Source organism: Bufo gargarizans, chromosome 5 (assembly GCF_014858855.1).
Source record: "Bufo gargarizans isolate SCDJY-AF-19 chromosome 5, ASM1485885v1, whole genome shotgun sequence".
Lineage (NCBI taxonomy): Eukaryota > Metazoa > Chordata > Amphibia > Anura > Bufonidae > Bufo > Bufo gargarizans.
In genome coordinates, this window is record NC_058084.1 from 53,626,801 (window position 1) to 53,770,979 (window position 144,179).

A 144,179-nucleotide genomic window follows, 5' to 3' on the forward strand; every position below is an offset into this window, starting at 1 on the left:
GCCCGCACTGAATCCTGACCCATTCATTTCAATGGGTCTGTGTACATGAGCGTTATTTGTCACGCATCAGTTCTATATTCTGCGTTTTTCACGCAGCCCTGGCCGTATAGAAGTGAATGGGGCTTCAGTGAAAAAACGCATTGCATCCGGAAGCAAGTGCCGATACAATGCGTTTTTCACTGATGGTTGCTAGCAGATGTTGTTTGTAAACCTTCAGTTTTTTATCACGCGCGTGAAAAATGCATCAAAACGCATTGCACCCGCGTGGAAAAAACTGAACACAATCGCAGACAAAACTGACTGAACTTGCTTGCAAAATGGTGCGAGTTTCACTGAACGCATCGGGAACCAATCCGTACTGTTCGTATGAAAGAGGCCTAACCCTAAGTTCACACCTGAGCGTTTTACAGCGCGTTCAAACGCGCTGTAAAACGCTCAACACATGAAAACCAATGCTTCCCTATGGGAATGGTTCTCACCTGGGCGTTTTACAGCGCGTACGATCGCGCTGTAAAACGCCCGACGCATAATCAAGTTCTTGAGCTTCTTTGGGGCGTTTTGACGCGCGTTTGTGGCCATAGGACACTGCAGTCAATCACACAAACGCGCGTCAAACGCACGTTTACTATTACTAAAAACGTGCGACAAAAACGCGCGTTTGAGAAACGCTCAGGTGTGAAAGCAGGGTAAAGGATTCCCCGTCGCTCGCTTTTGTATGCTTTTAGGCCCCTTTCACACGAGCGAGTTTTACGCACGGGTGCAATGCGTGACGTGAACACATTGCATCCGCACTGAATCCTGACCCATTCATTTCCATGGGTCTGTGTACATTTTTTCGCGTATCAGTTCTGCGTTGCATTAAGAAAGGCAGCATGTTCTATATTCTGCATTTTTCACGCAGCTCTGGCCCCATAGAAGTGAATGGGGCTTCAGTGAAAAATGCATTGCATCCACGTGAAAAAAAAAAACGGATTGTAATCGCAGACAAAACTGACTGAACTTGCTTGCAAAATGGTGCGAGTTTACCTGAACGCATCCGGACCTAATCCGTCACGCTCGTGTGGAAGAGGGCTTAGACCTCTTTCAGATGGACGTTGCGGGAAAAGGTGCGGGTGTGTCGCGGAAAAACATGCGCGATTTTTCCGCGCGAGTGCAAAACATTGTAATGCGTTTTGCACGCGCGTGAGAAAAATCTTCACAGAAGTTCGGGCTTGGGTTAGGTGTTCTGTAGATTGTATTATTTGCCCTTATAACATGGTTATAAGGGCAAATAATAGCATTCTGAATACAGAATGCATAGTACAATAGCGCTGGAGGGGTTAAAAAAAATAATTAAACTCACCTTAGTCCACTTGATCGCGCAGTCGGCATCTCTTCTGTCTTCTTTTTTGCTGTGTGCAGGAAAAGGACCTGTGGTGATCATGTCACTCCGGTCATCACATGATCCATCACCATGGTAAAAGATCATATGACGGACCATGTGATGACCTGAGTGACGTCACCACAGGTCCTTTTCCTGCACACAGCAAAAAAGAAGACAGAAGAGATGCCGACTGCGCGATCAAGTGGACTAAGGTGAGTTTAATTTTTTTATTTATTATTTTAACCCCTCCACCGCTAGTTTACTATGCCTTCTGTATTCAGAATGCTATTATTTGCCCTTATAAAATAAAAATAATAATGATCAGGTCTCCATCCCGATCGTCTCCTAGAAACCGTGCGTGAAAATCGCACCGCATCCGCACTTGCTTGCGGATGCTTGCGATTTTCACGCAACCCCATTCACTTCTATAGAATATAGAACATGCTGCGATTTTCACACAACGCACAAGTGATGCGTGAAAATCACCGCTCTTGTGCACAGCCCCATAGAAATGGGTCGCATCCGCGAAGTATACCCGCCCGTGTGAAAGGGGCCTTAATCTTGCTTTCATTTCTTGGAATTTTTAACATGAAATAAAAGAAAGACTCAAAAGCGTAAAAAAGTGAGCACTGGGGATTTCTTTATTAACATTTTTGAGATTTACCTACTCACGTGCGCCGCACGCTATGGGGATCAACTGCTGTCCAGAACTCTGTTCTCTAGAAACAAACCACTGAGCACAAGGGCAAAGAAAACTATTCACTTGGCACCAGGGTTGAGGCCCATAAGGCCCCACGCACACTACCATATCTGTTTTGCTGTTCACAAGTCGCGGATCTACAAAATACATATGCGGTCTGTGTGTTGTCCACATTTTGCGGACATATCCCATCTTTTTGCGAAACAGATGATCCGTGTGTTTTCCGCATCTATAGGTCCATTCCGCAAACAGATAAAACATGTCCGATACTTGTCCCCAAAATGCGGACCACGGACTCATTGTAGTCAATGGATCCACAAAAAGTGAGGATGCAACACAGATACCGTCGTGCACATGAGGCCTAAGACTGGACTTTAGGAACCATGGGGCCCAAGCACCAGGCACTAAAGAACTTCTCACTAGGGATTGGGCTACCAATTGCTGGGAAACTAAACAAGTGCCATGGCTTATCCTCCCGTTACATGTCTCTACCACATCTCCTGAATGCATGGAAAGGAGATTCGGTCACCCACTGTGCTTGTCTTAAGATAGGAAACATTAATACTCTCATGTAGGCCTCATGCACTGAACTGTTTGGGCATTTTTTGTGGATTGCACACAGACCCGTTCATATAAGGCCACGTTCACATCTCCATTAGAAGATCCAGCAGGCTGTTCCAGTACAGAGAAGCCTGCCGGATCCCCATTGACTGCAGTGAGGTCCGGGGGGGATCCAGATGATGTCCAGCCGACAGCCAGATCTCCAAAATGGAGATGTGAACATGGCCTTAAAGGGGTATTCTCCTCTGAGACAAAGGGGGCATATCGCTAGGGTATGCCCCCATTGTCTGATAGGTGCGGGTCCTACGCCAAAAACAGAGCGGGGAAGGTGGCAGCCGGAGGACCCCGGGTTTTCCTGGGCCCGGCCACCATCAAGCGCTCTCCCCATAGTAGTGAATGGGAGCTCACTGAGCTTGCGCGGCCACCGCTACCGTTTGTTTCTATGGGGCCGATGTAAATAGCTTAGCCAGCACTCGGCTACTTTCGTCGGCCCCATAGAAATGAATGGAGGGCGGCTGCGCATGCGTTCTCGGTGCAGGTCTCAGAGGTAGGACCCGCACCTATCAGACAATGGGGGAATATCCTAGCAATATGTCCCCATTGTCTGAGATATGAAAACCCCTTTAGGCTATTGGCAGCCTCTCTTCCCATTGAAAACACATACAAGCAGGCTGACAGCTATCGAAGATGTATTGGCACCTTAACCCTAAGTTCACACCTGAGCGTTTTACAGCGCGTTCCTACGCGCTGTAAAACGCTCAGCAAGGAGAAACCAATGCTTCCCTATGGGAATGGTTCTCACCTGGGCGTTTTACAGCGCGTACGATCACGCTGTAAAACGCCCGACGCTCAAACAAGTTCTTGGGCTTTTTTTGGGGCGTTTGTCGCGCGTTCCCGTACATAGACTTCAGCGGGAACGCGCGACAATGTGTGTTCGCTTGTCTCTGTATGCGCGATTGTAAACGCCGGTACAATCGCGCATACAGAGCGCTCGTTTTAGAACGCTCAGGTCTGAACCCAGGGTTAGGGCTCATTCAGACGGCCGTATGTCAGAGTCCGCATCCGTTCCGCAGAAAAGATAGAACATGTCTTATTCTTGTCCGCGGACAATAATCAGCATTTTCTATTATGGTTGCGGCCATGTGCGGTCCCCAAATTGTGTAACGCACAAGGCTGGTATCCGTGTTTTGTGGATCCGCAAAGAACTATGGCCGTCTGAATAGGCCCTTAGGCTGGGTTCAAACGTGGCGAAAAATCTAGCGGAAAAATCTGCTGAGGTTTTTGGCGCTTTTCCTGCAGCAAAAACGCATAAAAAAGTGCAACAAAACCACCTGTATCACATGCTGTTTTTGCCACGGAAAAGCCAGCAGATTTCGCATGCCCCATTGCAAAGGGTGAAATCGGATGTATAAATTGACATGCTATGGATTTTAAATCCACAATGGCGCACCTTTTCCGCTGCGTTTTTTTTTGTTTTTTTTTACGCAGTGTGTGGCTGAGAATTCAGAAATAGCGTTGAGCGAACTTGTGTTTAAGTTCGGCGTCTAAAGTTCGGGTTCTGGTTATAGAAGAATCCCGTTATGGATTCTAAATTCCGTTATGGTCCGTGGTAGCGGAATCCATAACGCGATTCTTCAATAACCCGAACTTTAGACGCCGAACTTAAAACACACGTTCACTCAACATTATTCAGAAATTCTCATCCACTTTGCTGGCAGCTAACCAGCCACGCGTGTGCCCGGCCGCAGTTTGCTCCTATAGTCCTGTATCCAACCTGAGGACGGCAGAGGGCACGCGCCCCTCCAGTTCCTCTTGCCTAGGTGCCCATAGAACATTACCTTGCACGGTAACCCAACTCCTGACTTCCTCCTGTCCCTTGGTGGCATGCCCAATCTTATACACATATTCGCTGCCCTCTTCGCCCTCCAGAACGCTCGCCAGCCTCCCGGCAGATGTATTTTTAGGATTTTTTTTTTCTTTCTTTCTTACATTAAGCAGATGTTTCGAGCTGACCGGGGAAAATCCTCTCCCGTCCCCCTTGACTCTACAAAGTACATTGCCAGTCTGTGCTGGAGCACTTTGAGAGTAAACTGCTATTGACTAAGTGTGAGAGAAGTGTGTGTTTGGAGAGCAGGGGGGGGATGTGGTGCTACAAGCAGCCTCCTACACTCAGGCCTGTGATTTGTGAGCGAAACATGATGAAACCAGACCCTGGACAAATGAAATGAGGCCGTCATCTCAACCAGGTGGGATTACTTGTGACTAATAGACTCAACTCGCACAGTGACCCTTGCAGACAGACCCATTGAACCTAAAGGGAAGCATTTAGCTAGTGGCTCGCACTATGGCTCCCAGCAGTGCTGTACAGTTATATCAGGTAGGGAAGACTTTGCTGCATCCCTCTCTATAAATGCAGCAAAGGCTGGATTTGTCGTTTAACCCTTGCCTTGCTATAAACCTCGGCTCTGCTACATTTGCGCTGGATTGAACGTGTTGATCCTCCACAGAGCCTGATTGCCCTCTGACAGATATTTACGCGCTGTTTTTTCTTCTTTCGACACCCGCAGGTCCTATCCTTCGTCACCTTTATCTTTGGAGTGCAAATTTGTTTTGGATTTACGGCAAATCGCTTAAAACGATCGGAGTCTGAATGGGACGAAGGTGTCGCCTCAGGTAATTACTGTCATTTTATACGATAGCGATTCTACGATGATGCAAGTGAGATGTGGGAATCGTGCATTTTATATGTCGAGTTTGCAATTTTATGTTGCCCCCCCCCCCCCTAAATCTGGAGCCGTGCGCTTGGCTTGGCTTGCATGCACTTCTACGTTGCGATATCGCAGGGTCTACTCTATGCCAGTCAGCTGGACCTTTCTCATTAGTCCACATATTATTGATGTATTAGCTTCAAATACGCAACTGATGATGTCTTATGATGTGAAGTCATGGGGGAACCTACCAATTTTAAGCATGAGTGTAAATCTGAATGACGAAAGAATACCGAAAATGACCCTGCAGTGTGATGAGGGTGCATTGAGTCCATTGAGATGCATTTTTCTGATATCTTCTAATGCACCCTGCGGTACATCGTCCTATACATTGACTTAAAGTGCAATTTCGCTCAAAGTCTAAAGGCTTCATGTCTGACAGCAGTGAACGCTTATATCCTGCATCCCTCTTATCTCACACTCAGGGCTCATGCACACAACCGTATGTATTTTGCGGTCCCCAAAAAAACGGATCCGGGAAAAAATACGGATGACATCCATGTGCATTCCATATTTCTGTTCCGCAAAAAAAATAGAACATGTCCTATTATTGCGAAAAATACAGACATATGGAAACGGAATGCACACGGAGTAACTTCTGGTTGTTTTTTTGCGGACCCATTGAAGTGAATAGTCTAGTCTGCAAAAAAAAAAAATGGATCGGACACAGAAAGAAAATACGTTTGTGTGCATGAGCCCTCACAGGGAGCTAGAAGCTGAGATATGGGGAGTTGTTTGGAGGGGTCCTTATACCGTAAAGCTTCTGTAGATGTCCCTGTGCTGTCTGTAACATGGAGGAAAAAAGTAGTCACCAGTGATGTGTTGTGTTTTTTATTTTTGATTTTTTTGCAAGCTAAGAAGAAAAAATCTATTAGGGCCACATCTGTATTTTTGGACAATGGTCTTGTTCTGTAGGTAATGAGATAGCAGCAACTTTTCAGGACCCCACAGAGCAGCAAATCACAGAACATCCTTTCATTTTTCAAGCGCAGAATACAAAATGATGGCGTGCTGTGGTTGCTATGGAGCGTTTTTATTCTTCGGCTCTCCAGCTGTTGTGAGACTACAGCTCCCAGCATGCTCCATTCTCTTCTATGGGCTTTCTGAGAACAGCTGGGAGTTGTCGTCTCCCAACAACTGGAGTGCCGAAGGTTGCAGACGTTTCGTAAATCTCCCTTTTTTATGCTTTTCGAGTGAGCGAGGCTAGACTTTATGCTGGCCATAGACGGGCAGATAACTGGCGAGAAAGGTACGGATGGTCGCCTGCGTATAGTTCTGTATGTACCATAAGGGAAGCGTGGGACAAATGTACTGCACCAAGACCTCGTCGGAAAACTTGGCAGATAGTGTTGAATCTAGTTTCAGACCTGAATAATCCGCTGCACTTAGATCGCCTGCTTTTGGTTTTTTAGCTCGACAAGGGATATTGCTTAGACCTTCTGCACACAACGTTTTTTTTTCCCCGTTTACGTTCCGTTTTTTGCGTTCCGTATACGGTCCATATACAGAACCATTTATTTCAATGGATCTGCAGAAAAAACAGAAGGGTACTCCGTATGCCTTCCGTTTCCGTATTTCCGTTTTTCCGTTCCGTTCAAAGATAGAACTTGTCCTATTATTGTCCGCATAACGGACAAGGATAGTGCTGTTAAATCAGGGGCCAGCTGTTCCGTTCCGCAAAGAACGGAATGCACATGGACGTCATCCTTATTTTTTCGGATCCGTTTCTTGCGGACTGCAAAATACTGAAAAAGCCACACAGATTGCACCAAAATGTTAGCGAAAAGCAAGCCAGCCAGTAGGTGGTGTAAATTTAAAGGGGTATTCCGGATGTTACAAGTTATCCTCTATCTACAGGATAGGAGATAACTATAGATGGGTGAGGGTCCTAGCATTGGGACCCCTTCTGATCATGGAGAGCAGGGACACGGTACCCCTCAGAGACACCTGAAATGAGCAGAACGGCAGGTCGGACATGCTAACTGCTGTGGGATCTCGGGAAATAGCTGAGTGCTGTACTCCGATACTCCCATAGAGATGAGCGGAGCCTCAGTTCACATGCTTGACCTGCCACTACATTCATTTGGGGGGATCCGAGTGGTACGAGGTCCCCAATCTTGAGATCAGGTGGGCGTCCCAATGATAGGACCCTCACCGATCTAATTCTAATCCCCTTTCCTGTGGATAGGGGGGTAACTTGTAAAGCCCATTTAAGTGTCTAGCTGTGCAGTAAATTCATCATACAGCGTGAGGGGCTATGATAAATTTGGGGCCTTTCTAGACTTTTTGGTCTGTTTGTCATCTTCATTTTAGACATGATTAGTAAATCCGCCCCAATATTCCAGCTTTTTAGCAGTAGTGATAAGCGGAGGATGTATCATGACCCAGGAGCCAATCAGATGATCCATTTTGGACCAACAGGCTGAGCGAGATACTGATAATGACCAATCTTTGAGACATCTCATTGGTTAGAATACACCCTTCAAATGGTCATATCAAACCCAGTGTGAACTGAGCCTTACACATGCCTGGCGGTAGCATTCATCATAGTAGTCATGACACTGGAAGTCAGAAACCTTGTCTTACATTAACTCGTGACTTGAGGCATAGCATGCCGGGAATGTGCATCAGACCTATATTTACAATTGCCTTAGGCACCGCGTTTGACTAAACCCTAAATTAGTAAAAGTACCTTTTATTGTGCATGTTACCTAAACCAAGATTCCCTCCGCCAGAGATGGGAAAACTAGGCAAAAAAAAGGAAAACCTAAATATAATAAAATTATATTATATTCATATGATAAAGAACAGATCGTTCTACACTGTGATGAGTAAAACCAACTCAACACTGCTACATCTGTCCTGAAGTGTATATCTTGTTCTCTTTTTACTCAGACCTTTAGGCCTCTTTCACATGGGTGAGATTTCCGCGCAGGTGCAATACGTGAGGTGAGCGCATCGCACCCGCACTGAATCCGAACCTATTCACTTCAATGGGGCTGTGCAGATGAGCGGTGATTTTCACGCATCACTTGTGCGTTGCATTAAAAAAGGCAGCATGTTCTATATTCCGCGTTTTTCATGCAACGCAGGTCCCATAGAAATGAATGGGTCTGCGTGAAAATCGCATCGCATCCGCAAGAAAGTGCGGATGCGGTGCGATTTTTCACGCATGGTTGCTAGGAGATGATGTATGTGAGTAAGTAAATTTATAAAAGTCAATTTACTGTATTATTTTCCCTTATAACATGGATATAAGGGAAAATAATAGCATTCTGACTACAGAATGCTTACTAAAATGTGGCTTGAGGGGTTAAAAAATTAACTCGCCTCATTCTCTTGTTCCCGCAGCCGGCATCTTCTTCTTTCTTCTTCTTTCAGGACCTGCAAAAGGACCTTTTGATGACTTAATCGCACTCACCATGTGGTGAGCACGGTGATGTCAGCGCAGGTCCTGCTGAATGAAGATAGAAATCATGGTGAGTGCGATTATGTCATCAAAGGTCCTTTGGCAGGTCCTGAAAGAAGAAGATGCCGGCTGCGCGAACAAGAGGATGAGGTGAGTTAATTTTTCTTTATTTTTTTTAACCCCTCAAGACACATTTTAGTAAGCATTCTGTATTCAGAATGCTATTATTTTCCCTTATAACCATGTTATAATGGAAAATTAATAATATCTACAGAACACCGAACCCAAACCGAACTTCTGTGAAGAAGTTCGGGTCTGGGTACCACAGTCAGTTTTTTATCACGCGCGTGCAAAACGCATTGCACCCGCACGATAAAAACTGAACAACGGAACGCAATCGCAGTCAAAACTGTCTGCAATTGCGTTCCTACTCGCACGATTTTCCCTGATCGCAGACGCAATGCATCCGGACCTTATCCGGACACACTCGTCTGCAAGGGGCCTTAGGCCCCTTTCACACTATCGAGTTTTCCGCGCGGGTGCAATGCGTGACATGAACGCCTACAGCACCCGCACTGAATCCTGACCCATTCATTTCAATGGGTCTGTTTACATGAGCGCTGTTTTTCATGCATCAGTTCTGCGTTGCGTGAAAATCGCAGCATGTTCTATATTCTGCATTTTTCACGCAGCCCTGGCCCCATAAAAGAGAATGGGGCTGCGTGAAAAACGCATTGCATCCGCAAGCAAGTGCGGGCGCATAGCGTTTTTCACTGATGGTTGCTAAGAGATGTTGTTTGTAAATCTTCAGTTTTTTATCACGCGCGTGAAAAATGCATCAAAACACATTGCACCCGCGCGGAAAACACTGAACAACTGAACGCAATCGCAGACAAAACGGACTGAACTTCCCTGCATAATGGTGCGAGTTTCACTGAATGCATCCGAACCTAATCCGTCATGCTCGTGTGAAAGGGGCCTTAGGGTTCTGCTGCATATCGAGATCCAATATGATTGTCCATGGTGTCGCAGTGTGACACACGACATGCTGACAGGTTGACCCTAAGTTCACACTTGCTGCGTTTTACAGCGCGTTCGAACACGCTGTAAAACGCATAACCGATGCAAACCAATGCTTCCCTATGGGACTGGTTCACATTTTCGCGTTTTACAGCGCGTTCGAACGCGCTGAAAAACGCCCGACGCATAAACAAGTTCTTTAGCTTCTTTGGGGCGTTTTGTCGCTCGTTCCCGTACATAGACTTTCGGGAACGCGCGACAATGGGCTGTTCGCTTGTTCTGTATGCGCGATTGCAAACGCCCGTACAATCGCACATACAGAGCGCTCCTTTCAGAACACTCAGGTCTGAACCCAGGGTTAATGAATATATAGCGTGCTCCATCCCTAGCCTGTTAGGCCTCTTTCGCACGAGCGTGACGGATTGGCTCCGGATGCGTTCAGGAATACGTCAGTGAAACTCGCACCATTTTGCAAGAAAGTTGTCAGTTTTGTCTGTGATTGCGTTCATTTTTTTTCCGCGCGAGTGCAATGCGTTTTAATGCGTATTTTCACATGCGTGATAAAAAACTGAAGGTTTTCAAACAACATCTCCTAGCAACCATCAGTGAAAAACGCATCGCATCCGCACTTCACTTCTATGGGGCCAGGGCTGCGTGAAAAACACAGAATATAGAACATGCTTTGTTTTTCATGCAAAGCGGAACTGATGCGTGGAAAAAAAAAACGCTCCTCTACACAGATCCATTGAAATGAATGGGTCAGGATTCATTGCGGGTGCTATGCGTTCACGGCACGCATTGCACCCGCGCTGGAAAACTCGCTGGTGTGAAAGGCGCCTAAGGCTGTGTTCAGGTCTTGTCCCAACCCCCCTGTGTGAACACAGCCTATTAATACAACGTATTCGGGGGTAACAGGTTGAATGCATATATAGCGTGCACCGTCCCCAGCCTGTCACAGACCCCATACCTATGGGTGTATTAGGGCTTATTCACACGTCCGTGAACCCCAGACATGTGCTGTTCATGTTCTCCACAGAAAGCACACAGGTCCATTGATTTTAATGTGTATTCACGTATCCTTGTGGAAGGAAGTATACACTTCTTTGATCCGTGTTGCGGAGCAAACATGCTCAACTAAGTCCATGGGTCCTTTAAAACCGCTGACAGAACATGCATGGCATCCATGTCCAGTCTGTTTGTCACGGACCGTTGCCAGAAGATTCCCTGGAAGGCATAGCAACGGACACACAAGAGGGGTGACACGCGGACCACACAGCTGATTTTCTATGTGGCTTTTGGCTCATATTCTTTGCTGTAACCCGCGTTCAATCTTCTTAAAATCCGCCTTTCATTGATGTCAGTGGGAAATCCACGTCATGGTTTATGCGGCACAGATTTTTTGTGCGGCTTCCATGCAGAAACGGCGGCAGGTGCCAACACTTTCACTAGCCACATGGAAGCTGCGTAATCTGTGTGCGGATCTGCATCACGTACAGCTACATCAGCCGTGTGCACATACCCTCATGATATTATTGGGCCTAAAAGTTGGAATTGCTGGCCCAGGTTATGTTCACACTGTGCCGAAAAAAAGACGGGGATTCCCATTCAAAATTCCATGCCATTTTTTTTATACCTTTTTTTTAATCCTGCCCATTTCAGTGCGAAGTTTTGGATGTTGATTTGGCAAAGAATCTGCACTGAGAATCAACATGTCGCTTCTTTTTTTTTTCCGTGCTGCGGATTTTAAAAACCTAATTCAAAAAAAAAAAACATGCCTTGTAAATTGCCATGTGGTTTTCCCATTGAAATCAATAGAAGGTACACTGCATTCATTTTCGGTGCGGTTTTTAGGCACCAAAGCGTACATGTGATGTCCCGATACCATTTTTTTTAGACCGAGTACGAGTACCGATACTTTTATTTAAGTACTCACCGATACCAGTTACCGATACCAATTATAACAATTAAATAAGTAACACATTTATTTTGTGAACACTGACCAACCAAAAGTCCAAAAAACAGCACCCCAGCCTCTCATCAGCACCCCAGCCTCTCCCTCTTATCAGCCCCCTCTTAATCATTGGTGGCAGTGGCCACAGGGTCCCCCTCGGCCCCCCCCCCATCATTGGTGGCAGTGAGCAGTGCGCCCCCCCCTCCCTCCCCAGTATTAATCATTGGTGGCAGTGGCCACAGGGTCCCCCTCCTCCTCCCCATCATTGGTGGCAGTGGGCAGTTCCGATCGGTTACCATGTCAGCCAGGACGCTGCCATTGTATGTTAGTGAGCAGCATTATACTCACGTGCGCCGTGGCCGCCGGGCGCTCCTTCTTCTGTCTGTGCGGTGCATTGCTAATGCTTATAGCTCACGTGCGCCGTGGCCGCCGGGCGCTCCTTCTTCTGTCTGTGCGGCGCATTGCTAATGCTTATAGCTCACGTGCGCCGTGGCCGCCGGGCGCTCCTTCTTCTGTCTGTGCGGCGCATTGCTAATGCTTATAGCATTAGCAATGTGCCGCACAGACAGAAGAAGGAGCGCCCGGCGGCCACGGCGCACGTGAGTATAATGCTGCTCACTAACATACAATGATTAATACTGGGGAGGGGGGCGCACTGCCCACTGCCACCAATGCAGAGACTGAAGAACATTACCGGCACCCGACCTCTGAGAGGACGCTGTGATCCGCGCAATTAACCCCTCAGGTGCCACACCTGAGGGGTTAATTGCGCGGATCACAGCGTCCTCTCAGAGGTCGGGTGCCGGTAATGCGAGTCACAGAATTCCTTCCCCCACGCCGAACTGCTGAGAGCGCCGCTGCAAGCGGCCAGCAGGTATCGGCAGTGGTATCGGGGACATTTGCATGAGAAAAAGTACTCTGCAAATGTCCAGTATCGGTACCGATACTGGTATCGGGACATCCCTAGAACATACCCTTAGTGACAGAAAAAGAGAATTCTGGTTCTACTTTATGCCAGCTTAAAGGGTCTCCCCGCTTAATATAAAATGCAGGTTATTTACGTGATGTACATGCTTTACACTACATGTGTTTTCTGTGCCTCACTTTCCCTGGTTCTCCATGGTTTGGAGGGAAATGAGGTGTGTCTTAATAGGCACCAATGTGCGGCAAAATTTGTAGTGCATATTTAGATTATCAGTTTCAGGCCTTGTGCACACGACCGTATTTTCCATCTTTGTGCTATTCACGTCTTTGTGGACCGCACGCAGACCCATTTATTTCTATGGCAAAAATACAGACCGCACATAGATGTCATCCATGTGCTGTCCACATCCATATGTCCGTTCCACAAATTATACAACTTGTCCTATTCTGATCTGCATTGTGGATGACACTTGGCTTTTCTATTGATGGGAGAGAGAGAAAAATGTGTGTTGCACGCGGAAAGTGTCCGCAGTGCGCGTACTGAAGTATGTATACCCTCGTGTGCTCAAGGCCTTTTACTGTCCAACTACTAGACCAGATTGATTTGGCCCAAATTTTGGTAAATTTCTGAGGTTAAGGGTACTTTCACACTAGCGTTTTTCTTTTCTGGCGTTGAGTTCCGTCCTAGGGGCTCAATACCGGAAAAGAACTGATCAGTTTTATCCCCATGCATTCTGAATGGAGGGCAGTCCGTTCAGGATGTCTTTAGTTCAGTCATTTTGACTGATCAGGACAGAGATAAAACCGCAGCATGCTACGGTTTTATCTCCGGCCAAAAAAACTGAACACGTGCCTGAATGCTGGATCCGGCATTAATTTACATTGAAGTGTATTAGTGCCAGATCCGTCATTAAGTGTTCCAGCAAAACAGATCCAGCATTCGCAAACCGAAAAAAAAATAAGAAAAAAAAATTTATACCGGATCCGTTTTTCCAGATGACACCGGAGAGACAGCATGCTACGGTTTTATCTCTGGCCCAAAAAAATGAACACTTGCCTGAAACAGTGATTTTTTTTCCATAGGAATGTATTAGTGACGGATCTGGCATTCAAAATACCGGAATGCCAGTATGCGCAGTCCGAAAAAATTGAAAAAAAAATAAATGCCGGATGACACCAGAAAGACGGATCTGGCTTTTTAATGCATTTGTAAGACGGGTCAGGATGTTATATTTTAGCCATCGCTTCCGTTCTAGGTGACCACCTTTTCCCTACATGTAGCTACATGAAGAGCAGCGATCACAGGAGGTTCTACCTACATTACCGCTCCATGCTATACAGGCTTGCATTCATGTCCTTTCCATGCCGGAGGCTTGAACGGATTGTACGTCAAGGAGTTTGGGGCTAGCTACAAAAACTAGATTGTGTGTGTGTGTGTGTGTTTTTTTTTTTTTTTTTTTTTTTGTCAATTTTCAGTACTGTCCTCTCAATTTTAACCAAATTCAGTAACCGTTCCATGTCTGAGAACAGCCTGTCAGAGGTGAATAAGGATCCGACAAGTTGGCGTTCTCGGGCTGTGTTCACATCTGTGGGTCGTGACTTCCATTTCTACAAAAAGAAACCTCAGCTGCCTGCCATATCCGTCATCATACGATAGATCAGGGATCAGCACGCCAGCTGCTGTGAAACTACAACTCCCAGCATGGACCCTTAACTTGACTGTTCTTGTAACTCCCACAGAAGTTAAAGTAGGATTCTGGGAGTTGTAGTTTCAGAACAGCTGGAGCGCCGGAGGTTGCGATAAATGCTACTGGTGGCCTACGTCCCTCCATGACTTATGGTACCGCTACACGGCGATCTCGGACACGTGCCAATTGTCGTGCACGAAGATCGCAGTGTAGTAGCGCTGCCATAGAAATAAATTGGGTTGCAGCGTGACTCACAATTTGGCCATGACCCCACAATTGCAAAAACTCTGAACAGGTTGAATTTTTTTTGTGATCCTGCAGTCACGGCAAAAGCTCCGACCCCCATGCTGTTCTACATTTTCCATCATATTCAGTGGACGTTCCAAACATGGCCTCCGTAAGCAATCAGATGTCCCGTGACCAGTGTTATGGAAAAAACTTGAAGGCCAGTGGGGCAGGGGTGCAGGAACAAGAAGAATTTAAGGTGCTGTGTAACACAAAACTGTAAGCTTCACACACGGCTGCTCCTCTGATACAGGCCAGTTTCACAGAAGTGTATGGAGTCCAGGTAATGCCCTCCATGCGACAGCAGTATTTCCCGGACTGAACAGCATTAGGCCTCATGCACACGGCCGTTGTTTGGGTCCGCATCCGAGCCGCCGTTTTGGCGGCTCGGATGCGGACCCATTCATTTCAGATGAGCCGCAAAAGATGCGAACAAGAATAGGCATTTATATTGGCGGCGCCCGTTCTATTACGCAAATTGCGGAAGGCAAAAAATGGCACGGTCGTGTGCATGAGGCCTTATAATGAGTTATGCTGGTTGTTCCTGACCGACCTTGGATCTACTGGGCTGTACTTGCATAATGCCGCCAGTACAAATCCTTATAATGCTGTGAGTTCATGTCAGCAGTGTTCAGCCCGGGAAATGCAGCTCTCACACGGGGTGTGTTTCCCGGACTGAAACAGGCTATACCCATGAATTACTGGCGTTCATGCACTTGTCTGTGACTAGGACAGAACTTTTTCTTGTTTTCCACTCTACCATTAGAAAGGTATAATGTTCTCCAAGTGGAGTGGTATTTTGGAGATATGAAACAATGGATTCAGGATGTCTTCCACAACCAGGGCACCAAATAAACTTGGTGGGAAAAATTATGATATCTCTAAAGCTACGATCAGTCATCCGGTTGTCTGAATGCTGATCATACACCTTCAGCAATTGTCAGACAAGTGCTTGCCAGCCGGCAGCTGTTCCTCTCGACTTCTCCATACACATCATCTAATGGTTCTTTTCCCTGTCTGGGGAGAGTCTGCACACCCTTAGGGCTCATGCACACGACCGTGTGCTGGCCGTTCCGTGCATTGGGGACCGCAGTTTGCGCAACAATTTCCCCAATGCACGTCAACATCCGTGCGGCTGCCGCAGACAGATCCAGACCCATTCAACTTGAATGGGTCCGTGATCTGTCCGCAACACAAAAAAAGTAGTGCATGCACTACTTTTTTGCGGTGCGGAGGCACAGACAGAAAACCCACGGAAGCACTCCGTAGTGCCTCTGTTCCGCATCTCCCAGATTGCGGACCCATAGAAGTGAATGGGTCCGTGATGCTGGATGCACAAGGCCGGTGCCAGTGTATTGCGGACCCGCTGTGTGCATGAGCCCTAATACACATAAAATAGCCATCTGGTCCCGCTAACTTTGCTCCTATGTGTATGAACATATTTACTTATATGTGGTCTGTCGTGTTTCTAGAAGTGTTCAACTCTGGTTCCTCGGGTCCATTCAAAAAGTTAACCTGTAAAAATCCAAAAATCTGACAACAGCCTAAATGTCCCTTTAAGTGTACCTGTGCACGTGTCACTGTGCTCCTACCTGGATACGCTGAACCCCAGGCGCTGCCCTCCGAAAGCAGAAAAACAGGGTGGTGAACAATTGGGGCAATTGAAGAAATGTCTTGAAGTCCAGACCTTGTATATAGTTGAACAGCAGCTTTACTTGAATAAACGTTCATCAGAAACAGTCTTCAAACTTTCTCCTGGTTCCAGCAGGCTTTGGCATTAACTGTGGCAGGCAAACTCCTCACTGCTACATCTGTTGCTCTTTGCCTCTGCTGTGCTAACAGGATAGCTGTATAACGTAGCTTAAGCTGAAGGCTGCAACTTCTTTCTGTAGTCTGACTCTGAATTAGGCTATACCAGGGAATCTCTCTATCCTGGCTCCTGAGGCTTCAATCTTCTGCCTCCAAATACAGCTGAGCTGAAGGTGCTCCAGCTGGCCTGGGCAAGGCCACCTCCAACAGGAACGTGCACCTGCAGCACACCTAACCTCAAGCAGGGGGTAAGCTGAACCTTCCCCTAGCAGGGGGTAAGCTAGACTGACTATCACTAACTAGTCTCCTCCCTTCCTGCAGAAAGTGGGAGAAAACGCCCACCACCCCACAGAGGGGGGTGTTAGAATGGAAGGAAAGCTCCATTCTATGTCCCTGTAACTCTGCCATTTATGCTGCCATCTGCTGGTGATTCAGGCCTATTACATGTAAACGGTTACAGATTAGAGAATGCACATAGTGAAGAACCTGCAATAAATACGTATGATGATATGTGGTTAACCAATAAAGATAGTAGCGGAGTGCAGAAGTGGTAATGCTTCTCTGGGGCGTTACACTTCAATTGCTCTGCCAGATTTATTTCAAGCTGGCAGCTCAGGGGGCGTTTCCTTTCTGCTGCAGCTTGTGGCATTTGAAGGATGGAACTGAGCATGTGCTTCCATCTCGGTGAGCAGGACAGAGAAAGTAGAAAGAGAACAAACAGCAGGTGGCGCTGTACAGATGCATTTTATTGAATAGCTCAGTGGGTATACAAAATTGTTAATTACATGGAATTACAAAAGTATTCAGATACAAATGCTGGTTTAAAAAAATGTAGAATAATTTTTTATTTTTTTTAAAGTGTCAGGTTTTTGTAGAACCCATGAGTATTGGGGGGCGGGGGGCTGAGTATGGGCTTAGGACAATTGTGGCACTAGTGCAGTAAGGAAGCCGATGAGGTCATGGGTTCAAAACCAACCAGTACAGTATCTCCAAAAATGGCAGATAACAGGGTACAAGAACTACATTGCGTGAGGTATGGGACAGACTTTGGTTTGGTTCTCCTTCAATTCCCAGACTTCACTCTGCAATATTCAAGTGTCTATCGTACCCTAATGCTGTAAGGATAAATAAAAAAAAGGGGAACGCAGTGATCCTTGTGAAAGCCTATACGGTTGACATCAGCAAGAGCCCAAATTTTCATGCCAGGCTTTTGTTTAACTTTCCTTACTCTATGCACCTGGAGTTCTGCACCGCTCCAAAGTTCCTCTCTGCTGTTCAGGTGAAGCTCTAATTGGCCTGTATTAAGCATAGGTAACACATATTATACTGGGAGGAGGGGCTCCGCATGGCACTATTTTGGTACTATATTTCGGGATTCTTTAGCAGCTCCACTAGGGATGAGCGAATCGACTTCGGATCAAACATCCTAAGTCAATTCGCATAAAACTTTGTTTCAATACTGTATGGAGCAGGAGCTCTGTACAGTATTAGAATGTATTGGCTCCGATGAGCCGAAGTTATTACTTCGCGAAGTCTCGCAAGACTGCATAATAATTTCAGAAATTGATTTATACTGTAAAAAAAACATTTCCCGAACTCTGGTTCGGTTCCAAGGTACCACTTGAAACCGAACCCATTTATTTTATTTTTTTTACAGTATAAATCAATTTCTGAAATTATTATGCAGTCTTGCGAGACTTCGCGAAGTAATAACTTCGGCTCATCGGAGCCAATACATTCTAATACTGTACAGAGCTCCTGCTCCATACAGTATTGAAACAAAGTTTTATGCGAATTGACTTCGGATGTTTCATCCGAAGTCGATTCGCTCATCCCTAATCTTTACCTTAGTACCACCTGCACATGTTGCAGCATACGTGTGTTTGTTTTTTTTTGTTTTTTTTTTCCGGGTGGATTCCTGTGCAGAAAAATCACAGCTCCCCAGTTCCCTTGTTTTGTTACAGGAACTTGCCAAAAAATATCATTCTTAAAGTTTATCTCCTTTTTGCTTTAATTCTTATGGAACACATAAAAGTTTAAATGGGTGATTTCTATTATGTAAGCTCCTCAAAGTGACTTCATAACTGACTTAGTACAGTTTTATATTTGTAAAATTGCTTCTAAAATTCTACATCCTAAAAAATATAAAATAACATTTACAAAATGATGTGAACAGAGAGTAGACATATGATAGATATTAATAACTACTTTGTGAGGTATCGCAATCTGTCTAAAAAGCGGAGAAATTCAAGTTTAGACGTAATGGACAGTGGATATGGACCCACTGTGCCAACCGACAAGTTTGGCTTTTGGCTAGACCTAAGGGTGTTGTCCTGGCAGTCCCCTGATTTTCACTCTTTAACTGCTATAAAGGGATCTGGTCTTCACTGCAGGATAGCCACCAAGACGCTACCTCTTGGAATAGTCCTGGTGTGGTTGGCTGCTGACACACTGGGGTCAGAGAGACAGGCAGAGATCGGAGCAGGCAGGTCCGGTTGAATCCATGAAGAAAGTCCAAGTTCAGGGCTGGCAGCAAAGGTTCGGCATGGTATTCAGGCAGAGGTCAGGTCAGACAGCAGAGGTTCAGAATCGGTAAACTAGCAGAGGTTGGTACACAGGCAGAAGAATGGAACAGCAGACCTTATGCGGGGGACTAGCAAGCTAGTTATACCTATTGCTCAGGCACCTCTCCTTTGGGTAAGGCACCTTAAAATTCCATAGGTGCAGAGGATTGTGTTTGTTTGAACGTCCTTGAAGAGCCGGGGAGCGTGTGCGTCCTATGGGAAAGAGGAGGAAGCCTGGCAGCTGGGCTGCGACCTTTAACGCCAGATACAGGATTATAGGACTTTCTGAATTATTTGACACCATATTAAAAAAAATTCCCAATGAATAGTGTCTGTGGCATATTTTTTCATGTACATGTTTCATTTCTAAAAATGTATCTTGCACATGTCCTATAAAATCTTCCTCTGCTGCCTGAAACTTGAAAGTAAAAGTGCGTTTCCACCATCTAAGTGTGTGCGGAAAATATGCAGAATTTTACAATAGTAGAAAACTGATGCAGAAAAGTTTGATCAGAAATTGACCTGCAGTGAGGATTTTAAAGTCATGTCTGTTTTAGTAACTACTTGCATTCCCCATGAAATGACATTTCTGGAGCGTCTCTTCTTATGACTCTAGGACTCCTACAAGAAGTTTACGAATGAATTGCTAGCAGTTTGCAATTGAAGTCCAACTGGGTGTTACCAGCTGGGGGTGGGTGCAGCACTGATTGCAGTGTGTCGGACTGCGCAGTGATACACCCCCCCCATCAGGCAACAGCGTAGCTGGACCACTATCGCAAACTGTTACTCCTACCAGACATTTATGAATGAATTGGCAGCAAAGTAATGGCACAACATGAAGATGTTTGAGAATATGCATGTAAAATGCAAGTAATTACTAAACCGGACAAGTTGGGGGAGATGACAGCTCCTCTTTATAGGGTCACTACCTTTTAAAAAAAATGTTATGTCCAAGAGATATAAAAAAAAATAAAAAATTAGATTGGTGGGGGTCTGGGCGCTGAGACCCCCATGATCCCTAGAATGATGGGAGACGAGCGCACCATTAGGGCTCTTTCTCTTCTCGCTACACAGACTCCATAAAAGTCTATGGACCTCGGCATCAAGGAGGGAGAGAAGGTGGTGTGTGTGCCCTTCTCTCCCCTTGTTTTAGGGATCGTGGGGGTCTAAGCACTACTAATCTAAATTTTTGATGTGCCTCTATGACATATGAAATGTTTTTTAAATTTATGCTGTGGCTTTCCATCATGGATCTCACCCTCATGAGAAATCTGCATGTAAGTCATGTGAATGTCCCCTGCAGTTTTCGTCATGTGAGGTTGTACCCTAACAAGGGTATGTGAGGGGAGCGCTATTTAATAATTTCTCTAATAATATTTATAGGTGGCCCCACGAAAGGTTCTGGAGAAGGAAAGGAACCATTTGCCCGGTATTGTGTTCTGTCTGTGTGTTCTGTTTCCAACCCCAAGGTTGTTATTATGTCATTACTCTGGTTTCTGCCATGTTATCACAGCCGCTGCTCCCAGGGGCTTCAAAACGAGCAGGCCTGAAAGGCGGAGGGGGGCGTAAAGCGGTCTGAAACTTGTTTTTGTGGAGAGCGACGTTAATGGTGGCGCTGGTTGTTTGCTCAGAATGTTTCATGTCCTTTATAAATTAGATAATTGTCAGGAGCAGACATGGGGCTTGTTCAGTAGCTGGAGGTTAAGCAAATGTTCCGTACCGCGCAGGTTTTGAGGTTTCCTATTCCAGTCATAAACATTACTGACAATGACGGCCCCGGTAGGACGGAGGGTCTGTGCCAGAAAACCGGCGATAAGCTGAGGAGAGCTGCTGCTTTTTTCAGAGGAACTTATTTTTTTTTTGCAAAAATATTGCACTTTAGAAATGTGTTCTCTGTGCTATGGTGTGATTTGTGGCCCACCATCAATCTAATGTAAAAGCATGATGTGAACATAGCCTTACATCTGCACTTACCAGAGTGCACTGTAAATGGGCCGCAGGGGCGCACATGAGTGTGGGTGTCCGGATGGGTGCAGTAGTCGTACTCACAGTTTCCTGAAGGGCATACCGGCTCTTCCCTCTGGTTCTGGGGTTCTCCTGCCTGATGGCGGTCGAGGCGCCCTTGATGTTGCTGGTTTACGGTGTGGGCAGGGTCCTGGTTGCTTTGCAGACAGTTAAAGGGGAATTCCCATCACAGACAATGGTGGCATATCGCTAGGATATACCCCCATTGTCTGATGGGTGTAGGTCCCACATCTGGGACCCGCACCTATGCCGAGAATGGAGCGGGGAGAGAGCCCCCATCGTCTGTGATGGGAATACCCCTTTCAAAGCCGCCCTCCTGTCAGGAACTAAACAATGAAATGCAAGTCAGTACCTAAAGGGGATGATTACCTGCTATTTATTTTCAGCAGATCTTGCTGCTTGGCTGCTTTTAGCTCCCCTCCAACTTTACACTGACAGATTATTGCCTTCATACCAATGCTCATTAGTGATAATCTACCTGAACAGCAGGCAATCTAAAGGGGCCTTAAAGTGGTTGTCTCACTTCAGCAAATGGCATTCATCGTGTTGACAAAGTTTATACCAGACACTTACTAATGTACTGTGATTGTTCATATTTGCTCCTTTGCTGGCTTGATTCATTCTTCCATTACATTATACACTGCTCCTTTCCAGGGGTTACGGCCACCGCTACAGCGTAGATATGAGTGGGTCGGGACGGGAACTGCTGCACGTGCGTGCCAGTGTGTGCTCCCACAGTCCTGGCCATCAGAGAGGCACTTTTTCGTAAAGTACTGCCACTGCTGCTGGACTGCAGGGTGGTCGTAACCCCTGGATGAGGAGCAAGCACCCCAAAACATATGGCCTGGGCTATATTTCCTTGTCAAATCCCAAGACTTGTTGGAAAGTGAGATCTTTGACTTATAGGGAGCCACTTCCAATTGACAATGTCCCTCCTGCAAACCCATTATTTGTATCTATATAGAGAAGCACGGCCACTGCCCATCACTTCAGTCATTATCGCCAATATGGCTATCCTCCATCACTCCAGTCATTATCGCCAATATGGCTATCCTCCATCACTCCAGTCATTATCGCCAATATGGCTATCCTCCATCACTCCAGTCATTATCGCCAATATGGCTATCCTCCATCACTCCAGTCATTATCGCCAATATGGCCCTGGGAACCAGAACCTGGACAGTATATTATACTATAACCATTTATCCTAGAGTGCCACACTAGTGAGGACCCTCCTACCACATCAGCTTAATTTCAGTGACCCATACCACCAAGTCTTCTATGATTAGGACTGTGTTACAGCAGTGGGTGTGGAACCACTTTGCAAACCAACTGCTTTGACTTTGGAATAGACATAAGGGCGTTATCCTGGTCAGGAAACGGGCAGAGGTCAGTACACGGCAGACAATAGAACAAGACACCTTAGCAGGAACTTGGTGAACTAAAGAACCTAATTGCTCAGGCATCTTTCACTAGAGGAAAGTGCCTTAAAAGGGTTGTCCGCTTTTCTATATTAATGACCTATCCTCATCAATATCAGAACGGCAGGGGGTCCGAGTCCCGGCTCCGCCGCCGATCAGCTTTTTGAAGAGAAAGCAGAACTCATACGAATGCTGCCTTCTCTTCTCTCTTTACTTACTTGCCGCAGCAATTGTAGTGTAATTATAAATGACATCCCATTCACGCCATAGTTGTAATTATACCTGCCAATTGCTGTGGCGAGCAGGTAAACGGAGAAGTGAAGACAGCGCTCATACACGGAAGGTGGGTCTAGCCCAGTGAGTAAGTCCGGAAGTGCACCAGTGGCTCGCAGCCCCCAGTGCTGTAACAGACTAATCTCCCAAATACTAAATACATAGAAGAAGATGGTATGGATGCTCCTTGATATGTTGATGTTAAAACCCATCATGGCATATGGACATCACAGAGGGCAGTGTCATGTTCATGACATTACTTTATTAGCCAGAACGAAGATCCACTGCAAGCAATGGTTCCAAAATGTAAGACTTGAAGCTCCTGGGCCTGAATTGAATATCTTTAGTAGGCAAAACTCACCGTAGGGGTCATGGGCATAGCTATCCAGATGTGAGTGCAACATCTACACGCCCTACAGTTACCTGGTGGCTCAGGCTCTGGAGGACTCAGTGCAACCATGCATGATATGGTTGCCTATTCATTTGAATAGTCACCATGTACCAAGGGCTGGACGGGCAACACCATATTGTTTTCTCAGGGGAAGCTGGTTGCCATCTTGTAATGTGACACCCATATAGAAAAGCGCAGAAGCACCCTGTGATTGTGAAAACCTGTTGCATCATCATTCTATTCCATTACTGCCACTGTAAATTCTGCAGACTTCAGAGCTTAAATCTTTATTGACTCAGTGTCTCCCTCTGGTGTGTCAATCAGGGAAGTGCCCCTCACCTCACACACAGTACTATACTATACAGTACCATATACTACACATATACAGTACAGACCAAAAGTTTGGACACACCTTCTCATTCAAAGAGTTTTCTTTATTTTCATGACTATGAAAATTGTAGATTCACACTGAAGGCATCAAAACTATGAATTAACACATGTGGAATTCAATACATAACAAAAAAGTGTGAAACAACTGAAAATATGTCATATTCTAGGTTCTTCAAAGTAGCCACCTTTTTGCTTTGATTACTGCTTTGCACACTCTTGGCATTCTCTTGATGAGCTTCAAGAGGTAGTCACCTGAAATGGTCTTCCAACAGTCTTGAAGGAGTTCCCAGAGATGCTTAGCACTTGTTGGCCCTTTTGCCTTCACTCTGCGGTCCAGCTCACCCCAAACCATCTCGATTAGGTTCAGGTCCGGTGACTGTGGAGGCCAGGTCATCTGGCGCAGCACCCCATCACTCTCCTTCATGGTCAAATAGCCCTTACACAGCCTGGAGGTGTGTTTGGGGTCATTGTCCTGTTGAAAAATAAATGATGGTCCAACTAAACGCAAACCGGATGGAATAGCATGCCGCTGCAAGATGCTGTGGTAGCCATGCTGGTTCAGTATGCCTTCAATTTTGAATAAATTCACAACAGTGTCACCAGCAAAGCACCCCCACACCATCACACCTCCTCCTCCATGCTTCACGGTGGGAACCAGGCATGTAGAGTCCATCCGTTCACCTTTTCTGCATCGCACAAAGACACGGTGGTTGGAACCAAAGATCTCAAATTTAGACTCATCAGACCAAAGCACAGATTTCCACTAGTCTAATGTCCATTCCTTGTGTTCTTTAGCCCAAACAAGTCTCTTCTGCTTGTTGCCTGTCCTTAGCAGTGGTTTCCTAGCAGATATTCTACCATGAAGGCCCTGATTCACACAGTCTCCTCTTAACAGTTGTTCTAGAGATGTGTCTGCTGCTAGAACTCTGTGTGGCATTGACCTGGTCTCTAATCTGAGCTGCTGTTAACCTGCGATTCCTGAGGCTGGTGACTCGGATGAACTTATCCTCCGCAGCAGAGGTGACTCTTGGTCTTCCTTTCCTGGGGCGGTCCGCATGTGAGCCAGTTTCTTTGTAGCGCTTGATGGTTTTTGTGACTGCACTTGGGGACACTTTCAAAGTTTTCCCAATTTTTCGGACTGACTGACCTTCATTTCTTAAAGTAATGATGGCCACTCGTTTTTTCTTTACTTAGCTGCTTTTTTCTTGCCATAATACAAATTCTAACAGTCTATTCAGTAGGACTATCAGCTGTGTATCCACCTGACTTCTCACAACGCAACTGATGGTCCCAACCCCATTTATAAGGCAAGAAATCCCACTTATTAAACCTGACAGGGCACACCTGTGAAGTGAAAACCATTTCAGGTGACTACCTCTTGAAGCTCATCAAGAGAATGCCAAGAGTGTGCAAAGCAGTAATCAAAGCAAAAGGTGGCTACTTTGAAGAACCTAGAATATGACATATTTTAAGTTGTTTCACACTTTTTTGTTATGTATATAATTCCAAATGTGTTAATTCATAGTTTTAATGCCTTCAGTGTGAATCTACAATTTTCATAGTCATGAAAATAAAGAAAACTCTTTGAATGAGAAGGTGTGTCCAAACTTTTGGTCTGTACTGAATACTATATGTGATGTGGGAAAAGCTATCCCTCAGCATTATAGGAGCTCAGCTATTTCAGTACTTACCCCATGAGTCTCATGTTTCTGGTCTTCCCCAGCCACAAGACCATGGCCAGGAGCAGTTGACTGGAGAAGCAGTGTTTTATGGCACTGGCGAAGATAGCCGAGTAGCAGAATATCCATCTAAGGATATGTCTGATGGAAGGATTGTTGAAGAATTGTAAATGCAGCTCTAGAGCATAGCCCACTCGGGATCAGTACCAGATATGTAATGTAGTTACAAACCTGCTCAACTGCTAATGCAGATTATAATTACATATAAATGGTGGAGGTGTCCTCTCGGGAAAGAATCACATTTCTGCATTTAGTGATCACCTGGAAATTTGGTTTCTTTTGATATCTAGAAAACTGTAAAAAGAAAAAAACGTAGCGTTTGTGTATGACCTCTGTGGTATCTCACTGCATCTCCCACGCATTTTAGTCTTTTGAAATCCAGCAACGTAAATGACGGTTTGAGAACTGTGTGTATAGGGGCCATGAAAGGTCATTTATGCAAGCTGGAGAGCATGCAACCCTGAAGTGTTTACTGGGCTGGGCAATGCAACTTCTGTTCAACCAAGCAAAATCATATCAGCAATCCTCCCACATTCCAGTTATGTATACTGAATCTGCCCGAGATGTTTCTTTGTCAATTTAACTAGTCTTCAGTTTATCTAAATGAGAGGTGGGAAGGGGAGCTTGAATGTCGGGGTGCACCAACAAGCTGTTCTTGTCTTAGGGGGATGTGAAGTCCAGGGCAGAAAACTTGACCCATGTAAAGGACTAGAGTATGTACCTTACACCTCAAGACATAGATGCTACTGTTATCTTGGGGTATCAGATGCCAGAAATGCTAATCCTTTTAAGTAAGTGGCGTCTACCATCCTTCCAAATGGAGGATCATTGAGTTCTTTGAAAATGTAGAAAGATGTGAACATTTAAAGGGATTCTTTGGGACTTAAATTGCTGGCCTATCCTCAGGGCAGGTTGTCAATATCTGATTGGTGGGGGTCCGACTTGGAGCACCACCACCGATCACCTTTTGAAGTGCTGTGGTCTCTTTATTTTATACCTAGAACCCGCCATTGTATAGTGACTGCATTTGGTATTGCAGCTCAGTCCCATTCACTTGAAGGCCAAGCGGCTGATGTACCACGATATCACAGACCACAATGCTCAACCAAGTGTCATGGCCTATTCGAACAGCTAATCAACAGGGGTGCTGGGAGTCAGACCCCCACCAATCAAATATTGATTACCTATCCTCATCTCATAGTAGGGAGATGTGCTGGTGACATGATCATTCTTAAGTCTACATAAAAGATGGGCTCAATGACGAGCAAGCGTTTTCCTATTAGGCGGGCACGTTTACATGGGGTGATGATTGAGAACGAATGTTCACGTGACCAGCGTCTAAAGGTGTTTACCATGAGTTGAATGTTCTCTTAAATTCTATTGAGTCCAAGTTATCAAAGAAAGAGTCAGACACAACAGCATTTATAAAATAATATGCTCACGCATTTCATCCCCTGCCGCTTCCAGCTCTGCTACTCTCTTCTTTCCAGCTGGGCTTTTTCTGCTTGGTTGCAGCGATGATGGGTTTATACAGTCATTGGCTGCAGCGGTATCCAGGATATACGGGCACAAAGTCATATTCTTGGCTGCAGCAGTGGGGAGAATCAGAGCGACAGTGCTGGAATTGCCGGGGATAAAACCTATGAGTGTGTGTGACTTTTTTTTTTTTTCTTTATAATAACTTTGGCAACCCCTGAAGTGAAACGCTGATGTTAGTAATTCTCACCCCACCCCCTGTTACTCTGATGGCCGGCCAATTTTGGTAATTTTAATTAGAAAAATAGAAGTTATTGAGGTAGTTTCCAACCCACAAAGAATATGCTGACGATTAGGATGATGGTGGTTTAATTTAGGCGGAGAGGCTTTTCTTTACTGCACACATATGTAGAGAACTGATCTTTTAGTTTTTAGTTTTTTTTTGCTGGATCCACATCACAGGCCGCTCTGGTAGAAAATTAACACAAATTAACAGGTCTAGTGTTGATTGAAGGCACGCTACCTGTGGTGCCATATCCATATAAAAGCTGTTGGGATAGATCTAGATGTTTCATCTCTGAGCCCTACACTACATGACCTCTGAAAACTTCTCACCTGTATGTCTCAGACTATCCTGCATGTCACTATGGAACCCTCTAAAGGACCCATGATCATTATGTGGTGGATCTGCCACTACCTTGTCACTTCTGTTACAAACAAGTCACAACACTTCTCTGACATCCATGTTTATAGACCTCTATGCTCTAGGTTTGCCTCTCTGCTTGTTTACTACTTGATGTATAATTTATTGAAACCTTAAACATAGTATTTTTAAAAAAAATATTGTTTTTTTTAACCTATATATTTTTATTTTTAATCTATGAGATGCAGTTTGTTGTATCCTGTAATCATAGTAAAGTCAGCCAGTCCTATTGCTAATTGGAAACATACTGATCAGTCTGAGATAACCTGGCTACCAAAACAAGACTTCTATTGCCCCAGACTTCCTTCTAAATCCAGGCCCAACTTTTCCACTCTTGGCTGAGGTCATTCCCTTTGGTAGGGGATTCCTTGGGAGATGGAGGATAAGGCATGAATCAAGTGATTAAATTCCTTCAGGAGCTTAGACATGAGCAAGTAAAGGCAGCAATTTCAGAAATGTTCTAGAAAGTACAAATTGACTGTCCCTCAGCATCCATAGTCAAGTAGAAGAGCCGGTTACAGGATTACAGTGTGGAGGTTAAACATGCCACAGATTGCTGCTTTATATTTTTGTCCCACAATCAAACCCCATAGAAATAATTGTTTTGTCACTGTAACTTTCCATTGATGTATGAAGAAGACTCGTTAGATATACCATATCATGGAGGAAATCTATTCAGAATCTCAGCCTACAGAATAATTGCAGGTTTTTGAGGATTTTTTTCCACCCTAAACTACTGGATAATTTAATTTCTTCTTAAAGCTTACCCTCTGTGCAGCGAACTGGAGGGGAGGTCAGGATGGGCAGAATGGTAGTAGTACTCCTAGTTCACAGTGGTAGTCCTCCTCACCTTGGCTCTCTGGGGCCATGCAGTGAATGGAGGGTGCACCATTTCTTCCCTCAGGGCACTCTCTAGCCTTGGGGTCCCTGTCTGGTGTTAGGTGGGGAGCCCTTGATGTTGGGTAGATGGTTGCAAGACATCACTTACTGGTGGGTGCAGGTAATGCAGTGCAGGCAGTAATGAAGCTGTTGGGTGCAAGGCAATAAACAGGCCGGTATAAGGTAAGAAGTCCAACAAGCTTTACTGATGTATTCTTGGCAAATGACAATTAAGGAAAAGGTCTCTCCAGAGTACACATGCAATATTTCCTAGGCCTTATATGGAAAGGCAGGCTGTATAGTCTCTGTCTATTAAATCTAAACAACTTCCCAAATTGATTAAAGGCATGCAAATCCACAACTTGGGATACAGTTCCCACAGCGAGGTGTAGATTCTTCAATGGGTAGTGTTGTAGAAATATTAATAGTTGTAATCAGCTCGCATCAAAATCCATTTTAAAAGCGTGTGGTGTGCCGGAGGAAATTCACCCTTTCTACAGGCAGCAAAGTCCATAGCCATAAGCGAGTGTTACTTTTGCTTCCACACCCAGTCCTTAGTCCTAAACAGTCTATTGATTATTTGCTTCCTTATCCCAGAGGTCTGGCTCTTGTCCTCAGCATGTAGAGATGGAGAACCTCTTGTAGTAGGCCTCAAACTGCATAGGCACTTGCAGCTCCTCACACTTCAGCTGCTCTGACCAGACTCACTGGATGATGCAATCAGACTACACAGCTCCGTCCTCTGAGAGGAAGGTCCAGCCTCCCTCCTGACGAGTAGGTGGTTTCCCAGTTCAACTCTTACAATCACATAACACAATAGTGAAACCTCTCGCTCCCGGCTCCAACGCTTCTCCCGAGCTGCATCGGTTCTCTGGAATGCTCTACCCCAAGAAATCAGGTTAAATCACAACACAAACAGTTGTAAGCGCTCCCTAAAAACACATCTTTGGCCTATTTATCATAATTTCCTGAACCTGGTCCTCCACCAAACTCTCCAATGCACCCAGAAGCACTACAGATATCTGCTGGTGACTGGCTCATGCAGCTTCCCTATTTTCCCAAGATGGCTGGACCATTGTACAAAACAAGCACTTTTACCCTTTATGTCACTCCTATCTCCTCATAGATTGTAAGCTCTTGCCACTCATTCCTCGTGTTCTAATTATTGACTTGTCTGTTAGTATATTATTTATGACTGTTTGTACATGAACCCCCTAAATTGTAAAGCGCTGCGGAATATGTTGCCGCTATATAAATAAAGATTATTATTATTATTATTGTATGGAGTTACAGGGGTTCCTTGGGCTAAGTTCCTTCTCGGCATAAGTCATCAATATCACATTAGCAGTGGTCTGACATCCGGCACCCACACCGATCAGCTGTTTTGAGCAGCCGCAACCCCGGAAACTACACTCTGTATACTGTGAGGTGCCTGTGCCAGGGTACTGCAGCTCAGCTACTGTTCAAGTGCCTGGGAACTGAGCTGCGCTGGAAACTACACAGTGTACGGAGACTTCTGCTTCCGCCCTGTACACTGTATAGTGTCTGACACCACAGCTGCCCGAAACGGCTGACGTGTAGGGCTGTGCCTGATGTCGGATCCCCGCCAATCTGATGTCCATGGCCTATCGTGAGGATAGGTCATTAATATCTGTAGTCCGTATGGCCCCTATAATGAGTTCTCCCCGTGTTTGTGTGAGTTTTTTTTCCAGGTATTTTGGTTTATTCCCACACTCCTAAAAATGTTATTGGGTTAATTTGGAATTTAGATTGTAAACCCTAATGGAGGGCTGACGACCATTGCACAGTGCTACAGAAAATGCTGGGGCTTCAGAAATGAATAAAATGAAATATGTCTCTATTTCAGGCACTAGATTTTAAGGAATTTTCGAATGCACCTGTAAAGTGTTAGACCCTGTTCACACCACTTTTGGACTATGCCTTTCAGAAATATGCATGTATATACTAAACTATTATGTTTTTACAAATTGTAATGAATGTATGTTACTTTTTTCAAAGGCTTATTTCCATTTTGTCATAAAATGATTTTCCTGTGACAAAAAAAGTCCAGTGGAAAGGGTTGTCCAGTCTAGAAGACCCATTTTCATACTCTCTATTAGGGAATTGCTGGTTTATAGAGGGAAGTCTCCAGAGTGAAGACTGATACAAAGAGTGTCCCTTGCTCAGAAGGACCTGTCCTGTCCTGCATTAGGCCTCTTTCACACGAGCGTGACGGATTGGCTCCGGATGCGTTCAGTGAAACTCGCACCATTTTGCAAGCAAGTTCAGTCAGTTTTGTCTGCGATTGCGTTCAGTTTTTTCCGCGCGGGTGCAATGTGTTTTGATGCGTTTGTCACGCTCGTGATAAAAACTGGTTTACAAACAACATCTCTTAGCAACCATCAGTGAAAAACGCATCGCATCTGCACTTGCTTCCGGATGCAATGCGTTTTTCTCTGAAGCCCCATTCACTTCTATGGGGCCAGGGCTGCGTGAAAAACAGAATATAGAACATGCTGCGTTTTTTACGCAACTCAGAACTGATGCGTGAAAAAAACAGACCCATTGAAATTAATGGGTCCGGATTCAGTGCAGGTGATATGCGTTCACGTCACACATTGCACCCGCGTGGCTTTTCCAGTGTTTTGCAGTCTGCTTTTCACGGATCCGTTGTTCGTTTTTTTGTTTCCCTTGTGTTTCTGTTCTGTTTTTCTGTTCCGTTTTTCCGTATGGCATATACAATATACAGTAATTACATAGAAAAAATTGGGCTGGGCATAACATTTTCAATAGATGTTTCCGCAAAAACGGAACAGATACAGAAGACATACAGATGCATTTCCGTATGTGTTCTGTATTTTTTGCTGACCCATTGACTTGAATGGAGCCACGGAACGTGATTTGCGGGCAATAATAGGACATGTTCTATCTTTCAATGGAGTGGAAATACGGAAACGGAATGCATACTAAGTACATTCAGTTTTTTTTGCGGAACTATTGAATTGAATGGTTCCGTATACGGAACGCAAAAAATGGCCCGTAAACCGGGGGGAAAAAAACGGTCGTGTGAAAGAGGCCTTAACCAGACAACCCATTAATTAGAATGAGCACTGTGTGATGCCTACTTTCCCCTGTGGTGGTCCGGCAGGGAAATTAAACTGTTACTACCACATTTCCCCACCGGGGTTCCATTAGGAGGACAGCTTGTAGTTATCTTACTGTCAATGGACCCTTCTAACAAGTAGGGATTGTCCTAAACGAAGAATCCTTTTACCAACTGGGTTATTTGTTATGGTTACACAAAACCTGCAAAAATGTATGCGGTGCGGTAGTGAATACTTCTTCTAGGCACTGTATGTACCTGTTTTACTGTATTCTGCTGTTTTATATTCTCTTGCTTTCCTTTTACACAGTTCTCAATGACCCCCCCTGGGATAGCACTTTGGGTTCCTGTAAGGACAGATGTTTTGAGCTTCAAGAAGCTGAGCCCCCTTCCTGCCGCTGCGACAACCTCTGTAAGAGTTACAACAGTTGCTGCCAGGACTTTGACCAGCTATGCCTAAAAACAGGTACAGTGTTTGAGACCATGAAGGTTGGATGGGTTCCTTGTTGCTACTTCTGGCCTTCATCATGAAAATATGAACATAAATGGGCTGAAATAGCTCTGTGAACCTGCTGCAGATGTGATCAGTGGTTTTGGGGTTAGGTTCACACAGAGTTTTTTGGAGGAGGTTTTGAGACGAGATTTTCCTGCTGGTTTTGTTTTTTTATTTTTCCGATTCCTATTGAATCCACTTATGGCTTTGGCTGAAAAACCTATAGGAAAATCTGCCTCAAAATCTCTTTCAAGAAACTATGTGAGCCTACCCTTGCATTAAACATTCCCTGGGAGCAAAAAATTAGCAGGACATAATCCACCATGACCATTGCAAATATCTTGAATATCGATTATGCTCATGGGTGTAATGGCCATAAAGGCGCCAACTTGGTGATAAACAGAAATGTAACTTTTCCTTTCAAAAACCTCAGCTGGTGAATTCTACTGTCTAGCTCCCCTATGTGAGTTGTCCTTGGTGCTATACACTGACGTAAAGAATTATTAGGAACACTTGTTCTATTTCTCATTAATGCGATTATCTAGTCAACCAATCACATGGCAGTTGCTTCGATGCATGTAGGGTTGTGGTCCTGGTCAAGACAATCTCCTGAACTCCAAACTGAATGTCAGAATGGGAAATAAAGGTGATTTAACCACTTAGCGCTACGCTAACGCCGAAAGGCGTCATCGCGGCGGCTCTCCCAGGCTACGCTAACGCCAATAGGCGTCATCTCGCGTGAGCCTAGATTTCCTGTGAACGCGCGCACGCAGACGCGCGCGTTCACAGGAACGGGAGGTAAGCGAGTGGATCTCCAGCCTGCCAGCGGCGATCGCTCGCTGGCAGGCTGGAGATGTGATTTTTTTTAACCCCTAACAGGCATATTAGACGCTGTTTTGATAACAGCGTCTAATATACCTGCTACCTGGTCCTCTGGTGGTCCCTTTTGTTAGGATCGACCACCAGAGGACTCAGGCAGCTCACTAAAGTAGCACCAAACACCACTACACTACACTACACCCCCCCCCTGTCACTTATTAACCCTTTATAAACCACTGATCAGCCCATATAGACTCCCTGATCACCCCCCTGTCATTGATCACCCCCCTGTCATTGATCACCCCCCTGTCATTGATCACCCCCCTGTAAGGCTCCATTCAGAGGTCCGTATGATTTTTACGGATCCACGGATACATGGATCGGATCCGCAAAACGCATACGGATGTCTGAATAGAGCCTTACAGGGGGGTGATCAATGACAAGGGGGTGATCACGCATATAGACTTCCTGATCACTTCCCTGTCATTGATCACCCCCCTGTAAGGCTCCATTCAGACGTCCGTATGATTTTTACGGATCCACTGATACATGGATCGGATCCGCAAAACACATGCGGACGTCTGAATGGAGCCTTACAGGGGGGGTGATCAATTACAGAGGAGTGATCACCCATATAGACTCCCTGATCACCTCCGTCATTGATCACCCCCCTGTAAGGCTCCATTCAGACGTCCGTATGATTTTTACGGATCCACGGATACATGGATCGGATCCGCAAAACACATACGGACGTCTGAATGGAGCCTTACAGGGGGGTGATCAATGACAGAGGGGTGATCACCCATATAGACTTCCTGATCACCCCCTGTCATTGATCACCCCCCTGTCATTGATCACCCCCCTGTAAGGCTCCATTCAGACGTCCGTATGATTTTTACGGATCCACGGATACATGGATCGGATCCGCAAAACACATACGGACGTCTGAATGGAGCCTTACAGGGGGGTGATCAGTGACAGGGGGGTGATCACCCCATATACACTCCCTGATCACCCCCTGTCATTGATCACCCCCCTGTAAGGCTCCATTCAGACGTCCGTATGATTTTTTACGGATACATGGATCGGATCCGCAAAACACATGCGGACGTCTGAATGGAGCCTTACAGGGGGGTGATCAATGACGAAGGTGATCAGGAAGTCTATATGGGTGATCACCCCTCTGTCATTGATCACCCCCCTGTAAGGCTCCATTCAGACGTCCGCATGTGTTTTGCGGATCCGATCCATGTATCCGTGGATCCGTAAAAAATCATACGGACGTCTGAATGGAGCCTTACAGGGGGGTGATCAATGACGAAGGTGATCAGGGAGTCTATATGGGTGATCACCCCTCTGTCATTGATCACCCCCCTGTAAGGCTCCATTCAGACGTCCGCATGTGTTTTGCGGATCCGATCCATGTATCCGTGGATCCGTAAAAAATCATACGGACGTCTGAATGGAGCCTTACAGGGGGGTGATCAATGACGAAGGTGATCAGGGAGTCTATATGGGTGATCACCCCTCTGTCATTGATCACCCCCCTGTAAGGCTCCATTCAGACGTCCGCATGTGTTTTGCGGATCCGATCCATGTATCCGTGGATCCGTAAAAAATCATACGGATGTCTGAATGGAGCCTTACAGGGGGGTGATCACCCCATATAGATTCCCTGATCACCCCCCTGTCATTGATCACCCCCTGTAAGGCTCCATGTAGACATTTTTTTGGGCACAAGTTAGCGGAAATTTTTTGTTTGTTTTTGTTTTTTCTTACAAAGTCTCATATTCCACTAACTTGTGTCAAAAAATAAAATCTCACATGAACTCACCATACCCCTCACGGAATCCAAATGCGTAAATTTTTTTAGACATTTATATTCCAGACTTCTTCTGACGCTGTAGGGCCCCTAAAATGCCAGGGCAGTATAAGTACCCCACATGTGACCCCATTTTGGAAAGAAGACACCCCAAGGTATTCCGTGAGGGGCATATTGAGTCCATGAAAGATTGAAATTTTTGTCCCAAGTTAGCAGAAAGGGAGACTTTGTGAGAAAATACAAAAAAAAACAATTTCCGCTAACTTGTGCCAAAAAAAAAAAATTCTAGGAACTCGCCATGCCCCTCACGGAATACCTTAGGGTGTCTTCTTTCCAAAATGGGGTCACATGTGGGGTATTTATACTGCCCTGGCATGTTAGGGGCCCGAAAGCGTGAGAAGAAGTCTGGGATCCAAATGTCTAAAAATGCCCTCCTAAAAGAAATTTGGGCCGCTTTGCGCATCTAGGCTGCAAAAAAGTGTCACACATGTGGTATCGCCGTACTCAGGAGAACATGCTGGGTGAGATAAATATCTTGGTCAAATGCCAACTTTGTATAAAAAAAATGGGAAAAGTTGTCTTTTGCCGAGATATTTCTCTCACCCAGCATGGGTATATGTAAAATGACACCCCAAAACACATTCCCCAACTTCTCCTGAGTACGGCGATACCAGATGTGTGTCACTTTTTTGCCGCCTAGGTGGGCAAAGGGGCCCACATTCCAAAGAGCACCTTTCAGATTTCACAGGTCCTTTTTTACACATTTTGATTTCAAACTACTTACCACACATTAGGGCCCCTAGAATGCCAGGGCAGTATAACTACCCCACAAGTGACCCCATTTTGGAAAGAAGACACCCCAAGGTATTCCGTGAGGGGCATGGCGAGTTCCTAGAATTTTTTATTTTTTGTCACAAGTTAGCGGAAAATGATGATTTTTTTTTTTTTTTTTTTTTTTTTTTTCCCTTACAAAGTCTCATATTCCACTAACTTGTGACAAAAAAAAAAAAAATTCCAGGAACTCGCCATGCCCCTCACGGAATACCTTGGGGTGTCTTCTTTCCAAAATGGGGTCACTTGTGGGGTAGTTATACTGCCCTGGCAATTTAGGGGCCCTAATGTGTGCGAAGTAGTTTGAAATCAAAATCTGTAAAAAATGGCCTGCGAAATCCGAAAGGTGCTCTTTGGAATGTGGGCCCCTTTGCCCACCTAGGCTGCAAAAAAGTGTGACACATCTGGTATCGCCGTACTCAGGAGAAGTTGGGCAATGTGTTTTGGGGTGTCATTTTACATATACCCATGCTGGGTGATATAAATATCTTGGTCAAATGCCAACTGTGTATAAAAAAATGGGAAAAGTTGTCTTTTGCCAAGATATTTCTCTCACCCAGCATGGGTATATGTAAAATGACACCCCAAAACACATTCCCCAACTTCTCCTGAGTACGGCGATACCAGATGTGTGACACTTTTTTGCAGCCTAGGTGGGCAAAGGGGCACACATTCCAAAGAGCACCTTTCGGATTTCACCGGTCATTTTTTACACATTTCGATTGCAAAGTTCTTCTCACACATTTGGGCCCCTAAATTGCCAGGGCAGTATAACTACCCCACAAGTGACCCCATTTTGGAAAGAAGACACCCCAAGGTATTTCGTGATGGGCATAGTGAGTTCATGGAAGTTTTTATTTTTTGTCACAAGTTAGTGGAATATGAGACTTTGTAAGAAAAAAAAAATAATAATAATAAATCATCATTTTCCGCTAACTTGTGACAAAAAACAAAAAGTTCTATGAACTCACTATGCCCATCAGCGAATACCTCAGGGTGTCTAATTTCCGAAATGGGGTCATTTGTGGGTTTTTTCTACTGTTTGGGCATTGTAGAACCTCAGGAAACATGACAGGTGCTCAGAAAGTCAGAGCTGCTTCAAAAAGCGGAAATTCACATTTTTGCACCATAGTTTGTAAACGCTATAACTTTTACCCAAACATTTTTTTTTAATCAAAGACATGTAGAACAATAAATTTAGCGAAAAATTTATATATGGATGTCGTTTTTTTTGCAAAATTTTACAACTGAAAGTGAAAAATGACATTTTTTTGCAAAAAAATAGTTAAATTTTGATTAATAACAAAAAAAGTAAAAATGTCAGCAGCAATGAAATACCACCAAATGAAAGCTCTATTAGTGAGAAGAAAAGGAGGTAAAATTCATTTGGGTGGTAAGTTGCATGACCGAGCAATAAACCGCTAAAGTTGTGGAGTGCCGATTTGTAAAAAAGGGCCTCGTCACTAGGGGGGTATAAACCTGTGGTCCTTAAGTGGTTAAGCAATTTTGAGCGTGGCATGGTTATTGGTGCCAGACGGGCCGGTCTGAGTATTTCACAATCTGCTCAGTTACTGGGATTTTCACGCACAACCATTTCTAGGGTTTACAAAGAATTGTGTGAAAAGGGAAGAACATCCAGTATGCGGCAGTCCTGTGGGCGAAAATGCCTTCTTGATGCTAGAGGTCAGAGGAGAATGGGCCGACTGATTCAAGCTGATAGAAGAGCAACGTTGACTGAAATAACAACTCGTTACAACTGAGGTATGCAGCAAAGCATTTGTGAAGCCACAACACGCACAACCTTGAGGCGGATGGGCTACAACAGCAGAAGACCCCACCGGGTACCACTCATCTCCACTACAAATAGGAAAAAGAGGCTACAATTTGCACGAGCTCACCAAAATTGGACTGTTGAAGACTGGAAAAATGGTTTCTTGAACATGACAATGAGTTCACTGTACTAAAATGGCCCCCACAGTCACCAGATCTCAACCCAATAGAGCATCTTTGGGATGTGGTGGAACGGGAGCTTCGTGCCTTGGATGTGCATCCCTCAAATCTCCATCAACTGCAAGATGCTATCCTATCAATATGGGCCAACATTTCTAAAGAATGCTATCAGCACCTTGTTGAATCAATGCCACGTAGAATTAAGGCAGTTCTGAAGGCAAAAGGGGGTCCAACACCGTATTAGTATGGTGTTCCTAATAATTCTTTAGGCGAGTGTAGATCTGGTATATAACTTCATTCATCGCATTACTGAAGTTGAGTTTATGGTCAATAGAGGGTGGCAGACAAAGCTTGAGTTAGAAACCCCTAGCCATTTTACTGTCATAACAAGTAGAGTATTTGCCCCTTCCATGCCAAGTAGGTGTGTGCAGTGTTGTAAGCCAGGCAATGCGCCTGGTACGCCGAGTACGTGTGCGCAGTATTGTAGACCAGTCGATGCCCCTCTGGATTCTGGAAAAATATATTCTAATTGGCTTTCCTAAACCTATCTGACTTGATAATTTGCATATATTTTACTCATAAATACAGAGGATCATTGTCTAGCCTCCAATAGTCATCACGTATATCAACTGGTCTCCATAATAGAAATAGTACCCACCCAGAGGTTCCCCCCTTAAGGCCTTGTAACTAGAAATGTTGTCATCTGCTTTTCTTCGATTAAGGGCTTTTGTCCTGAATGAACTAGTTGCAGATGTGAGGTTGGCTTAGCTATTATTCTAGCTTTGCTCGTCAGGGGACCTCGCCTCCCACCATCCAATCCATGGTTACAACATTTTGCTCTTTTTTTTTTTTTTCCCCTCAAAATAACTTGGGAGAGAAAAGGTTAATGTAAGCCTGGCATAAGTGTGGTTTTGAGATTCTGAATGTGGGAGGTGGTTGTTTTTAATCTGGTCTGGTTCGCCACTCTCTCTAATTAAAGAAACCACTTAATAAATATATGTTAGTCTCAATGAATGTCACCTTTTTATGACGTTTTAACGCGGAATCGGGGCACGGTGCTAACATGTTCCTAAATCAAACAGTATTCATTCTGTTCGGGCATGTGTTAAGAGCTAATAGGACATAAGGAGACCTGTTAGGACAGACCTTGCTCGACTTACTTGTGGATTAGCCACTTATGCTTGCTGTAGTCCTGCCTGCTGCAGCACAATCCTGTATTGATACACGGACACTTCCCACCGTCCATTGCATACTCTCTGCTATAGCTGACATAGTCTGAGCTTGTTTTTTAGCTAAAGCTGGGAGTGGGAGTGTGAAATGGAGAACACAAACAATTTCACCTATTTCTCCCTTTTTCCTCCATTTATTTCTGATGAAATGCTTTAACCAAAGAAGCAATTGAGTAGAGCAGTATGGGGAAATACAAGGAAATTTTAAAAATCTACCACACATGCTATTTAAAAAATTTGTAAAGTCAATGACTGTTGATAACCTAAAAACTGGTTCTTGAATAGAGACCCCTCCTCCATAATACAGATTTCACTTTTATAGTAGTTATAGTCTTGTACATAGGAACAGTATTATAGTAGTTATATTCTTGTACATAGGAGCAGTATTATAGTAGTTATATTCTTGTACATAGGAGCAGTATTATAGTAGTTATATTCTTGTACATAGGAGCAGTATTATAGTAGTTATATTCTTGTACATAGGAGCAGTATTATAGTAGTTACTGTATATTCTTGTACATAGGAGCAGTATTATAGTAGTTATATTCTTGTACATAGGAGCAGTATTATAGTAGTTATTTTCTTGTACATAGGAACAGTATTATAGTAGTTATATTCTTGTACATAGGAGCAGTACTATAGTAGTTATATTCTTGTACATAGGAGCAGTATTATAGTAGTTATATTCTTGTACATAGGAGCAGTATTATAGTAGTTACTGTATATTCTTGTACATAGGAGCAGTATTATAGTAGTTATATTCCTGTACATAGGAGCAGTATTATAGTAGTTATTTTCTTGTACATAGGAACAGTATTATAGTAGTTATATTCTTGTACATAGGAGCAGTATTATAGTAGTTATATTCTTAATCAAATTTCTTTTTATTGAAGAAAACGCAAATAGTCATGTGACAATTCAATCACTTAAATACCAGGCGCAGCTGGACAAATGCTTATTCACTAAGCGCATGAATTCAAGTGCAGTGGCGACATGACTCAATAATGTGCATAAAAGTAATTAATACGGAAAAGTAAAGACAAGACATGGGAAGAGGGGAGGGGGAAAGGAGGTAAGGGGGGGGGTAATAGATGTCTATCATATGCTTCGTGTGAATCTAGAAGTTACGATAAAGCTTCCAAGGGGACCATGTTTTGATAAACTTTGCTCTAGAGTGAGTCTCCCAGTGTGCAAGCTCCTCAAACCGGTAAAGCTGATCCACCTTCTCGGTCCACATCAAGAGGGATGGAGGAGAATCATTTCTCCATAACAATGGAATCAATAGGCGAGCTGCTGTTATAAGCATAGTCGGTAGATTTAACCTTGAGGGGGTCAGCGTGTCATTAGGACACCATAACATTAGGAGCTTTGCGTCTAATCTAACCTGGTTTTTACAGATCTTATTTATAATAGTTTCGATCTCTATCCAGAAAGGCCGGATCTTTTCACAATTCCACCATATATGAGAAAGAGAACCAACATCTCCTCCGCACCTCCAGCAACGGTCGGGGATATCAGAATTGATCTTATGTAGATATTCTGGTGTTTTATACCATCTTGTGAGCAATTTGTATGAGTTAGCTTGTATCTTAATGCAACGGTTGAATCCGTGTGAGTGTGTGAGGATAAAAGCTTTCTCAGGTTCTGACAAAGTTATGGATAACTCCTTCTCCCAAGCTGAGAGAAACCACAGATCTGGAGGGGCGGAGGAGAGCAGCTCCTTGTATAATGTGGAGAGAGGCTTCCGCGGGCGTTGGCCTACTGAAATCTTCCCCTCCATCCATGAGGGATCATTTGTGGGCCGTGGGACCTTTTCAATAAGCTTTAGGTCCTTTTTAAAGGCCATAACTGCCAAAAAGGAAGCCTTTTGGACCTTTGGAAGAGCGAAAACATCACTCCAATTTAAAGCACCAGACTCAGATATAATGTCTTGTAACCTTAAGCTAGATAGTAGGGCCCAAATTCCTGATGGTGCAGTGGTGGCGGGATGAATATGGGCCTGAAGCAGGTGCAGGGGGATATTCATACTAGGGAACTTAAGAACTGACGCCTGATATAGTTTGGACCACTCCAACAGTAAGCCCTTCCACAAAGGCGAGGCATAAATGTTATTAGCAGTACTTTTCCGCAAACCCCATAAGACCAGTTTATCTTTATAGGTGAGCATATCACACTCCAATTGGGAGACAAGATTGAGAGGGCGCCAGGAGAGGAGGCTTAGAGCTCTGCTTATCATTGCCGCTTTATAGTAAAGGTATATGTCTGGCAGGCCAAAACCTCCCAATCTTTTCTCCCGAGTGAGGGTGGTGTATGCTATTCTGGGGGGCTTACCCGACCATACAAATGCTGAGAAGATTCTGCGGACCTCCACAAAGAAGGAATGGGGTAGCCAAATTGGTAGTGTTTGAATGAAGTAAAGTAGTCTAGGGACAATGAAGGCTTTAATATAATTCTTCCTTCCAATCCATGAAATGAACGGGAGTTTTAGGGATTGCAGGTGTGCTCTAATAGATCTAAGTAAAGGGGCCTGGTTAAGCTCGTAAAGGTCCTCTGGATTCGCTGATATATGGGTGCCCAAAAATGGGATTGACTTGGGGGCCCACGTAAATGCCGTGGAGCGTTTGATCATTTCTATGGAAGTGGCTGAGCAGGAAATATTTAGGGCCTGTGACTTACCATAATTGATCTTGAAATTAGAGACCAAACCATATTCCTCAAAAAGAGCTTGGAGCCTGGGAAATGAGGTCGTGGGATTGGACGTGATGACTAAGAGATCATCTGCAAAGGCAGCTGTCATATGGGTATGAGATCCCAAGGTAATCCCTTGTATGCCCGGATCTTGCCTAATTTTAGCCAGCAGTGTCTCCATAACAATAACAAAAAGGGCCGGTGATAGTGGGCAGCCTTGCCTCGTCCCATTGGTAATGGGGAAAGTTGGAGAGAGTGTGCCATTGATCCGAATCCTGGCAGAGGGGAGCGAATAGAGTGAGAAGATGGACTGGATGAACTGGTCCGGAAGGCCAAATTTTGACAGTGCCCGAAACATAAAATGCCAGTTGATCCTGTCAAAGGCCTTCTCTGCATCTGTACTGAGAAGGGCTAGCGGTATAGAATTCCGCCGAGCATGCGTAATTAAGTGTATGATGCGAACCGTGTTTTCACTCCCCTGTCTGCCAGAGACGAATCCTACCTGCTCCTTATTGATAATGTCAGGGAGAACCGACTGGATCCTATGGGCCAAAATCTTAGCCCACCATTTCACATCAGTGTTCAAAAGCGAAATAGGGCGGTAGCTCCCGCAGTTTAGGGGGTCCTTATTTTCTTTGTGAATTACTGTGATATGGGCCGATAGCGATTGTGGGGGGAGGGAACCTCCTTGGAGTAAGTAATTACAAAGGATGTTAAAGTGTGGGATCAGGATGTGCTTAAAGGTTTTGTAGTAGGAGATGGTAAAGCCATCAGGGCCTGGGCTTTTCCCGGAAGGTATGGAGGAGAGGACCTTGCTGATTTCAGAATCCGTGATGGGGGACAAGAGTTGGGCCGACTGTGATGGAGTGATAGTGGGCAGCTGGAGGGAGGAGAGGAATTTCTCAGTTGCTTCCCCTATTTGGGCTGGCGAGAGTTGGTTTGGTGGCTCTAAGTTATATAGGTCCCTATAGAAGGCACAAAAGGAATCTGCTATGTCTGGGGTGCTTTTATGTAGCGTACCTTTGGCATCCTTGACAGCTGCGATAAAGGAATCAGCTTTCTGTTTTTTAACTAAGGCTGACATTAGCCTATTCCCTTTATCTCCATGGGCATATGACCGAAATTTGGCACGTAAAAGTAGTTTGGCTGACGTGACATTCAGCAAATTCTTAAGCTTTGTGCGAGCCTCTGACAGGTCCGAGGCACATCTAAGGGCCTGCGAGTTTTTGTGCGTTATTTCTAGCGCTTGTATCTGGGAGAGGAGGGTCGCTACTGCTTGGTTCCGCTGTTTTTTAATATGAGCCCCTAGAGCTATCAGCTCACCTCTCAGAACTGCCTTGTGGGTCTCCCAAGTGATGGAGGGGGAGGGCGCGTCCGGGCCTAGGGTGTTAAGTGTGAAAAATTCAGTTATGATAGAGGACAATTTAGCGACATGGGAGGGGTCAGAGATAATGGTCTCATTAATACGCCAATTCCATTCCCTCTTTGGGAGGTCCTGCAGAGAAACACTCAGAAATACAGGGGCATGGTCAGACAGGGTGATGTTCCCTATGTGGGATCGGATAGCCCTATTTGCATGGGTTTTAGACAGGAATAGATAGTCAAGTCTATGGTAGGAGGATTTAGCGGCTGAATAGAAGGTGTAATCCTTACTAGAGGGGTTCGTGGTGCGCCAAATATCTATTACACCTAACCTATGTAAGGCGAGTTTGAGGCGCCGTAAGCGTACATGTGTAATGGCGGACTTCCCATTTGAGGAGTCTATGGAAGGCTCCAGGGTGACATTGAAGTCGCCGCCTAGAATCACCATTCCCTCCTTAAAGGTGGATAACAAGCCAAGGGTCTGAACGAGCCAAGCAACCTGCCCTCTATTGGGAGCATATACAGTTGCCAGGGTAACAGGTGTGTCAGCGATAGTGCCCTTAACAAACAGGTAACGACCCTCAGGGTCCGAGGAGACAGCAGAATGCTTGAAGGGGAGCTGTTTGTGGATCGCTATGCTGACACCCCTGCTAGCCGAACTATACGTGCTATGGAACCATTGGGAAAACCTTTTGGGGGGCAATTTGGGGGTCTTACCCTCTCTGAAGTGGGTTTCCTGGAAGAATGCTATAGACACTTTATCCCTTTGTAAAAGGGCCAGGATTTGGGACCGCTTGCAAGGCTCGTTCATTCCCCTAGCGTTCAGGGAGGATATCACAACGGACGACATTCTAAAATAGAGAAAAAATAATCAGCATCTACATAGACTCTATATGACATCTGACTCCAATGGGGAGGGGGAGACACAAGAGGGAAGGAGGGGAGACAAACGGTTAATGAACACAACAATAGTGCAAGCCATTCTTGCAACAGAAGCTCTACTGAGCACCTGACTATAGGGCGACCCTTTCTCATCACGGCTACCAGCCGGGGTCTGTCAGGTGGGGGGTCCCGCAGAGCTAAAGAGGGCCAATAACTGACCATCACAAGGGGGAAGGGTGACCCGTAGGTAAAGCCGGGTTAACCCCTGCAAACTAAGGTGAGAGCAGGGAGTGGGAGATGACCAGGCCATGGTAATACCCATAAAAGCCTGGAAGAAGAGGGATCCATTATTAAACAATAAACAGACAATAAGACACAGAGTCCCATATACTTAGAGTGGAACTGGAACAGAAAACGCAGAGAACCTATTCACGGTCCTATATTCAGGTCGGAGCTTGAGCAGAATTTTCAGCCCTGGTTTTGGGCCCTTTTCTTGTGCGGACGGAGCGCCATTCACCCGCATGGGGTGGCGGTAAGGGTGGGTCTTCTAGATCCGCCGGCATCCACGAGGGTATATCGATAGGGGTTAACCCCAGCTGGGACCAGCTAGCCTGTAGATCCGATGGTGAGCGGATAGTGATTTGGCGTCCGTTTTTAAGGACCGCAATGCCAAAAGGGTACAGCCATCTGAATGGGGTGGCAGCAGCTTTAAGGGCATCCAGGAGTGGGCGAAGAATACGCCTTTTAGCCAGTGTGGATGGGGCCAGATCTTGGAAAAACAGGATTGGCGTACCTTCATGCTGTAGCTGCTCCGCTTCTCTGCTGGCTCTCATCAGTGCGGCTGTATCGACATAGCTGAGGAGGCCGCAAATTACATCGCGAGGAGGATCTGAAGCTTTCGGTTTGGGCCTAAGCGCACGATGTATGCGCTCGATTATTATCCGATCCGATTTTCCGGCACCCAGGATATTCGCGAAAATTTCGCGAGCAACTTTATCGAGCGCCTCACTGGCAATCGATTCCGGAAGGCCGCGAATCCTCAGGTTCTTCCTGCGGCTGCGGTTCTCCTGGTCTTCAATTCTTAGAAGAGCTTCATTTAGCAGGTCGGTGTGGGATCGGATTACATTGTATGATTTCTCCTCTCTCTGCAGAGCAGCTTCCTGTGTGCTCTCAAGGTCAGACACCCGGCCCCCGATATCTCTGAGGTCTTCCTTTATCTCAGATAAGTCTTTCTTTATAGGGGCTAATGCTGTGTTAAGCACTTCAAGAAGTGCAGCTTTAGTGAAAGATCTCCCCTGTCTGCGCGATTTGCAGGTTGAAGCATCAGAGACACTCCCGGCATCTGAATCCTCCTCCTTGTCAGATAGCTGAGCCGGCGCCATCTTAGGTGTTTCAGCCGACCTGAGCTTCGGTTGTTTTCTTAGATATTGGTCCATATCTGGTTGTCTGGACCGAACTGGTGTGGGATCTGCTTGATCCTTGGATCTATCTTTACCCACTTTGCCCATCAGAGCGGTGCTGTAAGCTGATTATAGGGGTTAAAACACCGGCAAGGTTGAGGAGCTCAGCAACACACAGCCATTCAGCTAGGCAGCCAGGCTCCGCCCCCATAGTAGTTATATTCTTGTACATAGGAGCAGTATTATAGTAGTTATATTCTTGTACATAGGAACAGTATTATAGTAGTTATATTCTTGCACATAGGAGGCAGTATTATAGTAGTTATATTCTTGTACATAGGAGCAGTATTATAGTAGTTATATTCTTGTACATAGGAGCAGTATTATAGTAGTTATATTCTTGTACATAGGGGCAGTATTATAGTAGTTATATTCTTGTATATAGGAGGCAGTATTATAGTAGTTATATTCTTGTACATAGGAGCAGTATTATAGTAGTTATATTCTTGTATATAGGAGCAGTATTATAGTAGTTATATTCTTGTACATAGGAGCAGTATTATAGTAGTTATATTCTTAACCATATTTCTTTTTATTGAGATAAAAATTAAGGCCACACGCCCACACATGACAACAGTACAATAACATTGAGAGTCCACATAGTCATCCAGTGCACATATCATGTGTGAGCAATACAATCGATTGTCATCATCATCATCAGAGATACACATCAGAAGAAAAAGAAAGGGTAAAAAAGGGGGGGGAGGACAATCAGGGAGACAGGGGTAGGAAACCAGGAAAGGGAGGGTTCCTGCTCTATCATGCAAAATTCCTGTGTAACTTCCACGGGGACCATAGCTTTAGGAAGCAGTGGCGTGAGTTTGTCTCCCAGTGCGCCAGTTCCTCAAAGCGGTAGAGTTGATCAACCTTATCCGTCCACATATTGAGAGATGGAGGGGAATCAGCTTTCCATAAAAAGGGGACCAGTAATTTAGCTGCAGTAATCAACATTGTTGGGAGGTTATTCTTGGCGGGGGTTAGTGAGCTATTAGGGCACCACAATAGGATAAGTTTTGCATCCAAGACGATCTTGGTTTTGCATATACTATTGATCATGGATTCTAACAACTTCCAAAACGGCTGGATCTTATGGCAGAGCCACCAGATATGTGACAATGAACCAGTTTCTACGCCACACCTCCAGCATGCTACAGGGACCTCAGGGTTAAGTTTGTGTAAGAATTCAGGAGTTTTATACCATCTACTTAATAGCTTAAAAGAGTTCTCCTGAACTCTCACACAACGACTGAAGCCGTGTGAGTGGGCCAGGACAAAGGCCCTCTCCGGTTCTGACAGGGTCAGAGAAAGCTCTCGTTCCCATGAAGTCACATAACCAAGCTCCGGTGGTAAGAAGGAAAGCATTTCCCTATACATCTGGGATAATGGTCTAAGGGGGGGCTTAGGGGCCAGGACCTTCTTCTCAAGCCAAGAGGGGGCGCTACTACCAGCGAAGGGTCCAGCACACAACTTAATATCCCTTTTGAAATCCGCCAAATGGAAAAAGGGGGCCGCCTTAACCTCGGGGCGATCCACTATCAAGTCCCACTGCAAACTACCATCTGGGAGAAGGACATCCCGCAGGGACAGGTCAGCGAGCCTAGACCAAATCCCAGAGGGGTTTGACACAGATGGGTGAATATAGCTTTGCAATAATTTGAGAGGCATACAGGGATTGGGAAAGCTAAACAGCTGAGATTGAACCATTTTAGACCATTCTACTAGCATCCCTTTCCAGACCGGGGAAGAGGCGTAATGATTGGCTGAGAATGGCCTAACACCCCATAAAGTAAGCTGGTCTTTGTAAGTGAGCAGTACAGACTCAAGACGTGAGCAAAGGGAGCTAGACTGGCGGGACAGGGTAGCCACACATCTACATAACTGAACCGCAGTGTAATATGACTTTACATCTGGCATCCCAAAGCCTCCGAACTTCCTGTCTCTTGTGAGGACAGAGTAGGCAATGCGTGGCGATTTGCCATTCCAAAGGAAGCGCGTGAACACTCGGCGAACCTCTGTGAAGTATGAATTTGGTAGCCAAATAGGAAGGGCTTGCAGCAGATATAGAAATTTTATAGTAGTTATATTCCTGTACATAGGAGCAGTATTATAGTAGTTATATTCTTGTACATAGGAGCAGTATTATAGTAGTTATATTCTTGTACATAGGAGCAGTATTATAGTAGTTATATTCTTGTACATAGGAGCAGTATTATAGTAGTTATATTCTTGTATATAGGAGGCAGTATTATAGTAGTTATATTCTTGTACATAGGAGCAGTATTATAGTAGTTATATTCTTGTATATAGGAGGCAGTATTATAGTAGTTATATTCTTGTACATAGGAGCAGTATTATAGTAGTTATATTCTTGTACATAGGAGGCAGTATTATTGTAGTTATGTTCTTGTACATAGCATGTAGTATTATAGTAGTTATATTCTTGTACATAGGAGCAGTATTATAGTAGTTATATTCTTGTACATAGAAGCAGTATTATAGTAGTTATATTCTTGTACATAGGAGGCAGTATTATAGTAGTTATATTCTTGTACATAGGAGCAGTATTATAGTAGTTATATTCTTGTACATAGGAGCAGTATTATAGTAGTTATATTCTTGTACATAGGAGCAGTATTATAGTAGTTATATTCTTGTACATAGGAGGCAGTATTATAGTAGTTATATTCTTGTACATAGGAGCAGTATTATAGTAGTTATATTCTTATACATAGGAGCAGTATTATAGTAGTTATATTCTTATACATAGGAGCAGTATTATAGTAGTTATATTCTTGTACATAGGAGCAGTATTATAGTAGTTATATTCTTGTATATAGGAGGCAGTATTATAGTAGTTATATTCTTGTACATAGGAGCAGTATTATAGTAGTTATATTCTTGTACATAGGAGGCAGTATTATTGTAGTTATGTTCTTGTACATAGCATGTAGTATTATAGTAGTTATATTCTTGTACATAGGAGCAGTATTATAGTAGTTATATTCTTGTACATAGCATGTAGTATTATAGTAGTTATATTCTTGTACATAGGAGCAGTATTATAATAGTTCAATTCTCTCAATTCTGTTATTCTTAGCACGTGGTTGGAGCTGTAAGGAAAGGTGTGGTGAGATCCGAAATGATGACAGTGCGTGTTATTGCTCTGATGATTGCCTGGCTAGAGGTGACTGCTGCACTGACTATCAGACGACGTGTAAAGGTAATTACTTTTTATTGTTTCCAGACAATTGGTGTACATTTTTAGGAGCTGATTTGTAATCTCTGGTTGACCAATAATTATCTTCTACTTGACACATTGGGGAAATTTATCATGAAGGAAATATTTGAAGTTTTGCTTGAGTCTACGTTGATTTACTTTTATGCCACATGCATCAAATATCGCATGTAGTTTGATAAATGTGTCTGATCATTAAATTTCCCCCATCTACTCTGGAATTCTGGCTTAAAAAAAAGTCGCATAATAAGGGTTTTACAACTTTTTTGAGTTCACTAGCGAAAAATTTGGCAACTTTTGGGCATTTTTACACCACTCACTCCAGTTTTGAAAAATGGCTATAAGATGGGCATGGTTATCTCTGTTATTGAGTTTCTTTGCTCATTTATCGCTGGTACTTGTCACTTAAGTCATAAACTCACTCCAGTACAGGCATGTAGTAGGAAAACTGGAGTAGCGTTTCTAGACAGAATTGTTAGGTTTTGCACATGTGACATTTGATAAATTTGATGGAAAGTACTTCAACACAGACTCAAGGAAAACTGACTTCAAATATTACCCTCATGATAAATATAAATTCTTCCCAATGTCTAGAAAAGCTACTCCAGTTTTCTTCTTCTACTGGAGTGAGATTGCAACAATTTTTTTTTTTTTGTACAACCTTTAAAAAAAAAAAAGACTTAAATCTGGAGTGAATCTGATTGACATAGGTAACCACAGACATATTTCAAAACTGGAGTGAGTGGGGCAAACATGCAAAAAGTTGCAAAAGCCCTATTTTGCGACCTTGGGGCTAAAATTCTGTAGTGAAGCCATGATAAATCGGGGCCATTGTCATTTCTCGTATCAGCTGTGGTATATAATTGGATGGTTGATACAATAGTTGGTTTTGGATGTTAGTTGTTTGATTTAAGTTTAAGGCCTCATGCACACAAACTTATTTTCTTTCCGTGTCCGCTCTGGTGTTTTTGCTCCATGTGCATCCGTTTCCGTATGTCAGAATTTATGTTCCGCAAAAAAATAGAATATGTCCAGAATATGTTCCGTTCCGCAAAATACCGAATGCACACGGACGTCATCCATATTTTTTGCAGATTCGTTTTTTGCGGACTGCAAAATACATACAGTCGTGTTCATGAGGCCTAAAGGGGTATTCCAGTTGGTACAAGTTACCCCCTATCCACAAGATAAACGATAACTTTAAGATCGGTGGCGGTCCTAACACTGTAACCCCAGCCGATCACGAGAACCGGGGCCTTGTACCACCTGCAGATCTCCTGCTGCTCCCCTGAAACGACCTGTGCGGCTGGTCCCACCTGTGATCGTCCATTTCATTCACTTCTATTGGAGTTCCGGAGATAGCTGAATACAGCGCTCCACTGTCTCTGGACCTCCCATAGAAATTAATGGAACGGCCGCACACGTGTGACCGACTTCTCCAGTCATTTTAGGGGAGTTTCAAGGGGCTTTCAGGGGGTACGGGGCCCCTTTTCTCGTGATCAGTGGGGGTCCCAGCTGTAGGACCCCCACCTATCCTAAAGTTATCCCCTATCTTGTGGATAGGGAATAACTTGTACCAACCAGAATACCCCTTTGAAGGTTTCAAATAAAAAATAATAGGTGGCCACAGACCTTAATCTCGGCTGAAACCACCAACTTCCGTAGGACTGGCAGACTGGCTGACCATCTCTAATGTTTTTGGTGGTGACGCTCTCCCTTGATGTCGGGAATAAAGGTTAGGCATGTTGAATTTCAATATGCCTGATCATAGGCGTGCACAGCCTAATTTTTTATCAAATAAAAAAACACTTACCTCTCTGCTCCTGGACGCCGCCGCTCCTCCCCACCCGTGATTTTCTTTCTCCTGATGTCTGCTCTCAGCTGGGCGCTCTGAACTGGGTTGCACAGCGTGACAGCTGAGGACCAGGAAGCGGTAAGTACAGAGCGTTCACCGCTTCCTGGTCCTCCTGTACTAATGAGCACTTCCAAAATGGGAATCGCTTCATTAGTATTCGCCGGCCAGCAGGGCTCAAGCGACAGCTGCTGGAGGTGACAGAACCTCAATTTTGTGGCTTGATTAGGGTGTGCCCAGGCACACCCCATGCGCACGCCTATGTGCCTGATCCTTTTGTTCTTAAAAGTGGTTGACCAGGATTTTGCTATCGATGACCTATGCTCAGGAATGGCAATAAATATCAGATTGGCTTGTATCCAACGCCCTGAACTTTTGCCCATCAGCTGCCCAAACTACACAGCCCAGTCCATTGGGTACTGGATGGGTCTGGTAACTGCAGCCCTGCTCCCATTCACATCAGCAGTGTAGTTCCAGCTTTTGATAGGTTTGGGTGTGGGTTGTTGGACCCTACCGATCTGATATTGTTAGCCTGTGCTGAGGATAGGCTGTCAATATAAAAATCCTGTACAACCCCTTTAAGAGACATAAGCCACTTCCAGAGGTGTCTGGCAGTGGCTTACTTCCCTTTCCATATTGAGCACACATGCATGCTCAGCTCAATGTCAGTAACACCTGGATACGAGCAGTGTATAATGTGATGGAAAAATCATGAATCCAGCCAGCAAAGAAGGCAATATGGACAATCACAATACATTAGTAAGGCCTCGTTCACACTTCAGTGTTTGGTCAGTGATTTCCATCAGTGATTTGTGAGCCAAAACCAGGTGCAGCTCTAAACATAGAACAGGAGCAGATCTTTCCCTTCTACCTAATGTCTATGGAGGCTCCACTTCTAGTTTTGGCTCACAAATCACTGATGGAAATCACTGACCAAACACTGAAGTGTGAACTAGGCCTAAGTGCCTTGTATTAACTTCCTCTACATGATAAATGCCATTTGAAGTGAGACAACCCCTTTAGGACTAGGACCACACCAGTAGCCAAGGGGGAAATATGGACAATCACAATACATGTTAGTTGCCATATTAGAGCTGTAATAACCTCTGGGAGGGAAGGATACCTCTGTAATACAGTATTGTATAACCATACGGCAGTGTATAGACACACTTCTGCTCCATAGGGACTGTGTTCCCCATACATGCTTAATTTTCCTATTTCGACATATATTTTTTAGGTGGAACTCGTTGGGTGGATGATGATTGTGAAGAAATTAAGCATCCTGAATGTCCAGCAGGGTAAATATAGCCTTTTTTTATTAGTCTGAAAGAGGTACCGGTATTCTACTTATTTAAATATAGTTCTGCAGATTTTCCATTGACTAATGCGCTGGGTTTTATTTTCTTTCCTTCCCCTGATCTCCTAACCATCTGCAGGAACATAAATGCTGCTTACAGTACTGCTTGTGCTGGTGTTACCATGGTAACATCCTGTCATGTGAGCTCCAGTAGAACACATTCGTAACAGTGGAGGTCACATGACAGCATGTCGATGCACAGTTAGTCTTTGCTACCATGACAATCCCAGAGCAAGCATTCATGTTAACAGTATGTGTATCTGCAAGTTAGGAAATCTGAAGGAGAGAAAATCTCATTCTAATATTCCAAAAGAGAGCTTAAAAATGTATATCTGAGCCATGTTTTTGGAATCTCAGACAATACTTTCCTTCTCTGTAGGTTTCTCCGTCCTCCTTTGATCATCTTCTCAGTTGATGGATTTCGCGCTTCATATATGAAGGAAGGAAACAAAGTTTTGCCCAATATATACAAGCTAAGTAAGTGCCATAGTTTTAATATTTTCAATTTATTTGTCTTTGTATCACAGTTTTTCTATGTGACCCCGCTAAGCCTTAGTGGCTGATTAGAGAGAGGAGCGACAGATTCCATTTTATTCTTGATATTCATACACACTGATGTCTGTATTATTTCCTAAGTCATATATGCACCTTGTACCCCAAGTAATGGTCTTTATTTTTAATGCATATATGCTTTTGTAAAACCCACTTTGCTCCATTTTCTAGTATCTTCAGAATCAATTTTTATACAATTTTTTAAATGTATTTTTACATGCATATATGAATTTGCAGAAAAGACATATTAAATCATTTAACTGTGAAATGTAATAGATAGTCATTTTGAGAATTACTTTGTTCTTTACTTAGGAACATGTGGAACACATACTCCTTATATGAGACCCGTTTACCCCACAAAAACATTTCCGAATTTGTATACGCTGGCAACGGTAAATGATCATGGTTATTTTTTTATATTGTTTTTGTCTAATTTTTCATCAGTAATGGACTCAAGTACATTGACGTTTCTGGGCCCTATTGTAAAATCTGTAATCTCTGGGTCCTCCAACTATTTCACCTGCCATTTATGGTACTGGTCTCCTAATATGGTAAAGAGGGACATTTAGGTAAAATCGTTTTCAAAAATTTACTGCTACTTAAAAAAAAAAATTATAATCTGGCTTTAAAGGTAACTTATCATTAGAAAAAGATTTTTTTTATTTTTGTTTAAATCATGAAAAATTTACATTTTTGGTGATAGATGATTGTCAGAGTTGATCTTTTCTGTCCTTATCCAATGACCTCTGCACAGGTCACAGAGCATGCCTAGAAAACTCTCCCATAGAAGTCACTGAGGTCCTCTCCAGACCATTGTGTCTATAGCCTATGGGTCTGCCATAAAGCAATTTTCTTAATGCTTTTTAAATGCTGGTAAGAACAGCTCAGGCAAGATGGCCGCCCCTATAATCATGTTCAGAAAATAGAATAAATAAATCTGCAATCAGAAAATAAATCGGATTAGAAAAAAGGAGATGTGCTACCATCTGATTTTAACTGGCAGAGGTCTTTGTTAACAATATGGCATCCTATTTTCTGTACATAGCTGAGATACTCTACTAACTGCCTGTGGATTTTTTTTGTCTTGTCAGTCATTTGCGGAGCTGATAGGACTCCTTATCTCTGCTCTCTGACATTATAAACACTCATTATATTCAGTTCTTATCTTACTGATAAGAATGTGGCTTAAATAAGTGTTATGACATCTGAGTAGTTTAGAGATGGGCACAAAGGGAAAGTGCCAGTACCGGTCACACAGTTAGAGAAACAGTTAACCCTTTGTGACAGAATTGCTCAATATTTTTAATAAAGGCCAAATGCAAATATGATTTTTAGCCAAAAAGAAGTTAAATGCAATCATAAACAAAAATTGCCTCCAAAGGTGTACGTAGTATTTAAGTAATTGTAGTATATTTAGTAGAAATCTAAATCTGAGCAGAATTGCTTAGAAAAATCTCCCTCTCAACCCAAAGTGACGGAAAGTCAATTAGAAGACTCCTCTGATGTACAGAAAAATGAAAATTTATAGTATTATAGAGCTATTTTAAAGGGGTTGTCCAGTTTCAAGAGGAAACCGGACAACTCAGGGGATCGACCTGTAATAAAGAATAGATGACTACTCACCTGGCGGATCCTCTACTAACGCTCCCTTTCTCTTGACTTGGCTCTCTTTTCCTGGCAGTGACAGCACCTCAACAGCATGCGAATGCTGCAGCCAATCACTGACCTTTTCAGTGCACCTCTGAGACTAGTGATTGGCTGCAGCAGTCACATGTTGTCGAAGTGATGTCTTTGCTGCCATCAAGAAAAAGGAGCCCTTCCGGGAGAGCTGGAGTGGTGGCATGGAATCTGGCAAGTAAGTAGTCCTCTATTTTTTTTAATTTTATTACAGACTGATCCCCTGAGTTGTCCAACTTTCTCTTGCCACTGAATAACTCCTTTAAATATTACGATGTTTTTAATGCATAATCTATGGTAATTTCTATTTGCCCATTTATTCCATCCAATATTCTGTAATCTTTCACAATCTTTTTCCAGTTGTGTCCTATAGATAGATAGTTTTTGTTGATGACCTTAATGGGATGCATAAAAATAACAAAAGTCAGAAATTAGACCAATTTTAAATGATATGATTTATTTCCTTTTTATTTAAGGGGCTATATCCTGAATCTCATGGGATTGTTGGTAATTCCATGTACGATCCAGTATTTGATGCCAACTTCAGCCTTCGCTCACGAGAGAAATTCAATCACAGATGGTGGGGCGGGCAACCGGTAAGTGACAGTGTACAGTCCTGGCGATGAGCCTTCTTACAAGGAATAAATAATGTAGGATATAAAAATGTGCCTTCATTCGGGTTGTACCTTAGAGGGCTGCAACCTGACTTATATTTGTGTAAAACACAACTGTAGTGGCGAATTCGATGTGTTTTGAGATCATACAGATTATAAATGAGTCACATGTTCTTTATCTTTGCTTTTCAGATTTGGATTACGGCTGATAAGCAAGGAGTTAAGGCAGCCACATTCTTCTGGCCCATGTAAGTCCTCTGTACATCTTCCATAATTATTCGGCTATATTTAGGAAATTTTAAAACATTTTATAATATGGCTGCATTTTAGCTCCCTGGACCCGCTCACACATTTACTGAACCAAACTCGGAGCACTGTAGACCCTGTAGGAGTCCAGGTGTCGCCTTTCTCAATACGGAGGCTAAAACTAGGCCATGTTATAGTCGTTGGTGATTCCTTGAGTAATATACCATTTTAAAACATTGGTGGGGCGAGAGATTTTATGGAAACTTTTGCAAGAGAAAAATAGTGCAGTTACTGATTTCAACCAATCAGCTTCTAGATCTTTTTTTTTTTTTTTGCTATTGACAACTGCAGCGTTTTTCCTTTGCACTACTTTTATACAATCACCACCAATTCTATTGTATTTTTGCTCGTTTTAAGTGTTTCTTTTCTCTTCTAGAGTCATCACTCAGCAACGTAGAGTCATGACGGTACTACAGTGGTTGCATTTACCTGACAGTGAAAGGTATGTCACAGCATAGCTGTTCCTATCCACATTTAGGTACTTTGAAGGTATAATTCAGTTGGAATTTTTTAGACACATTTTGCTCACATGTAATTTTTTAAATATTTTTTTTGCCCATTTATATGGTTTATGAGGAAGCAATTGTGCAACCTCAAGCAAGGTACCACCTCAGTAGAACACTTATTCTCCAATAATGACCTTTTAAAATTAATATAATAGTATAAATTAGTTCATTATTTTAAAGTGACCTTCCAGCCAGGAGCTAAAACACTTATATGAAAATCAGGACTTGCTGGAGAGGATTACCTGCTGCTTAGTTACTTCAGATCTTGCTGCTTTGCTGTTTTTTAGCTCTGTTTTATTTTAGGGCAGAGTTGTGATCTGTGATTACAGTTTAGCTACAGTGATGAGTCTGAGACACACCCCTAAATTTTCATTGGTTCAGGTTGCAGCCTGAACCAATCATGATACAGGATGTGTGTCTCAGACCGGCTACAGTGCCTTCAGGGAGTCTGAGATAAACAGTACGCAAGGATCACAGCTCTACCCTAGTGGAGGTGAGCTAAAGCAGCCAAGCGGCAAGATTCGAAGAAAATAAATAGCAGGTAATCATCCCCTTTAGGTACTGACTCGTATTTCATTGTTTAGCTCCTGACTGGAGCGCTGCTTTAAAAGGGTTTTCCCATCTTAGACAATGGGGGCATATCGCTAGGATATGCCCCCATTATCTGATAGGCATATCGAGAACGGAGCGGGGAGCGCTGTGGCTGGAGGACCCCAGATTTCCCGGGGTCCGTCCACCACCAAGTGCTAATCCCCGCCTCTCCCATAGAAGTGCATAGCGATATGCCCCCATTGTCTGAGTTGAGAAAACCCCTTTAACTGTCTGCCAAGGCAGAGGATTTGAGACGCTTGATCAGAAAAATGATGCCGGTGACAGCAGCGCTCTCCATAGAGAAGGAATGGATGGTTTTCACCCTTCCTGACTTCCTCATCGATTTATACACCGTGCTCAATGTGTTAAAGGTAAAATCAGCAATAAAAAAATGTAATGTTAAATGTCCCTCAAAGGTCTTGTATGACCTTATCAGAGGCACAAATTGTAATATTAAAAATATATATATAAAAAATAAATGACAGTATAAAAAAAAATCATAAAAATATATTTCCCAGCCACAGTAACCCATACATCCCATAACAAAACAACTGTAATGGAAAGGGGACATAATAAAAACAAATATTTTAGTTTCCGGTCTGACCATCGGGCTGCCACAGCAACTCCCATTGAGGCTCTCATAGACTTGCATAGAGAACCTTACTTCCGGCTGGCACTGTAGCAATCTGGTGGTCAAATTGCTGGTAACAAATGGGGACCCCAATAACAGATTTTTAAAAACGGAGTGCTTCGTTAAGTTATAAATGTGTGACTGTGAGTGGTATTGTCAGTAACTATATTGCACAAGAGCTATTAATCATCCCTGGGTGAAAGCCTTGGGGGTCGACAAATCAAAATGGGGTGGCTCATTATTTTTCTATTTGGTATATTTTAGGCCGTATGTGTATGCTATATATTTGGAGCAGCCTGATCAAGCAGGGCACAGATATGGACCATTTAGCAGTGAGGTTTGTATGAAGTCTATTAAATTTGCCTAAATCTGTTCACACATGGCTGTTAGGGCTCATGCACACGAACGTCTTTTCTTTCCGTGTCCGTTCTGTTTTTTTGTTGGTTTTTTTTGCGGACCTTATGTGGAATTATTCACTTCAATGGGTCCGCAAAAAAAAGTTACTCTGTGTGCATTCCGTTTCCGTATGTCCGTATTTCCGTTCCACAAAAAAATAGAACATGTCCTATTATTGTCTGCATTACAGACAAGGATAGTACTGTTCTATTAGGGGCCAGCGGATCTGTTTTTTTGCAGACCACAAAATACATACTGTCGTGTGCATGAGTCCTTAGTCGCACAGTATTCATTACCAAAGTACATAATCAAAGTTTTCAGGTGGGAGTAGATATGAAGTATGGTAATTTCTGACTTGTTTTCCTTTAAGGGGTTTTCCAAGTGTTTTATACTGATGACCTACCCTCAGGACAGGTCATCAGTAAATGATTGAAGGGTGTCCGACTCCTGGCGCCTCCACCAATAAGAGGTTGTGGCGCTCCAATTAGCACGTCGGCCTCCTCGCAACTTACACAGCCCCACGGCCTCTTCAAGCAGCTGATTGGGGGTTTGCTGGGAGTCGGACCCCCACTGATCAGATACTGATTCCTATTCTGGAGATTTGAGATGGAGCCTGGCCCCATTTAAGTAAATGTAATGCCAGACACTAGCTATAGGCAATGGGTGCAGATATTTTTTTGTAGTTTCATACAATCATAGGCATAACTATAGCCATAGCACTTGCTTGGGTCCACTGTCACGGAAGGTGTACAGGAAACAAGACAATGCAACATGAATATATGACTCACTGGATCCAAAGCTAAGGAACCAAAAGGGAGACCCCTGCATAAGACCTGGCACTTTCCCTGGCTGCTCAGCCTATGCAAAAATCCCAAAGGTGGATGGTTGCATATCCACGTACCTCGACTATATAACACCTGAACACCCTACAATAGTGAGGGGACACGACCACTGGCTCCCTACAGCAGACATGGAGGGAGTCAGGGTCACCTGGGATCCAGCAAACAGAAAATAACAAATAAATGTACAGCACTTAACTTTGTAGCAGACTGGGAAATAGGATCAGCATGCACACACACTCCAGGAAGTAGTATAAGCCGCCCAGTAATGCATTATGGGGAGGAATTTAAAGGGATGCAATCAGTCCAACTACATGACAGCTGAGAGAGGCTAACGAGATGAGGAACTGAACACCACAACAAAGAAAACTCAAGGAGGAGGTTCTGAAAGGCTTCTGTCAGAGCTTCTCAGCTGTCTGGTTGTGACATCCACTCAACCACAAGGCCCCAAATCAGGTGCAAGAACATTGTACCTTTTTCAGGCGAATAATATGGTGGCTTTTTTTTCCAACACAGGTTTTTTTCCTTCGCCCACGACAGCACCACAGAGAGAGGATCTGCCTCCAGGCACAGGAAATCTGCAGTGTGGTTTCCTGTCCCTGGAGTGGGAGACCTGCAGTTTTTCTTTAGGTTCCGCCCATGGCATGGAAGTCCCAGAGAGGCTCTGGAGGGCTATGAGGCACATACCTGCTAGGGTCTATCGCCCATATGTTGGGCTGGCAGGACCCTAGGAGCCGGTAGTAGTCCAGGGCTGCTAAAGGGCTCTTGCGGCAGGTGCATGTGTGCTCCTCAATGGGAGTGAGGCCATGCAGGAGTACATTTAAATGGAAACAGCCCCATGGGGGTGTTGTATTCCGCCGCATGTTGCCAGGACCCAGCGTGGAGCGGGTCTTCCAGACGCCAGAGGAGAAGGAGACATCGTGAGAAGTGTCGTCACTTCTGGTAAGACATGCACTTCCGGGTAAGAAGGCTGGATGTGCGTTTCCACAGGCATGGGGGGGGGGGGGCCTAAGCAGGTAAAAAGAGGTCAGAACACCGGGAGATGCCGTGGTGTATGGCTGCTCCCCAAAGAAGCTGAATAAGCCCATTTTCCCTAGTTTTTTCTGACATGTAAGTATATATATTATACCCTCCAGGTGAGGAGTTCTATTCCTCCACATTGGGGCTATATTTGAAATACATATAGCCCCAATGATCCGGCAGAAGGAGAAAACCCGGCGCCGGTACTTGACTGACTTGGAGTGGGTAAGTGCCCAACATTTGATGTGAGACTGAAATATGGTTGTTCTTTCTCTAGACAAGGCCTAAGAAAGTTTTGGCTAAGATTTAAAAAAAGGAATGTGCATTGTGTAGATGTCCCCTGTCATCCTCATATCCTAAGAAGTTGTGCCTACAATGTATAGATAAGATGGTAGCAGAGGAATCGCCCAGCTTTATGAAAAATATCAAATAGCTGATCCGATCAGAGGTGAAAGTCTCCCTAAGGTCGTGTAAGCGCCAGAAGAAGTCTGTAGAGGATTGGGGGTCTGAAGTGGATTCCTCAGCCGATAGTGAGGAAGCTTTTCAGCCGGAGGTCTCAGAAAGTTCCGCTTCCTCAGAAGATGACATGGAGGGTAGACCTTGATTTCCAGTTGAAGACACTGACAAGTTATTAAAGGCTATTCGTTCCACTCTGGACTTAGAAGATGTTAAAGAAGATAAATCGGTAGTTAATTCGGTGTTTGAAGGCCTTCAGGGTAAAAAGACATAAATGTTTTCCATTACATAAGAGTGTGTTAGCCCTCATTGACAGGGAGTGGAAGAAGCCGGATAATAAGGCTTTCATTACCAAGGGGTTTAAAAGAAAGTATCCCTTTGAAGAAGAGTCATCTTGCTCCTGGGATAGGGCTCCAAAAAAAAATATCTCAAAAAGGTCTTCTTTACCCTTTGAGGATATGGGTTTCCTGAAGGCCCCTTTAGATAAGATTGATTCTTGTCTGAAAAGCACTTGGGAGGCTGCGGCCTCTGCATTTAGACCTAATATTGCTGCCACAGTTACTGCCAGATCCATAGGTATTTGGTTAGAGAGATTAGAATGTCAAATTAGAGAGAAAGGTCCAAGAGAGCAGATTCTAGCATCTTTGCCTACTTTACAGAAGGTGGTTGATTTTATAGCTGATGCTTCTGTAGAGTCGGTAAAGCTGACAGCTCGGGCTTCCTCCCTGTCCAATTCTGCCCGCCGAGCGCTTTGGTTGAAGAATTGGGTAGGTTGTGTAGTATCCCTTGTCAGGGTCAGGTTTTGTTTGGCCTAGAGCCGGATTCCCTCCTAGAGAAAGCAGCAGATAAGAAAAAGAGGTAAAGGGCTTCCTGTTTGGGAGATGGCAGTTTTGAAATTGTTCGAAAAACAAGTACTAATTCCAGTCCCAGTGGCAGAACAGGGGAAGGGGTTCTACTCTACCCTGTTTCTAGTAAAAAAAAAAAAAAAGACAACTCCTTTCGCACAATCATAAACCTAAAACAGCTAAACAAATTCCTTATCTTCAGAAAGTTCAAAATGGAAACAGTGAAATCAGTGGTTCATCTCCTGTATCCTAGATGTTTTAAGGCAGTCCTGGATCTGAAAGACACCTATTATCACATCCCAAATCATCTGTTACATTAAGAGTTCCTCAGAGTGGCAGTGACCATAAAGGGAAATGTCAGTCACTTTCAAGCTCTCCTGTTTGGCCTTTCCATGGCCCCAAGGATTTTAACGAAAGTAGTGGCAGAAATGTTCTCCTTTCTTATAAATGAGGCTCTTATTACTACCCGATCTGGACGATTTTCTAATCATAGCGGGATCTCGGCAGGATTGTGTAGGGGCGATACATAAGGTGAAACACATCTTAGAAGATTTGGGATGGATTATAAATCTAAAAAAATCCAGAATGGTTCCAGAAACAAGTAAAGTGTTTCTGGGTCTGCTTCTAGACTCGGAGGCACAGAGAGCCTTTCTGACATTGGAAAAGATATTACACATCGAAGCAAGGGTGCGAATGGTTCGATCAACCCCAAAGTTGACAATCAGAAAAGCGATGTTTGTTCTGGGGTCACTAACTTCCTGTAGTCCAGCAGTGGAATGGGCCCAATTCCATATTCGGCAGCTTCAGAAAGAAATCCTCCTATCGCAAAAGAGGATTAGGGTATCTTCGGACTCAGAGATAGTAATTTCAAAAAAGACACTTGCAGATCTATCCTGGTGGGAAGACTATGTGAATCTGAATTAGGGGATCCCTTTGAGTTACCCCGTCCCAGTATTGATAGCAACAGATGCAAGCCCTTGGGGATGGGGAGCCCACTTCTTAGATCAGGTCATTCAGGATCAGTGGACCCCGATACAAAGGACTTTCTCGTCGAACAGAAAGGAGCTGCTAGCTGTAAGATTGGCCCTGAAGTCAGCGTTACCTTTTCTTCAGCTAAGACATTTCTGGATAATGTCAGACAATCTGTCCACAGTAGCTTATATAAATCATCAAGGGGGAACAAGATCAGTCTCACTCATGAGGGAAGCAGAGCTGTTATTCAAAGATATGGAGGAGAGGATCAGTCATCTCTCGGCCCTCCACATTAAAGGTCAGGAGAGCTTCCAGGCAGATTTCTTGAGCCATCACCAGTTGAAGCAAGGAGAATGGTCCCTGAACCCTTCAGTCTTCGCAAAGATAGCAAATCTCTGGGGCAATCAATCCCTCAATCGATCTGTTTGCCACCATAAGGAACAAAAAAGTAGAAACATTTTGTTATCTTAACCCAAGAGAATTCCCAGATGGGGTGGATGCCCTTCTTCAGAAATGGGACTATCCTTTAGGTTACGCCTTTTCCCCACTACAGCTGATTCCTCTAGTCCTCAAAAAGATCAGGGACGAGGGTGCGAGAATAATCATGATTGCTTCCTTCTGGCCAAGGAGGGCATGGTTTTCTCTCTTGAGGTCAATGTCAGTCTCGGATCCTTGGATCCTCCCAGAAATCCCGGACCTTCTGGTGCAGGGCCCAGTATGTCATCCAAATGTCGGGGGTCTGCACCTTACGGCCTGGAATTTGAGAGGTCATTACTGATAAGTCAGGGTTTTTCGGATGCCCTTGTATCTACTTTGCTAAAAAGTAGGAAAGCGGTGACAAATTCTATCTACGCTAGAATTTGGAGAACATTCCTAACCTTTGCAGGGATAGAGGCAGGTCCTTTGCCCCCTGAATTTTCTATTGTTCAGATCCTAGTTTCTCCAAAGGGGGTTATCTATGGGGTTAGCTAAGGGCACCCTTAAAGTACAAGTTTCGGCCCTTTCTGCCCTCGCGGGGAAAAACTTTGCTATTGACCCTTGGATAGTAAGATTTTTCAAGGTTGTAGACAGAATTGTTCCAGTGAAAGGGCCTAGGTTTCCCCCCTGGGATTTAAACCTAGTGTTAAATGCCTTAACTAGGGATCCCTTTGAGCCCCTGGCATCCTGTTCAGTAAAGTTTCTTACATTTAAGCTTGTCCTGTTGGTAGCACTAACATCTGCTAGAAGGGTTAGCGAGAGTCAAGCTATCTCTATCAACCCTCCTTTTATGTCAATTCTAGAACATAGGGTTATTCTTAGACCAGACCCAAATTTTTTACTTAAGTTCCGTCCAGGTGTAACAGGCTCCAAGAAATAGTCCTTCCGCCCTCTTTTGCTGAGCCCAAGAACAAAGAAGAAAGGGTCTTTTACTAGCTAGATGTGAGGAGAAGTCTTATAAGTTTTCTAGAGGTGACCAAAGAATGGAGGAAGTCCTCTGCTTTATTTGTTCTTTTTTCTGGTATTAATAAGGGTAAGATGGCCTCAAAAAGTTCCAAAACCAGATGGTTTAGGACAGTTATTTTACTGGCCTACTCCTTTTCGGGATGTCCTCCTCCTCCTTCTCTAACCACTCGTGCGGTTTCTACATCTTGGGTGGAGAGGGCTAATGTTTCTATTGAGAAAATATGTAAGACTGCCACATGGTCTTCACCTTCTACTTTCTACTATCACTATCGGGAAGAAGGTTCTCAAAGTTGTTTCCCACCCTTAAGGAAGGTGTTCTCTGTAATCTCTCTGTGGTGCTGTCGTGGGGGAAGGGAAAAATGATGATTACACTCACCAGTAATCAGATTTTCCAGACCCCACGACAGCACCCTTCCTTATTCCCTCCCTGGTGTTCACGTTTCCTGGTGGAGTTGCACAGGGTGTAGCAAAAAAATTATAAAATAAAATTGACATATTTAATAAACTAACTTAGATTGGAGTTTCTCCCATGCTCTGTAATCCACACTGAGGTGGGAGAGAGGGTCCACTTTTTTATTCTGCAGGTTTCCTGTCCCTGGAGGCGCATCCTCTCTCTGTGGTGCTGTCGTGGGGTCTGGAAAATCTGATTACCAGTGAGTGTAATCATCATTTTCTGATATATGGTTTTATTATACATACCTTTTAATTATTGCTACTTATGCGTCTGTTTTAATTTTATGCAAGGTGGTGGGGGCCCCATCTTATTTTGCTATGGGACACAATGAATTATGGATAAAGGGGTTGTCGGGGTTCAGAGCTAAACCCGGACATATCACCTTCTTCCCCTACTCAGTCCCTCATGTAAAACGGCAAAGGCAGCGACCATTAGTGCCGGTGACGTCAACAGGAACACTGCTAGGAAGAAGCTTTCACCTAGCTTACCCATGGAGAGCCTGGCACATCACCGGATCTCCAAAAATTCATCGCAGGGCAAAGGAGAGCATCGGATCGTGCTCATATCAGAGGGCCTGGCTGGGTGAAAACCGGGATATGTCTGGGTTCAGCTTTGAACCCGAACAACCCTTTAAGCCCCCTGCATACAATCCCCTTAATGGGTCACATTACTACATCCAGAAGATTAAGTGATGATAAGCACAAAAAAATGTCCGGTCATGTCATACACAGATAGGATGGATCCAGACAGAGAACGGCTGTTTAAAGGTTCTTCATCTGAAGCAAACCCCCCTGGAGTCAAGCTGTTCTCCATAACATGGAGATTATATAGTTAAAGTATCTGGCTCCCTCCTTTTCAGTCCTTCTACATCCGATCTACTGACTTCTGGTTCCATTTGCATTCATCTACAATGGCATCCAGCTACCTTGGACAACTTCGGTAGTCTGAGACACTCTGCTCTTAGATTGTCCATTGCTGATGGCACAATCAGTGGGACCAGGAAGCAGTGCGTTCAAGGTAGTATGACTGAAATGGAGGACACCAGGTACATTAACTATTCATTCCTCATATTATGTTAAAATCTTATGAGGAACTGGAGCTTTAACTAAATATTGAAAAATAAAAGCTAAAAAATTAGCTTCATCTCTTAGTTGATGGATGTTCACTCTTGTTCCTTTCCTGTAGCTAGTAAATCAACTGAAGGACATCGATGGAGTAGTCGGCATGTTAATGGACGGCTTAAAACAAATGAAGCTGCATCGATGCGTCAACATCATGTTTGTCGGAGATCATGGTAACTTGATTGACCTGTTTTAAATTTTCTTTTTGCCATTTGGGCAGGGCAACATAATATTCTCTGTAAATTGTTAAAGGGAGTCTGTCACCACATTTTAGCATGTTAGACCGTTAAAATAGTGATCCACCCAGAACATAAAAACGGTACCTTTGTTGTAAAAAACTGACTTTTCTTTTTGCCGAAAATGAACTTATAAGATTATGTTCTGAGGCCTCTCAAGTGCCCAGGGCGGTCTCTCAATTCTCGGAGACCCAGGCAGGCACCTCCTAAACGGCTCATAACCCCGCCCTCCGTGCGCCTCTGCCCGCCCGTTTACTCCCATCCCCTGTCCTTTTCCACTGTGGCTGTGCGGTCCAAATCGTAGCGGGCACATGCGCAATGCGATGCCCGCTCCTGTCAGGGCATCGCAATACCTACTGCGCATGTGCCCGCTACGATTTGGACCGCACAGCAGCAGTGGAAAAGGACAGGGGAGGGGAGTAAACGGGCGGGCAGAGGCGCACGGAGGGCGGGGTTATGAGCCGTTTAGGAGGTGCTGCCTGGGGCTCCGAGGATTGAGAGACCGCCCTGGGCACTTGAGAGGGCTCAGAACATAATCTTATAAGTTCATTTTCGGCAAAAAGAAAAGTCCGTTTTCTACAACAAAGGTACCGTTTTTATGTTCTGGGTGGATCACATAACCCTATTTTAACGGTCTAACATGCTAAAATGTGGTGACAGACTCCCTTTAAATTGACTATTTCCATACGATACCAATGGATAGTATGACAGTGGAAAGCCCCTTTATGAGATTTATGTAAAGAGCAACTAAGCTTTTTTTTTTAATGTTGCAAATGTCCTAAAAAATAATCTTTTTCTAATATACATTATTAATGGATTTTGTTTTTTTACTAAAGAAATAGGCATCTGAACTTCGGCTCTCCTAAGCGCTTTAGATTCAGTACATTTGTACTACGTGTGTACGGATTCCACTGGACTGGTGGAATAGGGCCGCAGCAAGCGCTGTAGGGATTGCCGATTATACCTGTGCCTCCTGATCTCGTCTAAATCCTGGCACAGCACTTACCGATGCGCTATGCCAGGATTCAGCTGAGCGGAGCGGGCTCCTGTCTGAGTTGAAAGCTGTGAATAGCACATCGTTACAGGAATTCTTTTAGCTGAGCAGAATAGATGCCACTTATAAGTAGATTTTCATTAACTAAGTCCACCAGGGTTGAGATGTCAGCACCAGTCCAGGGACCTCTACTTCCACCTAGATTTGATACAGGAGAGAGCTTCTGATTCCCTTCTGTGTTGAGGAATAAAGAAGACCGACACTCGCTATATTAGATGCAACTTTATCCTTTTAATACGCACATGGAGGAACAAATTGACGTGTTTCGACTCAAACACGAGTCTTTGTCAAGCAGGTGAGTACAAGGAAACAAATACATTTAAATAGCCCGCCAGCTTTGTCGTCACAGGATGTGACGTGCCGTCGTCATAGTAACTTACAAACAAAACAAAAGAACAATGCGGGCAAGCTCTGTATACGTGAGGGAGTACAAGAAACAGGTGGGAACAAGGACACACACATATAACAATTATATACACACTTGGGATAATCTAACGCATGTTAGTATAATGTTTCACTGTAGATTAATAACGATGTATACAAGAAGTTAGTTGGTAAGTAACATTACACTAGTAGTGAAAATAAAGACCTGGAGGAGTAATCTCCTCAATCCTCATGTTTTCTAGAAAGAAACAAAAAATAATGAATGGATTAAAAAAATGATATTAGTTATTCATATTCCAAAACAACGCAACTTTATAGAAATGAAATGAGTTCATATTCACGATTCATGCCCCCTGGCTCCAGGGTCTGAAACCTATGGATCCAAAAGGCCTTGCGCTTTTTTTTTTAAACCTGAATCCTGTCGCCGCCCCTGCTGTAGTGGTAATACTTGCTCTACAATCTGGAATCGCAATTGAGACCCGTTGTGGCGGCATCAATCAAAGTGAAAGGGTAAAGGTAATAATAGTTTTTTTTTTTCCGTATTGTCGATTTGTGTTTACAAAACCTGTCTTTTATCCTGGTCGATGAAAGACAGGATAAAAGACAGGTTTTGTAAACACAAATCGACAATACGGAAAAAAAAACTATTATTACCTTTACCCTTTCACTTTGATCGATGCCGCCACAACGTGTCTCAGTTGCGATTCCAGATTGTAGAGCAAGTATTACCACTACACAGGGGTGGCGACAGGATTCAGGTTAAAAAAAAAAACGCGAGGCCTTTTGGATCCATAGGTTGCAGACCCTGGAGACAAGGGGCATGAATCGTGAATATGAACTCATTTCATTTCTATAAAGTTGCGTTGTTTTGGAATATGAATAACTAATATCATTTTTTTAATCCATTCATTATTTTTTGTTTCTTTCTAGAAAACATGAGGATTGAGGAGATTACTCCTCCAGGTCTTTATTATCACTACTTGTCTAATGTCACTTAACAACTCACTCCTTGTATACATCGTTATTAATCTACAGTGCAACATTATGCTAACATGCGTTAGATTATCCCAAGTGTGTATATATATATATATGTTATATGTGTGTGTCCTTGTTCCACCTGTGTTTCTTGTACTCCCTCACGTATACAGAGCTTGCCCGCATGGTTCTTTTGTTTTGTTTGTAAGTAACTATGACGACGGCACGTCACATCCTGTGACGAAAAAGCTAGCGGGCTATTTAAAGGGAGCCTGTCACCGGGATTTGAGCTGAGGGCATGGGTTGCTAGATGGCCGCTAGCACATCCGCAATACCCAGTCCCCATTAGCTCTGTGTGCTTTTATTGTGTAAAAAACCTGATTTGATCCATATGGAAATTACCCTGAGATATGTCTTGTAAGTGAGATGAGTCCAGTGTGAAGGAGCCCAGCACCGCATCCTCAGAATCTCCTCCTTGCTCCCCGACGTCAGACAGCCAGAGCGCCGTAATCTCGCGATGCGCGAGCTAGCGCATGCAGCAGTGTCCTCATAGTGTTCCTTCCCTGTGCTGGCATCAGCCTCAGAGAAGGAACAGCAGCATGCGCTAGTCTGACGTCGGGGAGCAAGGAGGAGATTCTGAGGATGCGGGGTGGTGCTGCGCCCCTTCACACTGGACTCATCTCACGTACAGGACACATCTCAGGGTAATTTGCATATGGATCAAATCCGGGTTTTTTCCACAGTAAAAGCACACAGAGCTATGGGCAACCCATGTCCTCAGCTCTATACATCAAATCCCGGTGACAGGTTCCCTTTAAATGTATTTGTTTCCTTGTACTCACCTGCTTGACAAAGACTCGTGTTTGAGACGAAAACACTACGTGCATATTAAAAGGATAAAGTTGCATCTAATATAGCGAGTGACGGTCTTCTTTGTTCCTGGATTTATGGGAAGCCGACCCTGGACGCACGTACCACTCATCATATACAGTTGCAAGAAAAAGTATGTGAACCCTTTGGAATGATATGGATTTCTGCACAAATTGGTCATAAAATGTGATCTGATCTTCATCTAAGTCACAACAATAGACAATCACAGTCTGCTTAAACTAATAACACACAAAGAATTAAATGTTTCCATGTTTTTATTGAACACGCCATGTAAACATTCACAGTGCAGGTGGAAAAAGTATGTGAACCCTTGGATTTAATAACTGGTTGAACCTCCTTTGGCAGCAATAACTTCAACCAAACGTTTCCTGTAAGTTGCAGATCAGACGTGCACAACGGTCAGGAGTAATTCTTGACCGATCCTCTTTACAGAACTGTTTCAGTTCAGCAATATTCTTGGGATGTCTGGTGTGAATCGCTTTCTTGAGGTCATACCACAGCATCTCAATCGGGTTGAGGTCAGGACTCTGACTGGGCCACTCCAGAAGGCGTATTTTCTTCTGTTTAAGCCATTCTGTTGTTTATTTACTTCTATGCTTTGGGTCGTTGTCCTGTTGCAACACCCATCTTCTGTTGAGCTTCAGCTGGTGGACAGATGGCCTTAAGTTCTCCTGCAAAATGTCTTGATAAACTTGGGAATTTATTTTTCCTTCGATGATAGCAATCTGTCCAGGCCCTGACGCAGCAAAGCAGCCCCAAACCATGATAACCCCACCACCATACTTCACAGTTGGGATGAGGTTTTGATGTTGGTGTGCTGTGCCTCTTTTCTCCACACATAGTGTTGTGTGTTTCTCCCAAACAACTCAACTTTGGTTTCATCTGTCCACAGAATATTTTGCCAGTACTGCTGTGGAACATCCAGGTGCTCTTGTGCAAACTGTAAACGTGCAGCAATGTTTTTTATGGACAGCAGTGGCTTCCTCTGTGGTATCCTCCCATGAAATCCTTTCTTGTTTAGTGTTTTACGTATCGTAGATTCGCTAACAGGGATGTTAGCATATGCCAGAGACTTTTGTAAGTCTTTAGCTGACACTCTAGGATTCTTCTTCACCTCATTGAGCAGTCTGCGCTGTGCTCTTGCAGTCATCTTTACAGGACGGCCACTCCTAGGGAGAGTAGCAGCAGTGCTGAACTTTCTCCATTTATAGACAATTTGTCTTACCGTGGACTGATGAACAGCAAGGCTTTTGGAGATACTTTTATAACCCTCTCCAGCTTTATGCAAGTCAACATGTCTTAATCGTAGGTCTTCTGAGAGCTCTTTTGTGCGAGGCATCATTCACATCAGGCAATGTTTCTTGTGAAAAGCAAACCCAGAACTGGTGTGTGTTTTTTTATAGGGCAGGCAGCTGTAACCAACACCTCCAATCTCATCTCATTGATTGGACTCCAGTTGGCTGACACCTCACTCCAATTAGCTCTTGGAGATGTCATTAGTCTAGGGGTTCACATACTTTTTCCACCTGCACTGTGAATGTTTACATGGTGTGTTCAATAAAAACATGGTAACATTTAATTCTTTGTGTGTTATTAGTTTAAGCAGACTGTGATTGTCTATTGTTGTGACTTAGATGAAGATCAGATCACATTTTATGACCAATTTGTGCAGAAATCCATATCATTCCAAAGGGTTCCCATACTTTTTCTTGCAACTGTACATGGAGTGCCGGCTGATTTTTCTTCTGTGTTGTCCCCTCTGTGTTGGTGACATTTCTAGCAGAGGGCAGGCTGACTGGCTCAGTAGCCAATAGCTAAGCCAGTTCCCTTCTGTACCTCTGCATTGGCCTTGATGGAGAAGGGTGAGGACTTGAGCTATTGAAATGAGCCAGTCAGCCACTGTTAGGACGTCACTGACACAGAGAGTAAAGAGTATATGCGGAAGTATAGGTGCCAGAACCAGCATTGACACCTTGACATCGGGGCACTTAATGAAAGTAAGTTGCATCTCTTTCCATAAGAGGCAGATTTTAACAACCCTTTTCCTAACTGGATAACCCTTTTAAATGTTTGACAAGGCCTGCATTTGCAATATTTATCCCATCTTTTAACAGGAAGGGCAGCTCTGGATCTCAAACTGCTGCTTTAATAGGTAAAAGTAAAGTGCATAGCGGAAGATTATCATCACCCAGGAGATTTCCCACACTCTAATATATTTTCTTGTACTTAGCCCTTCAATAACTGTTGGGATACGCACGTGTTCTTGTTGTAGGTTTACTTGTAGCATGACACGTTGTTCTTATGACCATTTGTTCTACTTAGTGGAGCAGGAAGCATTAGTCTGAGATATGCTATAAATCACTGCACATGTCTGTACTTCACTAAAATTCATGCTTGAAATTGTCCAAGTTTTCTTGGCTCAGGTGTTGGTAACTCGGTAGTTTTATGTTCTTGGGGTAAGATCTCTGGCATCCAGCAGTGTCTTGATTGTTCCAGCTGGGACAGTAAATGGCTCTGAAATTCCACGTCCATCATGGCTCCGCTCTGAGTACATTTTGATGTTTTAATTAAAAAGATTTCAATGCGGACTAGCTCAGCAAGTTTATTCAACTGTGAACCTGGTTGTTGGAAGTTGATAATTTTATTTTGAGTTCGTCATAAACTAGAACAAAGTGTGCTGTCTGATCACAGCTGGTGTGTTGAAATCTAGGATCAGCAGGACCTTTTAATCAGACTAGAAATTGTTTTTTCTTTCTAATGTTATAATCAAATTCGTGATCCTTTATAATGCAATACTTTTTGGCAGTAGGTGTAGGCCATGAATGTCCCTATACCAGGGTCACACACTCTGTAAGAAACTGAATGGTCCAATTTTTTATTTTTTTAGAGTCTGTAAGCCAGTCAGAACACGACATCCATTACATGGTCATCTGAATTTCTAAGAGAATCTAATATGCCTTTTGGCACCCAGTGTATGACACCAATATGGACCACCACCGATCATAAAAATGGGGGTCTACGAGTCCCATGTGTGATTATCTATTTAAAAGCTCCATTAATTCCATAGTGCTGTACATCTAAGAGTAGTGCGCACACATTACCAGCGCTTCGTTCACTAACTGCCGATTAGGCCTCTTGGGTCTTCAGCAGTCCCACAGAAGTCGGTCACAAAGGTGCCCTACTGATTTATTTACACTGGGGCCTTGGGAACCACCATGTTCATGATCACTGAGCCAACCCTTTTAAAAGTTGTCTCATATGGTACTAAGCAAAAGTGGAGATCTGCTAATGACCCAACCCATCCACATGTATCATGATTGACCATTCATTTGAAATGTATGGTCAGTGTCAACTTTCTTGGTGACAGCAGTTGATCATTGGGGCAATTTGAAGCCTCATCGACTTATTTGTGGGTGTCTTAACGAGTGTACCCCTTTGATGGACAGATCTCATGCAAACCGAGTGAGAGCCACATTATGCATATTGACCTGCATGGAGTACAACCCATAGTTTCTTTGATTCAAGGCCACAGTGCTAGTCTTTCATACTCTTAAAGCTTACTGCTCATTATAACCTTTGCTTACGTCAGTAGTGCCTGTAATGATCTAGAACATTTACTATATCTTAGTGGTGGTAAGTAACTTTTTCCTCACCTTCCATCAGCCTGTAGATCCTCTTTCTCCGCTCGTAGGCTCTCGATAAATGTTTATAACCTCCTCAGTCCTCAAAGACCCATCTAGTGTAAAATAGCAAATACTAGAGAGGAACTAGGTGGATATAGTTACGGTGTGTGCCGAAACCTGAGGTGGAGTATCCTTTTTATAGTACAGAACTACATTCTGCGTTCTAGATTGCTGCTCAGTGACTTGGAGGTTTTCTGTGTCCACATTTATCTGTTGGTCAAAAAAAATGTCTTTGCTTTTTGTCCTGCAGGCATGGAGGAAGCAAACTGTGAAAAGACTGAATTTCTCACTTCATATCTCAGCAATGTGGACGACTTTGCCTTCTTGCCCGGCTCTTTGGGCCGCATGCGCACCAAGAGCAATTTACCTAAACGTAAGTGGAGAGTTTCCTGCTTGAAGATTAGGAAAATTTATAAAGTTAAAACACATTAGACGTTATTCATGGTTCTGATTTTCACCAAAAAAAATAATTGTTCTTTTTGACACAATGGTGAACACCCTCCCAATTCGAGGTCCCTTCACTACTTTGTTTGGGAAGGAACAGCAACTCTGTGTTGTCGATTCTTAGCACTTACTTGGATGGGACTTCTGCTCAATAATTTTTTGTACCAAAGTCGTAATAAGAAAACTAAGTGTGTAGATTAACCCTTTGATAACTGCTGTTTTTTGTTTTATAATCTAAAGTTTTTATTGATATATTCAACATGTAAATCATGACTTGTGTTGATTGGTTTGTAGTTTTCTCAACTCCATGTCCTTACCACATTGGGTTTCTTGCACTCGGCGCTCTTGGCAGTACACAGTTTCCTTTGTTAGTATTTGTGACCCTGGAGAGGTAGACCTTGTATATAAGCAGGCACTTCGTCTTCCAGGTCAGTGTTGTCCTAAAGCTGTAGGAAACTCAAAGAAGAGAAAAATATCGGGCACATTCAATGCTCGTTCCTATGGCAGTAAAGGTGACCTGAGAGAAGTGTACTGTCATGTCTGTACTAGAAAATTAGAGACTAGTGGTAAGTCACTCCTCCATTTTCAATGCATTCCTAAGACTTCATTCAATGCATTGAAAATTGAACACTCTTCGAGCTATAACTTTTTGCATATGCCACTGTTGTATTAGTGGTTATATGAAAATATCCTTCTTATTTCTGCTATGAGCAGGTCATGACTCAGTATTCAACAGGGCTCAGTCCTGGTAAGAAAGGCTTGGCTAGGGGATGTTGAGTCAATTTCATAGTTATGTTCAAGCTATCTGTGAAAATTGGTCGACAGCCAAAATGGCCACCATTACAGTTCCCTCAGGGAGGTGATCGAGATTTGCCATACTCTAGAGTTGCAACTAGCTATCTCTGTGGTTTATATAACTGTGCATATTTCTTGGGTGAGAGCTGAGTATTGGACAACCCCTGAGGTGGAAGTAATGGCGGGCCTATTGGCTGCCCCAGGTACAGATACTACTAAAAAATGGCTGAAAACTTGACAGTAGGAACTAACTTTTAATAAATATTGGACCATGCTTGCAGTGGGCTTTGTGGCTAGGGCTTAATTCCAACCCTTGAGTTGTGACTCCTGCCTGACCCAAATTTTTCTCTATGGAGATCCCTCATAAGGAAAATTTGAGGCAGTCCTTAATTTTACATGACCTCATTTTGCTGCAGTCTTACCCTCAGTTGGTGGAATTTGTGCTAATTGTCACCATAACTTTATTCCAAAAAGTTGTGTTCCATACCATAATATATACAATGTGCTCATTGTCTCTTATCTTTTTTTTTTTTTTTCTTTTTCTAGATGATCCCAAAACTGTTGTTGCAAATCTAACGGTAAGAATCAGTTGTTACATATGGAGAGTCTTCACCAATACCTTCATGAAATATATTTTTCAATTAATGTCACTGGAGAATTATCTAAATAAATGGGCTATTGCCCATGGCCACCAATTCCAGCTGTCATTTTAAAACCAGTCTGGTTGCCATGACATTTTGGACACATCAAGGCATGGACTTCTTTCTGATAAATCAAACAGTTGAACTGCTGTGAGACACAAATCTGAGGTGTGATGTGCAGCCTTAAAGGATTAGAAAAGCATGGCTTTTTCCCATAAACAGCACCAATCCTGTCCACAGGTTGTCTGTGGAAAGAAGCCATGTTTATTTTGTTTATTTGGAAGTTTATTAAACTTAAACCATTGGAATGTGTAAAGCTAAATTAGTATTTTTTTGGTTTGCTATATTCGTCACAATATTCATTGCTTGCTACTTTTACTTCCAGTGTAAGAGCAAAGACCAGCACTTCAAGCCTTACCTGAAGCAACATCTTCCAAAGAGGCTGCACTATGCCAATAACAGAAGGATAGAGGACATTCATTTACTGGTGGACCGGACATGGCATGTTGCAAAGTTAGTGATTGCTGATGTATCATCACAATTGACAATTGTTTAAATCAAGTGCTGATTTTTTTAAAATTTTTATGTCTTATCAATATAGAAAAAAAAATCTTAAAATCTGGTAGTTTTCATTGTGAGCCTCATGATAGGCCTGTTCTGGAGAGATCACTTCTCAGCAGTCACCTCGTTAGCACATCCTTAAACACAGGAAGCCACCTTTCTCCATAGATGATGATTAGGGATGAAACATCCAAAGTGGATTCTCATAAAACTTCGCTAGAATACTGTATGGAGCGGCATGAGCTGAGTTCGGTAAACGTTTTTTTACAGTAGAAATAAATTTTTGAAGTTATTGCCCAAAGTCTCGCGAGACTTTGTGAAGTAATAACTTCGGCCCATCGGAGCCAATACATTCTGTACAGTATTCTAACAATGTTTTATGCAAATCGACTTCGGATGATTCATCCGAAGTGGATTCGCTCATCCCTAATGATGATCACAGCTCACCTCCTCCCCCTCCCTGCACAATGACTTCTGCACAGGTTAGCGCATGCCCATAACACTCTCCCATAGATATCACGCAACATCTTCAGACTACAGGTTTCTATGATCATCTTTCTGAATGTTGCTAGTGGCAGCTTCGTCAATATAGTTGCCTTTTAATCATGTAAGAAAATAGAATAAAAAAAATCTGCAATCAGAAAATAAAAAGAGGCTGCAAAAATATTTTTATTTTCTAGTTTTAATTAGTAAAAAATATAGCTGATTCTGTATTGAGAAATTTTATTTTTTTATATTTTCAGAATGGAAATTCGAACAAGGGTAAATAATATAAACTATATATTATATTAGAGGTTTTCCGGGATTTTAATATTGATCTATCCTCAGGGGTTTGACGCCTGGCAACCCCGCCGATCAGCTGAAGAGAAGGCCGTCGACATCGCAGTGGTGAGCAGGTGTAATTACAAGCCGTCCCAATCACCTGTATGGGACTGCTCATTTCCATACACTTCAATGGGACTGCTTTAATTCCTCCTGCTCACTGCTGCGATCTTGATGGCGATCAGGTAAACAAAGAAGGGACTGCGGCCTTGTCTTCAACCAGCTTATCCGGCGGGGGTGTTGGACCCAACAGCCCACCCCTACCTGATCGGATATTGATTACCTATCCTGAGGATAGATCACCAATATGAAAATCCTGGAAAAAACCCTTTATAGAAGTACTAAGTAAAAGTTGAGTGAAGGCTCGAACCCACTGCCACAACTCTTTCTACTTAAAATGCAGGTTGTAAATGTACATAAAGAAATGAACACAGAATTTTAGGGTGGACATTCACTTTAAATGGATTTAACCCCTTAGGGACACAGCCTTTTTACACCTTAGGACCAGGCCATTTTTTGCAAATCTGACCAGTGTCACTTTAAGTGATGATAACTTTAAAACGCTTTGACTTATCCAGGCCATTCTGAGATTGTTTTTTCGTCACATATTGTACTTCATGACACTGGTAAAATAAAGTTAAAAAAAATTTTTTTTTTTGCATAAAAAAATGTCAAATTTACCAAAAATTTGGAAAAATTAGCAAATTTCAAAGTTTCAGTTTCTCTACTTCTGTAATACATAGTAATACCCCCTAAAAATTGTGATGACTTTACATTCCCCATATGTCTACTTCATGTTTGAATTATTTTGGGAATGATATTTTATTTTTTGGGGATGTTACAAGGCTTAGAAGTTTAGAAGCAAATCTTGAAATTTTTCAGAAATTTACAAAAACCAAATTTTTAGGGACCACTACAGCTCTGAAGTCACTTTGCGAGGCTTACATAATAGAAACCACCCAAAAATGACCCCATTCTATAAACTACACCCCTCAAGGTATTCAAAACTGATTTTACAAACTTTGTTAACCCTTTAGGTGTTGCACAAGAGTTATTGGCAAATGGGGATGAAATTTGAGAATTTCATTTTATTGCCTAATTTTCCATTTTAACCAATTTTTTCCACTAACAAAGCAAGGGTTAACAGCCAAACAAGACTGTATCTTTATTGCCCTGACTCTGCCGTTTACAGAAACACCCCATATGTGGCCGTAAACTACTGTACGGCCACACAGCGGGGCGTAGAGTGAAAGGTGCGCCGTTTGGTTTTTGGAAGGCAGGTTTTGCTGGACTGGTTTTTTGACACCATGTCCCATTTGAAGCCCCCTGATGCACCCCTAGAGTAGAAACTCCATAAAAGTGACCCCATCTAAGAAACTACACCCCTCAAGGTATTCAAAACTGATTTTACAAACTTTAACCCTTTAGGTGTTGCACAAGAGTTATTGGCAAATTGGGATGAAATTTGAGAATTTCATTTTTTTGCCTAATTTTCCATTTTAACCCATTTTTTCCACTAACAAAGCAAGGGTTAACAGCCAAACAAGACTGTATCTTTATTGCCCTGACTCTGCCGTTTACAGAAACACCCCAAATGTGGCCGTAAACTACTGTACGGCCACACAGCGGGGCGTAGAGTGAAAGGTGCGCCGTTTGGTTTTTGGAAGGCATGTTTTGCTGGACTGGTTTTTTGACACCATGTCCCATTTGAAGCCCCCCTGATGCACCCCTAGAGTAGAAACTCCATAAAAGTGACCCCATCTAAGAAACTACACCCCTCAAGGTATACAAAATTGATTTTACAAACTTTGTTAACCCTTTAGGTGTTGCACAAGATTTAATGGAAAATAGAGATACAATTTCAAAATTTCGCTTTTTTGGCAGATTTTCCATTTTAATATTTTTTTTCCAGTTACAAAGCAAGGGTTAACAGCCAAACAAAACTCATTATTTATGGCCCTGATTCTGTAGTTTACAGAAACACCTCATATGTGGTACGTAAACCGCTGTACGGTCACACGGCAGGGCGCAGAAGGAAAGGAATGCCTTACGGTTTTTGGAAGGCAGATTTTGCTGGACTGGTTTTTTTGACACCATGTCCCATTTGAAGCCCCCTGATGCACCCCTAGAGTAGAAACTCCCAAAAAGTGACCCCGTTTTAGAAACTACGGGATAGGGTGGCAGTTTTGTTGGTACAAGTTTAGGGTACATATGATTTTTGGTTGCTCTATATTACACTTTTTGTGCGGCAAGGTAACAAGAAATTGCTTTTTTGGCATTGTTTTTTTTTTGTTATTTACACCATTCATCTGACAGGTTAGATCATGTGGTAATTTTATAGAGCAGGTTGTCACGGACGCGGCGATACCTAATATGTATACAATTTTTTTTATTTATGTACGTTTTACACAATAATTTCATTTTTAAAACAAAAAAAATGTTTTAGTGTCTCCATAGTCTAAGAGCCATAGTTTTTTCAATTTTTGGGCGATTATCTTAAGTAGGGTCTCATTTTTTGTGGGATGAGATGACGGTTTGATTGGCACTATTTTGGGGTGCACATGACTTCTTGATTGCTTGCTATTACACTTTTTGTGACGGAAGATGACAAAAAATTGCTTTTTTACACCGTTTTTATTTTTATTTTTTTACGGTGGTCATCTGAGGGGTTAGGTCATGTGATATTTTTATAGAGTCGGTCAATACGGACGCGGCGATACCTAATATGTATACTTTTTTTTTATTTATGTAAGTTTTACACAATGATTTCATTTTTGAAACAAAAGAAATCATGTTTTAGTGTTTCCATAGTCTAAGAGCCATAACTTTTTCAGTTTTTGGGCGATTATCTTGGGTAGGGTATGATTTTTGCGGGATGAGATAACGGTTTGATTGTTACAATTTTGGCGTAGATGCGACTTTTTTGATCACTTTTATTACCTTTTTTGGGAAGTAAGGTGGGCAAAATTCCAATTTCATCATAGTTTTTATTTTTTTATTTTTATGGCGTTCACCGTTCGGGTAAAGTAACATTACCGTTTTATAGATCAGGTCGTTACGGACGCGGCGATACCAAACATGTGTAGGGAATTTTATTTTTTTCATTTTTAATCAGTGATAAATGTGTTTTTTGATTTTTACTTTATTTTCACTTTTTTCACTTTTTTTTTTGACCCAGACCCACTTGGTTCTTGAAGATCCAGTGGGTCTGATGTCTGCATAATACAGTACAGTACAATATATATAGTGCTGTACTGTATTTTACTTACACTTTGTCTGAACAGATCTCTGCTTTCAGCACAGATCTGTTCAGAACCATGGACAGCAGGACGCCTGAGAAGGCGTCCTGTTGCCATGGGAACCTTCCCCGTCTGCTCAGTAGTGGCCAGGACGGGGCTTGGGGGGCTGCCTGGAAGCTCTCTCCCTCTCCATTCGGGGGACTGCAAAGGCACAGCAGCCCCCCGATGGGAGAGGGAGGAAGCTCCCTGAGCTGTTAACCTTTTCCATACAGCGGTCCGTACGGACCGCTGTATGGAAAGGGTTAAACGGCTGACATCGCATCACCGATGTCAGCCGTTTATACCAGGGTGCCAGCAATGTGCTGGCACCCTGGTATACCCACTAGATGCCAACGATTACGCAATGGGAGGCGGGCGGGGGATCGCGATCCCGCCTACCGCACCGCCCGCCTCCCGCACCGCCCGCAACCCTCCCCCTGCACCTCCCACCGTGCTCAAATAACTCAGGGGTGCAGGGGGGAGGGATACTGGAAACAATTTTTAATCCTAAAGTTTCTGATCCCCGCGGTCAGGGACCGCGGGGATCAGAAACTGCAGAAATCGCAGCAAACCGCAGGTCTGAATTGACCTGCGGTTTGCCGCGATCGCCGACATGGGGGGGTCACGGGACCCCCCCGCGCATTTAGCCTAGGTGCCTGCTCAATGATTTGAGCAGGCACCGGGTTCCGATCACTGCCAGCCGCACGGCAGTGATCGAAAATGCACAGGGCGTACATGTACGCCCTGTGTCCTTAAGTACCAGGGCACAAGGGCGTACCTGTACGCCCTGTGTCCTTTAAGGGGTTAAAGAAGTTGGCTTAAGAACACAAATTGGTATACAAAAAATCCTTAAAGGGATTCTGTCACCAGGTTTCACCCCCTCCAGATAAAAATATGGTTATGTTCAGGGAGCTTTAACCATTCCTAATGTGATCTTATAAATGTAATCTGTAGGCTCATTTTGCTACAAATACGCTATTACTAACCTGTCATTCATAAAAATAAGGTGCCCAAGGGGATGTAAATGGATCCAAGCTGCCGCCCGCACCCGCCGCTGTTCGTGCCCAGCTCCGCCTTTCCCGACCTCAGCGCCGCCTCATAATCTCCCGCTCTCTCTTCCCCCCCCCCCCCTCCTCCTGCTGTAACATCGCAATGTTACAGCAGGAGGAGGGGGGAGGCGTCACAGCGATGTTACAGCAGGAGGAGGGGGGAGGCGTCACAGCGATGTTACAGCAGGAGGAGGGGGGAGGCGTCACAGCGATGTTACAGCAGGAGGAGGGGGGGAGGCGTCACAGCGATGTTACAGCAGGAGGAGGGGGGGAGGCGTCACAGCGATGTTACAGCAGGAGGAGGGGGGAGGCGTCACAGCGATGTTACAGCAGGAGGAGGGGGGGAGGCGTCACAGCGATGTTACAGCAGGAGGAGGGGGGGAGGCGTCACAGCGATGTTACAGCAGGAGGAGGGGGGAGGCGTCACAGCGATGTTACAGCAGGAGGAGGGGGGGAGGCGTCACAGCGATGTTACAGCAGGAGGAGGGGGGGAGGCGTCACAGCGATGTTACAGCAGGAGGAGGGGGGAGGGAGGCGTCACAGCGATGTTACAGCAGGAGGAGGCGTCACAGCGATGTTACAGCAGGAGGAGGGGAGAGGCGTCACAGCGATGTTACAGCAGGAGGAGGGGGGAGGGAGGGAAAGCGGGAGGCATCACAGAAGATTATGAGGCGGCGCTGAGGTCGGGAAAGGCGGAGCTGGGCACGAACGGCGGCGGGTGCGGGCGGCAGCTTGGATCCTATTACATCCCCTTGGGCACCTTATTTTTATGAATGACAGGTTAGTAATAGCGTATTTTTAGCAAAATGAGCCTACAGATTACATTTATAAGACCACATTAGGAATGGTTAAAGCTCCCTGAACATAACCATATTTTCCACCTCATCACCACGACTGCTACAAGGAGAGATTGACCCCTGACCTCTGTAGGGGCAGGAACAGAGAGAGGGTTTAAATCCCCCCCCTCCTACCACCAGCACCAGTGTTTCCTGTCCCTACAGAGGACAGGGGCAGAGAGAGTCTCCCTGTGGGGAGATGAAGATGAAGACGGTAACTTCCTGACACCTTACCTGGTGTTCCCCCTGCCCTCCTGCGGTCCTTGTACTAACGCTGGGCAGGGGTGAAGGAGGGAGGCCTCGCTCCATTACAATATGTGAGCCTGCTCCCGGGTTGTGATCTCCCGCCGGGCCTGCTTGGCTATCGCCGGGTGCGCGCCTAAGCGCTTCAGAAAAGCGTCAGACGTCACTTCCGGTGGACGGGGGAAGTGACGTCATCCAGGAAGCGTCTCCTGTTCAAATTTCGTCGCCAGCAAGTGCCGTATGTCTCAGTGTACCGGCGTACATCGGAGTCAGCGTGCGGTCATGTCGACTGAACCCCGCTCCCCTGGAGACCCTTCTGTGCCGCCTACCGTAAGTTCCCCTGTGGGGAAGCGCTTCTTTGCCCTGTTACTTGTTCCTAGACACTGTACCAGGTTGCTTGTTCCTCCTCCTCCACATCTCTGGCTTGGGGCTTCTGATTGTATTAGCTCCATGTATACTTAACATGGCTAATGGGGGTTATTCTTCCCAGGTCACTAAGGAGGCTCAGAAAAAAATCAGGAAACAGTCTAAGTGTGTGTCCTGCCTCAAACGGCTTCCGGACGACTACCGCAAAAAACTTTGCAAGGACTGCATCTCTAGCGTTATCGCTGAAGAACAGCCTTCCTTCTTTAATGAATTGAGGTCCATAATTCATGAGGAAGTGAAAACCTCCTTATCCCAAATGCCCTTACCCAGGGATCCACCTGAAAAGCGAAGGGGACCTTCTCCTTCTTTATCAGACCCGGGGATGATAGAGGAAGATGCCTCATCATCTAGAGCCCGGGAGGACGAGGCGGCTTCCTCTGATATTGATACTTCAGAATCAGATAGGAAATTTAGCTTTTCATTGGATGAGATGCCAGACCTTTTAAGGGCTGTCCGGGCCACTATGGGGGTAGAAGAAACCCCAAGAGCCCACTCAGTCCAGGACGAGATGTTCGGGAGACTCAGGGTTAAAAAGACCCGGGTGTTTCCAATTAATGAGAACATACGAGATATGGTGCTCGACGAGTGGTCCAACCCAGAGAAGAGGTTGGGGGTGTCCAGGTCCTTTAAGAACCGGCTGTTGTTTGACACTAGTGAAGTGAAAATTTTCAGTGAAACACCAAAAGTTGACATTCAAGTCGCAAAAGTCAATAAAAAGACTGCCTTGCCCTTCGAAGACACTTCTCAGCTGCGTGACCCCATGGATAGGAAGGCAGATAGCCTTTTAAAAAAATCGTGGGAAGTGGCGGTTTAATTTAAAAGCAAACATCGCAGCTACCTCGGTAGCAAGGTCCATGAGGCTGTGGCTAGAGGAGCTGGAATCTCACATCAGAGATAATACTCCCAGGGATGAGATCTTAAGGTCCCTCCCCCCATTGAAGTCCGCCACAGCATTTATGGCAGACGCCTCGGCTGAATCTGTCAGATTTGCTGCGAAGGACGCTGGGCTCTCCAATGCGGCCCGCCGAGCCTTGTGAATGAAGAGCTGGTCAGGCGACAACACATCAAAGATGAAACTATGCTCCATCCCGTTCTCGGGGGAATACGTCTTTGGCCCTGTCCTAGATCGTATCCTGGAAAAAGCTGCGGACAAGAAAAAGGGGTTCCCAGAGGAGAGACCCTATAAAAGGAAATATCCCTTTCGGGCCCCCACTAGCCAGAATAGATCCTTTAGGGATAAAGGAAAGTCAGGACGCTGGAGCTATCCGAAAGGGGGCAGGGGTAGAAATAACCCCTCCTCCTCCCAAAATAAGTCCTCGGATAAACAATGACGCCAGAGTTGGGGGGAGATTGAAGAATTTTCTGACTCCTTGGGAGTCCATTACCCCGAACCCTTGGGTCCGGGACATCATAAAATTCGGATACCGAATCGAACTTTCTTCATCTACCCCAAACCGCTTCGTTGTTACTAACCCAAACTCCCCCAAGGTACGCAAAAGGATTCTGCAAGGGATTCAAAGCCTTCTGGCGATGGATGTGATAGTACAAGTCCCATCAACACAGCAAGGACAAGGGTTATATTCGAACCTGTTTTTGGTAGAGAAATAAGAAGTCTCATTCCGTACAATTATAAACTTGAACGCCCTGAACAAGTTTGTAATCTATCGGAAGTTCAGGATGGAATCCCTAAAGTCCCTGATTCCGTTAATAGGGAGGAATGCCCTGATGTGTTCAGTAGATCTTCAGGACGCCTACTATCACGTCCCAATTCATCCAGAGTCACAAAGGTTCTTGAGGTTTGCCATTCAGGACCTCAAGGGGGTAACCCGTCACTTCCAGTTTACGGCCCTTCCCTTTGGGATATCATCTGCACCCAGAGTCTTCACGAAACTGGTAGTCGAGATGGTGGCCTTCCTGAGACACAAAGGACTGGTGATTATACCATACCTGGACGATTTCCTCCTAATTGGGAATTCGGAGAACAAACTCAGAACAGACCTACAAACCTTCCTGTCTCTCACCCAAGATCTAGGGTGGTTGGTGAACCTGAAAAAATCAAACCTGATACCCTCCATCACTATCCAGTTTTTGGGCGTCATCCTGGATTCTCGAGCTCAACATACCTTTCTTCCACTAGACAAGGTCAAAAACCTCCAACTGAAGGTTCGACGATTCCAGAACAGGAGGTCTTGTCCCATAAGGGAAGCTATGAGTCTCCTGGGTCTTCTCTCATCCTGCATTTCGTCTGTCCCATGGAGCCAGTCCCACTTCCGATCCCTCCAGTCATGGATCCTCAGAACTTGGAACAAACAACAGTCCTCCTTGGATCACAAAGTTCTGATCCCTCTAGTGGTGAAGACCTCCATAGACTGGTGGAAAAGCACAGGCAATCTGTCCTTGGGAGTTGCCTGGGAGAAGACTCCCTACATTCAAGTGCTTACAGATGCAAGCGAAAAAGGATGAGGAGCGAAAGTGGGAGATCACTTGTTTCAGGATTCCTGGATTCCAACAACCCGCTCTCAATCCTCCAACTTCAGAGAGCTGGAAGCAGTCTGGAAAGCTCTGAAAGCTGCAGAAATCCTTCTCGTGGGTCAACACGTAAAGATTCTTTCAGACAACACGACGACGGTGGCTTACCTCTCTCACCAGGGAGGCACGAGATCGGAGAAACTGATGTCCATTGCAAGGAAGATCTTCAATTGGGCAGAGTCCCACGTGAGATCCATCTCCGCAATTCACTTAAAAGGATACTAAATGTGGAAGCAGACTATCTCAGTCGCCAGTTAATAGACCATACCGAATGGTCTCTAAATCGGGAAGTGTTTCAGGTTCTGGCAGAAAGATGGGGCACCCCACAAGTGGATCTGTTCGCCTCCAAGAAGAACGCAAAGGTACCAACGTTCTGTTCATTAAACCCACGGGACAATCCCCGGGCGCTGGATGCGCTCACGATTCATTGGGACTGGGATCTCAGTTATGCATTTCCACCCTTGCCTCTACTTACCAGGATAATCCAGAAACCCTACCTAGAAGATACAACGCTAATTCTAATAGCTCCCTATTGGCCGAAAAGGAGCTGGTTCCCTGCTTTTAAAAATCTATCAATAGAGGACCCATGGCCTCTTCCTTCCAGGAGGGACCTGCTTCATCAAGGGCCAATTCTACACCCAAACCCGAGCTTCCTCAAGTTGTCAGCTTGGATCCTGAGGTCCAGAGGTTGAAGTCACAAGGGCTCTCTGACCAAGTGATATCTACCATAAAAGCGAGTAGGAAGAAGATTACCTTCTCGATTTATCTAAAGATTTGGAAGAGATTCTGTACCTGGATTGGTAACCCTGCCCCAAACTTAGAGCCGCCCAGTTTTCTGAAAATCTTGGACTTCCTCCAGCAGGGACTTGAATTAGGTCTTAGACCCTCTACCCTGAAGGTACAGGTCTCGGCCCTAGCTTGCTTCTTTGATCGAGATCTAGCCAGTCATCGCTGGATCAGAAGAATTATGAAAGCTGCTTCTCGACTACGCCCCTCTCTAAAATCCAGGATCCCCAACTGGGACCTCAATACGGTACTCACAGGCTTAACACTTGCCCCGTTTGAGCCCCTATCTAGTTGTTCCACCAAACATCTATCGTTTAAGACCGCATTCTTGGTGGCCATCACGTCCGCAAGAAGGCTAGGTGAGATTCAAGCACTAGCGATACAAGAACCCTATCTCCGTATCACCGATGATAGAATCATTCTTAAATTAGATCCAGGTTTTTTGCCTAAAGTAGTATCGGATTTCCACCGTAACCAGGAGATAGTCTTGCCTTCCTTTTGCAGTAATCCCTCTAATGTTAGGGAATCTAACTTCCACTCACTAGATGTAAGACGCTCTGTCTTAAGGTATCTCGAAGTGTCAAAAGGTTTACGTAGATCCTACAACCTATTTGTCTTATTCTCAGGTAAGAATAAGGGTCTAAAAGCCTCCAGGTCCTCCTTGGCGCGGTGGATTAAGGATTCCATTTCCATTTCCTATGAGTCCCAAGGCCTGTCTTGCCCCTCAAATTTGAGAGCTCACTCTTGAGAGCTCATTAAATCCCCTGCTGCTTCAATGCCACCACTCCAGTGGTCCCCACCAGTCCTGCAATGACATTGTGTACATCATTCATGTGACTGCAGCAGGGGATCACTGGCCTCAGTGCTCACATGCCATTAATGCAAGTTCCCTAGAGGGTCCAAGGTATATAAAGGTGGTAGGATATCATGGCTGCTTTCTTACAAAAACGAGCACCACCACTTTGACAGATTGCCTGAGGTAGCAGCATTGCTCTATTGAGGTTGTTTTAAGTAGCTGAAGACTGTTTCTAAACCTATAGAACCCCTTTAATGGGTCAGTCCCTCGAATCAGAACTCTTCTTGCATTTGCCTAACTTTGTACCTTTTTTTTTACCTACTAGAAAACAAGTGGATGTGTACAAGAAGGCTGGCAAATGCAGCTTCCAAGGAGACCACGGCTATGACAACAAGATAAACAGCATGCAGGTACAAAAGGGAAGAACCCTGGGACATTCTATAATTAAACTATAATTAAACTATGACATTCTATAAGTCAGGTGCCGACATTAATGTAGCAGTAGTTTATTTTGCACTGCACACGACTTCTCTTTGAGTACTATTTACGTTTTTTTTTCTTCACCAGACGGTTTTTGTTGGGCACGGTCCTTCATTTAAATACAAGAGCAAAGTGCCTCCATTTGAAAACATTGAACTGTACAATGTCATGTGTGGTAAGTGACAGCCTGCATGGTCTGTAGTCCTTCTCTGTACTCTCCTGAACACTCGTAAAGCTGTTGTCTCTTTTGATTTAAGGTTTTATTTTAATTTGGTTTGGTAAGGATCTCTACTTAGATTTGCATTTGAGAGAATGCCCACATGGTGCTCCTTCACAGTAGTTATGCCCACATTGTGCCCGCTCACAGTGGTAATATCCATATTGTGCCTCCTTTACAGTAGAAATGCCCACATTGTGCCTCCTTACTGCAGTTTTGCCCACATTATTTCCCCTCACAGTAGTTATGCCTATCTTCTGGCTCCTACACAGTAGTTTATGCCCAACTTTGTGCCCCTTCACAGTTGTTATGCCCACTTTTGTGCCCCTTCACAGCAGTTGTGCCCCTTCACAGTAGTTATGCCCACTTTCCTTCACAGTAGTTATGCCCACCTTGTGGCCCCTTCACAGTAGTTATGTCCAACTTTGTGCCCCTTCACAGTAGTTATGCCCAACATTGTGCCCCTTCACAATGGTTATGCCCACTTTTGTTTTGCGCCTCCGTCACAGCAGTTATGCCCACTTTTGTGCTCCTTCACAGTGGTTATGCCCAACTTTGTGCCCCTTCACAGTAGTTATGTCCAACTTTGTGCCCGTTCACAGTAGTCATGCCCAACATTGTGCCCCTTCACAATGGTTATGCTCACTTTTTTGTTTTGTGCCGCCGTCACAGTAGTTATGCCCACCTTGTGACCCCTTCACAGTAGTTATGCCCACCTTGTGACCCCTTCACAGTAGTTATGCCCACCTTGTGACCCCTTCACAGTAGTTATGCCGAATTTTGTGCCCCTTCACAGTAGTTATGCCCACCTTTGTGCCCCTTTACACTAGTTATGCCCACCTTTGTGCCCCTTTACACTAGTTATGCCCACCTTTGTGCCCCTTTACACTAGTTATGCCCACCTTTGTGCCCCTTCACAGTAGTTATGTCCTCCTTCCGCCCCCCTTTGGCCCCTAGTGCTGTCTCCAGCTCCATAAAAAAACACACAAATACTTTACCTGTTTCCCTGATGATTGGCACATCCTGCTTTCCCATCCGCAGCAACATACATGGTCACAAACACACATCGCTCTGCTGGCTGTGCAGGAGGCTGCTTCCCGCTCCACCCATACAGCCAGCAGCGTGATGTGCAGCTGTTGTGGAGCGCAGGAGACCAACAGAACAGTAAAGCATGGAACATACGGCACCCTGCTTCTCCATGTAAACTAACTGCCTATCCACCCCCCCCCCCTCCCTCCCCGCTATGTTCCTGATCAAATTGACTTTTTTTTATGAAGAATAACCCCAGTCCCTTTTGATATTATCTGTAGAATTAATAAATACAATTCACACTTTAGGTGGTTTGTTCAGCCCTGTAGTATGCAAGGTCTATCCTTAGGATAGATCCTAAAATTCTGATTGATGGCGGCTGGACTCCCAGTACCCCCAGCAATCAGCTAAATGTAGGGACTTCAGCATTCCAGCTCCCCTCTATTGTATACACAGGCACAGCGCTGTACATTTGGTTGTAAATGAGAAGTAAAATAGGTGACTTCTGGGCACTGGCAGGTAGAAGCAAGATGAAGACCATCCATGAACATCAATAAAAGGATACTCAACTTGATTGGCTATGAAATGTTTTAGCATCGGTCTGATGGGTTCATCAGGTTTACAGATGTGAAGAACCAGTCTGATTTTATTTAAAGGAGTATTTTGGTTTCAGCAAGTTATTCCTTATCCACGTGGATGGTGGAGAAGTATTAGATCAGTGGTGGTCCTATCACTTGGACCCTCACTGACCATGAGAACGCAGATCCTATACCCTGCAGGGCCCCCCTGAAATGAATGGATATGGCTATCTCCACAACTCCTATAGAGATGAATGAGGTGACGGGGTGCATGCTCAACCTGCTGCTCCGTTCATTACTGGGGGGCTCCTAGGGATATTTGTGTCCTTAGAACCCCCACTGATCTAATAGTTATCCCCTAATTTGTGGATAGGGGATAACTTGCTACAACCCTAGCAGAACAGATTGATATATAGTTTTATGGGAAAAGATTCAGTAAAGCTTGTAGTTTATTAATTTAAACCTCTGGTCTATCAATGCCTAGGACTGCCCACATGACTCCTATCGGTGACTGACAGCCAGCTTTTACTTTGGTCTGTTAATGACCGAGTAGGACCTCCCACATGACTCCTAAGCATACAAAGAGCAGAGGTTTAAATTAATAAGTTACAAGTACAGTAATACTGAATCTTCTCTCTTAAAGGGTTTTTTCTGTAAATTAGATTTTTTATTTTTTTTAACAAGTTCCTGCAGCATGACCCCGGAAACAGAAGATTCATACATACCTGCTCTATGTCACTCTGGTGGTCCATGCTGCCTCCAGTCTCTTTATCCTTCGGTTGGCTATGGCATGGTCAGATGCACCACTCCAGCCAATGACTGGCTTCAGCGGTGATGTGCTGTTTGTGGCCATGCCCATAGCCAGCCAGGACCGGAAAATGGAGAGAGCTGTGGCAGCGTGGACTATCGGAGCGGTATGAAGCAGGTAAGTATTAATCTTCCCAGGGGTCAAGCTGCAGGAACTTGTTAAAACATCATTTTTAACAGAAAACCCTTTAAAGCTATATATCAATCTGCTCAGCTCCTCCTGCTCTATAACATGCTGCCTGCAGATTCCACTGCATTTTCATGTCGACGGGATCATTTTAAAACCACTGATAGGTAATGTGAATAACATTGTTTTTATCTTGTGGCAATGGTGCCTGTCAAGAGGTTGGATATTTTAGGCAGCAAGTGAACTTTCCGATCCTGAAGTTGTTGTGTTGCAAGCAGAAAAAAATGGGCAAACATAAGGATCAGAGCCACTTTAATAAGCTCCAGATTGTGATGGCTGGTTCACAGCATCATGCACTACGTAGGTTTAATGTTATTACTGATCAGTGTAGTTCTAAATTGCTTTCTGTACCCTCAGATCTCTTGGGTTTGAAACCTGCCCCCAACAATGGGACTCACGGAAGCTTAAACCATCTCTTAAGAGCAGCATCTCACAAGCCAGCAATGCCAGAAGAAGCCTCCAAGCCAGTCCCAATAGTTCTGTCTCAATCCACTGTAAATGAAGAGCTTGGATGTTCTTGTGATGATAAGGTAGATGTCACAAAATGCGTGCCTTACGGTGATATGTGGCACACTTTAAAGAGGACCTGTCCCCATAAAATTCCGTGCAATATCCAGGCAGCATGTTATAGAGCAGGAGAAGCGGAGCAGATTGATATATAGTTTTGTGGGAAAAGATTCAACAAAGCTTTTAACATAGTTTGTCATTTATACATTTCCATCTCTGGTTTTTCTGATTTCAGCTGTACACAGGGAAGGTGTTATCAGTGATTGATGGCATTCTCTATGCAAGTGTGTATACAGAGATAGCGGTCAGTCACTGATAGTTATACAGGAGGTAGATGTTATCAGTGACTGATAGCATTCTCTGTGTAAGTGTGTACAAAGAAATAGCTGTCAGCCACTAATAGCTGTACACGGGGAGGTGTTATCAGTGATTGATAGCATTCTCTGTGTAAGTGTGTATACGGAGATAACACGTCCCCCCATGTACAGATATCAGTGACTGACAGCTATCTCTGTATACACACTTACACAGAGAATGCTATCAATCACTGATAACACCTGCCCGTGTACAGCTATTAGTGGCTGACAGCTATTTCTTTATACACACTATCAGTCACTGATAACATCTACCTCGTGTATAACTATTGAGAATGCCATCAGTCACTGATAACACCTCCCCCATGTACAGCTATCAGTGACCGACAGCTATCACTGTAACACTTACACAGAGAATGCTATCAATCACTGATAACACGTCCCCCCCCATGTACAGATATCAGTGACTGACAGCTATCAGTGATTGATAGCATTCTCTATGTAAGTGTGTATACAGAGATAGCTGACACTCACTGATATCTGTACATGGGGCGACGTGTTATCAGTAATAGATAGCATTCTCTGTGTAAGTGTTACAGTGATAGCTGTCGGTCACTGATAGCTGTACACTGGGGAGGTGTTATCAGGGACTGATGGCATTCTCTGTGTATATGTGTATACAGTTATATCAGTCACTGATAGCTGTGTGCAGCTGTGGTTTTAAGTTAAAAAAACGCGGAGATTGAAATGTATATATTACATGTTTTACTGACTCTTTCCCTACAAAACTATATATCAATCTGCTCAGCTCCTCCTGCTCTATAACCTGCTGGTTGCAGATTGCACTGCATTTTGTGGTGACAGGTTCTATTTAAATGTTCATACAGATGTTGCCAGAGATGGACTGGATAGGAGATAACTAGTATATGGCTGGGGGTTCTATGTCCTCTGTTTCAATGGAGCAGTGGTTGTGCATGTCTCAGCCCTGTTTTTAAACATTATGGGAGTCTACAGCGCTATAGTAGGCTACCTCCATCAGTTTGCCAGACTTTAAATGGAGTGACAGCACATACTGTAAAAGCAGGACTCCCGCACTATCAATCTATGAAGGTCACTGCAGTCAGACTCGCACTCGATAAAGGCTAAATCATTATTGGAATACCCCTTCCTTAAAAAGTACAGAACACTAATGAAAAGTTGCCCAGAGTTTTACACTTATAAGAAAAGGACTATTGTACAACACACATGTATGCTGGTGAAAGAAGCTTCTGCTAGTACTTGCTCTCGTTCAGGTGTCTCTCAAGTACTACTTCTAAGTTGTTACCCTGTCATGTATGGACCCTATAAAAAGCCTCTGAAAGAGAGCAGTCTACAGATGAGTGCTTCTGTTTTGTTTCATACCGTGATAATGTTTAAAGGGGTTTTCTATGATTTTCATATTGATGACCTATCCTTAGGATAGGTCATCAACATCAGACTGGCGGGGTCTGACTCCCAATACACCCACTGATCTGCTGTACGAAGAGACCATGGTGTTCCGTGAGTACTTGGGTCTCCTCTTAGGCCATGTGATGTCGCGTTAATCGGTCACGTTGCCTAGGCACAGCTCATTCTCGTTCAAGTGAATGGTGCTGAGCTGTGATGCCAAGCACAGCCGCTATCCAATGGATGGTGCTGTGCCTGTTAACCTGCTAGGAGGCCGAGGTGCTCACCAGAGCTTTGCTATGTGCCGTGGTTTCCTCAAACAGCTGATCGGCGGGAGTGCCGGGAGTCAAACCCCCGCCAATCTCCTATTGATGATCTATCCTGAGGAGAGGCTCTAAATATGAAAATCCCAGAGAACCCCTTTAAGACTCTGTAAGGGGTCAAGCAGTGACTTTGTCTAGCCACCTACAAGTGCCACCTGAGAGATGGTTTTCTTGCTTCTTGAGTAGAAGTATTTTGCAGGTGTGTTCAGGCCGTAATTATTTAGCTTTAGTAAAACAACATATACACCCATTACTAAACCTAAAAAAATGTCAGTGTTTTACTAAATCATTTTTCTGTGGTTTATCTTTCATGTAAAGAATAAGGCTGAGGAGTTGAATAAACGACTAAACCTTAAAGGAACTGACGGTAAGAATGATAAGATGCTATGATTGTAGAAAGTCCTCCATTTTTCCTTACTGTGCTCTTTTATTGGCTCCAGTCTGATCTGAAAACGTTGTGTAATAATTGTGCTTTATCGTTGATACCCCTAATCGGTGGCATGCAGCGGAAGCGCCATAGAAAAAGATCAGAAGGACCCCTTGATATGGTCCCATATTGTAGAAGGTCCTGGTGTTTGTGCTCCCCTCCATACTTTTTCCACGATCCTAAACCAATTCTCCTCCCCTCTGCTTGCAACCAATGCAGTTCCTCTGGAGAGGGCGGTCATGTACCAATTCTCAACAACCAGAAGTGAAGAGGAAAGAACTAAAATTGGGACATTTTAGCCCATGCATGGAAACACCTTAAATGCCCACTTTTGGGTGAGGTTTACATAAACCCCATCCCTTTTTTGGTCCAATTTGCAAGATTAAACTACATAGATTTGTAGCGTTGGCAAGTATGCACCAGGGTTAAGCCCCTTCTTTTTAGCGGTTATATATAGGCTGCATGGTCTGTCTCTATGGTTATGTATTCTTAAAGGGAACCTGTCATCAACTTTATGCTGACCTCACAGTGGGCAGCATAAAATAGTGACAGAAATGCTGATTTCAGCAGTGTGTCACTCATGAGCTAAAACTAAGTGGTTGCTGAGAACCAGCATCACAATCATTGCAGCACAGGCCTTGAAAAGAGTCAAGTCTACTTCAGAAGAGTCCTGGTTATTCCTAATCTCCTGCTTTCTTGCCCATCTGCTGATGATTGGCAGTTCTCTCCTAGACAGAAAGGGAGAAAACTAGGTAGAAGACTCAGTCATCAGCAGATGGGCGAGAGTGCAGGAGATTATGAATAACCAGGACTCTTCTGAAGTAGACTTGACTCTCTTCCAGGCCCAGTCTGCAATGATTGTGATGTTGGTTCTCTGCAACCACTTACTTTTAACTTATAAATGACGGACCGCTGAAATCAACTCTCCTGTCTCTACTTTATTCTGCCGTTAGTATGGGTAGCATAAAGTTGATGACAGGTTCCCTGTAACTCGATCAGGTGAATGTGTCAATTGTTTTAGTTATTTAGTTATTAAAATACATACATTTTTTGAAAGTCTTAATATTGAGAATTTGCCAGCATTATCTGCTAGTTTATTACTTCAGGCTATGATGGTAGAAATCAGGCCCCCCTGCTCACCAGCCAATAGAACAATGGGGCTTAAAACACTAGACATTCCTAGGTGCAAGAATTCTTTGCGTAATGGATTTTCATGGTACCTGAAGATTTTTTTAGATTTTTTTTTATTTATTTTTCCCCCCTTATGGCTCCACTGTGTCTCGGTAGATCACCTTGGGTTGTCTCCAGCTTTCCACGTTGTGATACATTTCTAAACAAAACATACTGAAAAATGTCATTATTGTTCTAGAAAAAGTTGTACAAAGATTGCGGCGATGTTGAGCTCTGTTATGCCTTAAAGGCCATTTAAAGAATGTTACAAAAATATCCTAATATATTTTATAAGCAATAGCGTTCAACCTCACAGATGGAGAATGGGTAGCCTAACTTACGTCCCTTGCACACCACAACTGGGAGATCCACTCTGCTGTAAGCATTTTTGACTCAAAGGAGGATCAGATTTCACTTGTTGCGATGCATTTCTTTAAAGGGGTTGGTCAGTTTCTGATATTTCTGAAATGCCATGAACTGATGCGAAGACGCTGCTCCCTAGTCATAGCCCCCATGCTGCTCTCACTCTTGGTAGTTGCTGCGTTTGTAGCTGTAAAGATGGCAGTTAATTTACCCACATGATCCACCTCCCTGGCTTCACCTTCTGCGCAGACGCTGGTAGTGTTCACCTCGTGCGCTGAACAGTTTCACTCCTGACCCAATATAATCCTCCTTGTAATAAAGGGCCTTAGGCATCGTAGACCATGTTGAAAGAGTCTTATTGAAAGGAGCCATCGATGACCAAGACCCAATACTAAACCCTTCCTCCCATCTCCTCTCTTAGCCAACCTTACCTTCCTGGAAGATATGGATTATGCGTTTATTATAGGTATATCTGCTTTCTATGTATTGATAAAATACTTTGATTAATAAGATTAATGGTTGCTTTTCACTAAACATTTTCTGTTTAACACTGCTTATAAACAAGTTGGTATTAAATAATTCCCTAAAACAATTAGCTTTGGTTCAGTAGTATTTTGTGGTGTTGCTGTGGTTAGAACATTTAGGGTCACATTTTTATTACTCCGTTTATACCAGTTTTGCAGAGCCTCCCAAAAAGTCAGATTTTGAGCCCAAAAAATTTAAAATTGACCAGGAAGGGTGTGGACTAAAACTCTGACAAAAACCAGGAAACTGTGCAAACTTGAATTTTATTTCCGATTTGCATTTTCTGACCTTCAGATGGTGTATACATTCTCCAAATTTATTAGGAGTTGTGTGTCTTTTAATAAATTTGGCACAATTTACTTTAACAATCTTTTATTTTATAGAGAAATACCAGTCTTAGTAAATCTGTAATAGTAATAATTTGGGGGTTCTGTAGCTTTCATCTTTCAAGCCATTGTTTTATCATAAATTCTGAGATCCGGTAATAAAGTAGGCTCGACACGGCTTGGTTGCATAAGAAGTTTACTAAACTATGATAAAATAACATAAAAGACATATACTGTATAAAAGATAACACACAGGGTAAAGTAAGTAACAGTCACTTATACCTTAAACAAATGAGCAAGCTCCTATCGACCAGTTCCCAACATGGCGTCTGGCCAATGCCCATATGATACAAGGAGAGGTGATTGTCACAAGACATTTTACCCAAACAATGTGATCCGTGGAGTTGAAGGTCTTTGTTACATGCCCAGATGTTCTCTTGCCTCATGGCCACTCCTAAAGGTCTTCAGTGAGTAGTACGCATGTAAAGTTACTTCAGACCTTAGGAACGCAGCTTGGCAGTCATGTTTCAAATTCACCAATTTATCAATCCCATGTTTATATTTCTATAATACTGTATAGACAAAGGAGTCGTTTGAAGCTCCTGGGCCCTAGTGCAGAATCTCTAAAAGGGTGGCATACTTGACATGTACATCTTACAGTATCAATGCTTTGATGTTGCTGAGGGCCTTTAGGCCCCCCCCAGACACCAACACCAAGGCACCGGTTTGACTGGTATCGCTGCACCGCCTCTACACCCCTAAGTAAATTTTACTGAGAGAACCGGATACTTGTGATACCATAGGTCTGTGTTGCCAATGAACTGGCCTTGCTTCCACTTTAGTGGACTTAAGGTACCTTTCTTACCAGTCCAAAGAACTGTGGAGTTAAATTTATTAGGACTCCACGGCTTATTCGCTGCAGAGAAGCAGTATAAAGCACAGAGGAATGACAGCGGTAAATCAGCATATGTAGACAGTAGGTAGATTCCTGCCTCCAGTTCACTACAGTAAGCAGTAAAGCATAGTAGGGGCTAACTATCATAGTTCTACTCTTGTGCCAGTCACAGATGAGCATATTACACATGACCATGAGCTCACCAACCCAAACTCATAGCATCATAGACATTTGATGCTGTAATTTTGGGTCAGTGGGTCTGTGGCACTAGTGGTGGACTAACCCTCCAGAGTGCCAGAGGATCCTCCAGTGGGCCAAGTCTCTAAAGCCATAGTGGGCCCCAAAGGTCCAGTAAAAAAATTCCATTGGGAGCTGCCTTCAGAGCTGATCACTTACCACTAGGGTCTATTTCTTTGGTTCAAAACCTATTAGACTTATTGATGAGTTTGGGTCCTGAGAAAATCTCTTCTGGTGGGCCCAAGGAACCCTAGTCCGACACTGGGACGATCGTCCATAATGTGGACGCATAAATGGTCACATAATACATCTGAATCCTAGATGGTGACATATATATTTAAGAAGTCACTTTAAACATTGTTATGGTTTGCAGTCACCGTTATCAAATTCTTCATTTGGTAATTTTCAAGAAAGTCTATTTTTTTTACACACAGTTTGGAACCCAAAAGCGCCAATGAGCAAATAACACTGATAATGAATAACAACTAATTAAAATTGTTGTACCAGAAATGTGAGCCCTGCTAATATCATCTAACCTCATCCACATATATTGGGTTTCATTTCTGCTACAATGATCGTGATATTCTCAGTCACTTGGCCAATCTTTAGTATGAACCTACTGGTTGACTCTAGAAATTGTACCCTCGTATTGCTCCAGGCTCGAAGCCAGGTCTAAATGACTTGTGGCCCGCTCCATTCCAGGATCTCCTCATTTGACACAACTTTTTTTTCTATATCCTTTCAATTAATTTTTGTATCTGTTTGTATTGACAGATGTGGCAGTAGATGAACTTAGCAATGAGATTAAGGAGGTACCACCAAGAAATACAGGTTTGTTCTTTCATTACTGATGTTGATTTTTCCTGTCCACGGTACATGGTCCTTGTTACGTCCATCTTGTGTGTTTTTTGTGTAACGTGAACCATAATTTTCCCCAAACCACGTGAAAACACTGTGCTGTGTCTGTGCGTGAAGGTAGAAGTGACAGACTGCTACAGTACATGACTTGTCACGCTGTCCTTTTTCTTTTTTAATCTCGGATGAAAGGGGCTTCACTTGAGAGGTTACTTGGCAGCTCGGAAGAAGCAGCCTTTAAGGTACTTTCACACTTGAGTTGTTGGATTCCGGCAGGCAGTTCCTGCCTGCTTTATCCGACAATCTGTATGCAAACGGATACCATTTGTAGACTGATCCGGATGCTGATCCATCTCACAACTGCATTGCAATACCGGATCCGTCTCTCTGGTTGTCATCTGGAAAAACAGATCAGGTATTTATCTTTTTCACATTTTTAAAGGTCTGCACATGCGCAGACCGCATAACCGAATCAGTTTTTCACTTGGGAATGCATTTCAATGCCGGCAAGTGTTCCGAAAATTTTGGACGGAGAAAATACTGCAGCATACTGCAGTATTTTCTCTGTCCAAAAACCGTACAGTGACTGAACTGAAGACATCCTGATGCATGCTGATCAGATTGCTCTCCATTCAGAATGCATTAGGACGGAACTCAATACCGGAAAAGTTTAATTCAAGTGTGAAAGTACCCTAAGTATTTCTTCTTTGGAAAGCCAGCAAGAGATGCCCTCAGGAGTGTCGCTGACGAGCAGAGCTGGTGAGCTTTTGAAACTAAACCTTTAATGGCTGTCCAGCTCTTAAAAGCCAGATACAACCAACACGTCTTATGTTTAGTGCTATGATGTCTGGGCTAAACACATTAAAAAATCCTCTAATTTTTTAACCCTAACCTTAACCCCAGTGAATATCTGTGATAGTTTTGGATCTGTTGACTGTAATGCTAAGTTACTAAGAGGGTAGGGGCATGCACTACAGAGGAAGGGCCACATGTTAAGTTACCCTTCTACCCTTTGCTCACACCCTTGAGCACACTGGGACCTCCCTCTCCCAACTCCTACTGTTTGTACCATTAGGACTTCCACCTCCAGGGTAGCAGTGGGATTGAAAAGTTTCTTACCCCTGCCCTTAGAATAGAACTGCTGAACTCTTCATTGCCAAATCGGCAATACCGGCAGCCGATTGTATGGTAGGTTAGCAAAAGGGTCCTAAATAGTTGCATATCTTGTAACATCAGACCATGATTGTGTTGCTAGAGTTGACGCATTTTAGTGCACTCCATACAAAACAATGCATTGCATCACATATTATGTCTGTTCATGGATGAGGACATTAAAAGTGGATGTGATTTGTGATACAATGCTTTCACTAATAAGTCCTTTTCATTCCTTGGATATTGGACTGTTACTTTGGTCATGTATGACTGCAAACCATAATATAAAAAAAATGTCTTTTATGGCATAGCTTCACTGGAACTTTTGCATTTTGCTCTCTTCCTCCCATGGACCATCATGTGGTCTCTGTGAAGGCCATCATTCATCCAAGCCATGGTATATCAGTAGTAATAAGTCAGAGCAAGTATCGGTATATATTTTTTTCCTCTTGAAGATGTTTTGCTGGTCATCCGACTGACTTCCTCAATTACAATGGTGAGAAATCTCCGACAATAAATACAGTGCTGTTCTAACACCTCTCACACCTAATAGCTTTAGTCATGCAAATGCAATCATCATCTTACCTCTATCACTGAAGCATGAGTCACCAGTATTTAATTCCAGTTGCTCTTGCTTTTTATTACTGATCTTTTTTAGTTTTTATGAGGTAACCAATTAGAATGATCATATTTTTAGACATTTTGGCTTTCCTCCCAGGGGTGACCTAAGATAATGGAAAGATAAAAAGACAAAAAAATGTTGTAACTTAAGAGCAACTTGTTTACATCCCATCCACAAACCATGAATGGAATGTGTGTATCGTCGAGTCGAAATATGTTCCCCGTTGAGCTCATCTATTCTGATGTAAAATAAAGGGCATATTTCCTCAGCAGAAAGGCACACCAGAAAAATTCTATGTGCATTATCGTGGTGAATCCCACAACAGAAATCTGAGGATGACCCCCGAGTTACTGCCATGGACTCAGTCTGTAGATTAGCGCCATTCTGTAAGGCAAGCTCCATTCAATGGCATCAAGAATGGCGTTTTCCCTTGACGAGAAATAAAATGTGCTGCATTTCTGCTGGGAAAGCATGCTGAAATCCACATTACAAAAACACTGTGTGAACATGCCCAAACATTGTGAGGATTTTGGCACTTAACCGCACCAGCACAGATGCAATCCTTTATAGTCAGCTCTTGGATGATGTGTGTTACAATGTCAGTCAGGCACTCTGAAGCCCTTAGTCCTTTGGTGTATTAATGAAATGAAATATGGCTGCTGATACTGGGGGGTGGTTTACAGGCACTAAAGATTTGTGCTTGGAGTAAGGCCCAAATTCTATTGTCATGGAGCCCCTCTCCTGGCTATAACTTTATATTGAGCGTCCTCAACATCTGAGCTGCTTAGGCCTCTCACACGCCCAATTTCCTTGCGGGTGATACAGTCCTGGTCCTGGTCTTCCTAATCTGGTAGAGCTGGCATAACTCCTTAAAACAAGCACCTTGATCAGAATGAAACTGAGCAGAACATCCGTACTTATACCCCTCAGAGATTCCTCCATCGTCAGGTAATCCATCATAACGAGCTATAGTGGATAATGGGTTTGGATATTCCCAACTGGGGCCTGTTGGTCCGTGGCCCTGGCCAAGCTACAGCTGCAGCAACTTTTACACATACCCATGGCTACCTTCTGTAGATTAGGATAGTAATATAACAGTTGAAACCACAAAAATGTTTTAACTTGCCCGAAATGTCACTTCTTCTCATAAATCCACTCAACAGTTCTTCTCATCTCATCAGTAGGTATCACCTGCCAGGTGGGTCTGATTTCCATAGGAATTTGGATTTTTCTAGCAAAGGACTCCTTCTTGTATAGCCAGCTGGTAACTAAGCTGCCACCGTTTTTTACTTTTGTAGATCAGGGCCTCTCGCTCCTCCCGTGTAGGTTGTTAGTTAGCCCGCAGGCATCCCTCTACCCTGGAAATCTGTTGATCCCTAAGTTCCTGTCGTTCTTCACTGGACCCTTCCACCAGGCCAACCACTCAAGGCTCTGTCCTTTTAGATTAGAGCGATTTCTTGTAGAGGGGCCTGTATTCTGGGGTCTCAGCTTCCTCTAAGTCATTGTCAGTGGGCCCAAATGGACCTTCTACATGATTTTGGGACAGGGCATCAGCATTAGTATTCTCTTGGCTGGCATTTATTGAGGTTGAAAAGTGAACTTGCTGAGGCGAGCCATCCATCATTGTTCCAGGGCCCCCAACTTGGCTGTGCCCAGGTGAAGCACAGGGTTTTTGTCAGTGGGCAAATGAACTCTGACCCAGTTAAGATGTCAGCAAACTTGTCGATCACTGTCCAGACCACAGACAGCAGCTCCAGTTTGAACGAGCTACAATACTTGCTCTCACGTATTGTCCTACTTATGTATGCAATTATGCTGCCATCTGTGTGTAACGCAAAGGGTTTGGTGAAGTCAGCATTTGCCAGTATTGGAGCACTGGTCAACAACTTCTTCAGTTCTCTGAAGACATGGCTTCCTGACTCTAAAGGAGGGCTCTGTTCTTTGTCTCTGGAGGAGTACCCCCAGCAAGCAGGGCATACAAAGGTGCACCACTTTAGCCAAGTTCTTGATAAACCTTCAGTAGCAATTGATTAACCCTAGGAAGCATAGGGCACTGTTTCATGGCTTGGATCTTTAAATCCATGGGTTGGACCCCATCTTTGGAAACTATGTGCTCCATGTACTCTAGACTGAGCAGGTGACAGTTGTGGCGTTTTGGCTTGAATCCATGCTTCCAACTGGTTAAGGACTCGGTCGTGGAAGAGAAGATGATAATGTCATCAAGATAAATAAGCAGGCACTCATGAGTCGGCTCTCCCAGGCACAGCTCCATTAGCCTCTGAAACGTAGCAGGAGTGTCATTCAGTCCGAAGGGCATTCTCAGAAATTCATACAATCCCATGGGTGTGATAAACGCTGTCTTCTCAATGTCCTTTTCTGCAACTGGCACTTGCCAATACCCACTGACTAGATCGAGGGTGGAGAAGTAGCGGGCCTGTCCCAGTGCTGCCATGAACGCCTCAATTTGGGGAAGTGGATAGACTTCCCATACTGTATAACTGTTCAGGTGCTGATAATTGACACAAAATTGTATAGTTCCATCTTCCTTCTTGACCAATACAATGGGAGACGCCCAAGGATATTCTTCACTTCCTGGATAAGATATGTTAGCAATCAATTCCCTAGGCTCCAGGCTCACATTAAAACTATTAAGATTCATACATCTCTCCAGGACCCGCTGCCTTGGACTGTGCACAGGGTTCGACCTACCTTCACCACCTCTCTTTGCAGCATTGGTTCGAGCATAACGACAGTACCCTGTATCACATAGCTAGTGCCTACCGGGAGGGGTGGTAAGACTTCATGGCCAGCCCGTACTACTAGGGATATGGAGGGGAGAACCTTCATTGAGCCCACTATCCCGATTAGTCCTGAAAAGGACAGCCCGCACTCTACACTGCTTAAGTGTCTTCTGCAGGGCTATCTGTCGGGGTTTCTGGCTTTGAACCCCTTCCCAGTACTTGGGTCCCAGCTCTTTCGCTATCAACACGTCGAGCTACTGCAGCACGTTCATGCTCAAGATTGCTGGTAGATTAGGTTTCATAACATCCTCTACCTCCCCCCCCCCCCTCCCCATGGTCTGACCCCAAACCTCAGTGTCTGCACAGATAACCCCAGTTTGTCGAATAGGAAGATTGTTGGCACCCTTTAACCTTAACCAGTGGGCATCCCCTCGACAAACAGCAGCTGTGAAGTGGACCTCAAAGGCAGCCAGGTAGTAGTGGTGACCCGAGACCCAGTATAAATTAAACAGAACAGTTCAACTCCATTTAACTTGGCTTTGACGACTGAGCTCTCTCCTACTAAATCCATAGCTTCATTGGGACACACAATGGTGTCACCTGTGAATCATCCCACAATCACAGACGATTAGAGTATAAATCCTCCTGACATGTTGCAGTACCCCGGTGTGAACAGTCTCTAGCTCGGTGACCTTCCTGGTGGCAAGTCCAACATCCTCTCTCTGCTGGTCAAGGTCTGTAGCCAAACTATCGCCTTCTCAGTCCAGGTCGCTCTGTATTTTGGATCCGCGTAACCACCGGTTCCTCTCATTTATTCAATGCAACAAGTATCCCTTTCATCGCTTCTTCTAGCGAAGCCAGCCTAGTCACTAAGTCTCTCCTCTTATCAGGAGCATTCTCTACCTGCGAGGCCGGCATTAATGTTTGAGCCTGCCCCTCCTTCTTCTCTAGGATAATGGCCTCTCGAAGTGTTCAATGTAAGGTCAGCTGTGGCTCTAATTTCATTCTTTCTCTAAGGGTCCTCCTCAATTGTTGGATTCTGAGACACAGAATAAATTGAACACATATCACTGGTTCAGCGTTGGTGAAGGCCACAGCCTGCTGTTCTTCCTTTTTCTGTAGTGCAGCCATCAGCTCTTGCAGTCCATTTGCATGCTGAAAGTCTCATCCTCTTTCTAAAGTCTTGTGAAGAACTTCTTTCTTAACACCTCTTTAGAAGATACATCACCATGCACATCCTCTAGTAAACAGAGAACCTGTTCAAAGGTCTGTCTGCATCTGACCGGCTGTAACATCATGGTTTTCCTAGCCTCACCTTCTACCGTGCTCAGAGCGAGTTCCATCTTTAAGTGCTGTACGACGTAACATAGTCTGACCGCTCCCTCCAGTCTCTCCTTCCAATCTTCCAGAATTACATTTGTGCCATTAAACTTCAGAAGGCGACTAAACAAGGCTCCCACTGAAACTGCACGTGATGTCTCGCCTTGTGAGGCAGATGCTCCTTCTGTTGCCAATTGTACGTTCATCCTGCCGACTACGCCACTTGTAATGTGCAGGAAAACGAGCAGAAAAATGAGAGCCGTTTTTCCTTAAGATAGGATTTTGTAAAACGAACAGTAAATAACAAATAAGATAATTAGAACAGTGGAAAATGATATTCAGCAAATAATTCTAGGTTACCCTGTCTTCGGCTGCTTGCCTGTGTGAGGGGAGTCTCCCTGTCCCTTACACGTAGTCTCTCAGGGTATAGCGCGAAACAATGTCCCTTAAGCAACTAAGACAATGGGAGATGATTCTGAAATAACAGTGTGACTAACAAACTTTTGTAACCGAATAAGACCGGGTTGCTTTAACCCTAAACCGCATATATTCACCTGCCGACCTCTGTCCTGTCCCTGTCGGTAAACCGGCCTCGGAATCTCCTATTCCGGCTTTCAGCCAAGTCTGTAGCCTACTTTGTGGCTAACAAAGGCAGAGCCCCTTGAACCTGCTCATTGAGCAGCTCAGCTTCCATTGCCTCACACAGCACACGTCTAACTATCTCCCTTGGGTCCAGGCTTCCTCCAGGTCTCTGTATACATCTCGCACAGCTCCCTCTTCTGGCTTGGAGGTAGTCCTGCGGCTTTACATTGTGATCGGGAGAGAGCAGCAGCAGAAAGGACATTTCTCCAGAGCTGTATTAGGGAGATAGTTGTAGCAGAAAAGACACTCCCCTTCAGCTGCCAGCTTGATGTATATCTAGCAGAGTAATGCATGGGGAGATCTCTGGATCCATGTGAGGTTCAGGGCTGGTTCTAGCTTTGTTAGAAAGAGGTTGTCATGTCCTATATGACGTCTGATTTTCATTTTTTACAATAATCATGGGATTAAAGTCTTTTTTTGTTTTACTCCTTGAAACCGCACAATTCTTGTCCTTGATGCAAACCAACTTTTTAATGCCTACGTTAGTCCTCATTCAGATTAGGCTACTTTCACACTAGCGTTTTGGCTTTCCGTTTGTGAGATCCGTTTCAGGGCTCTTAAAACGGATCAGTTTTGCTCTAATGCATTCTGAATGGATAAGGATCCGCTCAGAATGCCTGTTTGCCTCCGTTCCGTCTCCATTCCGCTCTGGAGGCTGCCTGCAGTGTTTTACTGTCCGCCTGACGAATCTGAGCCGAACAGATCCGTCCTGGCACACAATGTAAGTCAATGGGGACGGATCCGTTTTCTCTGGCACAATAGAAAACTGATCCGTCCTCCATTGACTTTCAATGGTGTTCATGATGGATCCGTCATGGCTATAGAAGACATAATACAACCGGACCCGTTCATGACGGATGCATGCGGTTGTATTATTGTAACGGAAGCGTTTTTGCAGATCCATGACGGATCAGCAAAAAACGCTAGTGTGAAAGTAGCCTTAAAGGGCTTCTGTCAGCCCACTAAATAGTTTTTTTTTTTTTTTGGGTTAATAATAATCCCTACACTGCGAGCTCCCTATACATAAGCTAAATATTCATTTTGGTTCTGTAGATTTTGTTAAAAAGCTATTTTTATAATATGTAAATTACCTTGCTACCAGCAAGTAGGACGGCTACTTGCTGGTAGCAGCCGCATCCTCCTCTCATAATGACGCCCCCTCCACTGTGTGATTGACAGGGCCAGGGAACGGGATCATTCTCTGCTGGCCCTGTTTGAATTCAAAATATCGCGCCTGCGCCGTACCTGTCTTTAATCGGCGCAGGCGCACTGAGAGGCGGCCGCTCTCTCGGCCGCTCCATCTTCAATGCGCCTGTGCTGATGACGTCACATCTACACCAGGCGCATTGAGGATGGAGCGGCCGAGAGAGCGGCCGCCTCTCAGTGCGCCTGCGCCGATTAAAGACAGGTACGGCGCAGGCGCGATATTTTGAATTCAAACTGGGCCAGCAGAGAACGATCCCGTTCCCTGGCCCTGTCAATCACACAGCGGAGGGGGCGTCATTAGGAGCGGAGGATGCGGCTGCTACCAGCAAGTAGCCGCCCTACTTGCTGGTAGCAAGGTAATTTACATATTATAAAAATAGCTTTTTAACAAAATCTACAGAACCAAAATGAATATTTAGCTTATGTATAGGGAGCTCGCAGTGTAGGGATTATTATTAACCAAAAAAAAAAAAAAGGTTTAGTGGGCTGACAGAAGCCCTTTAAGCGTGTGTTTTTTATTTGAGCCTTTTACATGTTTCTTGAATTATTCTTTGTTGCAGTTTGCTTGCTTTTCATTGGATAGTTGTTAATCTGCGATCTGCATCTGTTCTGTGTTTTCAGACAAAAACCTCTTGTACGGGCGGCCAGCGGTGCTCTTTAAGACCAAGTACACTGTGCTCTACCACAGTGATTTTGTGAGTGGCTATAGTGAATCGTTGCAGATTCCGCTCTGGACGTCGTATACAGTGTCAAAGCAGGTCAGTATCTTGTAATGACAGGCCAAGTGATATCAGCCTAGTCCTTCAAGCATGACCATCAAAAGAGTTTTTCCATAAACCTTGATCATCGATCCATGACCTCAAGGAGCTGCTTGTATTAGTATTCATTCTATGCTTACTGTAATGGAGATTACATTTCTATCCACCAGGGGCGAACTGGGAACAAAAAAAAAAACTGGGGAAAATAAATAAAAGTAGCCTCGTGTTTTAGGCTGGTCCGAACTGAATGAAGGTGGGGCAATACGAGTAGGCAGGGACAACAGGAGCAGACCACCGGCCAGATTTGTAAGTACCTGATGCTCCTAGCATTAATTAATGCTGAAAGCATCAGCTTGTCCTGTACCTGGCCGGTGGCATAAGGAGGGCTTGGGTGGCCCCCTGGACATCAGCCCACCAGGAGATCTTCCTGTAGGGTCTATGGCCAGTCCGCTCCTGCTATCCACTTATTGCATGATGAGCTTTTGGCAAATCTATGCCGATGCTTGGTAGTCAATCTGAAAAGGTAGACCAGCTGTGTTTCAGTTTGGTACCAGACTGCCTCATACACAACACCAGCAGGCAGTGGTGCACCACCAATGAGGCCAGGTGAGGCAGCACCAGATAGCGGCAAGAGGGGGGGCAGCGGAAGGGCCATGGTCAATGAGTCCTTTCATTGTGGTTAAGGGGTTAGGTTAACAAATTGGCATTGGGGGGAGGGTGGGTACACTGTTTCAGTTTTCGCCTCATACAGCAGAAAGGCTAGGTGCACCCCTGCCAGCAGGCCATGCAACCAAGACACAGTCACTGGTCCTAGCATGGAGCAGTGGTAGCTGTCGCACCAAGGGTCCCTCTGCCACTTTCATGAAGAACACACTTGATTTTGCATTGGGCGCCAGGCACCCCATGTTACACCTCGGTACGCACACAACTTACTGGTGTAACTGACTCTTATTACATTGTACATTTCCCTCCCAACACAGGCTGAAGTCTCTGGCATCCCGGATTATTTAGCAAACTGTGTACGGCTCGACCCACGCATTTCTCCAAGCAACAGTCAAAGCTGCTCCGCTTACAAGTCAGATAAACAGATGTCTTATGGATTCCTCTTCCCACCTCGTGAGTTTTATCTCGGCATCGTGAGATATTTGTGTCTATGTGGTATTTTCATTAACCTTGCATATGGCAAAATTATTTTATGCTGCTGTCAGTTGCAGCCCTGATAAGACCGGAGAGCTCAGGACGCAGCCTCCACGTGTTATGTTCTTTTTAAAAGGCTGCAGACTGATTAAGAAATGCTGATTCTGGAATGAACCAGAAGTGAGACGCGATCTCTCTCGATATAGAAATAGAGAGATATCTTTTGATTTATTTTTCTCCCACACTCTTGGGCTACGTCTGGTATTGCAGCTCAACCAAACTGAAATGGAAAGGTGCGGTGCCAAACACCGCCTGTGCAGTCACTGGGAAAAAAATCTGACCTTTTGGTCTAAAGGCTCATGCACACGACCGTATGTGTTTTGCCGTTTGCAAAATACGGATGACGTCCATGTGACATTAATATTGCATCCGTTTTTTTGAGGATCCATTGTAACAATGCCTATCCTTGTCCTCAAAACGGACAAGAAAAGGACATGTTCTATCTTTTTTTGTGGTACAGCCATGCGGCCATATGGAAACTGAATGCACATGGAGTCATTTCCATTTTTTTGCGGACCCTTTGAAGTGAATGGTGAAAAAAATGGAACAGACACAGAAAACTAATATCTTTGTGTGCATAGCCCGAACCCAGATAACCCCCATGAATTATACTACTGTCTAAAGATATTTTAAAGATTTTGACTGAGAAGATGGTTGTCGGCATCTATCCTGAAATCCCCAGTATAGAGAGCACCAGTACAGACCACCAGTATAGAGAACACCAATTGCACCCCACTCACCTATGTGATGTCCAATGTCCTGTGTAGATAATGGGTGTTCTTTTCCCAATGCGCTCACCTAGTTGTCCTAAACAAAGTGGATTCTTACACTCACCGTAGCACCAATATTTACCTTTTTCTAGAAAATATAACCTAGTGTGGTACATTTATTAATGGTGTAACCCCCCAAAAACACACACACACCCAAATACACATGCAAACCTGGCTGAATTGGTAAGGGGTAAGCCACTGGCAGACGTCTCTTCAAATCGCACCATATTTTACACACTTTACATCACTTTTGATGAATTGGCCTTATGTTGACTGAATGAGGTCCGCTTTGGTTGCATTCCTCTACTTGGACCTCTGTGCTAGAGACTGTCCCTGACTTTGTACAGTTTGTTGTATTTAGCAGTTTATATTCTGTATTCATAACCAGTGTTGTGTATTACATATATTGCCTGATTTTGTTTGTTTATTGAATTTTCACCACATTTTTTTTTTTTTTTTCAGAATTAAGTTCTTCTGCCGATGCAAAATACGACGCTTTTCTTATTACAAATGTCATTCCCATTTACCCTGCATTCAAAAGTAAGTGTAATTCTAAGAATGCACAAATTCATTTTTGTAGCTGAATTTGAGTCTTGAAAGTGTTATGAGTTTATCATTTTGCTTGCTGAAGGAGGATCGGACATTTTGAATTTCAAAATGCTTCTTTTTCTGGTCTCCAGAGGTGATAAGTGGCTGCTAGATATGTCTGGTAATGGCTTATCACCTTCCATTTGAAAATAAACATGCATGCTTGGCGGCGCAAGCATGCATGTTTAAGGAGGAGGCAGGACAAATGACCAAAATGCGTGGGTGGTATAAATGCCATGGCCACGGACGGCAAATCACATGGAGGCCTGGGAGAAAACGGGGCATGGAGGCTTCACCTAGGAAGAGAACAGGTCAAGGAGGCTCCACCCATGAAGATAACAGGTCAAGGAGACTCCACCCATAAAGAGAACAGGTTAGCAAGGCTATACCTATGAGGGAAACAGGGCAGAGAGGTCCCACCCATGAGGAAAACAGTTCAGCGAGGTTCCACCTATGAGCAGAACAGGGTTGGAAGGCCCCACCTATCAGAAAAACAGGGCCACCTATAAAGCTAGGAGCAGTTTGGAAGGGCAAAGTAGGAAGGACTGTGCTTAAACTAAGGGCTAGGATACAGATACGAAAAAAGTGTAATTTGGATAGTTTTATGGGGGAACTTGTTTTTAAGCAAGGTTAGAAAGTGTGAGCACATTCAGAACACTTACTTTGAAGTTTTGCCACCAAGAGTTGTAGGAGGGGGCCGCAACACAGAATTAGAAAACTTGAATTTTTTTTTCTTTTGCATTCTTTCAGTTTTATTCAGCCCATGGTTTTTTATGACAGCTGTTTTTAAATCCTCTTGTCCTGTTTTAAAGGATAAGATTTCACTTCCATACAGTAACAGATGTCACAATTTTTTTTTTTCTCTTCAGAAATCTGGAACTATTTTCAGAGAGTCTTGATAAAACGATACGCATCAGAAAGGAACGGAGTCAATGTCCTTGCTGGACCCATCTTTGACTATGACTACGACGGCTTATACGACACTCCTGACAAAATTAAAACGTAAGTTGGTCTTCCCAGTAATGGTGATCTGAATGACAGCCTGTCTGATGAGCTAAATTTTTACCATGTCCAATGAAAGGGCTTTCTGGGATTAAAATATTGCTGACCTGTCCTCGGGATAGATCATCAGTATCTTGATCATACAATACCAAGCACAGCGCCATACATTTTATAGTGGCGCTATGTGGTATTGCAGCTCAATCCTGTACAATTTACCCTCGTGCTGTGGCCTCTACGAACTGCTGATTGGCGAGTTTGCCGGGAATCAGACCCGTAGTGATCATATATAGGTCACCAACATTTAATCCCTGGAAAACCCTTCTAATTTTAACTATAACAGTAGTCAATGCTAGTTGTTTACGCATATAGTATTGGAGATTTGGCCAAAAATATTTGAATGAACTTATACTTCTTATTTTATACAAAAACAAAGTTAGCGCCTGCTAACCCCCAAATCTTTATTGCCATCCAACCTCACTTATTATATGAGCTAATGATTTGAGAATGAGCTGTTTGTTGAGTTAGATTTATATTCAGCAATCATCCTATCTGTATGGGAATGAGCGATCTCTACTGATATCATTCGTTCCCCTGTAGATTTATTGATTGACTGAAGCAGATCCCGGTTTACGCTCCCAGCAAACAATGATTTTTTTTGTATCATTGGGTGAAAAGCGGCACATTTACATTTTGCAGTTGTCGTGAACATACATTCATATAACCCCCCCCCCCCATCCCCAATAATTGCCGCTATCCTTGGCACATATAAAAGGGCCTGAATGTGCGCTGTGCTCAGTGCTATGGAATATACGGACGATATGTAAGCAATGACATTGTTGCTTGATGGCTTCTAGAATATGTAACACACACTGGTTTTTAAAGGGGTTCTCGAGCCAGCAAAAAACGAACTCTCCTCACTGATTTTTAGGTGCTCCCATTCCAAATCTTCCCAGGTCCCTGCTGGCCTGTATTTTCTGGCACTCTTCGACACACACAAAATGACTACTCAGTCACTGGCCGCGGTGGTGACCCACCAGTGATTGACTGAGCGGTAATTTTTGATGTGTGGTGAAGGTCCAGCGGGACCTGGGAATCATTGCAACAGGAAAGATAAGGGATCGGTGAGGTGACTATTACTTGTTATTTTTTTTATTTTTTTTGTCATTCTGACCGTCATAAAAATTATTTTTTTAAATTTACCGTCCATACAGTGCTAGAAAGGTGACTTTAAAGTTGTATTCTTTTTTTCCCCTCCATTCAGGTTTGTTGATGGAACGATACCCGTCCCCACACACTACTTCTGTATTCTATCTAGCTGTTTAGATTTTAACCAGCCGGCTGACAGCTGTGATGGGAGATTATCCGTCACTTCTTTCATCATTCCACATAGGCCAGACAATGATGAAAGTTGCAGCGTAAGTCAATCACTGTATTGTGTGTTGTGTACGTGAACTTTCTGTAGGATCAAAGATTTCATTTGATGGTGAGGGACATTCATGAATCTACAACTGAATTTAAAAAAAAATTTGCTTTGCTGATGTAATGTACTTGAAAATATGAGGCCACTTTTTGACCACAGAATTTTTTTTTTAAATGACTGAATAATACTACGTCTAGACCCTCTGGAGAGTCATCTGGTGGACCAGTTTGTTCCCGACCTCATCTATGACGTACCTAATTTTATAAATGTCCCACACTTTTGTGAACTCGTATGATCTAGAAAAAAAGGGTCTTCTTTTCTCCCAAAATGTGTTATTCTTGTCCATAGGCTTTCTGGTATTGTAGTTACTCATTTAATGAGCTGTAATACCAAATGCAGCCTATTGACAAGAGTGGTGGTGGTGTTTTTTGTTTTGTTTAGTTTTTTTTGTTTTGTTTAGTTTTTTTTGTTTTAGGAAAAGTTGACCCTTTTTCCTAATCCTGAAAACCTAATTTAGATTTTCTAGTTGAGAATCATTTATGGGAACTGTATAGAGATTCTGAAATGCCTCCATGTCATACTCGCATGAGTTCTACACTGCTGCTTGGTAGTGTTCTCTTACTGATAGGACCTGAGGCTATGCTCTTGCCTGAAGAGAACGCTGTGATACTCAATACATTTATTTTCCTGAACTAAATTGTGACTCTGAAAGATCAAAAAAGTGGGTCTTCATTGTGGTGTGAGGTGCCACCAAAAAGCCGTGTAGATCTCAGCTTCATGGATTTCCGAGTATGACTTCATAGGAAAATCAGAGACTGAGAATTTTCTGAATTAAGGTCATGGATACCCTTTGGGGGAATTTTTAATAATTTTATTTTGGGCTAAAAATCTTTTATTTATTTTTTATTTTTTTATTGGTCTTCATTAAACGTTTTCTCTGTGCAGCTTTCAGTTTCTATTTGCAGACTGTTACTTTCTGCCGGACAGCAACTGTGACAGCGCAGACTGTAGGCCCTTATCTCTGAACTCCTGACAGCTCATAAACACTCATTTAAGCCATGTCATTAACAGTGTGGTATGAATTAATCTATAAAATGAGTGTTTATGAGCTGTCAGGAATTCAGAGATATGGGCCTACAGTGTGCACTGTCAGGACTCAATGTATCAGAAAGCAATAGTTTGCAAATATAAACTGACAGCTGGACAAAGAAAGCTGCTGAAAAATTAAAATGTTCAAAAATGACTAATTGAATAAATGATTTTAGCCCAAATTGAGTAAAATGCAATAATAAAAAAACTGCCCCCAAAGGTATCCATTACTCTTTAAAAAATAAAATAAAAAATCAATTTAGCATAAAATTTGTGAACTATGGCCGAGATTTATCAAAACTGGTGCAATGGAAAACTGTTTGTTTTCCATAGCAACCAATCAGATTCATCCTTTCATTTTTCAAAGGAGCTCTAAAGAAAAAAGGCATTTTTCCTTCACACCAGTCTTGATAAATTTTTCTTATATTTCTAAAAGCACGCATTTCCTTATTTTTCATGTGTTGTATTTTATTGAATTTGTATTCAGAATATAGTCATCTGTATAAAAATTTCCATCAGATTTGATACCAATAGGAATTCTACTTTGTCCTGATTTACCTGTCCTGTAAAGTAACCCTGTCACCTGGGGCCAGAAAAGTTATTTTTAAAGTCTATATTTTTTTTATTACCTTATTGGCTGTATCTAAAATAAGAAATAAAATAACTTTGCCAAAAATAAATGAAAAATATCCTAATGTTTTGAGCAATTTTTACACCAATCGTAATGGTAATTTTAAATGTGGTGGTTGAGGACAGCCAAAAAACACCTCAAGCGCAATGTCTGAATATCCCCTAAATGTTTTGAAAATGTCTAGAAAAAGTGCACGTCTTTGAGGACTCCTTAAATTTGGTGTACATATACAAGAGCCTTGAGGTGGCCAGTTGGTCAACAAATATTATGTGCTATTTTCATAAATTTGGCACAATTTGAGCAATTTTGGCAACTTATATGGAATGATTGATAAATCACAAAGTTAATTTCAGAAAATAACGTACATGACCCATGGTGACCGGGACACACATACAATTTGGTATATTTGCAAATATAAAAATACTTGTGAAATTTTACTGAATTGAGCTTCTAATGCATATTAATACTGACCGTGCAATGCTTGAAAATTAACCAGCATCTCTGATTGCCCAAAAAATCTAAAATCTTGACTCTGGTGCATGTTGGCTTTGTAGTTCTGTATTGCTCGACAGTTTCAAGAAATTCCTTCATAATTCTTGTTCTATTGGAACATGAACTGACTACAACCTGATTCCTTTGGTTTCCTGTGGGGTCCGTTTCGTGTCCAGATACATCTGTTATATGTGAATTAGGACTTATTTTAGTGACAGCAAAATTTTTTACCTTTTAGCCAGGGTGTGCATTATGTTAAATTGTGTTCGTGAATGAGTGAGACGTCGGAATAAGGATGTGTGTGTGTGTGTGTGTGTATATGTGTATATATATATATATATATATATATATATATATATATACACATATATATCGCATGACAGTGAAATTATTTTGAAGAGGTTATCCCATGATTAATCAGACATCATATAGTACATGACAGTCTCTGTCTAAGGAAGCTAGAACCAGCCCTGTACCTCACATGGATCCAGACATCTTCCAATCCATTGCTCCAGTTGCTCTCCCTGTAACTGTCACAGCTTCTAACAGTAGATAGGGCTGGTTAAAGTTGAGAAATTGAACAGAGCATGTGCGACCACTTCAGTGACGTTACTGAAGTGGACAGAGAAATAAAGAAACGGACAAACAGCAGGTGGCGCTATACAGATACATTTTGTTGAATAACTCAGCGGCTATTTATTACATGCACATGCAAAAGAATTCAGATTCAGGTGCTGGTTTTGGAAAATATAGAATATTTTTTTTTGTGAAACAACCCCTTTAAAGCCATGAATTTCAATTCACAAAAATATAAAATGGACAAAAGAGAAAAGAACATAAAAATAGCTACCCACCCCCCCACCTCAAAAAAACAAAAACATTAGTACAAGTATCTTATCTAATTTCTTCTTTAATCTATGAAGAATATAGAGAGCACTAGAGCATAGAAGGGTGAGTAGTACCCGGGGATAACAACTCGTACACTGAAGCCGTCCATGCACATTAGATTAATGTTGGCTGAACCCATCGATTTCCTCGAGACTAGCCAACCATCTAATGTGTACGAGGACCTCAAGACTCTCCCCTAGTGACAAATGTTCGAGGAGAAAAGGATTAGGCTGTTGGATTTCAACATACCTGATCCTTTTGTCCTCAGAAAGCTAAGTCACTGCCACAGCAGCTTAGGACTCATGCACTAGACTTTTGGCTGTTTTGCGGTCCGCAAATTGCTGATCTGCAAAACGCGGATACCAGTTTGCAGAACGGAATGTCAGGCACATAATAGAACAGTCCTATCCTTGTCCGTAATGCAGGCAATGTTCTATATTTTTGCAGATGTCATGGAAATGAAAAATGTATGCATACAGAACATAGTGTGCTGTCCACATCTTTTGTGGCCCCATTGAAGTGAATGGGTTCGAATCCAACCCGCAAAAAAAGGAAATTGGAAGTGGATAAAAAATGTTTGTGTGCATGAGCCCTCATTCCCCTCTCCTCACTGAGAACACATGTATGCTTGGTCCAGGCATGGATGTGTATTGTGAGGGGGGGGGGGGGGAGTCATTGATGGTCGAGCAAGTGTATGGCTAATAAATATTGCCTATACCTATGTTCATAGCAAAATTTAACGTAGGGTCAATTTCTGTTTTATCCCTTCATCGTAGGATACGAAGACCAACTTATTTATTTATTTTTTTCTTGTTTTCCCCAACCCTTGTCAAGGAAGAGTATGCCTCTTTTGTTCAGCCTACCTCTTTGATTCCACACTTGTAGAATGGGGGTCCCAACCAATTCCTGTACCAGGGGTTTCACAGTTGCTGCCTTTAGTGTACATACTAACTTCATACTTTGCCAAAAAATGCTAAGAAGGGTCCAAATGACATAAAATACTGTACCTGCTTTATACCGCCTAAAGGAGCACTGACTATGCTGGCACGTTTTACAAAATTAACTAATTCTGCATGACCACACTCAATGGCCTTTTACTAAAAGCATGTGAAGGACACGTACATGCTCAGTCTGTTTGTGTTCTGCTTCTCTTCTCCATACCTAAACTTTCTCCATCATGTTTCCCATGTCTTCATTCTACGTGTTTCACTACATGTTTTGGTGTTTACTACACACCTATATATGTGTAATCATATGTCCTCATGTGTCCCGACTCACTTTTTGAACTTTAGGAAAATCTTCCCTAAATAGGACAGAAATCTCCTTTATTATAATATTCTTCAATAGCAGGTCCACCTCAGCTAAGTCTAGAACGGTAGGCAAGGTCCATCCTTTTTATTGGCAACAAGTTTGGAAGTTCTTAAGCTGGCCATACTTATCAAATAAAAGTTCGTCAAACCTGACAACCAGCGGTCTACCAGCTCTCCTCTGAAGGCACTTGTCAACATGCTAATCCTTTGTTCCTTGAGAGATAATCCACTGCCACACATGTCTATGGTGTCATCCAGAGGAATAGCTAGCTGTTAATGGGCCTTTGTTCTAGTCAATAGAATGAGTGGAGTTACAAAACAATTATCCAAGACATATTGTCATTGCTTGCAGAATAAGGCCATGTTGCAAGCAAAATTAGGGATCACTTACATAAATCAACATCAATTTATATACTTGCATACCTCAATACCATACATCTGTGTGATAAACCTGTAGACCACGTATGATATGTGCACAACATATGAAGTGTTGTACATATGAAGTAGGAGCCAATGCTCCTCTTATAATTTTGAACTTAATATGGAAAAACCTTGAACTTCATTGGATGTAAAGAACATGGCCTTGGCACCATTAGCATCATGCTGACACCTACTGAACTAACCATGCCACCCATGCCCCATTTTTCAGGCTGTTCTATACAAACACTGATTGAAAGTGTCAACTGACTAGAAATTCAATAGTCAATACCATCTCATTTGGTCTTTTTGAAATCTAGGAGACCCTAGAATAGCTTAATGGTGCTCAATTAGAAATATTAAGTTTGAGATTTCTATAGTTGGAAAAAACATAATTGGGTTAGATGCTCTTCAGTGAACCATAGCTTCTACTGATCCTATTGAAATCCATGTTACTCTAGTGTGAACAGATGGTTTGAGCCTTCTTCAACCTGTTTGAGCCTTCTTCAACCCCCTCCACCTTCAAACTGTTGAAGGTCGGAGATACATTTTCACCCAAGTATTGGTATGACAGGCCAAAGAATAAAAGACAATCATGATTTAAAAGAATAGCCAATATATTTGAGAGTGAAACATTTATATGTGGAAACATTGGACAATTGTCTTAATTTTTTCTGCCTAATCTCTATTTGGCCAGGTAGTGCGATTGCATGCAAAATCTGTAATTGCTCAAGTATAAGTATAGGTCAAACTGTTCAGCAGAAAATGTGTGCTTCTTTTTTTTTGTTTTTATAGTTTGCCAGGTCCGGTCCCCAGGGCTCTTCTAAAGTCAGGTCAAAGGGGCTGGTTAGTATGTTTCCTCCTCTTTCTTGTTCATAAAGATTGTCTTTAGTTAAACTTTAGATGACATTTCAACAACCTAAAGGAAAAATAAACCCTCTGCCATTGAGTAAGCAAACAGTGCCTTCAGCATGGAGCAATTTACTCTTATCTGTTGTAGTCTTGTGTGTTTCACCAGTCAGCCCTTCTCATGTTTGTCAGCACCAGATGTCTCTGCTCTTAGGACAATCTCCGGGGAGCAATTCACTGTGGCTCTTGAAACTGCTCTTGATTAATTTCTAGGTCTGTCCTCCTGCAAGGCTCCATGTCTACAACTTCCTCCATGTGGTTTTGTGTTTCATGTGGCTCAATATGTGTTCTTCCTGCACAAAAACAAATACAATACATGTTAATGAGAAACCGCTCTGCGTTGATGGACCCCTCTCTCTCACAAGTAGAATAGGCACCCTGGGGGATGACAAAGTTGTTAGGACATTTTTTTTGTGCACAGATTATCTAGATGGTAGAATTTGTCATAGGTCCCCTCAACTAAATCATCTTCTCCATTCTTGAACATCCTGGTGATCCAACTTTTCTAGTGTTGGCCCTCAACACAGATATGAATGTGTTGGACCTATAGGTTGGGACCAATGGGTGCCAAACCGCAGAATTCTTTTTTTCTTTTTTTTTTAACCTTTCTTTTTTCCAATTTCAAGTAATACAAGAAAAAATGGCTGCAAATAGGCATCCTCAGAGGTGTAACTTGTGACTCCTATTGCCCTACAGCGTCAAGCTAGCCAAATAAATACAATTGCCATAGCACAGCTTGTTCAGAAGTGATCCTTCTTGAATGGTATTCTCTGTTCAATCTCAAGCACACCAGAACATTCTGGTTCATTTTTATGACCAGTGTCCTACTTGAATGACAAAGATATACGCCCCGGGATACCTGTCCTCTACTGGGCCATGGAAAATACTCACACTGTGACCTCTATTTAAAATATACCCCACACCCAGCTCATTTATAAAAAAATTTAATAATTGGCCTACACTGTATTCCATGCATTAAAAAAGTTCTCCTCGCCCCAGTGAAAAGTACTCTGACATTCTGAGGCTGGCAGAACAAAAAGGTGGCCTGATGTCACAGAAGTGGCCATACTGTGGACAGGAAGCCAAGCAGGGCTTCTTTGAACCCTGCAGCACCACAAATATCTTCAACTGTATCTAATTCTTAAAATAATTATCTAGGAATAATTTGTTTTTAGCTAACGACCACGGCCTGCCTCAGTAATGAGAAGATTGCTCCAGCCCTCCGCTGTGGGCATTAGCTAAAAGGTAATTATTCCTGAACAACCCCTGTAAGGACATGGGTACAATTGAATCCAACTAAGGGAGTCCGGGTCTGCATATTCCCTTCCCGATGTTGCAAACTGGTAGTTATTTTACCAACTAGTTTAGGAGAACTGGCCACATTCCACCCCTAAAATCATAAGTCAGTGGGATCCTTCAGTAATCATTGGGATAATAATCTTTATATAGCGCCAACATATCCTGCAGCGCTTTACAATCAGGTGAAAAACAGATCTGTCCATTATGATTAGAAGCCACGATTAGTGGCAGACTGGGAACTTTAAATTTGCCCTGGGGGGAAAAAAAGTGACCCTAAGATGTGGGCGTGTTCAAATTGACAGAAGGCGGGGGCAACACAAGTAGGCAGAGACAACATAAGTAGGCGGGGCCACCAAAACCATAGTGCAGCTCTAAATACCGCCCCAGCGAAACCAAATACCACAGTGCATCATAAACTACTGTCCCCTCACCATTTATCTTCATGTACCTGGCCAGCGGCTGTGAGGAGGACTTGGGTAGCCCACTGGCCTTTGTCCCACTGGGAAATGTCCCTGTGTGCTATATGAGCAGTCTGCCCCTGGCCATGATGCTAGTATGACTAGAGCCTTATAGAGGTATTCTCCGCTAGAAGTGTTCTTTTTATAGTAGTGTAGACTTGTATAAGACAAGTACATGGAGTGCCTATAGATGCCTAATAAAGAACGTACAGGTATAATGTGTCGTATATGCTTTGTTTCGATTCCTGTCCGTTTTCAAGACCTCTGCTCTTAGTGAATAACAAAAAAAAAAAGCATTGTTTATATTTATGCTGTAAGTCATTGTGAAAATGTGCTGATCTGAAGCTCTTCAAGAAGAAGCACATATAATTCTAACTCACCAGTAATATTCTAGTACTGTAATTTATTTCATCCTTACACTTTCGTTATGCGGAGCTATGTCATGTGACTCCCAGTCTGACTACGAGCTTGTACTCATGTAGACAGAAGGTCAGTCTCTCCTGTGGGTGACCTCCTGTAAATCTGCAGGATTACATTGTTATTATCTACCCTCCTCTCTCACCAAGCCCTGACTTCCTTGCTCCTCCTAATGGGTGAGTCCATACAATAATTAGCAGCAGAGTTATAAAGCTTCACACTGCTCTTCCCTGCCTTTTGCTTATAAGAGCTGACAGGAAGAAATCTATCACAAGCAGGAGGCAGGGGAGACAGGCTGAAGCTTCATCACATAGGATTCACTGAGGCTTTGCAGCTTGAGTCAACAATACCATAGTGCAAAATACCATCCCAGCAGAACCAAATAACACAGTGTAACACAATATATTTCCCAAAAGCCGGCCCTCTGTGGTGGCCATCAATAGCTACCATCTTCTGTCCTCCTCCAGTTGTCTATGGAGCAGGGGATTAGGAGGTCAGGTGCGGGCCACAGCAGTTGAATTCAGGAGGGCATGTGCAATCGCTGGTTGGGTACATGAGTACCTGATTCTCACAGCGTTAATTACTGCTGAGAGCTCACTATGTACCTGGTCAGCGCAGAGAGGAGGACTTGGGTGGCCCCTTGGGGCATTGGCCTACTGGGAAATTCCCTTGTAGGGTCTATGGCCAATCTGCCCCTGCCTGCTGGTCATAAACATGCTCATCTGTGGCACCACATCTGCTGCCTAAAAACAGATTGTTTATTGGGGCAAACCAGTAATGTTAGCCATTTGTTCATCAACATGCCTGATTACCAGGCTCGGACTGGCCCACAGCGGAACAGGTGAATCCCCAAGTGGGCCCCTAGTTCCTCACCCTCTGCACAAGAGGCATATGGCACCGAGTGTACTACATATAGATAAGCAGCATACAGAATCTCATCCAGCCTATGTTCATATTAAAAAATCAGGTAGAGTATTTAACAAAGTTTTTTCTTATACACTAGATGCATCAGATGGCTGAGATGATTTCTAGACAAAGAGGCAGGCCGGTCACTATCCTCATTCCCAGGGACTTGTCCTCTAAAGTCACTGCAGGGGCCCCCTAATCATCTTGTAGCATCTTGCAGTTGCTGCTGCTTTATGAGCACGTAATATTTGCATGTAGATTTAAAGTGGGCCCCCAGAATTAATTTTACTAGGAGGCACCAGACACCCCAGTCCAACACTGCCGATGCCTGCACAGCTCACACAGAGCTTTAAATGAGAGCTGACAAGCTGAAGCACCAAATGGCACTTATTACTTGCAGGAAATCTGCCCATGTAAAATGACATTTAAAAAGTGTTTATCTCATGATTAATGTACAAAATGAAAATCATTAGTACATGACCATACCTTTCTAACAAAGCCACAACCAGCCCTGTACCTCACATGGATCCAGAGATCTCCCCATTCATTGCTCTGCTAGGTTTATATCAAGCTGACAGCTCAAGGGGAGTGTCTTTTCTGCTGCAGCTCAGGGGGCGTGTCTCAGCTCTTCCTATCACAGCTCAGGGGGCGTGTCTCAGCTCTTCCTATCACAGCTCAGGGGCGTGCCTCAGCTCTTCCTATCACAGCTCAGGGGGCGGGTCTCAGCTCTCCCTATCACAGCTCGGGAAGCAGTTGAAGGATGAAACTGAGCATGTGCGACCATCTCGGCGAGCAGGTCAAAGAAATAAGAAAAAAACAAGCAGCAGGTGGCGCTATACAGATACATTTTATTGAATAACTCAGCGGCTATGCTACATTTTTAATGACATGCAATTACAAAAGTATCCAGGTGCTGATTTGAAAACCGTAGAATATTTTTCATGGGACAACCCCTTTAAAGGTAATATGTCACCTCATTCAAACCAAGGATATCAAGCCAAGGAAGCTGCATTGTAGCATATTGCACCTTCAGCACAACTGTACCTTTTTGTTATAGAAATCATCCAAAAAATACGTTTGATTGACATTTAAATTAGGATGCCTAGTGCCCAGCGGGGCATGATTCTCAGCTGTAGTAGCCCAAGCCTGCCTTATCTGCGCATGCACTGAGCCCAGTGATATGGAGTTGAGTCCCATGTCCTCAGTAGATCACACAGGCAGTCTCCTGCTCTGCACATGTGCCAGACTTCTACGAGAAGTACTGGGACCAGGCAGGCAGAGGAGTGGAAATAATGTGACGTCCCAGAGGAGGGGGCGGACATAATGGCGTCACTGGGAACTCATCGAGAAGTGGGCTTGGGCTCCTACAGCTGAGAATCACGCCCCGCTGGGCACTCTGAAGCCTAATTTGTATTTCAATGAAACTTATTTTTCTGAAGATTGGAAGCGGCGATTTCTATAACAAAGGTACAAAGGTGCTACGATGCCATTCACTTGGTTTGACGTGCACAAATTAGGTGACTGATTCCCTTTAAGACCCTTTTACACAAGCTGATGATTGGTAGAAGGAACATCCCATTCGGAGACAAATCTCCGTACAGCATTCAAATGAAATGTTGAGCGAAACGACTTCAGATCTATGATCTGAAGCTCGCTTCGCTCAACACACAGGACATGAAACAAAACCAGCACCAGTTGAATCACAATTGTGTCAACTGGAGTTCGTTATGGGCAGGAAATCTGCCTGTGTAAAAGGGCCCTTAGGGCAGAGCATGTGCAGTGTCGGGAGTGCGCCACCCTAATGTATGTTTCTGCAAAGGCATGATGGGAAATGTAAGTTGCATTAGGACAGGGATGCCCAGCTTGCGGCCCTCCAGCTGTTGCAAAACTACAACTCCCAGCATGCCTGGACAGCCTACAGCTATTAGGCCATGCTGGGAGTTTTGCAACAGCTGTAGGGCTGCAGGTTGAGCATCCCTGCATTTAGGGGAACCATAGCAGAGGAAAAGAAAGTAAGAATCAAGATGCCGCCATCTTGTAAATGGTACATCAACTCAAATAGATATACAAGGCATACACCAGAGCCTCAACATTAGGCCTATTGCACACGGCCGTTTTTTTTTCCCGTTTACTGGCCGTTTTTTGCGTTCCGTATACGGTCCGTATACGGAACCATTCATTTCAATGGTTCCGCAAAAAAAACTGAATGTACTCCGTATGCATTCCGTTTCCGTATTTCCGTTTTTCTGTTCCGTTTTAACATAGAACATGTCCTATTATTGCCCGCAAATCACAGTCCGTGGCTCCATTCAAGTCAATGGATCCGCAAAAAAACGGAACACATACGGAAATGCATCCGTATGTCTTCCGTTTCCGTTCCGTTTTTTCCTGAACCATCTATTGAAAATGTTATGGCCAACCCAATTTTATCTATGTAATTACTGTATACTGTATATGCCATACGGAAAAACGGAACAGAAACGGAAACACAACGGAAACAAAAAACGGAACAGCGGATCCATGAAAAACGGACTGCAAAACACTGAAAAAGCCATACGGTCGTGTGCAATAGGCCTTACACTTTAATACTAGACTGTGCTGCACTGATATGGTGGTCTTGAAAATGGACTTAGACAAAATTACCTTTTAGGGCATCTGTCAGCAGTTTTGTATCTATGACACTGGCTGACCTGTTCCATGTGTGCTTGGCAGCTGAAGGCATCTGTGTTGGTCCCATGTTCATATGTGCCCGCATTGCTGAGAAATATTAATATAATATGCAAATAATATATGCAAATGAGCCTCTAAGAGCAACGGGGGTGTTGCCATTACACCTAGAGGCTCTGTTTTCTCTGCAACTACCGCGCCCTCTCCACTTTGATTGACATGGCCAGGTATGATCACATTTACACGGCCTGGCCCTGTCAATCAAAGTTGAGAGGGCGTGGCAGCTGCAGAGAAAGCAGAGCCTCTAGGTGTAATGGCAACACCCCCGTTGCTCTTAGAGGCTCATTTGCATATATTATTTGCATATTATATTAATTTTTCTCAGCAATGCGGGCACATATGAACATGGGAATAACACTGATACCTTCAGCTGCCAAGTGCACATGGAACAGGTCAGCCAGTGTCATAGGTACAAAACTGCTGACAGATGCCCTTTAAAAGTATACCTCGCAACTTTTATTATTTATTATTAAAGCGCCATTCATTCCAAGGCGCTGTACATATAAGGGTGCACATACATAATACAGACAATTGCACTAAGCATGAACAAGATGAGTTACACACTGGTACAGAAGGAGAGAGGGCCCTGCCCGCGAGGGCTTACAATCTACAAAATGTATTCTGACACCAACCTTTTTGTACTTTTCCTCCGGCAGAGCTCAGAGGATGAATCCAAGTGGGTGGAGGAGCTTCTGAAGATGCACACGGCACGTGTCCGAGACATCGAAAGCCTCACTGGACTGGACTTCTATCGAAAGACCAGCCGCAGCTACACAGAGATCCTGTCCCTGAAAACGCACATGCATACGTTTGAGAGCGAGATCTAATGCGCACAGCTCGCAGGTGTCGGCTCCTCTTTCAAGTGGTGTATATTTTTATATTGGTTTTATTTTATTTTATTTTTTTTGTATTTATTAATTTTTAAACCAGGACACTTAACTATATTAGTATTTTAATCTTCCGTGTCATGCACATGTCATTTGTCCAGTAATGTTGTTCTGTAGATGTCTGTGTTAGGAGGTCTTTTTACGGCTGCAGCTAGGCTCATAGACTAAGCTTTTTAATAGTGCTGCAGAATTTCTTCTTGCACCGGGAATTTTTATTTTTCTAGTGCAGTGCTGATATATATTTGTAGACATTTTATTTTTCCTGAGTAATGCAAAACCGATTATGTAAAGTGACTTATATTAACTGGAAATTGTGACCAAACATATTTATGTTGTATGGATTAATGGAACCTCATATAATAAACCACACAAATTCATTTTTAAGGCTGACTTTTTGTTCTCTTTACATACTTTACGTCAATGGTGACACATTATATAGAGGGGTAGAGAGCGTCATCCCGCATCAAGCTCTATCGAGAAAGTCCTAGCATCAAGAATAGGAATCCTACAGCCTACGGGAACCAACAATACACCTTGGCCCATAATGAGGAGACTGGATCTATTAATGATACGTGAAATGAGGGCCCCCGGTAATGATTTTGCATTGGACCCCTTGAGCTGCAGCTTACACAAATTGGAGTGGAAACCACTTTCTTTTGGTTCAGAGCCCTATCTGCCTCTACCGCTAACGAGAAGAGATCCAGTAGGCTCGTGGTCCCTGCACCGCCGCTGCTGCTTCTGCCTGTGCGCGGAGGAAAACTTCTGGTGTCAGGGGAGCAGCCAATGGTAGACGGGGACGAGCCTCCATACCATTGCAGGTGACGCTAAGGAGGCTCGTTCCCGCCTGCCATTGGCTGCTTCCCCCCGACGCCGGATGTTTTCATCTGTGCACAGGGAGAAGCAGCTGTGGCGGTGCGAGGACCAGAAGCTGCATGAGGAGCGGGTTAAGTATATTCACTGTGAGGGGCCCGGCAATGGGGGACATTTTTATAGTATTGGATAACCCCTTTTAAGATGTCTATATGCATTATGTTTCGGCAGGATTGGTCGACCATCTAATGTCTGTGAGGATGTCCCAACTTTCCCTGATGGCAGATGACAGGGAAAAAAGGGTCAGGCGGTTGGATTTTAGCATGCCTATCCAGTAGTTGTTAGGGGTGATATGCCTCCAACAGAGGGGGCCTCCCCTCATATCGCCATTCAAAACATGTGCAGACTTAGCTGAGCATTCATGAGTATGGGGAGGTCTGATTAGGAGGGCTAGCTAAGGTGGGCCATACATTTTACATACTGTAGGTGTTGGCTGAATTTGTGTTTTGGCTATCTAAAGTGTACTGTGTGTGTGTGGCCAGCCTTAGCCACATACTATATGACAATTTTACTGGGAACGCCTCCTCTAACCAGTCAGAACACCGTAGAAAAATGACACCATCTTCAATGGTGATGCCTTCATTGGTGATGCACATCCCTATGGGTGAAAGGCTCCTAGGCCCCAATGCAAAATCTATAACAGTGCCTCTACCTACCATGAGCTATTTCTAATACTGGTGTCTTATTTAGCAAAGGGCCCCAAGACTTCATTCCCCTACCAAGCTGTGCCTTTCAACATATCATGTATGGTCCGAGATCTTATTGCCCACAATGTGCAGAAAGAGGTGACCGAAATCTGTCACCGGTGTTTAAATAGTCACTGCACCGTCGCGCAGCTTATGTTTATCATAAAAAGCAAAAAGTAAATCGTTATGCGTCCTTGCCCCTCTAAAAACGCCCCAAATTACTGACCACTAGGTGTCGCCCTTCCAGCTAAGTTGCTGTCCACTGCTGGTTGTTATGTGAAATCCTTATCTAGCAGCGGAGACACTGAGATGGGTTTTAGGGGGCGATCCTGTGAGCCCTGCCTGCTCCTCTGTAAATCCACTATGGCTGTTATCCTCTGGTTTGTTCTGTGGACGTGCACAGCCTGAGGAGTGATTGATATGTCCAGAGAAGAAACCAGGGGATAAAAACCACAGTGCATTTGCTTTGCGAAGGCTGTGTAAGAAAAAGAATCGAGAAGGAACGGAGACAATTCAGATGACGATCTAGGGGGGGAATGAGAGAGACAGTTGTACAGCAGGGACAGGTGAGTGGTCTCTCATACTGAGAACATAGACTGTCTGGGGAGTGATAGATGAGTGTGTAAAATCACTCACCTGTGTCCCTACTGACAGATCTTTCTTCTTCCATATTATTATCATCATCTCCTTCATTCCTGCTCCTGTCCTTCACTGTACACAGCAAAGTAAACGGACTATGATTTGCAGCCCCTAGTTTCTTCTCTTGACATACTGTAATATAGCAAAGCGCATACAGGCATGACGGAGAGGTAAGCTTTCTGCTCAGGGCATGAATCTGATGGGACAGTGAACGCTATGGGCAGTAAGAACGGAAAATCTCAGCAGAGCTGTGGACCTGCCCCTAGAACTGCCCATGAGGATGCTGTATGAACTGGGCCAGGGTCAAACTGACCAATCAGAGTACCAGAGGATCCTCCGGTGGGCTCAGGCTCTAAGATCATAGTGGGCACCAAAAGTCCAGGAGAAGAAAATTCTATATGGCTGACAGTCACTTGCCAAAAGGGTCTATTTCTGTGATTCCAAACCTTTTAGACTTTATTCATGATATGGGGGTTGGGACCCAAGAATAATTTCCTCTGGTGAGCCCAAGGAACCCCATTCTGACACTGAAGAGGCTGTCCGAAAGGTGTTTTAGTGCTCATACATTTTCAGTTTTTTTTCATGAGGGCCACATATACTGCCTTTAAGTTAATATTCTGAGTAAAGTACAGGTATGCTTTCAGATAGATGAGCGCTCCATGCCATACTCCATGTTTGTCTGCAAAATGTGGACGAGACATATTATGCAATGTCGGAGATGTTTTACCATGGTTTCCATCAAAGGTAGGACATGATCATCAAACAAGGCAGTTTATGTACTACAGAGCTGACTCTGTCAATGATATGTAAACCTAGTGATGAAGCAGGACTGGACCCATGGCCTGAGAAGACTCAGGGGGGAAAAAAAATACTTGCATCCTTTTCTTGTAAGTACATAAACTGAATAGTTTAGAAGAGTTCAGGAGCAGATCGAGAAAACAGTGACGTCACCAAACTAGTACGCTGACGTCACTTCCTGTGAGAGTGACGGCATAACAGGAAGTTTGATTGGCTAAGCCGGAAATGATCTACTCTACTGTAAAACTCTTTTGAGTCAGATCCCATCTCCTATTACTCCATAGTTCCACCCCATCTGTGGCCTGTATCCGCAGTCCTGCTCACAGGATCGGTGCAGCCATGAAATTAACATCAAGAATAGAAAACGAAAGTGATTCTGATATGAAATCCCATATATAACCCGAATTACTGACATTCAATACACCAGTCAGCAAATGCTTGGACCTCATTATGCAGCAAGAGTCTCTACAATGAACAAGAGGAAATCCTTAAATCCAGCTCCGTGTACACTTATTTACTATGTGAATCGCTCTGAGAAGAAGGGGCTTCACAAGAGACTGCCGCTTAATACAGCCTGCGTATTCATGAAGTCAGAGGGGCCCTATTTCACTTGGGTAGTGTCCAACTGTAAGACAACTGTGCCTGTTGTGAATGTTAGTGGCCCCCCCGGGGTGGTGGGTTACTTTACTTTTGACTCTGACGACATTTCTCGTTTCGGGACAATCTTGAGTGGTTTCTTGTTTATGGTGGTCTGAATTTATGTGGATCATGTACTGTCTCAGATCTAACAAGGTTATAAAATCTTCTTTTTGCTATTATTGCCCACACAGGCCATAAACTATACGGACAGATTGGGACACCTCTAATCATTTAACTTGAGCGCTTCTTTCAGTCCCATTGCCACAGGTGTATAAACTCCAGCCATGCAGTCTGCCTTTACAAAGATCTGTAAAAGAATGGGTCTTTCTGAAGAGCTCACCAAATCCCAGTGTAGACCTGTAATAGGATGCCACCACTGCAACAAGTCCGTTCATGAAATGTCCTCTTCCTGGGTATTCCACCATCAACTGTGAGTGCTATTATTGCAAAATGGAAGCATTTAGTAACTCCAACAACTCAGCCACACAGTGGCTTATCATATATAGTAACAGATCAGGGTCGTCGAGTACTGATGTGCATAAAAGCCGCCAGCACTCTGCTGACTCAATGGAGGTCATTCATTATGTACAAAAGTTGGAAGCCCTCATTTTACAACTTTTTGAATGTCTATGAGCTTATATTAAGAAGGAGTGGGGAGCTGGCACCGGAAAGCAGGTAAGTAATCTTTCCTTTCCAGGTCCTGCCAAATGGGTTTGCCAAACGCCCACCCCCCCCATTCTTGCACAACCCCTTTAAAGAGTACCACTTTTTTGCATCAAGTTGGAGTGCTGCCTCTATTTGCTGGTCATGCGGTGATTCCCTTAATTTCTATGGGATTAGCACAACTCTGCGATCCTGGCCGCGACCAGTGTCACTGGGTTGGGAGCTTCATGGCCTGCAAGCCTTACCTCACCAAACTCAATGCAAGTATCGGATGGAGTGGTATAAAGCACACCGCCACTGGACCGTGGAGCAGGGGAAATGTCTTCTGTGGAGAGATAAATCCCACTTTTCTATCTGCAGGTCTGGGTTTGGCCAAAACAGTCAGGTAGGTACTATCCTCCTGGCTTTGTATCAACTGTAAAGTTTGGTGGAGGAGAGAGTATACTATGGAGTGTTTTTTAGGGGTTGGCCTTGGCCCGTTAGCTCCAGTGAGGGTAAATCTTAATGCTTTAGCATACCAAGACATTGTGGACAAATGTATGCTTCCAACTTTGTGGGAACAGTTTGTGAAAAGTCCTTTTCTGTTCCAGCAGGACTGTGCCCCAGTACACAAAGCAAGGTCCATGAAGACTTGGTTGGGGGAGTCTGGTGTGGAAGAAGTTGAGCCCTGATCTTAACTTCGTTCAACTCCTTTAGGATGAACTACAATGGAGATTTCTAACCAGGTCCTCTCATCCAACATCAGTGTCTGACCTCACCAATTCCCACAGACTTCAAACAATTGAAGAGTGGAAGGTGTTTTAGCTGCACAACTACCTACAGATTTAGAAGAAGGGATGCCATAAAAGCTGCTGTAAGTGTATGTGTCCCAGTACTTTGTCCATATAGTATATCATCAATAAAATCTGATCGGTATCTTGTGACTCATCCCATAAGAAATAGTTCAATTCCCTCTGTGTACCTGATAAGAGAATATGTTCCCTTAAAGGGGTTATTCGGGTAAAGATAATAATAACTTACCCTCAGGATAGGTCATCATTATCACTAGGGATGAGCGAATCGACTTCGGATGAAACATCCGAAGTCGATTTGCATAAAACTTCATTCTAATACTGTACGGAGCGGGAGCTCCGTACAGTATTAGAATGTATTGGCTCCTATGAGTTATTACTTCGCCAAGTCTCGCGAGACTTCGCATAATAGCTTCATAAATCAATTTCTACTGCAATAAAACATTTTCCAAACTAGTTCAGTTCCAAGAGGTACCTTGGAACCGAACCCGAGTTCGGGAAATTATTTTTTACAGTACAAATTTATTTATGAAGTTATTGCGCGAATACTCACAAGACTTCACAAAGTAATAACTGTGGCTCATAGGAGCCAATACATTCTAATACTGTACGGAGCTCCCGCTATGCAGTATGCAGTAAGGGTACAGAGGGGAGGTAACCAGTTGGGGGGGGGGGGGTTGTCCCTGCACAGACTCACTCTATCCAATCAGTGCTGTCATTTTCAGACTGTGCAGTTACACCCCCCCAACTGGTTACCTCCCCTCTGTACCCTTACTGCAGACTGCTAGCAATTCATTCATAACTTCTAGTAGAAATAATAGAGGAACGGCACAACATGGAGCCATAAGAATAGAGGCTCCAGATTTGTTATTACATGGGGAATGCATGAAGCTATTAAAACAGTAATGTCAGGAGAGGGGAGAGGTCCTCTTTAATGTGGACGTTTGTTCTCCAGATACTCTATTAACAGCACTTGTGTAACTGACCAGTTTAATGCCAAGCTAAGAATTCACATGCCACTTGTTCAGATGCACTATACAGGGTACAGACGTAGCAATCACATCTGGTGCATGACAGGCCACCTCTGCCAAATAAAGTGGAGCTCACATCACCATTTATTTTTCCAGTCTTCTGATCCGTCAAGAAAAACAGAAAAAGGCCTCATGCACACGGCCGTTGCCGTCAGTGGCACAATATGCGGGCACCGCATCACTTGAAAGGGTCCGCAATCCGGAGCTGCGGTGCGAAATGGAGGCACAGAACCCCACTGAAGTACTACGGAGTGTTTCCGTGGGGCTTCTGTCCGTGCCTCCGCACCGCAAAAAAAATAGAACTTGTTCAGTTTTTTTGTGGTGCTGACGGATCATGGACCCATTCAAGTTGAATGGGTCTGGATCCGTCGCGGCAGCCGCACGGATGGTGCCCAATGCACGGAACGTCCGTATAACGGCCCTGTGCATGAGGCCTAATAAAGAGAATAAGGGATCCTGTAAAAAAAAAAGTCTGAGCATCAGTTATGCATATTTGTCATCCATTTGAGCCATTTGAATCCAAGATCTGTTATTTTAGATGGAAAAAAAAGTCCTGCAGCTTACATTGCAAAAAACAGTGAAACAAAAAAAACCCTGCATACTGCATACTATGCCATATGGTTTTCTTTTTGGGGGATGCCTTTGGATTGACTACATTTTCAAATGCAGTTAATATACTTTTTCGCATACGACTGGTCCATGGATAGGTTTGATGTATGCACTATTAATACTGAGAACATAGCTGAATATGGCTACAGGTATAGTCTGATATATTTCCTTGTGTATAGGGCCATCTAGTGGTCACATACAAGCAAGTACAACCCCCCCAATTTCCCTTTAGGACATATGGTATACATACACAAAGTGGACAGCGCCTTTAAAAAATCTTCCTTCCCAGATTGTCTGCTTGCTGACCGTCACTTTTATATGGTGTGATCTGTATGAACGTAAAACTAACATTCACATTGTAAAGAAATATCTATATTTGGACTGAGGCGCCACTTTTGATTAATATTTGGCTCTAGAATCAGCAAATAGTATTGACTTCTGTGTTATTTCATTGACTTTTCAGCTTGTTTTTCTCTGTGCATTGTAGGTTTGCTATAAGATTCTGTAGATTTTTTAGTGTTTTATTTTATTTTTATTATAGCTTGAATGAACAGCCAAACCCACAAAGTAGTCAAATTAACTCAAATTAGCATATAAATACCTATTACCTGCAGCCCTGCAACTGGAGCTTCTGGTTCTCTGGCTGGGCTTGTAATAGAGAATTAGTCCCCGGCTGATTTACGGAAAAAGAAGGATTAGGCTAAATGCACACGAACGTTGTTTGTTTCCGTGTCCGTTCAGTTTTTTTGCGGATAGGATGCGGACCCACAAAAAATGCTGTCCGCATCAGTATGTCCGTACCGTAGCCCCGCCAAAAAATAGAACATTTCCTATTCTTGTCCGTTTTAGGCATTGTTACAATGGATCCGCAAAAAAAAAACAACTGATGGCATATGGATGTCATCTGTTTTTCTTGCGGATCCGCAATTTGCGGATCGCTAAAACACATACGACTGTGTGCATGTAGCCTTAGACTGGGTTCACATCATGTTTTTGTCATGCGTTTAACGTACACAAAAAAAGATACATTAACCACTTAAGGACCACAGGTTTATACCCCCCTAGTGACCAGGCCCTTTTTTACAAATCGGCACTCCACAACTTTAGCGGTTCATTGCTCGGTCATGCAACTTACCACCCAAATGAATTTTACCTCCTTTTCTTCTCACTAATGGAGCTTTCATTTGGTGGTATTTTATTGCCGCTGACATTTTTACTTTTTTTGTTATTAATCGAAATTTAACGATTTTTTTGCAAAAAAATGACATTTTTCACTTTCAGCTGTAAAATTTTGCAAAAAAAACGACATCCATATATACATTTTTCGCCAAATTTATTGTTCTACATGTCTGATAAAAAAAAAATGTTTGGGCAAAAAAAAAATGGTTTGGGTAAAAGTTATAGCATTTGCAAACTATGGTACAAAAATGTGAATTTCCGCTTTTTGAAACAGCTCTGACTTTCTGAGCACCTGTCATGTTTCCTGAGGTTCTACAATGCCCAAACAGTAGAAAACCCCCACAAATGACCCCATTTCGGAAAGTAGACACCCTAAGGTATTCGCTGATGGGCATAGTGAGTTCATAGAACTTTTTATTTTTTGTCACAAGTTAGCGGAAAATGATGATGATTTTTTTTTTTTTTTTTTTTTTTTTTCTTACAAAGTCTCATATTCCACTAACTTGCGACAAAAAATAAAAAATTCTAAAAACTTGCCATGCCCCTCACGGAATACCTTGGGGTGTCTTCTTTCCAAAATGGGGTCACTTGTGGCGTAGTTATACTGCCCTGGCAATTTAGGGGCCCAAATGTGTGAGAAGAACTTTGCAATCAAAATGTGTAAAAAATGACCGGTGAAATCCAAAAGGTGCACTTTGGAATATGTGCCCCTTTGCCCACCTTGGCTGCAAAAAAGTGTCACACATCTGGTATCGCCGTACTCAGGAGAAGTTGGGGAATGTGTTTTGGGGTGTCATTTTACATATACCCATGCTGGGTGAGAAAAATATCTTGGTCAAATGCCAACTTTGTATAAAAAAATGGGAAAAGTTGTCTTTTGCCAAGATATTTCTCTCACCCAGCATGGGTATATGTAAAATGACACCCCAAAACACATTCCCCAACTTCTCCTGAGTACGGCGATACCACATGTGTGACACTTTTTTGCTGCCAAGGTGGGCAAAGGGGCACATATTCCAAAGTGCACCTTTCAGATTTTGCAGGCCATTTTTTACACATTTTGATTGCAAGGTACTTCTCACACATTTGGGCCCCTAAATTGCCAGGGCAGTATAACTACGCCACAAGTGACCCCATTTTGGAAAGAAGACACCCCAAGGTATTCCGTGAGGGGCATGGCGAGTTCCTAGAATTTTTTATTTTTTGTCACAAGTTAGCGGAAAATGATGATTTTTTATTTTTTATCTTTTTTCCTTACAAAGTCTCATATTCCACTAACTTGCGACAAAAAATAAAAAATTCTAGGAACTCGCCGTGCCCCTCACGGAATACTTTGGGGTGTCTTCTTTCCAAAATGGGGTCACTTGTGGCGTAGTTATACTGCCCTGGCAATTTAGGGGCCCATATGTGTGAGAAGTACTTTGCAATCAAAATGTGTAAAAAATGGCCGGTGAAATCCGAAAGGTGCACTTTGGAATATGTGCCCCTTTGCCCACCTTGGCATCAAAAAAGTGTCACACATCTGGTATCGCCGTACTCAGGAGAAGTTGGGGAATGTGTTTTGGGGTATCATTTTACATATACCCATGCTGGGTGAGAGAAATATCTTGGCAAAAGACAACTTTTCCCATTTTTTTATACAAAGTTGGCATTTGACCAAGATATTTTTGTCACCCAGCATGGGTATATGTAAAATGACACCCCAAAACACATTCCCCAACTTCTCCTGAGTACGGCGATACCAGATGTGTCACACTTTTTTGCTGCCAAGGTGGCCAAAGGGGCACATATTCCAAAGTGCACCTTTCGGATTTTGCAGGGCATTTTTTACACATTTTGATTGCAAAGTTCTTCTCACACATTTGGGCCCCTAAATTGCCAGGGCAGTATAACTACGCCACAAGTGACCCCATTTTGGAAAGAAGACACCCCAAGCTATTCCGTGAGGGGCATGGCGAGTTCCTAGAATTTTTTATTTTTTGTCGCAAGTTAGTGGAATATGAGACTTTGTAAGGAAAAAAGAAAAAAAAAGAAAAATCATCATTTTCCGCTAACTTGTGACAAAAAATAAAAAATTCTAGGAACTCGCCGTGCCCCCCACGGAATACCTTGGGGTGTCTTCTTTCCAAAATGGGGTCACTTGTGGCGTAGTTATACTGCCCTGGCAATTTAGGGGCCCAAATGTGTAAGAAGTACCTTGCAATCAAAATCTGTAAAAAATGGCCGGTGAAATCCGAAAGGTGCACTTTGCAATATGTGCCCCTTTGCCCACCTTGGCAGCAAAAAAGTGTCACACATGTGGTATCGCCGTACTCAGGAGAAGTTGGGGAATGTGTTTTGGGGTGTCATTTTACATATACCCATGCTGGGTGAGAGAAATATCTTGGCAAAAGACAACTTTTCCCATTTTTTTATACAAAGTTGGCATTTGACCAAGATATTTTTCTCACCCAGCATGGGTATATGTAAAATGACACCCCAAAACACATTCCTTAACTTCTCCTGAGTACGGCGATACCAGATGTGTGACACTTTTTTGCAGCCTAGATGCGCAAAGGGGCCCAAATTCCTTCTAGGAGGGCATTTTTAGACATTTGGATCCCAGACTTCTTCTCACACTTTCGGGCCCCTAAAAAGCCAGGGCAGTATAAATACCCCACATGTGACCCCACTTTGGAAAGAAGACACCCCAAGGTATTCAATGAGGGGCCTGGCGAGTTCCTAGAATTTTTTATTTTTTTGCATAAGTTAGCGGATATTGATTTTTTTTTGTTTTTTTCCTCACAAAGTCTCACTTTCCGCTAACTTAGGACAAAAATTTCAATCTTTCATGGACTCAATATACCCCTCACGGAATACCTTGGGGTGTCTTCTTTCCGAAATGGGGTCACATGTGGGGTATTTATACTGCCCTGGCAGATCAGGGTAATCACCCCCCTGTCACTGATCACCCCCCCTGTAAGGCTCCATTCAGACATCCGCATGTGTTTTGTGGATCCGATCCATGTATCCATGGATCCGTAAAAAATCATGCGGATGTCTGAATGGAGCCTTACAGGGGGGGTGATCAATGACAGGGGGTGATCAGGGAGTGTATATGGGTGATCACCCGCCTGTCATTGATCACCCGCCTGTCATTGATCACCCCCCTGTCATTGATCACCCCCCTGTAAGGCTCCATTCAGACATCCGCATGAATTTTTACGGATCCATGTATCGGATGCACAAAACGCATGCTGACGTCTGAATGGAGCCTTACAGGGGGGTTATCAATGACAGGGGGTGATCAGGGTAATCAGGGTGATCACCCCCCTGTCACTGATCACCCCCCCTGTAAGGCTCCATTCAGACATCCGCATGATTTTTTACGGATCCATGGATACATGGATCGGATCCACAAAACGCATGCTGACGCCTGAATGGAGCCTTACAGGGGGGTTATCAATGACAGGGGGGTGATCAGGGAGTGTATATGGGTGATCACCCGCCTGTCATTGATCACCCCCTGTAAGGCTCCATTCAGACGTCCGCATGATTTTTTACGGATCCATGGATCGGATCCACAAAACGCATGCGGACGTCTGAATGGAGCCTTACAGGGGGGTTATCAATGACAGGGGGGTGATCAGGGAGTGTATATGGGTGATCACCCGCCTGTCATTGATCACCCCCTGTAAGGCTCCATTCAGACGTCCGCATGTGTTTTGCGGATCCGATCCATGTATCCATGGATCCGTAAAAATCATGCGGACGTCTGAATGGAGCCTTACAGGGAAGTGATCAATGACAGGGGGTGATCAGGGAGTGTATATGGGTGATCACCCGCCTGTCATTGATCACCCCCCTGTAAGGCTCCATTCAGACGTCCGTATGCTTTTTGCGGATCCGATCCATGTATCCGTGGATCCGTAAAAATCATACGGACGTCTGAACGGAGCCTGACAGGGGGCGTGATCAATGACAGGGCGGTGATCAATGACAGGGGGGTGATCAGGGAGTTTATATGGGGTGATCAGGGGTTTATAAGGGGTTAATAAGTGACGGGGGGGGGGGGGGTGTAGTGTAGTGTTTGGTGCGACTGTACTGACCTACCTGAGTCCTCTGGTGGTCGATCCTAACAAAAGGGACCACCAGAGGACCAGGTAGGAGGTATATTAGACGCTGTTATGAAAACAGCGTCTAATATACCTGTTAGGGGTTAAAAAATTCGGATCTCCAGCCTGCCAGCGAGCGATCGCCGCTGGCAGGCTGGAGATCCACTCGCTTACCTTCCGTTCCTGTGAGCGCGCGCGCCTGTGTGCGCGCGTTCACAGGAAATCTCGGCTCACGCGAGATGACGCCAATCGGCGTTAGTGTGACCTGGCAGCGCCGCAGCATTGACGCCTTTCGGCGTTAGTGTGACGGCAGAAGGTTAATGGATGCCACTGAAAGATGTCATACTGTGGTATCCGTCACCATAGAGTTCTATTGTAAAAAAAAAAAAAAAGTATGCGTTAACCTATACGTTTTTTGCAGGACACTGCAGGATGGAAAAGCGTAGTATAACACACTTTTCCATCCTCCACCAAAAAACGCAAATGCTAACCATGGAACTCTATGGTGAGGGATGCCACAGTATGGCATTGTCTGTGGCATTTGTTAATGTATATGTTTTTTTTTGTACTTTAAGGCCCCATGCACACGGGCGTCACGTTTTTTTTTTCCCGGATACGTTGCGGGTGCACTGCGGCAAACCCGTGCGAGTAGGCAAGCAATTTCAGTCAGGTTTGTCTGCGATTGCGTTCCGTTGTTCAGTTTTTACGCACGAGTGCAATGCGTTTTGCACGCACGTGATAAAAAACTGAATGTGGTACCCGGACTTCTCTTACTGAAGTTCGGGATCGGTGTTCTGTAGATTTTATTATTTTCCCTTATAACATGGTTAAAAAAAATAATAAAAAAACTGACATTATCCACTTGTTCGCGCAGCCGCCATCGTCTTCTTTCTTCTTCTATCAGGACCTGCAAAAGGACCTTCGATGACGTAAAGAAGGATCTTCTATCTTTATTCAGCAGGACTTGCGCTGACGTCACCGCGCTCACCATGCGGTGAGTGTGATGACGTCAGCGCAGGTCCTTTTGCAGGTCCTGCAGGAAGAAGATAGAAGATGATACAGGCTGCGCGATCAAATGGATGAGGTGAGTTTATTTTTTGTATTTTTTAACCCCTCCAGCGCTATTGTACTATGCATTCTGTATTAAGAATGCTATTATTTTCCCCTATAACCATGTTAGAAGGGAAAATAATACAGTGAATTGACTTTAATGGGGTCCCGGGGCGCTCATCCCTATAATCTCCTAGCAACCATGCGTGAAAATCGCACCGCATCCGCACTTGCTTGCGGATGCTATGCGATTTTCACGCAGCCCCATTCATTTCTTTGTGAAAAACAATGCTCATATACAGGTCCTTCTAAAAAAATTAGCATATTGTGATAAAGTTCATTATTTTCTGTAATGTACTGATAAACATTAGACTTTCATATATTTTAGATTCATTACACACAACTGAAGTAGTTCAAGCCTTTTATTTTTTTAATATTGATGATTTTGGCATACAACTCATGAAAACCCAAAATTCCTATCTAAAAAAATTAGCATATTTCATCCGACCAATAAAAGAAAAGTGTTTTTAATACAAAAAAAGTCAACCTTCAAATAATTATGTTCAGTTATGCACTCAATACTTGGTCGGGAATCCTTTTGCAGAAATGACTGCTTCAATGCGGCGTGGCATGGAGGCAATCAGCCTGTGGCACTGCTGAGGTGTTATGGAGGCCCAGGATGCTTCGATAGCGGCCTTAAGCTCATCCAGAGTGTTGGGTCTTGCGTCTCTCAACTTTCTCTTCCCAATATCCCACAGATTCTCTATGGAGTTCAGGTCAGGAGAGTTGGCAGGCCAATTGAGCCCAGTAATACCATGGTCAGTAAACCATTTACCAGTGGTTTTGGCACTGTGAGCAGGTGCCAGGTCGTGCTGAAAAATGAAATCTTCATCTCCATAAAGCTTTTCAGCAGATGGAAGCATGAAGTGCTCCAAAATCTCCTGATAGCTAGCTGCATTGACCCTGCCCTTGATAAAGCACAGTGGACCAACACCAGCAGCTGACATGGCCCCCCAGACCATCACTGACTGTGGGTACTTGACACTGGACTTCAGGCATTTTGGCATTTCCCTCTCCCCAGTCTTCCTCCAGACTCTGGCACCTTGATTTCCGAATGACATGCAACAGTCCAGTGCTGCTTCTCTGTAGCCCAGGTCAGGCGCTTCTGCCGCTGTTTCTGGGGAATGCGGCACCTGTAGCCCATTTCCTGCACACGCCTGTACACGGGGGCTCTGGATGTTTCTACTCCAGACTCAGTCCACTGCTTCCGCAGGTCCCCCAAGGTCTGGAATCGGTCCTTCTCCACAATCTTCCTCAGGGTCCGGTCACCTCTTCTCGTTGTGCAGCGTTTTCTGCCACACTTTTTCCTTCCCACAGACTTCCCACTGAGGTGCCTTGATACAGTACTCTGGGAACAGCCTATTCGTCCAGAAATTTCTTTCTGCGTCTTACCCTCTTGCTTGAGGGTGTCAATGATGGCCTTCTGGACAGCAGTCAGGTCGGCAGTCTTACCCATGATTGCGGTTTTGAGTAATGAACCAGGCTGGGAGTTTTTAAAAGCCTCAGGAATCTTTTGCAGGTGTTTAGAGTTAATTAGTTGATTCAGATGATTAGGTTAATAGCTCGTTTAGAGAACCTTTTCATGATATGCTAATTTTTTGAGATAGGAATTTGGGGTTTTCATGAGCTGTATGCCAAAATCATCAATATTAACACAATAAAAGGCTTGAACTACTTCAGTTGGTGTGTAATGAATCTAAAATATATGAAAGTCTAATGTTTATCAGTACATTACAGAAAATAATGAACTTTATCACAATATGCTAATTTTTTGAGAAGGACCTGTACACAGCCCCATTGAAATGAATGAGTCACTCAGTGCGGGTGCAATGCGTTCACGTCATGCATTGCACCCGCGTGGAATACTCGCCCGTGTGCAAGGGGCATTAACGTTTGACAAAAACATGAAGCGGAGAACCCTGCAAATGCCACTGAGCTCCTTGCACCCTTCATTGGCCAAGTGACCCGACTCCCCCCGGTTTGGCTTTCATGGCAATTATTAAGCCACCACTCAGTATATTAAAGGGTATTTCCAGGTTTTTAATACTGATGACCTATCCTCAGGATGGGTCATCAATATCAAATTGGTGAGGGTCTGATTCCTAGCCCCCCCGCCGATCAGTGCTGCAACCTCTCACAGCTTTCCAAACACAGTGCCATCATTTGGATGGCGGCTATGCCATCCCTTTACTTTAGGCCTTTTGCACACGACTGTATGTAATTTGCTGTATTTTGCGGTCCGCAAAAAACGTATCCGCAAAAAATACAGATGACATCCGCGTGCGTTCCGTTTTTTGCTGAACGGAACATCTGGCCCCTAATAGAACAGCACTATCCTTGTCCGTTTTGCGGACAATAGTAGAACATGTTCTATTTTTGTGCGGAATGGAAATACGGAAACGGAATGCAAAAGGAGTACATAAAATTTTTTGGGCGGAGCCATTGAATGATGGTTCCGCATATGGACCGCAAACGGAAATCGCAAAAGCAGAACGGAAACGGAAATAAAATGCGTTCGTGTGCAAGAGGCCTTAGGCCTATTGCACACGACCGTATAGTTTTGCGGTCCATTTTAAACGGTTCCGTTTTTTTGTTTCAGTAGTGTTTCTGTTCCGTTTTTCCATTTATGATCCATTTTTTGCGGAACACAAACGGAAATAGAAGCATACAATAATGTTTAAACAGTAAGTACATAAAAAAATTGGGCTGGCCATAACATTTTCAATAGATGGTTCCGCAAAAGCAGAACTGATACGGAAGACATACGGATGCATACGGAGCCACGGAACGTAATTTGTGGGCAATAATAGGACATGTTCTATCTTTGAATGGAACGGAAATATGGAAATACAGAAACGGAAGGCATACGGAGTGCCTTCCGCTTTTTTTGCGGATCAATTGAAATGAATGGTTCCGTATAGGGAACGCAAAAAACGGAACGTAAACGAAAAAATTGTTTCTGTGCAGGAGGCCTTAGGGCTCGTTCACACGAACGCGTGATGCCCGTTGCCTATTGTGGACTGCATTTGCGGATCCGCAATACACGAGCACCGTTCCGTGGCCATTCCGCATCACGGATTCGGACCCATTCATTTCAATGGGTCTGAAAATCCAGAGATGCGGAACGGAAGAACAGAACACTACGGAAGCATTACGGAGTGCTTTCTGGGGTTCCGTTCCGTGCTTCTGCAGCGCAAAAAGATAGAACTTGATCTAATTCAAGTGAATGGGTCTGCGATGCCCATGCGCCTGCCCCACGGACGGTGCCCGTGCATTGCGGACCGCAGCCCAGGCATGGGCTTAATAAGAGTGAGGCAAACATAGGCCATGTGATTGAATGTGACGTCACTGGACTAGGAAGAGGATGCAGCATTCATGTCTCTTTAAACAGCTGACCAGTGATGGTTCTGGGGGTCAGACCCCCACCAATAAGATACTGATGTCCTAGCCTGAAGATGGGACATCAATATCAAAATCTCTGACAACCCCTTTATGCCGCAGAAGGGCACGTTAGGCGGGGGGCCCAGAGAAGGTGGCTGGGGTGGCCATCCACCAGTGGGCTGTGGGACCTGGCAGGAGGGTTTCCCTCTCCATTCAGTTGAACAGAGTTAGCACCGTGCCAAAACGGACACCTTCTTCCCTGCAGTTTTACAGCTTTTCCCTGAACTTGTGTGCCCACTGTCGGTGAGCTCTGTTGGGCATAAGTTACCCACTGGCACCTGTCGCCATCTTCCAGCACCTCTGGGTTGGGCTTGCATAGGTGCCAAACATCCCCACTAGAGATAAGCAAATTTCATATTTTGAAATTTGTTCACGCTTCGTTTGGTGGTAAAAGCAGAATTGCGTTTTGGATTCCGTTACCACGGACCATAACACAATTCTATGACGGAATACCTTTAGAGGCATTCCGTTATTCATTCCGTCATAATAGAAGTCTATGGCCTGCATAACGGATCCGTCCTGTTTCTGTTAGGCCCCTTTCACACGGGCGAGTATTCCGCGCGGATGCGATGCGCGAGTTGAACGCATTGCATCCGCACTGAATACTGACTCATTCACTTCTATGGGACTGTTCACATGAGCGGTGATTTTCACGCATCACTTGTGCGTTGCGCGAAAATCGCAGCATGCTCTATATTCTGCCCCATGACGCAGGCCCCATAGAAGTGAATAGGGTTGCGTGACAATTGCAAGCATCCGCAAGCAAGTGCGGATGCGGTGCGATTTTCACGCACGGTTGCTAGGAGACGATCGAGATGGAGACCCGATCATTATTATTTTCCCATATAACATGGTTATAAGGGAAAATAATAGCATTCTGAATACAGAATGCATAGTACAATAGCGCTGGAGGGGTTAAAAATAAAAAATAAAAATGTAACTCACCTTAATCCACTTGTTCGCGCAGCCCGGCTTCTCTTCTGTCTTGATCTTAGCTCTGTGCAGCAACAAGGACCTTTGGTGACGTCACTCCGGTCATCACATGATCCATCACCATGGTAAAAGATCATGTGATGACCGGAGTGACGTCACCACAGGTCCTGTTGCTACACAAAGCTAAGATGAAGACAGAAGGAGATGCCGGCTGCGCGAGCAAGTGGACTAAGGTGAGTTAAATTTTTATTTTATTTTTTAACCCCTCCAGCCCTATTTTACTATGCATTCTGTATTCAGAATGCTATTATTTTCCCTTATAACCATGTTATAAGGGAAAATAATACAATCTACAGAACACCGATGCCAGACCCGAACTTCTGTGAAGAAGTTCGGGTTTGGGTACCAAACATGCGTGATTTTTCTCACGCGCGTGCAAAACGCATGACAATGTTTTGCACTCGCGCTGAAAAATCGCGCGTGTTCCCGCAACGCACCCGCACATGTTTCCGCAACGGCCGTGTGAAAGGGGCCTTATGCAGGAGAGGACACCCCTGCATAACGGAAACAAAATGGATCCGTTTTGCAGCCCATAGACTTCTATTATGACGGAATGAATAACGGAATGCCTCTAAAGGTATTCCGCTATGCATTCCGTCATAGAATTGTGTTATGGTCTGTGGTAACGGAATCCATAACGCAATTCTGCTTATACCACCAAACGAAGTGTGAACAAATTTCATAACATGAAATTCGCTCATCTCTAATCCCCACTCCTTTACACTAATAAGGATCTGCACCCTCTTGTGGTGACTGTGTGGAACTACATCTCCTGGAGCCTTAATTATTAGCCTGGGTAATGCGATTAGCTACCTTTGCTGAAATGCTCATCCCTGGGCATTGGTGCTCTCCCTGCTATGGTCTCTACCCCTCGAATCACCGGCAGCATTTTGCCCTCTTGTGATCACTTGAGTACAGCACCTTCACAATATCCTACGTTTATTCTACACCTTCTTAAAGAGGACCTGTCACGGGATATTTTTTTTTCTAATACTAATATCTTCATCTGTAGTCCTCCTCCAGCAGATGTCAAAGCGTTTGGTTTTTCTTCAGATTGGCCCCTTTGTTGCACCACTATGTTAAGCTCTGTTCTGGTGTCTAACATGGGTACCAAAGGTACAGTGAGGAGGAGACCTCAGCTCTCCACAGTGGGCTTATTCTTCTCCCTTTCTGTGACACTGTGCAATCGCTGCGGACTCATTCACAGCCGGGGAGAAGATGAGCGGTTCTTGTGACATTTGGGGGCATAGCGGCACAACATAGGGGCCAATCTGAAAAAGAAAAAAAGCAATGGTATCTGCTGGAGGTGGACCACAGATGAAGGTATTAGCTTTAGAAAAAAAATGCTGTGACAGGTCCTCTTTGACGAAAAAAAAGTGTAAGAAAATAATAAAATAATTATATTTAGATGCAGATTTTGCAGCACATTATATATTTTATTTTATGCATTTTTAAAGCGCCTGGAATAAAGTGCCGTTCATAGTGATGTCGACAGAAATTTTCAAACAATTTACAATGTCGCCTGCTCCCCGCTGCCACTTGCAAGGTCTGAAGATCATCACTGCTCCCTTCTGTCTTCCTCTAGACTCTTGGACCTTGTTCTGAGGATCTCTGTTACTGGAACTTGGCTCTGAAGTAAAAGGAAAAATATACAAGCTTGTTAGGCGTTCACACATTGGCTTTAGAGAGTTACAGTATTTTGAAAGTTGTATCTACCGGTACTTTGTAGTCTAATTCTCATCATCCAAGCTACTCAGGGTTCTCCAGATTTCTTCAGTTGCTGTTACTGTCGTGGGCTGCTGGGCATTCTGCTTCTTCATCCACCTTCCCTCCTTGATTCAAAGTTTCTTTAAAGGAGATAAAGAAAATACTAAGGTTAAACTTGGCAAAGTGAATGGACTATCACAGTGCAGGCTTCATTTTCCCTCCTACAGTAGATTATCTTGAGTTGCTGGATTGGGGCTCATCACCACCATCTTGCGCTACTTGCATCAACAACCAGTAACCATGCCATATGTCTTCTAATATCTTTTCCTGGCAGCTTCTTTCTGTCTTAAGATTAGCATGTACCAAATATTTTTGCAAATGTGCTGTTTCCCGGGTCTATGTAGTTTCAGAGAGTCCAAGTTTCGCATACCTTTCTAGACAACTAACTGGAGATATGAGTAAGATTATACCTACACAGAAGTAAAGGGAAAAAACATGTAAACAAACAGCACAGTTACATAGTTAATATGGTTGAAAAAAGACATAAGTCCATTAGGTTCATCCAAGGGATAGGTGGGGACGTGAATCCCAGAAGGAAGTGAGACTCAGGTTTCTACACATTTTCATAAGCATTAATGTCATTTACTTTTAAGAATTCATCTACTGTAAATCCTTTTTAAAACTGTCCACTGTTCCTGCTGTGACCACATTCTGAGAAAGTCTATTCCACAGATTCACAGTTCTTACAAGTAAAGAATCTTTGACACTTCCAGAGACTGAACTTTTTCCTCTCCAGTCGGAGGCAGGGCCCCCTTGTCTTTTGAGGGTATTTTACATTAAACAGTTTTTCAGCTATATTTTTTGTACGGCCCATTTATATATTTTTATAGGTTAATCATTTCCCCCCTTAGACCTCTCTTCTCAAGAATACATACATTTTATTATTTTAAACTTTCTTCATAACTAAGACCCTCCATGCCCCTTATCAGTTTAGTCGCTCTCCTTTGTACTTTTTACAGCTCCAGGGCATCCTTTCTATGGACTGGTGCCCAGAACTGAACTGCATATTCTAGATGAGGCTGCACCAACGCTTTGTAAAGTATTACATCCCTGCCCCGCAAGTCCATGCCTCTTCTAATACATGACAATATCCTAGTAGTCTTAGAAGCAGCTGATTTAAATTGTATGCTGTTATTTAATCTATGATCTACAAGCACACCCAAATCATTCTCTATAAGTGACTCTCCCAGTGTTACATCGCCTAGGACATATGAAGCACAGAGGTAATTACTACCAAGATGCAGAACTTTATATTTATCCACATTAAACCTCATTTGCCAAGTGGATGCCCAATCAAGTCAGCTTGTAGTGTGTGGACATCTTCCATAGATTGCACAGTACTACACAGCTTAGTGTCATCTGCAAAACTAGAAATAGTGCTATAAATCTGGTCCCCAATATCATTACTAAATAAATTAAATAATAAAGGGCCCAGCACTGAACCTTGGGGTCACCACTTATAACCCAGGACTATTCTGAATAGGAATCATTGACCATAACTCTCTGGACACGGACCTTCAGCCAGTTTTCAATCCAATTACAAACTATACTTTACAAGCCTATAGACCTTTACTTATTAAGCGTCTATGAGGGACAGTATCAAAAGCCTTTGCAAAATCCAGAAACACTAGATCCACAGCCGCCCCTCTGTCCAGGCTACTACTCACCTCCTCATAAAAACAAATCAGCTTAGTCTGACAACTTCTGTCCTTGGTAAACCCATGTTGGTTATCACTTATAATATTATTAATAGTCACATACTCCTGTATATAGTCCCTTAAGAGTCCTTCAAATATTTTTCCCACAACAGAAGTTAAACTAACTGGTCTATAATTACATGTAGAGGACCTTGATCCTTTTTTGAATATGGGCACCACATTTGCCTTGCGCCAATCACTTGGCCCTAGAGAATCTTTAAAAATTATAAACAAGGGCACAGCAATGACTGAACCGAGCTCTTTAAGAACTCTTGGGTGTAACCCATCTGGACCCAGAGTTTTGTTCACATTTACCTTATTTAACTTAGTTTGGGCCATATCTACAGTTAGCCAGTTGAGTATATTACTGGATGTACTAACACTTTTTCAGGAGTAGATACAAAAAACTTCTCCTTGGTTACCTCTGCATGCACAATGGCCTGTCATGTTCAAAGTAAGGTTGAAACCACTGGGGATGGGACTAGGGTAAAAAAGAATTAAAATAATGAGATGCTAGGACTCTGTTTTCCAAGACTTCTTTTTGCTTCAATACTTACTGTCTCTTTCTCCTCATTTAGAACAAAGGCAGCCACTTGAAGGGTAGATGTCTTGTGCAATTTTACTTCAACTGCAAACAAGTCTTCACCATACCTGTGAGGAATTCTCTCCTTCTTATTCAGAAACCTTCAAGATGAGAGACCGAGGAACAGAAATTAAATGTATATATATCAATTAAAAGGATAGCGGGTCTCATGGTCATATTTTGCCTGGTTGTTGAAGATTCTTTTAAGACAAGCAGGGCCTTAAGGTAATGAAGAACTTTCAGGTGAGGGTTCTGATTGACCCACCCATCTCGGATGCCTTCCAAGAAGGCAGTCTTTGCCATGTCAAGGATCAGTTGACATTCCTGGACCATTTTTAACACTGTGGTCAAGCCCAAGTACCTAAATGCCAGACAAAGTTCCATAGTAAAGTCCATAAGGAATTCCTGACATAGATTAGTGCTTACTTTGCATTGGTCAGCAACTAAACTTTTATCAACACACTCTCTAAAAAGTCCTTTGGATAGGTTCTTTTAGATGTCTTCACTGACGCACATGAAGAAGTTGCGAGCCATAAACAGCTGTGGCTTCTGAACTGACAGATTTGTGGCTCTCATTTGAAACTTCACAAGCCTACGATTCTGTTGGACATAGTTGAGTCTGGTCTGGTGAAACAGTTTCAGGTACAACAGCTTGTCAAAAAAGAGTGAACCACTGTAAGTAGGAGGCAAAACCTTTCAGCAATGGTCCATTCAATGATGTTTGCACAGTCCAGCACCCTCTTCTTGGTATTGACCATCCGTCATGTTTCTAGAGCTATGTGGGTTATAAAAAAAATATGTAGGTCCGGAGACATTTCACAGCACCCACAAGACAAAGACTTACCTGCGCGTCAATCAAAGTTCTCTCCACTCTCACTTGCATCAGTATGTTCCTCCACACACTCTGTTCTGGATCCAAGGCTTAGGTGAATGTCTTCTGTTACACTCTCATCTTCTCCCCCCTCTCCAATCATCACCATTATTGGCATAACTGTCACCACTATCATCACCAGTAACCACAGTGAGTGTTGTCTGGCAGTTCCACATTAGCAGAGGAAGCCACAAGTTAAGCAACCCTGTAAAATACAAAAGGCCACATTAATGAGTGTCTTAGACATATACAACATACAGGCAGACAAAGGCATTGTCCCAGGCACATACCTGGGAAACACGGTTTGTTAAATTTACAAAAACAAAACAAAAACAAACATCCTCCAGGTAGAAGACCAAGTTTTCCATTGATCCCAGGGATGCAATGTGTCTGTAATTGATGGCAGTAACCTGAGATGCAATCTTGACAAAGGGTTTTCCTGGCAAAGTCCACAGTAGCTTTTACTGTATCTCTTCATCACTCCTGAGACTCATACACCTTTGTCTCAGATAGGTGGGGAGATTTTTCTAGGGTCTGTAGAAGACTGGGCACGTCAAAGGAGTTCTGTTGTGAGTGTAAACATATAAAGGCAATATCAAATATCAGGCGCTGGGGCCTAAAGTCCAGGCGGCAGGGTCCAAAATTTTAGCAGAGGGGCCTAAAGTCCAGACAGAGAGGTCCAAAATCCAAATGGCGGGTTCTAAAATCCAAGTAGTGAAGTCAAAAGTCCAATCGGCGGGATCTAAAGTCCAGATTGGGAGGTCCAAAATCCAAGTGGCAGAGTACAAAGTCCAAGCAGTGGAGTCCAAAATACAACTGACAGGGTCCAAGATCCAAGTGGTGAGGTCCAAAGTTCAAGTGACAGGGTCTAAAGTTCAGGAGGTGGGGTCCAAAGTCTAGAAGAAGTGGTCCAAAATCCAAGCAGCGGGTA

At 43.7% G+C, this 144,179-nt stretch overlaps 1 protein-coding gene across 4 annotated transcripts; it reads left to right on the top strand.

The window, feature by feature from the left end:
• The first annotated feature begins 4,850 nt into the window (after positions 1-4,850).
• On the top strand, positions 4,851-121,171 carry ENPP2 (ectonucleotide pyrophosphatase/phosphodiesterase 2). Of its 4 annotated transcripts, XM_044294377.1 has the most exons (27): positions 4,851-5,001; positions 5,192-5,297; positions 31,753-31,908; positions 48,076-48,198; positions 51,303-51,363; positions 51,802-51,899; positions 52,287-52,366; positions 54,128-54,247; positions 54,458-54,513; positions 54,948-55,013; positions 56,564-56,636; positions 63,910-64,018; positions 71,319-71,441; positions 72,854-72,885; positions 73,334-73,461; positions 84,600-84,684; positions 84,842-84,929; positions 87,930-88,102; positions 90,460-90,508; positions 94,859-94,915; positions 103,244-103,380; positions 104,361-104,496; positions 105,810-105,887; positions 106,805-106,937; positions 108,199-108,352; positions 113,980-114,030; positions 120,557-121,171. In XM_044294377.1, the coding sequence occupies exons 1-27, from the start codon at positions 4,969-4,971 to the stop codon at positions 120,725-120,727; spliced, it is 2,676 nt and encodes an 891-aa protein (XP_044150312.1). In that variant the 5' UTR covers positions 4,851-4,968; the 3' UTR covers positions 120,728-121,171. The 4 variants fall into 4 exon arrangements, with proteins under 4 accessions (XP_044150312.1, XP_044150313.1, XP_044150314.1 ...); XM_044294378.1 differs by lacking the exon at positions 113,980-114,030; XM_044294379.1 differs by lacking the exon at positions 94,859-94,915.
• Positions 121,172-144,179: the final 23,008 nt, after the last annotated feature.

Excerpts from the sequence above, each read along its gene's own strand:
- ENPP2 (XM_044294377.1), top strand. The coding sequence starts at position 4,969 with ATGGCTCCCAGCAGTGCTGTACAGTTATATCAG. Across the intron at positions 56,637-63,909 it reads ATGGACCATTTAGCAGTGAG|CTAGTAAATCAACTGAAGGA; the intron begins GTTTGTATGAAG and ends CCTTTCCTGTAG. Across the intron at positions 84,930-87,929 it reads ACTGTACAATGTCATGTGTG|ATCTCTTGGGTTTGAAACCT; the intron begins GTAAGTGACAGC and ends CTGTACCCTCAG.